This window comes from Amphiprion ocellaris, chromosome 23, assembly GCF_022539595.1.
Source record: "Amphiprion ocellaris isolate individual 3 ecotype Okinawa chromosome 23, ASM2253959v1, whole genome shotgun sequence".
NCBI lineage: Eukaryota > Metazoa > Chordata > Actinopteri > Pomacentridae > Amphiprion > Amphiprion ocellaris.
This window is the reverse complement of record NC_072788.1, coordinates 9,355,791-9,458,420: the sequence shown is the minus strand read 5'-3', so window position 1 is coordinate 9,458,420 and position 102,630 is coordinate 9,355,791. Positions and strand designations below refer to the sequence as shown.

The 102,630-nt window shown below is 39.3% G+C and overlaps 3 protein-coding genes and 1 pseudogene across 11 annotated transcripts; 2 read left to right on the top strand and 2 right to left on the bottom strand.

The window, feature by feature from the left end:
- Positions 1 to 2,138: 2,138 nt before the first annotated feature.
- LOC111573588 (sodium/potassium/calcium exchanger 2-like) lies at positions 2,139 to 54,163 on the bottom strand. Of its 8 annotated transcripts, none has more exons than XM_055007662.1 (12): positions 53,749 to 54,163; positions 51,745 to 52,809; positions 33,491 to 33,539; positions 32,336 to 32,444; positions 29,601 to 29,615; positions 22,537 to 22,587; positions 18,472 to 18,570; positions 14,532 to 14,614; positions 8,191 to 8,325; positions 8,002 to 8,091; positions 7,440 to 7,606; positions 2,139 to 5,935 (listed from the first exon to the last, which is right to left on the bottom strand). In XM_055007662.1, the coding sequence occupies exons 2-12, from the start codon at positions 52,638 to 52,640 to the stop codon at positions 5,686 to 5,688; spliced, it is 1,944 nt and encodes a 647-aa protein (XP_054863637.1). In that variant the 5' UTR covers positions 52,641 to 52,809; positions 53,749 to 54,163; the 3' UTR covers positions 2,139 to 5,685. The 8 variants fall into 8 exon arrangements, with proteins under 8 accessions (XP_054863637.1, XP_023133591.1, XP_054863638.1 ...); XM_023277823.3 differs by having other exon boundaries at positions 33,491 to 33,529; positions 51,744 to 52,809; positions 53,749 to 54,162; XM_055007663.1 differs by lacking the exon at positions 53,749 to 54,163 and adding an exon at positions 53,367 to 53,716.
- A 10,827-nt stretch (positions 54,164 to 64,990) lies between these two features.
- Positions 64,991 to 69,165, top strand: rpl34 (ribosomal protein L34). Of its 2 annotated transcripts, none has more exons than XM_023277827.3 (5): positions 64,991 to 65,052; positions 65,467 to 65,538; positions 66,782 to 66,881; positions 68,756 to 68,859; positions 69,026 to 69,165. In XM_023277827.3, exons 2-5 carry the CDS (start codon positions 65,474 to 65,476, stop codon positions 69,108 to 69,110), a joined length of 354 nt encoding a protein of 117 aa, XP_023133595.1. In that variant the 5' UTR covers positions 64,991 to 65,052; positions 65,467 to 65,473; the 3' UTR covers positions 69,111 to 69,165. The 2 variants fall into 2 exon arrangements, with proteins under 2 accessions (XP_023133595.1, XP_054863743.1); XM_055007768.1 differs by lacking the exon at positions 64,991 to 65,052 and adding an exon at positions 65,173 to 65,318.
- A 768-nt stretch (positions 69,166 to 69,933) lies between these two features.
- Positions 69,934 to 72,484, top strand: ostc (oligosaccharyltransferase complex subunit). The gene is made up of 4 exons (XM_023277819.3): positions 69,934 to 70,137; positions 70,662 to 70,755; positions 71,599 to 71,796; positions 71,933 to 72,484. The coding sequence occupies exons 1-4, from the start codon at positions 69,999 to 70,001 to the stop codon at positions 71,949 to 71,951; spliced, it is 450 nt and encodes a 149-aa protein (XP_023133587.1). The 5' UTR covers positions 69,934 to 69,998; the 3' UTR covers positions 71,952 to 72,484.
- A 3,786-nt stretch (positions 72,485 to 76,270) lies between these two features.
- LOC111573596 (rho guanine nucleotide exchange factor 37-like) lies at positions 76,271 to 94,396 on the bottom strand (annotated as a pseudogene).
- Between the last annotated feature and the right edge of the window lie 8,234 nt (positions 94,397 to 102,630).

The following is a 102,630-nucleotide window of genomic DNA, read 5'->3' as shown; positions in this document are numbered from 1 at the left end:
CCAGTTTAGTGAAAAATCCCTCAGAAATGCAGCTTCTTGTTGAATTTGGGGGAACCTTATTCTCATTCAAATCAGACCAGCTTCCTTTCTTGTGTTTTTTTTTTTTTTTTTTAACCTTCTCTGCCACAGAACTGAAAGTAGCACTAACACATTCTTTTGCCAGCTGCAGGAAGTGCTCAGAATTTTCCATTAAAACTGCATTTTTCATTTCTTTTTCAGCACACTGGAACAGAACCTTAAGATAAAAGTGCAGACAAATGACACACAAAATGAACAATATGTAATCATTTTCAGAATTTGAATAGATAAATCAACACATTGGTCACATTTCACTGCATTTCAGTGCTGTCATCTATACGGCCTTCAAAATAAAAGGTTTGGGATGCCAATGAGTCTGTAAGGGATTTCAAAAGTTCTCCAAATCATTTGAAGTTAGCAAAATCATCTACAAATATTGTAGAAGTCAATTAGTCCAGGATCGGAAGCCCCAGAAAATTCACCATGAGAGCAGAGCAAAAAGAAATCTGCAACATATTTCATCACAGCAGCCGCAGGAAACTGCTGAGAAAGTTGCTCTCAAACTGGGATCAGAAAAAGACTAGGAGGTGTGTCTGGAAAAAAAGCATTTGTTGTCCAAAAGCAACTACAGTTTACCAATAAACATATAGGCATTTTGGTGGACTTGTTCTGGCAACTTTTTATTGATTAATTGGTTTGACTATTAATTCTGCATCATCCCAAAGAGTCCTTGAAATCCATGAAGTTGACTCTGATGCAAAAAACATGAACTAATCCACTGAGGAGTGGCTCTAAAATAAGAAATGTAGGGTTATGGAATGGCTTGGAGGAACCTTTTGGGTTTCCTTACTGTTGCCACTGTAGAGGAACCGCTTAGAAAGGTTCTCCAAGGAACCAACCGCTTAGAAAGGTTCTCCAAGGAAGCTGATCATGATTAGAGTGTTTTTTCAAATCCCATCGTAAGAAAATATGTGTTTAAGTGGACATGCAGAGGGTTTTTTTTTTTTCATTAAGGGGGAAAATTAGTCTTGAGCACACAAATAAGTCATCAGAAAGTCAGACAAGATGCTAATTTAGGCAAATATACAAAACCAGTGTCTAAAATTAGCATGTAGCATTTAATATCTCCAATGTTGTTCAAAAGAGCGCCAGGATTTAATTCCAGAAAACTACATAAAAGTTATTTCTTAGTATGTTTTTTATTCATTTCTGTTGACATACATTTCCTCTTGTTTTATATTGGGCTAAAATAAATCATTATAATACCACCAGATGTGATCATAAGTTGGTTTACACATAACTAGATGGTCAAAATCTCCAACAAGCTTCTGACGCCGAAGGTGTACTTACTTTTTCCACAGAGGAACGTTGCATTCTGGCGTCTTGTGGTTTTGTTCAAGCAAACTGATCTGCCGCAACATTAAAACCACTGCCAGGTGAAGTGAACGACTGATTATCTGCAGGCTCCTGACCATCATTTGGATGTTACTTTGACACACACCTAAACACTGTTGCAGACTCCTAGGAGGCAACAATTCTCCACAACATCAGCAGCTTCACAGAGCTATAAAACGCTAAGAAAAGGCTGGAGGAACAGGACACAGAGCCTGAACCTGTAATCTAATTGAACATTTGTGGTATGAGGAGATCCATGAAGGCCCCACAGGACGAGGAGGGCCTACACAATGGCCCCTTTTCCACCAAGCTGGTTCCAATGCTAGTTCAGAACCGGGGCCGGATTTAGCACCAGTTCTTTGTGTTTCCACCACCTAAGCAACAGCTTCAGTTCCAATGTTAGGAAAGTGTTTTTCCTTTGTGTACATCACTTTAATCTGTCTATCTTTTGTCTCAAAGAGGATCAAATGTTTTCTTGCCCAAATACATCAAAAACACTCCATCAACAATCTCCATCTGATTTACTTATTTTCTATCATTCGACTGCACGCACTGCAGGAAGTATCATTTTATCATTACTAGGAATGAGAATAAGGCATTATTTAATGCTACACCGACAGTTAAATATTACAATTCCATAAAACAGGGAAAGAAATTCATGTATGCTAAATGCTAAATGCAGAATAATGAAGCTACTAACAAATGCATGATAACCAAGCACACTGTTGCATATTTGAATTAGCATCTTTATTCGTTTTTATTATATACTTTGTGTTTTTACATAAAGAGACATATTTCTTTTACACATATAGATTATATGATTAATTTGTATCTGTATATATGTACACCTTAAATAAATCTTACATTAACACCAAGAAAATAAAACATTTACAGTGCAAGAATGTTCCTCAGTGGTCAACTTTCACTTGTTTGCTCACCCTGGTAAACCACAATCACTGCCAAGTTAAACCGGTTTGGGTTTTTTTGTTTGTTTTTTTTGTTTTTTTTGGGTTCCTCTCACCATTCGTGCTCTCGCTCAAAAAAAATAAGTAACGTGAACTTTGGAAATTTGTTGTTTTGAAAGGAGAGGTTTTAAGGATGGAAGCGAACAGGGACTGTATGCACATGTGACCTCCACAGGATAGTTTGGGAAATGGGCTTATTTGCCTTGTTGCCTTTAGTTAGATAACAAAATTGACAGCAGCCTCGTGTTTGTGCAAATATGAAGCTACCAGCAGTAAATTATTGGAACCTATCTGCACTGACACCCTTGTAATACAGTTTCTTCTTTTATACACTTTGGTTTCTGTGCTGATGAAACAGCCAATACTACAGTGTAGAAATACTCAAAATACACATAACATTCCAAAAGAAAAAGTACTCAAGAGTGGCAGATTTTAGAATATGTATATTCCTGGATCATCACTTTAACACTGGAGCTGATTTAAAAACTTAATGTATTTCCTCATAGCATCAACAAAGTTTTATCTTAATCTATAACATTACATCAGAATTTATTTCTTGATTATATTTCGTATCGTTAAGCTATTATTTAAAAAAATATTTTACCTTCATTTAACCCTTGTGTTGTCCTGTGGGCCAAAATTGACCCGTTTTAGTTTGAAAATGTGGGAAAAAATATATATTTTCAGTGAAACTTCTGATGTCCACATTTTCAACATTTTAGGGAAATCTTTGAACATTTTTTGGTGGAAAAAAAGAAATGTTAAAAATCTACCAAAATCCAACGAATTTCTCAACGACATCCACTTTCTCATCTATCTGTGCAAAAAAAAAAAAAAAAAAAAAAGCATTCCCCAAAATGTCAAACTATTCTTATAAAGAAGGGGAAGAGAAGGAGCTGGAGGTGAGGTGTGATCGCATTAATGAGAGTGTGTGGGCGCTCTGAGGGAACAGTTTAATGGCAAATGTGGACAGGAGGATTTCGCAAAGTACATGAGTCATCGCAGAGGCCATAAATTCTTTGAATCTTGGCGGTTGGGTCATATGAGAACACAGCACGGTGGATGCAGGCGTTCTACGTTGCATGAGGAGGCAATATCTGTTTTTTTTAAAGCCGTAATTCTCTTAGCAGGAACTCAACAGGCATGTTTACAGTGTGATGGAATCAGACGGTGAGCAATTTAAAAATAATTTTTGCCACCGGCATACAATATCCAAGTCATTTTCCACCCTCTATTACAAAAAATAAATAAATACAAGTGAGTAAAGTACAGGTGTGAACTGTTTGCAAAAAAACAGGAGTTTATATTTACAAAGTAAAACCAAATTAATTCTTGGTGTTTCTCCCTCGAATGGATGCATAAAAGTGAACATACTGTATATAGTTGGTCTAAGCTCAGCTGTACAGTCGGTGGGTAACCAGCCCAAAATATTCCTCGCATGCATTTCTCCTCACACACTCAGAGAATCTATTTACTAGTATTTTACAGTTAACTCCTACGAAGCTGCTGTACAGAGGCTGTGTTGAGGTAAAGCAGGTGTTTCTGGCCAGCTCTAAGGGGGAGGAATGGTCGTCCACTCTATATGGTGGAGGGGGAGGACAGTGGGGGGGGAGACAGACGCATGGCGGGGGAGGAGGGGATGCGATACTCAACGACGACACGCGATATATTGCTGTTAAAGTCTGTGATTTCCACATTCTATGTAGCTTAAAGAGATTGTGATTATGGTTTCTTTTTCCAGTATAAAACACAGATTGGTGTAGTTGATTTCTTCTTTTTTTTGCATTCAGTTGCAAAATACTGGTAGTTATCACCTCTATTTATAGGTAAATCTAATGAATGGTCATTGTGCGGTGACTCCAAATGCAGATTGCACACATGCACACGAAAGCACCTTTGATTAGAAAAGAAATTGCACAAGTTTGATAGATATCGTCGACCGTACATGTTGACATTTTCTACACAGAGACTGAGCACTGGTTTGCATTAAGAAGTTATGAAACATGTTTGAAAAAGTGTACATTTTGGTATACAACTTCCTAAATGTTGATTGGTATTATTCACCTCCGAGTGTTTTTTTTTCTCTTTTTTTTTTATACATGCATTTGACTCCTTGAATCTTCTACCCCAGGAGCTTGACTAGCCGGTGATTTGAGCTCAGTTCTACGGTGAACAAAGCACTACACATTGACTAATCTAAATCAACCATGACGCTGAAACATTGTAAAGTTCTTTTCAAATGGATTATTTTTGACATTGACTTTGTTATGGAACTTTAAAGAGCCTATTCATGCTTTTTTTTAATCCCCCAAAATCAGTATAAGATATTGAAGGTTAGCATATATTTTGAGAGGCTAAAATTTTTTTTTAAAATCAGTTTTTTCTTGCAGTTGTCAGTCTGTGCATGTGAAGCGTGGAAAGTTCTGTACAATCAGAACGTGCGTTCAGTGGCGAAAGAAAAAGATGAATCTATATAAACTAATACTGCTACAGTATATCTAATGCTACTTCTAATATTTCATGAAAATGAATCCAAAAAAAAGAAAAAAGAAATAGAAGAATCCTCAACATTCAGCGGTGAAACTCTGGCAGGGAAGAGGGGAAATTGAACTCATCGTTCAGACCGAGCACGAACAAATTTGCACAAAAAAAAAAATAAAGAAGTTGTTCATCTACTCAGCAAGAGTGTTCCTTAGGAGTCTGTTTGCTCAATACCATCAGACAGGAAACATGTCTGGAACCAAATATTCATGTGCACAGTCTGCCATTTTCTCATCCATAAATTCATCTGCAATTCACTCTTGGCGTCTTAAGTCTGCGTTCAAATATGCTCACAATTTCAGCTCAGTCACTGCATTTTTTGCTCAGAGTTTCATACAGTGCATCTCTCGCCAAAGTTCACAGGAGGTCATTCTCCTCAAAATACCAGGCGTAGTCCTGAATCCAGCTGATCTAGTGAAACTAGTGGCATGCATAATACTTCTACATTTGGCTTACACCCAGAACCCTCCCCATCCTCAACCCCCGCTTCACCTGCCAGTGAAATAATAAGAAATAAAAAATCCACTCAGGTTAGGCCACTGCTAAACCAGCCAAGCCAAAGTCTTGTGCCCGTGTTGCTTCAACTCCTCCCCGCCACCACCTGAAAATACAAGCATGGTTTCATATTTTTAGATTACTCTCTTGCACACAGCTGTTCTTCTTTTTATTCCTGGTGTAAAGGATCACTAGGGTCAGGTGGGAGCGACAGCAGACAAGAAGGATGGTGGTGATGGTGGTGGTGATGACGGCGGCCCTCAGACGGCCCTCAGACCGACACCGGACAGGTGATGACCTTGTCCTCGAGCATGACGCTGACCACCAGGAAGACGAAGTACAACATGAACATGATGAAGCCGAGCAGCTTGCTCATGCGCCACTTGCAGGCGGCGATGGAGATGATGACGAAGAGGAGCATGATGAAGAGGAGCACGATGGCACAGAAGAGGCCGTTGGAGCTGACTTGCACTGATTTCATGCCACTGAATAGGGACCACAGGAGCCAGGGGAACGGCAGTCTGCAAATACACAAACACAGGCTTCTGTTACGTACGAAAGGCAGCAGAGGAGTTATTATGAGCAACATTTCTACATTCTGATACTTTTAAGGATGTCTTACACAGACTTTATTGCCCTTTTTTGTCAATTCTTTCATTGTAAACACGTTCCTGTCTGTACCTCGGTGCCGTTGAAAATGACAATTGTCAATCAAAGTGCTGTCAAAACTTTTACATACATTACAGGACATTAAAGCAGGACATGGGTCAGAAATAAAATCGGTGTAGTCTAAAAATCTCGACCCTAGACAGGGACATGTGCAGTCTCACTGGTATTCTAATTCATCCATTGTTCATACTTGTATGAGTAACTCAATCAACGTTACATCTACGGTGATTAACAGGTTTATCAGTAATGAAGAATGTTAAATACATCAAGGAAAGTCTGCACCTGAAATTTTACTGCAAGGTTCCATCATCATAATTTCTGAAACATTTTAAGGCCTTGGTTGTGCCCTAACAGTAAAGGCAAAGGTAGAAAGCCATCCTACTGTGGCCCTTACACTGACAAAGATTTACTTTAATTCAAAATAAAACTGAATCAATTAAGACTTCAACATGTTTACCGATTAAAATGCTACAGTCTAATCATGTTTGGGAAGGTATTACTTGGGATATTATTAATTCTTATCTGTTATCTGAAAATGTTTATTGTTTACAATAGTAGTTAATATACCTACCGAGTTGTGAGATAAAGAACCTTTGCTTGGTTGCCTTCCTCTATGGGCAGTCTAACTGTACTGTTTTAATGGTTCAAAGTTGACCTGAAATTAACATCATAACTTCTGCTATCATTTTGGATACAAAAACAGACAAAAAGTATTTATTCATACAACAAAAATGCTTTCATGCTCATAACGTCAAATTACTAAGTTTTATGTAAAAAATAAGGTTTGAATTCCAGGCTTGGAGTTGACCCTAAGCCTAAACACAGAAATAGGTATGTCCAGATCAAGAACACATCATGAGTGTTGTTGTAAAGCTCCAATAGCCCACTGTCTGACATAAAGTGTGGTGAAAGTAGGGTGTATTGTGTCTCCACAAACTCCAAAAGATGGCAATAAGCTGACTTCTCCACATGCATGTAAGAAAATGTATCGTAGATTAGCTGTAGTACCTAGTTGCACCACCAGGTGATGCATCTTACTATTTAACACCGTAGGAACCCAAGGGAGGTCGTCACAGAGACTACAAGCAGTTCCGTTGCCAAACAGACAGCATTATGGGGGTGTAGCTAGCAACAGGCACCATGACAAAGAGTTCTGTGACATTTAATGACCTCCAACCAGAGTTCACGCCTTTAGGACAAACTGGGACTGACTAGAGCACCTTTCTTATACCTCACTGGTAGAAAATGGAGTTATAAAACAAGGCTTAGATTGAACCCGATCACAACCTTTCAGATTAGACTGGGACATCTCTATTCAGAAAGAAACAGTGACTGAAGTCTTGCTCAGATGCGTACCCAACAGTAATGTCAAAGATGTTGGAGCCGACGGAGCTGGATACTGCCATATCACCCAGCCCTTTGCGTGCCACAATAACACTGGTGATGAGGTCAGGGATGGACGTTCCAGCTGCTAATATAGTCAGACCCATAATCTCCTCTGTAATCCCAATGGTGTCTCCAACCTGCAAAAAGAAAAAAAAAGAAAAAGAGTACTAAGCTTTGGGGTAAATAAAACTTAATCTTTTGTTCCAGCTATTTTTAATTTCCTTGTGATGCTTCGGAGCCGACAGAGGTGACAAAACTCTCGCTCTGACAGTCTCTTTGTCTTAAATAAGACAACTGCAATTATAAAGGAGTGGGAAGATTATGGAATATGGAATTATTACAAATGTCAAGATTGAGAAACGAGAGAAATGAGAGAAAAGATGACAGAACCGTGCTTCTGTTTTTTTGACAAGGACTGTGCTTACACAAGGATATTATTATGTTCTTGGACTGCTGTCACGATCACTTAACGTCCACTTCTTTCAGCTATCTCACACCCTACAAAGTACACAAATGTTTGCATAGTGTTTACCTGGTGAGCCCACCACACCATTAGGTAGGAGAATCCTGCAATCCAGCAGATGGCACCCAAGAATGTGATGGGGAAGAACTTCTTTGACGACTGAAAGGTAAAGAACACAAGAGCAAAAAGTGAGTCGACACTTCTCTGCATGAAACTGATGACATTCTTGTTGCAAATGAAAGAATCAGTCTCGCACACCGTTTTTCTGACGTCTGGCAGCGTGAGCCACAAAGGGAGGACAATAGGCATGATTATGAGGTAGGTGAAGCGCTTGCGGGTGGATTCAGGCCAGGACAAGCTCAGAGGCTGGTCCTCTTCTTCCTCATCTTCAGCCTGAGAGTAGACGCCAAACAAGAAAAAAAAAACAGACAGAAAACAGACGTTAAAAACCAGCTCAACCAGCAAACCGACACGTCCTTTGTTTGTTTTTCAGGCTGTTGAGCTGAGGCTGATGTATTTAATTTACCATTTGGAAATAAATATTAAATCACCTACTGGGTTGACTCATGCCTTTTAAATGGACAGCTGAAAATTCATTACAATCCAAGGGTCTCCTTTAGTTTGATAAATTGCCTCATTGGGATCAAACTCCACAGCAGCTATCTAGCTAGTCCTGTTGCGACACAAGCACTTCAGGAGGGAAAAAAGCATCACAGACTTCTGCAGAAACTGATGGCAGGACCTGGATGTGCCCGTGCATTTGCTCTATGGCGACCTTAAAACAGAGGAGCGTGATGGCTGTGATTTGGGGCATTGCACTGAGCCTGAAGAACTCCGTCTCACCAGTCATCAGGGGCTCATCACTGCTGACTGCTGATGCTGGCTGCACCGGCAGCCTCCTGGGGTCTGATTGGACCTGCCGCTGGAATGCCAAGTGAGCCAAAGGCTGTCACCTCTGTGCGATTAGCATCGAGTAAGCTGGCAAGAAAGACAACTGAATTCTCTTTTCATTTACCTTGCAGCCTCTCAGTTAAAGATTCTTGTGAAATACTGCAACAACAAAGCCTTCTGAAAGTGGAAAGATGCTTTGGTCCCTTTGTATCCAATTATACATGACAATAAGGAGCCATGGGGAGCAGCAGCCAACAGGTCCACACTTGCAGATCTGACTAGAAGACTTTGATGACCTACATTTTGTCTTTTGCCCTTGAGAGAATGCTAGCACGGTTTACAAAAACATGCAAGTCAAAGGGTGCAGAAAACATGCTGATAACAGATGCTGCACAGTAAATTGCACTTTTATCAAAAAACTCATTTCACAGATTCAATCAGATCAGCTAAACATGCTCTGCGAATGAGGCAGAAATCTTTAAAGAGGGCTACTGCACGAATCATGAATCATATGGAGCTCATCCTGCTGTGACAGCTACTGCCGTTGAGTATTGCCTGGTAACCTTGGTAATCAGAGCTGCCAAACAAAAGGCAGCGCTGGCATCACTTATGCTCAGCATTCTGATCTCTTCTCCTCTTCATATCCAGATGGCTGCATTGTTGTCTGTTAAAGGGCCTAAAACCAAAAACCCGAAGCTTTGTGAAGATCAGTTCGGAACCAAATCCACTGTGCAAGATGCAAAGAAATGGCAGATTTTTCCACCAGTGTTACTAATGGAAAATAATTGTAATAAAATTTTCTTATGTTCTTGCACGATAGTGATAGTTCGCTCAATATTCCAGTTTGAAACACTGCTCGCTTCTGGCTGAACCTGCCATTTGTCTATTTATTTTCCTGTACTTGCTTTCTGTGCTAAAGTACCCCATAGAGCTGCTGCTCCCGACTCTAAGTTGGACCCCAAATGCCAGGCCCTTGGGGGCATTTCCTGCCCTGTGGTGCCTCAGTTGGTAACAGTGCCAACTCTGTGCTTAAAGGCACTGACTTTTATCAGACAGCACAGAGCTGCGAGGGGAGGCGTGACATTTGCTAATTCTTTTTCTTCCTGGAGGGAAGCGTTTGCTCTGGTACCCAGTGTGAGGCAACAAAGGTACAAGAGTTGAAACGGTTGAAAAGAGTGTAGGCACACAAGCTGCAGGACAACGGCACACTTCAATTTGCATCACTTTGTTGATCTGACTTGTAGCATTGAGGAACGTGCCATTTAGATAAAAAAATTAAATACAAAGGAGTTTTCTCTTCAGAATGCACACACTCCTAAATTAGATCCTTTAAATCTTTTTTTGTGCGATTTGAGGAAGAAAGTCCTTCCCTGGTTGTGAATTTTACTTCTAAAAACTCGTCTCTATCGATCAAAGTTACATATTTAGAAATTTTTTCCATTAAAACAAATTTGAAAATGGCTTAGATGTAAGTCTGCCTCATTGTTTAGTCTAGAAATCATGGATGTACGTACTCAGTGCTACAGAATGGCATGTAGTAATGTTGGAGAAATTCCAGCGATACATGCTCAGGCTGAAAACTGATTCATAAGAAGAGTAATGATATAGAAAGTCCCACACTGCAAGTTGTCAGGAGTGATTCCTTAGATTTGCTGCTTATGGAAACCTGGAAGCCAGAATCCATGTTTCTGTTTTTCTCAGTCATAGTGTAGTTGGTTTATTTAGCTCACAATGTTTCTTCCAGCGTTAAAAAAAAAAAAAAAATACATATGTACAACCATCTAAAACCTACAACTCACCAGGTTAAAAAGGCATGTCATCATTACAAAATCAACAAAATGAAATCATTTATCAGAGCCAATAACTAAAACCTGACAGCATTGTTGTATTTTGAAATTTCCAACAGTGTTTGGAATGCAACTTGATCTTAAAACAGAAGCACGTCTAAGCTTAAACTCATTTTTTAGTCTAAATGACATATTCAATCAAAAATGTTGTAAAAACAAACCAATTTCCGGGTCCTTGTTCTGTAAAAAATACAAATTCTGTCCTTCTCATTGCAATCTGAAAGCCATTAGTGACTCAGATGTAACCAACAGTCACATGAGAAAAATTCAGTTTTAGCTGAACTAGGCTGAACTGCAGGTTGTGTTTATACAAAGCAGATACGAGACATATATGGAAACAAATTAAAAGTGTAAGGAGTAAAATATTTATAGCAGAGACACCATTTTTCCAGCATTGGTAACACCTGTGGGCACTTGGAAAAATGTTGTACACATTGATTCCATTTTTTTGTTTTTTTGTAAAATGAGTTGGCAAAAAAAGGCATTTTTTAAAATGATTTATGGCATTATAACTGTGTCATACTGCACAAATTACTTTTCTCCCCTTCTAGCCATGGTTGTGCTGTTTCCATAGTGGTCAAGGATGTTATATTGCAATGAAAAATGAACCTACATTTAAAGGAAAGCAACAAAAATACCCAGAAACTGCTTGGGGTTCAGAGGGTTAACAGGTAAAAGACTTGATTTTCACCATAATATCTTATTTCTACAATGATCCACCATGTGGCTCATTTTAATACTTCAGAAACTACACTAATTTCTTCTACTGTTTCTATTTGTCTGACAGCAGTGTCACACTTCTTTTTTTTTCATTTATCCTCACAGATGCACTGCTGCAACAGCTGTGGTGGCATGAATATTTTTTGACACAGAAGCTCCATCTGGATATGAAATTCTCAAACTGTTTAACAAAAAAGAAGAGCAAACGATGTTACTTCCGTCCTGAAACCCATAAACACATGACACAGTGTCTTTAGTTGTGATAGAATAGGTAGGATGAGTCATGAGCTTTCTTTAGTTTTCCAATTTGCACTCTCATAAATACTCAAAACGTGTACTAAAAAAATCCTAAAAGACAATTTGCTGTGAATCATAGGCAGGATATGTTCACTTTCAAGAAATATCATCATCCAATTAGCACCAGATGAATGCACACAACATATATATTACACTATGCAATATCGCTTTCATGACAAATGAACCCTTATGGAGAATATGCCAGAATATGACCATTTTTGTCAGGAGAGCTCTCGGGGGTTTTATCAGGAAATCGTGCTAGAAGTCTGCAGCAGATTTTAATTTGACCTTAACTATCCCCTTATTCCCAATGCAGTCTTGGTTGCCAAGGCATCCAGGAGGATTTGAACGATCACTATGATGGGGCCTCTGGCTGCAAATGAAGGTGTGAGGTGTTTCCAGCTACCTCCTATCTGACACAGGCAGGTGCACAGTAGGACAGACCTCTAAAAATAGCAGCATGTCGGAATTAAGCATGCCAATAAGCATCCATGTCTTTCGAATTTAGCGAGTCACCACCTGGGAAAGGTGTTTCTATGCTGCATCTGCCAGGTTTTCTGCCGTCACCTCGCATCGGGCACAATCATTTATAGAATCATATCAAAGGTTTTGATGTGGTACTAAAAATTGTCTGAAGGAGGCCGCATTGTCTTTGTTTTATAGAGGAGGAAATATTTTCAGCTTCAGGGTATCAGTAAAGACTATTATTAACCCAAAGAGTGAGAGATCAATGTGAAAACAACTCGCGGTAGAGTAGATCAATACACACATGGTCATGTTGCAAATCAGAGCTCATCTTAGGCAGTTTCTTGCGCGTTCTATTTTGAGATCCTCCTATATGCTTCCACACCAGCTTGTATTTATAGCCCGCTGTATCTTTCCTGGGAGGAATGCTGTGCGTCAAAGTGCTTCCACATCCATGTTTGAGGTGGAGAAAAATCTTTTTTTAGTTCCAACAACACGGTACAGTCGAGCAGTATTATTCATAGATTCGGCTTCGATTCAAAGGAGGATCGTGAGAGATTAAAATCTATTGTATGCAAAGCTAATCATATTACAGTTTATATGCAAAGCAGTTACAAATCCCTGCAATACACGATCAACTGGAAAAGAATAAGAATGTAGTGCGTTAGTAGCTTTTATCAAGGTAAATTGTATGAGAATCACCTAGAGAACAGCCTCAGAAATTGATTTTAGGCCTTGAGAAGAATGTATGCGAGAGCTGAGATTGCTAAAATTAGAATTATATAAGAGAAAAATCATTCCAATGCAATATTCATGAAGTAGATTGTGTATCCCTTAACAGTGGGACACGGTGCCTACAAAAAGTATTCACCCCCCTTGGAAGTTTTCCCTTTAATGGCTTTTCCTCATTGTCAGTTTAATTTGGCTTTTTTAACAACAGTTCTCCAAAGTAATGCTAATTAATTAAAAATATAAAATGTCAAATAAGTGATTGCAAATGTATTCATTCCCCTTAAAGTGACTCACCTAATTCAGCACATATGCAGCCAGTTGGTGCTAGAAGTCGCACAATTAGTGAAGTGGAGACGATTTGTGTCTCAGCGACTGTAGCATAAAGACACCTGACATGGCTGTAATGAAGACAAGCAAACACTCCAAGCAAATGCCATGAAAAGGCTGTTGAACGCAGAAGTCACTGGACGGATGCAAGAAAATTTCCAAGTCAGTGAAAATTCTAAATGTGAGTGCACATGCAAGAGAGTGAGAGAGGCCACCAAGACACTTATGACTCCTCTGAAGGAATTACAATACCAATACTATACTAGCTACGTCCAAAATTATGATGCTGCCACCACCATGCTTCATTCAGTGTTTGAGGACAACCATGCCACATTGCTACCAGTTCTTTAGGATGGATTTAACTGTATTTTAAGGGACATTCAGTGACTTGGATATTTTCTTGTATCCATCCTCTGGTTTGTGCCTCCAACAACCTTTTTGCAGACTTGCTTTCTGTAGTTTTTTTTTGTGTTTTCATGGTGTATTTAAGGCCAGGAGTATCGATTCACCAGTGAATGGTCCTATCAGATACAGGTGTCTTTACACTACAGTCACTTGAGACACATTCACTGCACTCAGATGATCTACATTTAGCTAATTGTGTGACGTCCAGCACAAATTGGCTGCACCCTACCTGACAATACATTGTGGAAATCTGCTTTCACTTTGCCACAAAAGAGTTATTTTTTTTTTTGTAAATTCTTGCTATAAAAGCCAACTTAATCTGGACACGATTCAAAGTTGAGAAGCAATGAAAGCTGGTGAGTATTTTTCATCGGGGCCGTATCAAGATGACCGTCTCCTCTGTCCGGTTTTCCTCTCAGCGTACGACTTTGAATCGATGCCCGCTTGCCCCAGGACCGTCTGCTGGCCTGGCGGGTTGCTGCGTCCCACCGTCATCGCTCATGCCGGCACCACTGCCGCAGGTGCAGCTCCGAGGCTTTCCAAGCCTGGCCGTATGTCAAAGGCAGTGTGTTTGTTAGCGTTTGAGGTGTGTGTCAGTTTGGAGCTCCCAGTGGTGGGCAGCAGCAGGTGAGAGAGGAGTGTGATTACAGAACTCAGTGGGAGTAGGCGGGTCTTTGGCAGGTCTGGCTGGAAATGGAGGAAACTCGCCTGAGTGCGTGCTGGGAAATTATCAGCAGCAGTGACCTGTGCCGTGGTCGACACAACCTTTGTATCAATCACACTCGAGGTGGAACACAGACACAGATGAGAGGCATAAAATATTTAGAAACGGCTCTGTAGCTTTGATGTTCATCTCACAGTTTTGCTGCCTTTTCGTACCAAGACCCAGATAGTTGGACAAGGGATGAATCTTACCGTCTCCCCCTCTTGTCCTGCTGTTCCATTCATGGGTGGGGTCACCTCCACTTCCACGCTGGAGCTGTTTGGAAGGTTCTTATCTGTGGGAAATGAGAGGAGTAATTAAAAAGAGAAGCGTTTAGAATAGAAATGATTACATATGACACATATGAGCATTGTAAAGTGGTTGTCCCTTTTCAACTCCAAAACCTTTCCAAATACTTTCCATTTCATGCTTCTTTAATGATTCATTCATTATGCACAGAATAAATGACTTAATATATAAAGAAGTTAAAATGGAATCTACCTGCACAAGCTACAACATTGAAGTGTTGCTCATACAGTACGCTTGACAGACAGTGTTTTTGCTTTTGAAATTAACCTTCAGAACCCCAAAACCCGATGAATGGTGTGACAGGCAAGTTACCATAATAAATTGGCAACATTTCACCATTTATCAGAGCCATAAACTGTACAAAGAAGATGAAGGGCTGTGTTGAATTTCTATTTTGTCCTTACGCCGTTCATGTGTGACGTGTGGTTCTGCTGGGAAAATTCATGATTTTAATCTAAGCTTAATATCATGACATCTATTCAAAATCACTTCATTTTACAAAAAAAATTGCAAAAACATACATGTGTTCAATGACCAGTTTCAGTAAAAAGACCAGAAAAAAATCTGTGAAAATCATGAGTGATTTCAGCCAGCAGTCACATGACAAAAATTCAGCGACTGTTTGGCAGCAAGTTGTTGGAAGATCCATTCAGAGTGGTGAAATATCTCTCTTGAGTTGATGTGCAGTCATGTAAAAAAGTTTTTTAGAGGGTGTAAAATGCAAGGGGTAAAATATCTATAACATGTGGAACTACCAGTTTGAAAAATGTCGCACATTTTGATTTGTTTTTGTCAATTTTTGTAAAATACACAAATTATCAAAGAAATTCCTCTTCATTTTTTCTTTTTTTCCCTCATTTGGTCTTAAATGTAAACAAATCTAAGCTTAAAATGACTTTTTAGTCTAGATGACTCCTTTAAAAATGTTCTAAAAATGGAAATGGAATTTAAAAAAACCCTAAAAATTCAACGTTTCTCATTGCAGTATGAAAGCCATTAGTGACCCGGATGCAGCCAGTTGTCACATGAGAAAAATTCAAGGATTTTTACCTGAGCTAGGCTGAACTGCAGGCTGTGTTTACACTGAACAGATAGCAGACAAGTAAGGAGTAAACTATCTATGGTATGTAGGGACACCATTTTTTTCAAGTATTGGTAACATCTTTTTTTAGTTCTTTAATTGTTTTGGTAAAATAAGCCATTAAAAAAGTTTTTGTTTTTTTTACTAACTTTGTCAGACTGCAGAAACGAGTCCACAGAGAGGAATAAATGTGACAGGTGCAAAAAAACATCTAGTTTGCAGATATTTTTTTGTGTGACTTGGATGGTTAATTCCATTTTGTGTTTTTTGCTGCTTTGTACTTTTATCTATTTGAGACTTTGAATATAATAATTGCATTTTTTTTTTTTTTTTTTTTTTAAATTTTCATCTTGAATTTAAGATTTTTTACTTGATAATCAAACTGAGTTTCCTTAAATGTCCAGCATACAAGGGTGCAATTATAGCATGCCTAATTATTGGTTCTATTTTGTATTTAGGTGGGAAACTATGACAATTGTGCAAAAACATGCATGTGTGGAGAGTTGCTATGATATAGAACATGGTGATGAAAAGTTCATTTCAATAAAGCAGCCCTCAGTGTGTGAACATGTATGTGCACGTCTGAGGCTGACACCATCTCCCCTCGTCCTTTTCTGCCCGCAGATATGTCTCCATTCCATTTGAGGCCAGAGTTACTTAACAGCCCTTATTAAAACACAAAGAGCCGAAAGCCTTGTAATCAGATGATAAAAGTATAATTGCTGTGGAAATTGCTTTAATCCAAGTGTGGTTGCGACACAATTAGAAAGATTCTCGGGCAGATAATGTGACTTGATGCCACCTCGGTCCGGCACATGACCTCGCTTGGATGCTGTGATATTACAGATATTAATGGGACTCGAATCTAATCGCATGCGTCACACGCTAAACTACGCCGACATCTAATCTCCTGCTGCTCCTTTTGACGCTGAAGTTAAGAAACGTGAGGCGTGAGAAGTAAAATGTGCCGTGATGACTACCTGTCATGCATTTTGATGAAGAGGGTAATATGTTAATACGGCGCTGTTAGCATAATTTTGCCTTGTTGATCATCATCTAGTTCTCGCTTTGATTCTGCAGCTCTGACTACACTGTGTCCATGAAAGCGCTTCCTCTGGCCTCCTGTTTATTCTTTGGTCCGGCGCTCTTTGATGTGAAAAACACACATAAATTACACTTGGCACTGACTGATTGATTTAAATAGTGCTCGAAGACAACACTTGGAATCAATTTGGCGGTTCTTGATAATGTCATGCTTGTTTAACATTGGATGCGACGCTCGTTAATTATGTCAGCAGGAAATCCTAATTGAAAATATGTGAAGTTGAGGAAGACTTACTGATGAAGTTTTAGCAACAGCAAAGGGATTTTAGTGCAACTATTGATTATTTATACAGTCAGAAAACATCTCACCTGACAAAGTCTTGTATTTTGCAAGTGTCAAAACATACTTATGTTAGAAAATAATTTAGACACAGAAGGAATCATGTCTAGAAAATGACACTGGGATCAAAATGTAGCTAAAAATGAGATTTGCTACAACTTGTTTGGATCAACCACCTATCCACATGGTCATATAACCCTCCAGTTTTTTTCTGGAGAATTATTAGCAAATAGATAACATCCACTGCATGTTTTGATTATTCTTTCTGACAGACATTGATGTTGAAAGTGTAATATGTCCCATGATACTGATGCTCAAAGCTATGAAAAAAACAAGATGTTGCCTTTCGATTGTGACACCTGGAGTGGCTGTAAAATTAGTTTGCTTAGTTTTCAATCAAGCTAAAATGAGTTTCTCATTGCTGAAACTTCCTTGTGGATATGAAAGCAAAGCAAAATAAAATTTCTATGCACTTCTTGGACCTTTAACTCAGAAAATACACGGTGTGAATGTTAAATTTTGCATGACTGAAGCGTTGAGGTGGGAGACACTACTTAGATTTTTATGGGCTGGCCACTACATGTTCAGTGTGTCTATTATTCTTGTTTTGACTGTAATAAATATGATTTACGAGTGGATTATATATATAAAATCAAGAAATTATCTCCTTTGCAATTATCTTCATCTGTAACCTTTTAAATATAACCTTCATGAACGAAATAATGTCATTTTGTTGCATTAATAATAATAATTTGTTACATTTCGGTCACAGTGTAGGGGTTGCAAATAGTTTTTGGCAAGTGGAGAACTGGATTTGATGTGGTGAAGTGAACCGTTAAAGCTATTTTAGCTGGACTAGTTGTAACAGCAGTTTCTGGTAGACTTTTGATTTTCTGGAGCTGCACATGTTGGATGTTGCTGGTGTGCTTTCCAACTATTGCAACTGTTTCCAACCATACTGCCCTACTGTAAGACATCTTCCATGTTTAGGAAGCCATGTTTCTATTTTTGTCCTTCCTGTGCTCAGATCAGCAGGGAATTTGGCCAGTATGTTCTCACACATGCATTTATATAATTACACCAGGTAGCGACACACTTCATTCCAGTGACGTCAGCCGAATTTGTTGCAACTAATAAGGTCATTGATTTTTGTCGACAGCGTTGATTATTCATTGCATCCCGACCTTGAAGGTTCATCAGCAGCCAGAGCTGATCGCGGCTGATAACAGGGAGGGAAAGTGAATAATTAGCTAATATGTAATTAAAGGAAAAGCTTGGCATGTTGGGAAACATGACGCAGAGACTTTTCTCATGCTTGTGCAGTAAATTTGAAGCTTAGTTTGGACATCTAAGGAATACTGGAGCGTTTTTATTTTACCTGAGCGACTCGCCACTCCGTTGGCCTTCTCACTGTCCTCCACTTGGCATTTCTTTTTAGCAATCTTGTGAAGGATGGATGCCTTCTCTCGAAATTTACCTGCAACAAACAAAGCGGCCACGGTGGTTAAACAGGGAGTAAAGCTCTGCACAGCGCAGCGTCTTCACAGCCTCTCGACCTCTTCCCAGTCAGAGCTCCTTCGTTGTCACCTTTGAACCCAGAAGGGTCACATTTCAAAAGTACAGTACAAACAGGACGGCGGCTTCACATAAAACCGCCATTCAAACAACACCGAGTCAATATGACATAGCATATCATATACTGATGATCCTGCAATGTCCCGGTCCTTGGCGGAGGCAAAGGCAGGGAGAGAATCTCTTGTGAAAAGATCTGCCTTTCTGGAGGTCAGATTCCTTCCTGGTCTGCTCTCACTTCAGATCCAAAACTCACAAGAGATGTCCGAGGCTAGCAGGGAACTAAAAGCAAACAAAGGCTTAACTGGGGAAGGCATGTTAAAAAAAAAAAAAATAAAAAAAAAAAAAAATTTAAAGACACGGAATTTAAAGATTTATCCCCTAATTTTATAATTATTGTTAGCATGAGAGCAAAAACAAAGAAAAAAAAAAGTTTATGTGACACCTCAGTTAGTTGGAGAATTTGGAGAGATGTTTAAATGGTAAATACACTGTCTCTGATTACATTTATGGATTTAATAAATCCATTTATAATGGAAAGACAATGCAGTGACGCAGTAGACTGCACTGAAACCATGACCTTGCGGCTTACATAATCAGCGTGCCCTCGTGATACTGCAAATAACAACTCACGCAAGGCAACTGTGCTCAAGTTGTAATGACTAGCAACGACTGGCCGCTGGCTGATGGAACAATGACTTTCCATTCCCTGAAAATCCCTCAACGGCACACAGATGAAGAAGGATGTAGTCCAGAGACGAGAAGAAATATGATTCCAGATGCAGCGAAATCATGTAGTGCTTGTTTCAGGCTCCCAAGTGCTACAGGTTGGATTTTAATATTTGATGTCTATTCAGAAGTAGCAGCTGCTGCTAGTGTGCTTCTTTGAAAGTGGACTGTAATATAACAAATTTAGTATCTTTTGGTCTTTAGTGCAGCTTTAATCTTGCTGCATGCTGCCTTTCCATGCGTGTCTGTCTCTGCACGCCTGTCCTGCCTAGTCCCAATCACACAATCAATGCAAAAGATTTTTTTTTTGTTTTTTTTCATTTTACGAGGGCATGGCTGATTTGTCAGAGGCTGACAGAGTGACGCGTCGATACGTACTCCACCCAGCCATGTCAACACTGTCTGTGACCTTCTGGCAAAATCATTAACCATCCCAAGTCACTGGCGGCCTTCCTCCTGCCTCTTCCATCTCACTCTACATTTCTCCATCACTTCGGTTTTTCTCACTCGTCCGTCTTTGGCAAACACCATCTTTCTCTCACTTGGTCTTTTCAGCCCCTCCCTGCTGCTCTTCGCTTTCCCCACATACACATGCACACAAAGACACACACAGATACCGCACAATTGCACAAGACAGCGTGGCACATTCCACCGCCTTGACGTCACTCACCTGAGTCGGTTACTGTCAGTCGGTTCGTGAATGGAAGTTATTGTATGTTTATTTATGCAAATGAGGGCGTGAAACCCTGATCAGGTCTCTGCATGGGTGTACAGGTAGCAGGGTTGGGCTTTTCTGCTGCAGGTATTCAGAAGAATTATTTAAAACCGATCTGGCGTGAGATATAAGCACTAATTAAAATATTTTTCAAAAGACCCAGCAGTCAAGAAGAATGAAAAAAAAGCCTTAACCACAATAAATCACATCAATTCCATGAGAATCAGAAGCTGAAATCTCTTAAACTATTTGACTTCAGTGGGAGGGTGTGACTGCACTGCAAAAAAAATGTAGTTTTTTTTTTTTTTTTTTAACAATTTACTGTTATTTTACTGATTTTCCCAGTTTTGTTAAATTACAGATAATATTTCAGAAGAAAGGTATTTATTTAATGTGTCAAATGTCAAAAAAAAGGCTACAACTAAGCAGCATCTTTATAAAGTGTAATTTTTTCTTTTATAATGTTTGGCTGTAAAAATAACCACATATTTACTGTATTAAAAAACTAACAAATAAACACACAAATATTATTTCATTGATATTTTCAGGGGGGGTTTTGAGAGAAAAAGTATGTATATCGATTGACAAATGGTATATTATTTTCACAATTATTTTAAAGATTTTTATTATGTTTTGTAAAATTACAGATATCTATAAAATCACAAAAATATATATGCATTTACATGTTAAATATATAAAAAAAAACCTGGCCTAAATTGTAAATAATGTTCACATCAAAAATCTGTATTTTTAGAAATGGTAATTGGTTCTTTTACAACACCTAAAATTATAAAAAAATTTTAACTGTATTTTAATCAACCAAAAAATTAATAAAAAAATCACGATTTTACAGAAAATATTTTTTTACAGAAAATATATATAATTGTTGTTGAAACAACAATTGGGAATATTAAGGACTGCAACTGATATTTCCTAGATTTACAAGTTTTGTTAAATTAAAGATATTATCTCGTAGAATCATGGGAGAAAAAGTATTAATAAAACAAATTTATAAGTTGACTGTAACTTCACAGCACTTTAAAAAAGGAATTTTGTAAATAATTTTTTTCTTGTACAGTGTGTAACCACAAAATTCCATTTTGCTGTATTCAAATCAGCCAAAAGATCTAATTATTTTTACAGATATTCACAGGTATTTTTCAACACTTTTTACAGTTTTTGAATATAACGATATTCCATCATGTTTTAAAGTTGTTGTTCTTTTTGCTTGTATGTTATTTTGTGGCACCCTCGTGGCTAGACTTTCACCACTTTTTACAGATATTTTTTTTAACAGTGTGTATTTAACTGCTGCTTCATCTGTTTTTGCAGAAAACATAACATTTCCACTGCATAATAATTTAAACAAATTTCAAAAAGTCACACTGTGGCTCAACTTTCACAAAATATGGAGTTACTATATTTTGCCATTTGGGGCTGATATGGCTTTAAATTATGTTTTCGCTCTAAAGGCAAAAAAATTAAATGAAAAATCTCATCCTAACCTCACATTTCCTTCAAGGTGCATGAACGTACAAAAAGAACATTTTAAACCTTTACCAGGCTTGATCTGGTGACTGGTTTGTGCAGTGAAGGGAAAATGTCTCCATGAGGTCCATTTAAGGTGCACACATTGTCAAAACTACACAATCTGCGTAATGATGAAGCAATTGCACAGTCTTTAAGTCCAACCCTTCCCCAGCTGTCTTACACAGCCACTCATTTCCCTGTCAGCTCGGCCTGTTACGCAACTGCTGGGTGGATGAGTCATTCCAGTTTGCCAAATTCAGCAACGTACGTCTTTAGGTGTGTGCACCCGCTGCTGGTGCAAGTGGAACCTCCCAGTGAGCGCTGAGGCATGGATGATGTATTTCTCAGCAACGCAGATGGGCAACGGGGACAAAGAACCAAAGAAAAGGAAATGAAAAAGAAACCTGTGTTTTCTGACTATCGCAGATTCGATGGTGTGCTGTGTGTGTTTGTGGTTTTAGCAGCCTGCATGAGAAATGTCTTAAAATTCCCACAAAATCAAACAACATATGATTGCATTCTTTTAAGAGTTCGAGTAAAACTAATAAATAAAAATCCATAAAAACACCACACACAGTAACACACAATATGTATGTACATATTCTCTGGGCAGAAAAAAAATAAAAGCCAAAAAATAAACACGAGAATCCACCAAAGTAAAATTGGAAAAATGGCATGGCTACCATGATTTGCACTTATGTCAGTGAAATCTCAGAGAGGTTGTCGAACTTAAAGGCAAAACTGTGCAAAACGTGTGTCACAAGCAAACAAAAGAATAATAACAAAAATCAAAAAATGGGGCCGGAGGTGTTGTTTCATGATGGAGATGGAGGAAAAACCAAGAGGGATGACAGAAGCTGACTCAAAGAATCAAGTAGTGAAAACTTTCAGGCTTACCTTCCTCAGTCATTGAGTGATAATATTTTAGTTTCCCATAAGTCCCAAGCTCTACAACATCACAGCAAAAGACAAGGGTAAGGCAACGGACACACAGAGAAAAGGAAAAGAGTGAACATGACAGAACAAGACAGATCCGCTGCTTCTACGTACATCACAAACTGTACAAACACTCACACAGGCACAAGAAGAAGTGACATACAGAAAGACAAAGTCTCTCTGAGTCATGGCTGCATAAGTGCAAAACAAAGCAAGGATTGAATTTCAGATAAAATACATTATAGTCTTACAGTAAGTCAGTCTGATAAAGAGCCTGCCGATGGCACAGGTTAGAGAAGGTTTGCGAGAAAAAGGAGGGGGAAGGGCAGTCAATATGCTACCATTAAAAAATAATAAGAGGTTCATAAGAAGATATATTAGAAAACAAACAGAACAGGAAAGTCAAAAGAGAATATACTGCAACGACATGCAACAAAAAGATGAGTCCTCCTCTCCTCTTCACGCAAGCTTATATCAAGGGCTTGATGATTCTACGTTTTATTTCCACAATGAAACCCGAACAATTAATTTGATTCCCTTACGGTAGCAGTTCTTGGCGCTACGGTAAATAGACGGTCAGCACATCTGCATGATGAATTAGCCGGGAATTCAAACCTGCAGCAACAACTGAACGTGAGGCAGAAGAACAGAGGACACCAGACCACAGACTTCTGCCTCCCACGGCGAAAAGTAGCTCACAGCTTGGAGATGTTCCGTCTCTTTCAACAATAAATAACTAATGGAGTGACGATTCAGTTTGCAACACTGCTCGCTTCAATTTTCACCACTGGGTTTGACTGAGTAGAGCTGCTGCATATATTATGACAAATACACTTTTTTTTTTTTTTTTTATCCATGATGCAATGCACATCTGATGTGTCCCAAATTCCCACTACACACTAATAATGACTCCCAACATACAGATAGTATCACACAGAACTGCAGTATATATGCCATCAATGTATTCCCCTTTTATTGCTCATTAAAATTGAATCGTGGTCAATTTAGTGTTGCTTTTTTGGACAAGAATTTACAATAAAACGACTCTTTCATGTCCAAGTGAATAGACAAAAACTATAAAAATGTAAAATAAATGATTGCAAAGGTAATCACCCCCTTTGAGTCAGTATTTAGTAGATACAACTATGGCCACAATTACAGCATTCAACCTGTGAGGTCTCAGTTAGCTTTGAACACCTGAATGCTACCATTTTCATCCATTTTCCTTTGTAGAAGTGCTCAAGCTCTGTCAGGTTGTTCAGGGATCATAAGTGCTCTTTTCAAGTTAAGCCACAAATTGTCAAGCGGATTGAGGTCTGGTTTCTGACTCGGCCACTCCAGGAGATTCACCTTGTTGTCTTTAAATCATTTTTGCGTAGCTTTGGTTGCATGCTTCTAGTCATTGTCTTGATTTTAAGCAAAGCTTCGCTCTGCATTGGCTTTGGTTCCAGGACTTCTCTATACTTTGCTGCATTTATTTTACCCTCTGTCTCTAAAAGCCTTCCAGGGCCTGCTGCCGAGGTGCATTCCAACATCATGATGCTGCCACCACCGTGCTTTACAGTGGGGATGGTGGGTTTGTGATGATGTGAGCATTGTGTTTAGTCTAATGGCCAAAAAGCTCAATGTTGGCCCCATCAGAGCAGAGAATTTTCCTCCAGTTGACTTCAAAGTCTCCCACATGCCTTTTGGTGAACTCTGTGAAGAACCTGGGTAACAGTTATTGTATGCAGTCTCTCCCACATTATCCTCTGAGGCTTGCAACTCCTTCAGAGGAGTCATAGGTGTTTTGGTGTCCAATCTAACTAGTCTTTTTCTTACAAGTATAAGTTATGCAAACTATTTATGTTTTCTATTTTTGATTAATGTGCACTGGTTCGTAGACATATGTTTTCATTTTGTCATGAAAGAGTCATTTGGTGTAAAATCTTGTCCAAAAAAAATCCAACTTAAATTGACCACAACTCAGTATTGAAACACGCTTAAATGGGAGAACTTCCAAGGGGAGGGGGATACTTTATATAATCACTATATGTTGAGTGACAACAAGGAGTCCTGCAGCAGATGGACCCCACAGAGTCCTGATATCAACATCATGGAGTCAGTCTGGGATTAGGCTACATAATGAGACAGAAGCAAATGAGATACTAAAACCATGGAACATGTGTGGCAAGATGCTTATCAGAACCTATTTGCCAAATACCTTGACAAGTAGTGAGCAAGCACTGCTTACCAAGTAGATAATCCAGATAAAAATGGTTGGTACTATGTTGTCCTTACTTTACAAGCAAACCTAACTCTAGTGGGATGATAAAGCCACACAGTCACCACTAAGTGGGTGGAAGTCACTGACAAAGTGGAGGCAGAAGAACATGTACTTTTTCATCCAAGCCATTCTTAGAAATCTTGCCGTGGACTGCTATAAAATGTTCTCTCCCATTCCAAACAAAATCATCAAGGTTGATAATGTTGCTGATGGAGTCGCAGGCTGTTTTGAACTCGGCAGGGATGTATTTTTAGATACCACACACACTGGGCTTGGTTTAATAACACAAACTTCATTTAAAGCACTATGCTCCTTTCAAATGCCGCAATCCAAGTATGTTAATAAGGAATTCATTAACATGTTGGGTCATTCCATCACAAATCATCAGGGGTCTTCTGGTTAACCATCTCTGAATGGCTTCAAATTTTTTTCATTATAAACTACGGATATTTAAAATAGTGTTTATTAAATTTTAGGTTGACATGTGAAGCATTTTTCAAAATAAATTCTTGCTTTAAAGTTTACTTTTAAGCATCCTGTCCAATTAGAGGTAGTGCAGTTTTCTAATGTGTGGTCAAAAATGGGACTTTCATGACAGATTTCATTTTTGGTCCTAAATCAGTGACATGAACAGAAATGATTGATGATTGTGGAAATCTCAGGATTTTTTCTTTGATAGTTTCTGAAATAATGTTGGTCGAACAGCATCAAATTTTAATGTGCGAATAAAAGGTGCTAAAAGTGCTTCAGCCGGCAATTAAAAATAAAATTACATCACATTAAAATACTTGATATATCACGCCAAATTTTTACAAATATCTTTAAAAATCATCCAGATTTTATGCTTTTAGAATTTCAACCAAATCAGAGATGGCTGAGCAGAAATTTTCTACCTCTGCTACTGTGCTGTATGTTGATGTTGAATTGTTTTTTTGTTTTTATCTGGCTCTGTGTTAACTGTTCTCAGCCGCCATTCTGGCCACTTCTCTTTAAACAAATCAGATATTCCTTGGATGTAATTTGAGGTAACGGAGATTTCTGATTGTGCACGTGCTCTCAGTGTACAGTACAATATGTACTATGTATTCCCTCCATTCACAGGCCCACATCCCTCACACTAATATCTGACTCTGCCCAACAGTGGGCGACTACTCTGCTCTTATGTGAGAGGATTACGGTGCAAATCTCTTGCCAAATGTGAGACTTGGCAGCCCTGAAAGCACAACCTAATGAGAGAAAAACACATCTCATTGCAAAAATGTCTCGCTCATCTGCAGCACTCCCAGACAAGTACCTCGGTCCCATATGATTAGATGATTTCGGTTTGAAGTGCACTACCACTGTAAGGCCGGCTTCGAACCGAGGCTGCTCCGAGGGCAATTATCCCAAGACACAATCACTGCCTGCCTGTTTGCCCTCTGCAACTGGAGAGAGAGTGAGGTTTGTTGTTGTTTACCAAGGGACCTCTTGTCCTTGCGGTGTGACCTCTAAACCTCTGGTGAGCCATGTGCGAGAGTGCGTGTGTGTGCATGTCCGCCCGGCCTGCTGGGGGTTGGGGGGTGTCAGGGAAATTCACAGCCTGTGCAGAAGCAAAAAGGCTTTTAACATTGATTCTTTCACCCACCCGGTGCGGGGTGGCTCAGAGGGCGCTGGAGGGGGGTGTGACATGTGTGGCTGGAGGGATGATGGCTTGACAGGCGCTGGTTGGCTGCTCACGGTTACATAACACACTGGAAGTGTGATTATCTGTCAAAACAAAATTAAGGCGGGCAGGGCTTTGAGGCCATGTTCGCTTGATAAGAACGAGTTGAAATGCAGATCAAAATATATAAAAAGACGACTACGAGAGTTGCACCTCTTGCACCTTGTTTGTTTAATCCATACAAAATTGTTTCTTGCAGTCACTGCTTATCTTAAACTAAATACGAGGCCCTAATGATCAAACTTTAAACGTGCTGGGCCAGGAGATATTCTTGTTTCCAGATTTAATGCTAAGCTAAGCTAACTAGCTGCTGGTTTCTCATTTGTAGGCATCGATCCTCTCATCTAGCTCTCAGCCACAAAGCAAATGAGTGCTTAAAAAAAAATATGAGAGCTTAACAAAAACATGACTATGAACATAAAACAATATCTCATTAATGTCTTCCTACATTACAAAATCGATACAACAGCTACTGCATATTTTAGTGCACGTGCTATAATTTTAAACATATCCTCTTGGTGTGGTTTTCTATGTAATCTGTTGCTATAAGTTGCTGCAAAAAAGCTAAATTAAAACAAACTGCATAAATGGAAACTATATTTTCGTTGCAGAACGGGTGGGAGTTCAGTGACAGCGAGTGCATTATTGAACCATGTGATCAATGGAGTCCTGGGTCACGATCCAGACAGCACTGCTGGTGGGGGGTGGGCAGCTGGATGAATAGATCTACCCCTCACAAAACAACTGAAAGTCACAGAGAAACTAACCATGACGCTAATGTAAGTTATTTTTCTTTTGTTGTTTCCTCGTTTGCCTATTCATTTCATCCCATTTGGGTGTAAACACAAACATAAACCTCATTTGCTGCAACAGCAAGCCACGCCCTCTTTAGTCTCATCAGTTTATCCATTATGCGTGTATCATGGTTCATCCAGATGACCTTGTCTGCTGTCTGCTCAGCCTGTGGAGGACTTTTGTATGCTCAATAATAACGGCCTAACATCAATGAAGATGTCCGAGCTCACGCTGGCGATGCGAGTGATGTTTCCAGTCGGTGAGATAATGATCTGCAGGAAAGCAACCGAAGAGATCTATGCTCTGCGCTGCCATATTAATGTGACTTACACAGCGACATGTGCTGTCATGTAAACAGAAGGAGACTTTCAGATATTACAAATGCACAACACTGCTTTCATCCTAATATTTGGTTAGTTATTACAAAAGAATGCACCAGTTTACCACTATTATGTTTGTGCTGGTATATATGTCGTCTTCTACTGTCCTCAAGTCAACTTCAGCTATGGAAATGCAAAGACTCACCACCAGAGTTCAGATTCTGGCGTGACAAATGTTATCGAAAGGCTTGTGCCAAAGGCATGCATGCAGCCTGAATTCTGAGTGCTGCTTTGGGAGGTTTGTTTCAGCCGTCCGTTGAGGACTCAGGCAGCAGAGTGAGGGCCACTCTGCCCTTCTCTCTCCCAATCTCTCTCTGTAGTTCAATATTTGATGCCACTCCTAAGTGATATTGTTTGTAGCTCCACACTGATGGAAAAAGAGATGCGGGTACTTGGGCCTGGAACTCACTGTACCAGTCTATTACAATGTTCAGTCCAATGAAGAACATGCAGGTTTAAAGCTCTATTATTAAACTGAAAGACTTTCACTTTAACCCTTTGAACCCTAAAACCTACAGGCGGTTTGTAAGCATGTTATCTTTCCAAAAAAAAAAAGAAAAATAAAATTACACTATTTTGTCAGAGCCATAACTGTGAAAACAAAAATAATCATCTGATTTTCAATTTTTTGAAAGTTTATTCCACCAGAAAAAAATGTTTAAATCCAGGTTTAAAATTGGGATTTTTCATCAAAATTGTTTTGTCCTAAAAATTCTGAACTCCATGTGGCAACTGTGAAGTCATAAGTGACTCAACTGTGACAAATAATCACGTGACAAAAATTCTAACTGTCTGACTGAACTGCAGATTGAATAAATAAAAAATGCAAGTTGTAAAGTATTTATAATAAGTAGAAAGGTCATTTTTATCCAGTCTTGTTTAGACCGATTTGCATCAGTTTCTACATGTTATTTCCAGGTTTTTAGATATTTTTTTACAGAAATAATCAAAGAAAGTTAGATTTTTCTCTTTTATGATTTATGCTTTTATAACTGCATCATCAAGCACAGAAGATATTTCCTCATCCTCTCTACTTCTAGCCATTGTTGTTCTGTTTCCATAGAGGTGCGGGACTTTTTATTGCAGTGAAAAATGAGACCACAGGAACGAAGAAACGGCCAGCTTTGGGTTCAGAGGGTTAATAAGAAAGCTGTTGTTTTTGAACAACATCTAGATCTAGATGCTGAATGAAAACAGGAAACAAAAAGAGTGAGTGAAAGCTTAAATCGATAATAGTTTGGTGTAAAAAGCTGCACGAGGGAAACAAATTTAAGTCCAATGCCACTAATTGCTCTGTCAAGCACGTACTGACTCCGACTTCTGACGAAGGGGATTTAAAGAGCGTTGAGAAAACAGCTGACAACTTCTCTCCCTCCCTCCCTCCCTCCCTCCCTCCCTCCCTCCCTCCCAGGACACCAGCTCATGAAATAAGCATAAAGTTGACAAGTTGAGAGAATTAGGACACGGTATTCCATCTCCTGCTTTCAACACGCTAAGCTAAATATCTGCGAGGACAAGGTAGACAGGAGAACCCAAACTAGTCACGTTGGGCCTCCACCGGTGTCACGGAGCACAGCAATGCAAAGCTAAAGGAGTTTACAAGAGGAGAGAGAGGATTAGGGACAGTGGGGAAAACAATGCAGAAATGGTCACAGAGGGTTTCCAGGGAAAATGCATCCACAGAAGAGAATGAGATACTTGAAGGAGAAAGTCTGCAGGGATGGACAGTACAGAGTTGACATACAGCACGACGGCGCTTAGGAGATGTATACAAAGGGGACACTTTGGGCAAGAGAGTTGCCTCCAGGCTGTTGGAATGAGAACAAACAAATTGTTTTTTGGAGTAGGAGGGGGAGATACAGAAATTAGAGGAGTAACTCACCAGAGTCAGCAAATTCTGAAGGGATAGTAAAAGAAAGAGAAATAGGAAGACAAACAGAGACAAGATAAATCCAAGTGATATTTAGCTAGATAGCAAACATTTAGTCATTGATAGGTATAATTCCAAGAAGAAAAATGTACTTTAAAGGTGAAATAAAGCCCATTATTATGCTCGTAATGAGTCATACTTACAGAAATAATTTGATATTTAGGATTTCTCGCAGAGATTTAGATGAGAAGATTGGTGCCACTCTTTTGTTTGTCAGATAAGCATGAAAATGTATCCAGGAAATGTTCGCTTAGCACAAAGACTTCTGGCTTTTGTGGGGGGTGTATAGCAGTCAGCTGGTTCAGGCTTCATATTTAACAGATAAACATGAAAATGGCGTCAATCGTCTCATCCATCTCTGGACAAGAATGTGAACAACCACAGTTCCCAAAATGACATGGCCACACACTTGAGCCGTCCGCAAACACGAATCAGGGTTTTTCCTGCGCGCTGAATTTAAAACTTACACAGTTTGTGTTTCTGCAACCAAAATCTATATTTAAAGCTAGTGAAAGCGTGCAGCTGAGGTGTCACAAGGTGAAGGAATGACATAGAAGAATATGACTCTAATTACCGCTGGCAGCTAAAAGCAAAGCCTGTGTGGTCAGCCACAGTACAGATCAAATGGTGCAGGGTGAGAAGTGAAGAGTGTTTAAGTCAGGAAAAACCCTATAAACACACACACACACACACACACACACACACACACACACACACACACACACACACACACACACACACACATTCTCACACTGCTAACTAGCCCTGCTCTGAAACAAGCAAAAGCTAACCAGTTCCCTGCACTGACAAAACAACCTCAGACTTTCCCTGAGCGTGGAGGCGCGGACAACTTATTTTGAGAAATGCTTATGAAAAATGTATGGATGGAGTCCTGCCAGCTCCCCGCGGCCCAGCTGAGCTACACTTAAAACCTGAGAGCACGCAAGGACAAGCAGCACATCCTCCATCTCTGACGGATGCACCTGTTCGACCCCATCCACGCTGCGAGCTCACCAACAAAATGCTCCTTTTGTGTTAATGATAGCAGTCACTGGTCTCGTCTACAAATGGGCTCGAACTTAAAGCGATACAACCAATGAAACTGTTAAGCGCTCCAAACAAATTAGGCACACGATGAGCGCTTTTGAAAAAATGAAGTCAAGACTCGTATCTTTATGTGTTCACTGGCGTAGAAGAAAACATTCCAAAGTGCTGCATGGAAATCTCAAAAATAATATATTCACATCAGCTGAGGTCCAAAGTGTTGCTTTTGTTCTCTCCAGTAATTAATTCAGTCCTCATGTCATGTCACACTGTAGATGTTGTTTCAGCGCATTCATTTCCAGTCATTCGTTTGCCAAAAGACACATCAGTCAAATCTGGTCCTCGTATTTCTGCTGCGTTCAAGCAGAATTTGAAAAAAGTATCTATTAACACATAAAAACTGAATTTGTACACGAATATTTAGAAGTTGAATTGAGATCAAAGCACACACATGTTAGTTCAGATCTTGAACCCACAACTTTCATGAGCAAGCAGTACATATTTCATCATCAGTACATGTTGAGTGTGTTGAAGGAGAATAAATGAGAAATCTATACAAAGTGACAAGGCGGAGTATGTATAGACTTCTCTTGTACATATAGATGAGCAGCCATACAGACTCCAGCAGGCCGTGATTTACATTTTAATCACTGCAATGGAAAGACGTACACACTCAGAGACGGGACGACTTGGATTCGATGTACAACAGCGATTTGATGCATGTTAATGGGCACTTTATGGCCTGGTCTTGGCACGGCTTATTAATCTTTCCTGAGCTGACTCATTCTAGGTTTGGCTTTCAAGGAAAGTAAAATCATTTCAGAGAAAGCTGAAATGCCTCCTCAGACATCAGATAATGTGATCACATCCGTCCAGATGGGAAACATTTGGTCTGACTGCTATTTTATGTTTACAAATGCCTATTTTGTTGTGTTGCAACAGTGACATTGAAGCTTTCCATCAAACAACATACAAAGAACATCAAGGATTATGAAAGGGGGAGTAAAAATGACATCATCTCATAGATATAGTTATTGATTTTTAAGGAGAAGACACTCAAATTCACAAAACTATCTTCAAACTTCTATTGCTGGTTTGACCTCTATAAACACACAGTTAGGATTTTCCTTTAACTTTCCCAGAGTGGGTTGAGAATGGGATGACACTGCACCTCCCACAGCATATTAACATATTCATCCCCTGCGCCAAGCACTGACACAGCCGCTTTACATTTTCCTTCACTAAGGTAATAGGCCTTCATCTTGGATTAAAGGAAAATGATCGCCTGCCTCAGCCGGCGCCGAGCCCGTCTTGTCTCATGCGGACTATGCTTAAAATCAGTCTCGGCGTACAACATTTGGATGACAACTATTTCTAAATGTTAGTGATGGATCTTCTGGATTGGAAGGGTACGTGGTGTGCTTGTTAATGAATGGAAGCCAATATTTTCATTTGGAGTGTGAATTCTTCTTTTAAAAACCATAAGGATGCTTGGTGCTTTGATTCTTGATACATCGAAAAAACAGATTAAGGTCCTTTCAAGAAAAGAAGGTAAGAATGAATTTGTACATGAAAATGTACAATGATGGACAGTCTAAAAGAACATCTGTGAGACTTGTTTCCAATCTATCTGACAGTCTTACCTTCACTTAAAGGGTCCAATGTGTGAATCATCAGCTGGAAAATGCTGTTCCTCATCAAGCTGTTGTGCAGGGAGGCCGAACTACCCCCCCTTTGAAGGCGAGGCCTGGCCTGTCAGAGGAGAAAAAAGATGTTTTCAATATGTCATGCTTACTCCTAGTTTAAAGTCCAGTAAATACTCATAAAGCATATGGATCACTCTGTCTAATGTGAGCACTTCACTAAAGCCATTTCTAATCCAAGCTTATTTAACTAAACGCAGGAAACCATGCTGTTTTGTAAGCTTATTTAATTTTACATAATAAGGAAAGATCATTTTGTGCTTTGTTTGTTGTGAATGTACATCATTTTAAGCACAGAAAGAACGATTCATTGTACAGCAACATTTGCTCAGGAGTATACGATGCTCTACCACCTTCAGATATGCTTCTGGTTGGCATATGATTCCCTAATCCTCTTTCACATAAAACCTCTAAGCGGAACCTGCAACCCAATGAAAATCATCAAGTACCGCCACTTCTTAAAAATATAAGCCCCACGGGTTGAGACAGGCATTCACAGTTGCGGTGGCATTTGAGTTCCTTCTACCAAAACAACCCCATTGCCAAGGTCACTCCGGCAGTCGAGGCCGAACTTGAGAACTGTGGGAAATTAGGTGCCGTTGCCAGTGGCAGCTGTTGGGAATGTTTCCGCCTTTGGCTGCTCGCAGGTGATGCGTAGGCACAGGAGGTGTCAGCTGCTAATTCACAGGCCCATATGGGTGTGAGCGGGAGGCAGGGGAGGCATCCCGACTACCAGGGTTTGTGTAAGATCTCGTGGCTTCTCCGTATGACCCTGAAGAACCTTCTTCTGCTGCTGTGCTGTATCTGCTTCCTTTACACTGTGGATAAAAGCTACACGGCCTTTCTGGCACTATACAACGACTGAGAGGCCTAAAACACGTCGCTTTTTTGCATGCTGTGTGGAAATGCTGCAGAAGGAAGGGCTTTGGAAGACACTACTCTCTGCATGAGGGGAGGCCGAAGGTTAGAGATTACAGTGCACATGTATTGTTCACAGCATGGTGGGAGAAACACAGGTTACGCTAATACGTCTACACAGAAACGGGGACGAACACAGAAGCAGACGGGGGAAAGTGTCAATCAGACAGTACCTACCGACAACTTGCCGTCATCCTCGAGCGCCCCAGGACTTGCCTTCTCATCCAACACAAAGAGAAGAAGAAGTAAAAGAGGGGGGGAGAGAGAAAGAGAAAACAGGACATAGATGTGAAGCATGCTGCACGCAACCACACAGACAAGATGAAAAGACGATAGAGAAAGACACTGCGGCACAGTAACGGTGATGGTGATGACTGACTGTGATGCAAGTGGACAAGACTCGAGGGACAGATTCCTCCCCACTGCTGTGCCTGCCTACTGTGTCGGTCACAAGCTGAGCAGGATTAGGTTGTGTCTACTTGAATTTCCTCAGAATTCAGTCAAAAACGTCATTTCAATTTCAGTCATATGTGTCAAGGATGTCGAGTCCTATTAGGAATTTCCTTCGCATCTCGGTGCACATAAAAAGTACAGTAATGTTGAAGACATAAGCGTTGACTTAGAGAGAGGTACTGATCTGAATGCTCATCAAGAAAGCAAATAAGTACATTTTGCAAGTTTTAATGTGATAACTTTGCCTGAGAAAACATGCCAGATCACGCCAAAGAGACTCTTTCAACAATCACTGGATTTTCTGCCATCAGACTCAGCAGGCCTTTTTTGGCATGTACATTACTGTAACACAGTTTATTTTTGAAACAAAAGCCTTTCACCAAGTGCCTGACGGAACGGCACTCACTTCATCTCCAAAAACGCGTGTGAGATAACAGTCGCTTAAGGCCTCTGTTTCTCACTGCAAGGGAACAAACACAAAGCTTTTGTTCAGATCTCAGAATATCAAGGCTTTGTTTCGCTGCCTACACGCTTTCAAACAGAAATGTGTAGAATGTTGAGGCGCTGGTGTGCATTGATAAGACGCCCGCCGCTAAATCAAATTCAGAAACTGATCCAGTTTTGATCTTGTTAAAAAATGCAGGGCAAATATACAAATTTTAAGAAGGGGCCCTCAGCCTTGTTAGCCCAGTGATTCATTTGCATGTTAAACGACGCTGCATTCAGTTGAATATCAAAACCTTTGTGCAGGAAGGAGGAGTGTGGTGTGAAGTGAAAGCTTATGGGTCCCAGCAGGTTTCTGAATTGAAAAAAAGACAATTAAAAGCTGTTCAGGGCTTCTTTTGTTGATAAAACCGCGTCACAAACTTTGAAATGAAATCAAATTCACCTTCACTTAGAGAACTTTTGCTTGTAAGCTGGTTCTATCTGCAGAAAACCCACCACTGTGAATGTCAGTACCCGCTGTGTCCCGCTGTTTCTGTTTAACAGCTCATAATTTTCCTTATATTAGCTTTGCTTCTGTATGGCTACGGAATAATTACAGATGCGTGGGCTGAAATTAAACATTTGCCAAAAAAAAAATGAAACAGAAGTTGAGCTAATCCTGAGATTTTCCACACAGCTATTCAACTATAACCTTCTTTTCCCCCCTATTTCATATTTTCAGGGTAATTCCCTGCACACTCTCGCATAATTATTCTATTTCACTCCCTAGCACCCTCCTCAAAGGCAAGTCAGGAGGGTTAGGAGAGAGCAGGTGAATGTGCCAGATAGAGATTACGCCATGGGTCGCTCATTAAGCCAGCGTTAAATATTATGACTAATAATCACACAGGGAGATTAGCATGTTCTCTGGAGTTTTTGTGTTCTCTAATACCAGCAGCTCTGCCTTCTAGTTCTTACGTAATGTCACATCAGGATCATTCTTGGAAGCGGATCAGCTGAGGGAGATAACCGTCCCTCAGTGGCCGTGTGCAATGTAACGCCGTGTTACGGAGAATTATCGATGAGGAGTGTGACATCATGCAAAAAATACTTCCGCTTTCACCAGTCAAATTGCCCACAGCTTAAAGTTGGGACTTTCGGAGGAATCCGAGCACACTGGTGGAAACGCTGAAAGCAGAGCTGCTTTAGGGCATTCAGCGGCGGATTATAGGTCTTCTTATGTGCAATCTGAGAGCATAAAAACAGTCTATTTCTGGAGGGATTTGATATGCATTTTCTTTATGCTTCGACATCCAAGCCATATCACGGCAGAGAATAATAGCAAATCTTTTTATCTTTTTTTAACACACTTTCCTAGTTTGCCAATGATGGAGTTTGATTAAATCCATCATAGCTGCTGTTGATCCTTCAAATCCTTAATATGCTCCTTATACACTCCAGATAAATTACAAAGTGTGGTTATATTTTGTAAATCTTTAGAGGCACTTTCCAAATTCCTCTTGTGTAGTTTGCATGGAATTCAATTCAATAATATAAATAATTGAAACAGGTGAAAGCAGGAGTCATTACTATCACCACAGTGCATCATATATTGTCATCTCCACAGCATTAAATTAAGCATTCAAAATTTTACTTCCATGAATGTTTTGGGAAACTTACACTCAGTGAATCATCTCATGAATAAAGTGAATAGATTCTATATTTTAAAAAACTACTAAACCATCTACTAACAGTTTATATACTGTAGCTTCCAGTTTTCTATAATACAGATGCTTAGCTAAATTTCAGTGCCATCGTTAGAAAAAACTTGCAGAATACATGCTATTGGGGCTCGTCCTCTCACTATGGTTATGTTCTTTATGAACACAAATAGGATCAAGATTTTTAGAAAAAATCTGGTTTGCTTTCTGATACCACACTCAAGTTTGTACAATTTAAAACTAAAAACAAGACACAAAACATCCAAAACTGTCGAGAAACAAACAACAGAAACTGTCTTCTGAGCTAGAATATATGTTGTAATGATGTTCTGAGAAAGTTCTGCAGAGTTCTAAGAAATATTTCAGTGGGAATCTTCGTTTAAGTTCCCAGAATATTTGCTTTAAGGTCATAGGAAACATTTTTCCGAATGTTGAATGAGAACGTCCCATTGCTATGTTGTAACATTGTGGGAATGATTTATAAAAGAACGCTGTATGCTGAATAGCCTCCTCAAAATACTGCAGGCAAAATGTTCTGTCTTTGTTAATATATAATGTTTCATAAAAGACCTTCTATCACCAGAGGACTCAATGACATCTTGAGAAATTCTTTTTTTTAGTGCTGCTTTGAAAATGTTCTTTCTTAACATAATAATGCCCCTGATCCTTCAAGCATGTTTTGTTAGACTTTTAATCTGGTACAAACATTATAGGAAATTAAATTGTGCATTAGATTCTTTAAAACATTATTAGAACTTACAGGTAAGCCGCTTCTCCCTGATGCTAGTCTTTATGCTAAGCTAAGCTAACAGATTGCTGCTCTCAGCTACATAGTTAATGTAAATACGTGATCAAACCTCGTTTCAGCTCTAAGAAAGAAAGCCATTTTCCCAAAATGTGAATAATTTCTCTCACAAATCCGCTTTTCCAAGAGAAGTGCTGAAAAATTCCGCTCCAGCTACGACTCTACGAATATATTCTTACGATTTGAAACGTGCAACTGAAATGATAATTTCTTCAACTATTCACAACAAACATGCCCAAACAGGCTCTTCCAGTAAATGTGTCATTTCCTGCACAACAAATCCATATTGTATCGGATGTGGATGTGCTATAAATAAAGCATATATGTACGTAAAGACCTGTGAAAACTACACTGCCTGTGCTTGTTGAGCAAACTTGAAAAGGGAAATGTTGCAGAGCTCCGGGCTGCACGTGCTTACAGTCGACAGCCTGTCTGTCAGAGCGTGACAGCAGAACACCCTTCGAGATTTGTCCATCTCGAGTCATCGCGTTAGAGCTAAACTGTTGAGCAGCACGACTGAGCAGCATCTTTTTTTTCCCTCCTTTCTCCCCCCGCCTTTTTCCTGGAGACGATAATGATGATCTTCAAGGAAAGAAGAGAAAAGATGCACAACAAGTCAAGAAGCCATCCACTTGCTAATTAGTAACCCCTTCATTTTTCTAACAAGCAGAACTAATTACAGGAGCTGCCACGGCGCTGATTTCCCACAAGGCAACGGCTCACCAGGACTAAGCCAAAATTGCTTCCTCCTCTTCCTCCTCCTCCTCCTCTCATGAACCAATCAGACTGCAGTTTTTTGGAAGACAAATAGGGGAACAAAAAGTGCTGTGTCATTTTTTAATATAATCACCCAAAGCTGGGTTTGATCAGGTGCGAGTGCTTGCCGCCGTGTGGCTCGGAGCTCATTGTGAAGTCAGTTTTCTTGCAATGAAGAATGATGACTGTGCAGTGCGATGTTTTAAATTCAAGCGGCACAATAACGACCTCCAGCGAGCCTGATCAAGTCTGCCCTTTTGTCGTTTGATCTGCAGATGCAGTGCAAAATAAAAAAGGCCGAACCGGGTTCTTAGTTTTTTTGAGATAGAGGCTTGCAATCAACAGAAGTTTGTTCAAGCAGCATGTTTTTATATGCTGCAGCGTGTCCACCGCTGCAGCACTCGGCGCCCCAGATTTTATTTTAGCTGCCCTCTTCCATTTACCTGCGGGTGCTAGGAGTTGTTTTTTTCTTGACTTTTTGTTTTAGTTTTTGATGTTTCAGCACTGGTCTTACTGTGTGTCGCAGTTTCTGATGTGGAAACTTGTTCACAGCAAACCAAAGTCAGACCCTCGGGCAACCAAGTGTTTATCCAAAAAAAACCCCCAAAAAACATGTCTATACTTTAAAAGCACTCTTCACTTTATTGTTTCTTCTGGTGCCCACTGATGACATTCTTTAATGCACATTAATGACAATCAGGATTAAGAAAATCTAACATCGTGCCATTTTTGCTCTCACAGCTTCAGAAAACATCCAGAGAAGCAGTCAAAGATGCTGCTGTTAGTTCTTAAATAGACAGAAAGTGATATTTAGTAGCATCTACTAGTATTTATGCTTCGGTTTGTGTGTGTAAACTGAAACCAGGACACTGAATTACGCTGCTTCACCTGCATTCTCCATCAACAGTGTCTAAGGAAACCTGCTTGCTCTGCAGTCTGGGTTGATGTGTTCTGGTGCACAGATCTGATAAGCACCAGTTTTGCAAAACATTCTTGGGCTTATTTGGGTCGAATGATTGTGTCGTGACACCACATCGAGCTAAATGATCAGTTTATTTTTTCTCTTTACAGTTAGCAAACCTCTTTAGAAGATCAAAGCCATCAATGTCCATAACTTAGCACTTTCAGATTTCCTCGTCCCCATCTGTGGCATTCAGCCCCGAGCCCAAACTAATCTTTAAAAATTAATCTCAGATATAGTTTTTTTGTTAAGACTGTCTAGTTTCCTAAAACAGCTGGGCAGGGTCGTTTTTAGCAAAAAGACTGGATTTGTCGGGGACTATTTTTAGCTGCGGATTAATGCGCATTTGCTGCTCGAGTGAAATTCACAGCAGCAGGACAGTGTTTGTGAGATCGACTTAATCTAAACTACAGTGTCTGCATTCATGGTAAGGAAGGAACATGGTGTGAATCACTGGAGCACTGAAAAAGCAACTATCATTTTATCGCACCTTGTTTTGTTGCACAGTCATCTCTGTAAAAAATAAACATTTACTGTTATTTTACATATTTCGCCTGTTTTGTTAGACTACATATAGTTAGTAAAATCACAAAAAGGCATTAATTTACATGTTAACCCTCACACACAGTCCAAAATTGGCAAAAATCTGTAATTTTCCCTAGTGGTATTAATTTTTTATTGTTTTTACAATGTTTGACCTTAAATTACCTTTAACTGTATTTAAATCAGCAAAAGATGCCATTATTTTAGAGATATTGATGTTATTTGAAAGAAACATTACTTGCAGTAAGAATTTAAAAAATGGTAAATTCATTTTATAAATTGTAATTTTACAGATTTTGCTTGTTTTGTTAGTTTACAGATAAAATCTAGCAAAATCATAGGATGAAAAAAATATCAAAATTGCCAGTAATGTTCAAAGAAAAAAATCTGCATTCAAAAAAATTGGTAATTTGCAAAAATCATAGAAAAAAAAGTAGCAATTTACATGTTAACTGTTAAAAAAAAAAAAAAAAAAATGTAAAATCTGTAAATAATGTCCACATCAAAAATCTCTATTTTTTTTCTTGTATGTTTGGTCAAAAAATTGCACTAGAGTTTGTTTGTTTGTTTTTTTTAACTCCAATACGTTGTTTAGAAGTAAAACTATCTGTACTAAGAATTGAAAATGGTTCAAACATTTTTTAAAACTCATACATATTGACTTTAAAAAAAACAAACAAGAAAGATGCACAACTCAACATTGAGCGCATCAAAAAAAATTTAATCCTTTACAATGTGTGACTATAAAATTACACAGTTTTACTATTTTTAAATCTGCTAAAAAATATCATTATTTTACAGATATTTGCTCTTCTTTTCATGGTTTTCACAGTTTTTGGTCATTACAGCATTTAACTTTTTTCTGGCACCTTTGCTGCCAAATTTTTACAGTTTTTGTTCTGAGGCACACACAAAAAAAAAGACATATTTTGTAGAGGAGGCGGAGGTGGAAGAAGCTTATTGCTGGTCAGTGCAGCTGACATTTAACGGCCCCAGTGTAAAATGCTGATGAAGCCCTCTCAGCATCACCTTGGTGGGTCTGAGTGGGGATGGGATTGGGCTTCATTTGTCTTCCAGGGATGGACATAAGTGTCAATCCTCTTCGACGAGAGCAGCAGAGGAGAGGCTTTCAGCAGATTCACTGAACCCCAGAGCATTTTCTAATTAGCTCATTAGAGACTGTCTGATTGCAATCACTTCCCTTCTAAGAGTCGACTCTCTTAAATTCGGTTTAAAATTCTCCGTGGTTATCTGTGCCATGTCAGGTCCGTCTGCAGCTGCGAGATTCTATACGACGGCACTTTGCAGACAGCATCGCCCTGGATTTCACAAATTACGGGTATTACATGAGCCGCAACTCTCGGAGCTGATGTAATGTTCAGCTGCTAGAGCTTAGCAAGGCTGATGTTGATGGTCAAAAATCCCCCGGAGGAAGGAGTTAAGTATGTAAGGCCTGACAGTCCTTGGCCACCTCCAAACATGTGCACGGTTTCCATCTCGTGTCATTTCATACACCCATGAGATAGGGATCTTAGTGCCCTTCACATGATGCTTTTACAGTGCAGTTACATTATCTAATTCAACCCCGCTTTCAAAAATAGCCCTTGATCGATAAGGCTTTCAGTTTCTTGCAAGCCTCAACGTTTCACCTTCAGGCTCTCCCTCAGAAAAAAAAAAGAAAGACAAAAAAGGCAACTCTCTCATTTTGCATTTTCAGGAGCTGCTTTATAGACATGCATCCCTAAATCTGGATGCATGTTAGCCTTCACCTTTATGACCTTGAGCTAAAGACTTACACAAGATCCTAAAAGCACATCGGCTCATATCATACGTGAAGGTCCAAACAATGCACAAACCGAATGGAAATGGCTTCTGATGAAGACAGCAGTTAAAGCCAGAGCCACAGTTATTCTGTCTGCTGAGGTCATATCAGAATACCGAGTCGTTAAGCGGTAAAGACAAACAGCTTCATGAACCGGGCCTGTGGAGATACACTCCTCTGTGTGGGCCATAAACTAAGGCGGCTTTCAACGATCTGGCAGCTCCCCAGTGCCAGATTAAGTAAACCTCTCTCAGAAACCGTCTGTGCGGCCTATCAGACAGATCAGGAAACTCATCCTACGCTTTTATTTTAAGTAACGTCTGGGCTATTGCGACTTACATCAGCGAAGAGTGAAGCAGCAGCGTGTATTTGGCTTAATGCTCTTTGTTTTTTTCATTTGCAGGTTAAGTATGATGCAGGGGAATGATGGTAAAAAAAAAATATCGCTACATTTGAGGAGAAAGGTTTGAATATTTAAGTTGATTAAGTTTAGGAGGGAATGGTGCTGTCCATGGTGCTGAACTATAGGCAAAGACTACTGCTGCAAGCTTAACTTTGCATTCACTCGCTGAGATTTCAAACGTGGGACGAAAAGAGCTGCAAACTTGCGCTTGAAACCGACTGGCCTTGGTTACTGACCTACACTCACTCTCAAAACCTGCTCCTCTTTCTCAAAATAGCCCAACTATTTAATTAATTTCACTCAGTTGAAGCATTAATCAACTAATTGTATGTAGTATACAGGAACAAAGGCATCCCAATGAAACTCCCTGAACAGTAGAAGAAAGAAAAAAAATGCAGTTTAGTTGTTTAAACTGATGCACAGACGAGATAAGTTGATCCTGAGGGAAATTTCTGTGCTGAAATTAACTTAGCGGTACCAGGGGGCACGTAAGCATTCCTTTTTGCTTTGTAAACAGCTTTGCATGTACACTCTAAAAAGTAATTCTACTACTTAATTAAATACTATTTAAACATTATTTTGATAGTCTGGGAATTGCATCAACTTAATATTGTGTGCAAGCTAAAGTCGACTTTCTGCGTGAGTTTACTAAAGAATAGAAGAAGAAGATTCAGGCCGAATTAACTTGATGAACTTAATTTTTCTTCATGACTTAAGATTTAATCAAAGAGTTAAAACTGGGAAGTAAAAAGTACATCTGGCTGTAGAGGAAAAGCTAATTCTCTCAACTCAATATAGCTAGTTAGTTGAACGTAATTTTCTTAAAAGTTGTCTAAAAGTCTGATTCAAAGTGTTTTTTTTTGTTGTTCTTGAGCCCAAACATGATTATTTAGACTGTATATTGATGATAATAATTTCAGGTTGAGCTCATGGGATGAAATTTGCCTGATAACTAAATATTTCTTCATTGTGACTTACGATTTTGAATAAATTCGACTGTAGAGGAGAAGCCATTTCCCCCAACTCAATGTAGCTAATTGGTTGAACACAATTTTATTAACTCAAAGAGTGATTCAGATTTTTGCTGTTGTTGAGCCCAAGCATGATTATTTAGGTCATAAAAGTAAGCTTCAAAGTGTTATTTTCATTGATTTATTTGCTAATTTTTATAATTGACCTTCAGACCACTAAAAACACCGAGGAGGCAGCAAGAACAACGTTGGAGCTGCTATTACAATTCAGTACGACATAGAAAGCAGCTATCGCCACTGTATTGCTAATGAGAACTTACACACTTCTTATCGATAAATGCTGTTGTACAAAATTTGAGCAAAAGCATGTCGACGGTGAGGAAGTCCGACATTGCAGCGAGAGCTTACAGAATAATTACAGACAAAACGGTGGCAGAAGAAGCTTGACACTGTATGTTTTGATCAGTCCATTATTTCACTCTGCACCTTTTTTTTCCCTCCTCTCTATTGACTTGTCTAACAGCCCCGACAACAAGGTAAAACCTCCAAAACAGGAAAACTAATTACTGGCTCGACAGTAGCGTTCAGCCTTTCCTCCCCCCGTCCTCAGACAAGGAGCCACAGCTGGAACGGATGATAAAACTTGGACTCCTCATCGTCATGGTGAGATCAAAGTCGCAGCTTTCTATTTTTAAATTATTGGACTCTGCCTCTGTTGTCACCGGCTGAGCACTAAAACAATTCTGTTTCGCTCTCTGCCTCTATCTATCCATCTCTCTGCAATATGGAGACAGAGAGATATACTGAGGTGTCTGACAGCTCAGCTCAGCTTCTTTACATGTAAACTTTATTTAGGAAAAAAAAAGGTGATTAATTTTCCTCTGCTTTCTGACATGCCTGCTTCCTCACCCTGCCTCTCTACAAGCTCGGCTCCGCAGAACAATGACTTCCACCTATTTTTCATTCATTTTAAACCAAGGTCACTTCTACAAATTTCCTTTCCAAAGCATGAATACGCTCACTGCTTTCACAAGGACAAGGGCGTGCACCGCAAAGAGGATACCGCAAAAGAGACATTCCATTTTTTCCATCCATCTCTACATGCTCGCAATCAAAAAGCGAGGTTAACGTCATTTGGGTTTTGTACAAAACGTGCTTTTATAGTAATTAAAAATGATCATTTCAACCGGATTTCCTAGAAATTAGCCCAACAACTGCTTTTATTATCCATTCAAGCCCCAAAGATGCAATATGAAACAGATGTAGTTTTTATAATTCTGCATAACTTCAGCGGTGCCCATCTGGATTTTTCAGAAAAAATTAGCCCGTCATCCGTCATAAAGGAAGATAATCCCACGAATACGTCACACGCGACTAAGCTAAGCAACCAGGGTGGATTTGATGCCATGTGGAGGGGTATTATACAGCGGTGGGAAAAAAAAGTTTGAAATTTTACACAGTCTCAAATAGTATCATGAAATATTTGTAGAAAAAGGTGTAGCTGCACTAGACAGACACAAACAAATCCAAATTATGGTTTTTTGGTTATTGTTTACAAGAAAAACTAACAAAACTAAATTCTTAACAGTTTCAATATGTCAGTTCTCAACATTGTCAGTATCAAAGTCAACAAATGACAGATAATGTGTTCAAAATTGAACAAAAAATTTGACAAAACCCATCACATCATCAAACTAATATTTAGTAGTCCTGCCATTAGCACTCAGTAGAGTTCTAATTCTGTCTTGCATGTTCCCCACGAGACTTTCACACTATTGAGGGGTAATCTTGTCCCATTCTTCTTGAATTACTGCTTTTAATTCTTTGGTTTATGCTTTGAAATAGACCTTTGATAATCCACCACAGGTTTTCAATGGGGCTCACGTCCAGAGTTTGAGCTGGCCACTCTAAGACCTGGACACTGTGCTCCTACAACCACGTTCTACTGGCCCTAGATGTATTCAAGGAGCATTATGTTTTTTTGTTGAAACATCCAGTTTGGACCTCCATGGAACAGTGCACATGCAGAAGGGAGCATGTAGGTTTCAAGAATGGTATAATACTTGGCAGAGTTCAATGTGCCATCACAGACAGTGAGATAACCAACACCAGCTGCACTCATGCATCCCCAAACCATGATACTGCCCCCTCCATGCTTGACAGTAGGTACTGTATATGCTGGAGATAATGCCTCGCCTGGCCTTCTGCGTATCCTCTCATTAGCAGGAGGAAGATAAAGCTGGAACCTGGACTAATCTGACCACAGAATCTTCTTCCAGTTCCTGGTTGTCCAGTTCTTGTGTGCTGAGCCCCAACAACGCTGGCTAACCTCTGTCTCTCATTGATCAGGCGCTTCTTGACAGCCTTGTATCACCTTAAGCCATGATCTAAAAGTCGACCACGTACAGTGCAGGTGGAACACTGGACACCAGTTTGGTTTGACCACTGCTGCTGAATCTCCTGTGATGTCATTCAGTTGTTTTTCCTGCACATGCGGATCAGGATGCGGTCATTTCTTGCTGAAGAAACCCTTGGATGCTCAGATCTTGGTTTGTCTTCCAAGCTGTTGGTTTGTCTGTATTTCTGCAGAGTGTATCCAACTGCTGACGGACTGCATCTGCACTTCCTGGTTATCTGGCACCAACTGTACCCTTCCTGGCTGAGAATCTGTATCTTCAGGCATGTTTCCTGCGTTGGGTTCCTTGTTTTAGCCATTTTAGTCTCTGAAGAATTTTCAGATGTGCTGGATTTATATAGACACGAAAAACGGCAACAAAAATTGTGTTTTTTAATGAAAGTATGACCTTCATTAGTGGATCACTGGTACAAAAATGACCCAATACTCAAAATTTTGTATGTATTTTTATGGAAGCAATCAATTCTAAGTTTTAAAAGGCTTTTTAGGGTTTATTTAATATTTTGGCTGTGACTGTACTAAAAGAAATTCAAAATTTCACAAATGCATGGTGTGTCCGAAAACTTTTTTTCACCACTGTAGTGCCTGAGGTGGGAGTTCACCTGGACTGGACCGGATGAAACGGAAGCATAGTACAACCGGCAGCATGCAACAACTGTCATTTATATATGTGAATATACAGAATGTATGCAATATGTGCAGCACTGGTGACCGAATGTCCAAATCCACGGGGAGGAAACACAAACAGTCTGCTCCCTGCACAGAAACTCGCTTTGTAACTGATCTTTGAAGCACATCCTGATGGAAGATCTCGCCTCCGTGATGCTATTTATAGCTTGGTAATGCATCAGAGGTCGCACCTTCCATCTCAGCAGAACCAACATCTGCCTCGATACACACTGCTGTATCCAACACTGACGTCTAATCGCACGGTTGGATGCAGAATCTCACATATCTGTGGACTCGATTCATTTCAACAAGGATCTGAGACTTTTACATCCCGTCTGCTTCATTTTTTAATGTCTTATTGACATCTGGTTGAGCTTTTGCAGTTCATTTATTTTTATTTCTATTTTTTATTTATTATTATTTAAGGTCTATTTCTACTTGATTTTTTTTTACTTAATTTAATGTTAATTTTCTTATCTTTTATTTTAGATTTATTGACTTGTCTATGTATATATTTTACTGATTCATTACTACTACTACTACTGTTATATTTTCTGCTATCTTCTCTTGTTCTTTCTCTTACTTGGATGTGGCATTTTATTATTTTATCTGGTGTCATATTAATTTATTTTGAAAATCCTTTACCATGTTTGGCTGGACCAGACCTCTGTTGATCACTGTTCTCCCTGATTATTCTTCTTTTCTCTTTCTGTAGAGTGCTTTGTAAGCTCTGTTTCTAAAAGGTGGTATGTAGTAAGGTTATTATTATTATTATTATTGTTATTATTGTCTATTTTTATCATCTGTTTAACTTTCTAGCTTTATTTTATGTCCATTTTATTCTCTTTTACTCTTTATTTATTTATGTATATATTTTACTTATTATTACGCGTATTGTTTTCTTTTAGTCCACTTGTTCTTTCCCTATCTTGGATGAAGCATTTTATTATTTTATGCAGTGTTGTTGTACTAGTTTATTTTGAAAAGCTTTCACCACATTTACTTACTTACTATCATTATTGCTACTATTATTATCATTATTGTAATTATTATTATCATTATTACACCATCATCACACTCATTAAGTATTAATATGTGAGGTTCTGCTTACCCTTAATGATAAATCACACAACTGTTCTTTATATCGGCTTCATTCTTGTTACTGTCAAAACACAGACTTCCAGTGTGTCACTACGACCACAACGAGTGGAAGGGGGCTCGTCGCTCCGCTGTCTTTCATAAAACCATCGTGCACACACAAAGTGCTGGCTAATCTGATCTGCCTGAGCCAGTATTTTCAAAAGCAGCCAGTCAGTCCATCAGTCAAACAATGAAAGAGGCCACAAGATAACAAGATAAGCCTGGGCTAGCCTGGAGAGGTGGTCCCGAGGAGGGGGCGGGGAGGTTTGTGGACGACGATGATGAACGCCCCGTCTAATGTCACGCACAGCCACAGCAGGCCGACGTTCCTAATGAAGCTGACTTTATACCATGATGAGGCTTAAGCTGACCTCTTTATAAGGGATTTTTAAATCAATTACAAGGGGAAGAAGGACTGGACTGGAAAATAATATCGGAGTGTGGTTAAGGTGCCAGCATTGATTGGCTGGGCTGTTTTTTTTTTCCTTTTGCACACAGAAAGAAAAAGAAACAGGCTGGACAAATGATTTGCTTCAGTGGGACACCATCAGCATGCAAAGCCAAGTCTAGTACACACACATCTGTTGCTTTTCCAGTGAAAAATGGCAGACGCAGAGATAAACACTCCTCCATCTTGCGCTGCCGTGGAGCTAAAGAACGAGCCTTTATTGTGTCCCTACAGTCTGTACATTAAGGTTTTACTGAATGGTTTGATAGAGCGTCACGGATTGGGTGAACTCCTTTGGCCCGCGCTGCACATACTGACCGACCCATTGTCCAAACCTTTGTCCGAGGGTTGACTCCGCACCGCCGGGCTAAGAAGCTTAACTGCAACACAATGTGCAACAATTAGGAGCAGCGATACAGTAAAATGGCACTAACTTTGACCTACAAACCCGGAGCAGAGATGTGCGACACCTCGGATGGAGCCGATTTGTGCAGATGTGTCAAAGTAACATCAGCAAACTATATATGCTGCAAGAAAATGCAACAAAAGGCTCAAAAAATCTCAAATACACAATATCTGCAGCATTGTGCATTGGATTACAATACACTGCAATGTTTTTCTAGACAGGTCTTGTGTAGCTTCATCTTCCGGGGTCATTATAAAATCAATATATTCAGAAATAAGACATTTTACAGCATGAAATTTGGATATTTTTAAAGATATTTGTGAAATTTTTTGCTTGATATTGCCAGTACTTTCAGAGACAACAGTTTTCTCAGCATATTTTTCGCACATTTAAATTTGACATTGTTTCAACAACATTTCAGGAACTACTAAAGATAAACACCTCAGTTTTTTGTAGATTTTTTTTCCATTTTTGCAATCAAATATTTCATATTTTAAAGTATTCTATGTGTTTTGCTTTGTATTATTGTCACATGCAGCTACATGTGATCCAGAAAATCTCACTCGTTGACTTCTGGTGTATCAGTGTTTTTGTTAAGGTGAGCTCAAAGATGGCACTTGGAATTATTCCATATACTTGTCAAGAAATGCAGATTCTGAATCAATGACATGAAGGGAAATAGTGAACATTTCAAATTTTTATCTTTAATAGTTCTTGAGTTATTGTTGTTGAAATAGCCTTGAACTTCAAAGTGCAAAAAGCAAGTTGAAAGTGGTTCAATAAGAAATATCTAAGAAAGTATTTAAATTATCAATCTAAAATTTGGCAGATACCATGTTTACTATTCATAATTCATGATTTTAAAAAAAAAGGTTCCAAGCAAATCAGAGATTTAGTCTCTGATGATCTGAGATGAAATGACAATATTCTCACATAATATTTCCTCTAAACTTGAAGTTAATGTCTAATGATACAGTTTGATTTTAAACAGAAATATGGAACATAAAAAGGAAACGGCAGCCAGTCCGCAGGGTCAGAAGCGAGGACGGCAGAGGTGGCAACCTTAACTGAGTGGACGAGTGTCCTTGTTGTGAGATTAACCAGCAGCTAAGCACTTATTAGGTAAACAAAGGTATTAGGAACCAATCAGGCCTGAATGAAGAGGAAAAACTTCCTCCCAACATCTGCTTGGGTCAAAGGTGGATGACCCTGAAGCATGATTATATGATTTTACAATGTGAGTGACTGAGCTTTATATAATTATTAGATAGAACCAGGTGAATGCAGTGTAACATTTAGTCCCAGTCATAAAACCTAATGTTTTTTTTATTTTAGATTTTTGAGATATGTTGTCAATAAAGTCAGACAAGCAGTACTTTTACATGAAAGGAATCAGTCTTATGTGTGAAAAACCCACAGAGCAACACCAATTAGTCTTTCAATTCATTGTTTTGGTTGTATTGCTTGCAAATTTGCTGTTTTGCTTCGCTCTCAGTGCTCGTATAGCAGTGATTTTAGCATTTAGCTGCTAAAACGCTCTCAGATGTTGGTGAAGAGCAAGTTAAAACCAATGTAAACTTAGATGGTCTTTGCATCCATGAAGCACAACAAGCTAAATGTTAGTTAATGAAGGTTAAAGTATAATTTTCTGGCAGTCACATTAACCAGAAAACAATATTTGTCATGTTTTTCTCCTAACTATGCAAACAGACTTCATCATCCACCCCCAACTGCTTTATTCACTGATTACTAATCTAGAAATGCATTCCTGCAATCAACATTAACCAAATAGAGAGAGTGTGAAACATCCCATATGCTGTCACCACCTCAACTTGCTAAAAACAAAAGCTCCTGCCTCCATCCTACTTTGCTGTAATTCCCAATCAATGTGACTGTAGAGCGTTTATAATTGTTTTAACTGGATTGAGAGATTATTGCAGATTACTTTTGATGAGGCTGTTGATAAAACAATAGCTTAAATAGACCTAGAAGCCACTGCAGGGAGCTGAGATCTGACAGTTCTGTTAGTGTTGATAATATTATATGTCAGCCCACAGATAAAAAATGAAACATACAAAAATCTATACAACCTCTGATCTGTCCGGTGATTGAAAAGCAACCGCTGCTTTTCACCATTTAACTCTCTGCCTGGGAGCTTTATTTTCTCGAAAATAAGAAAAACAATGTTATCTGCTTCTGTGTTGCCAGGAGCAAAATAAACTTTTCATATCAGAAAAGAAAAAGCAATAAAAGTAGTTATGTAATGAGATGAAAGGCAGTAGACACAGAGAGTCCAACGTTGCCTGATGGCTTCTAAATGCAGAACATCAGTGCTGCACCAGAACATCGTTTTTCTCAATATTTATAGCACATATACATCGTTAATATCCGACCTACAGACTCCACTGCCTCTCTTCCGCCTGCGATTCTGTTTACAGCAGCACTGCAACACACAATGGGGGCATCCCAATATCATAATGCATGAAATAATCTCAGGGAAGCCCATTTTAATCAAGCGTTTAGCTCAAGGATGCAGCAAATGCAGACAACCTATTGTCCTCGCAATGCAGGACTTCACACCTGAGCTCTGCTGATGTAGGATTAAGGACGCCTTGGAACGCAAATGATTGACTCGGAGAAAAGCTACTCTCAGTTCACAGCAGCCAAAGTCACTTTTAGACGGAAAGAGAAGCACAAAACAGACCTTCAGCCATATTTTGTGAGGCGTTTTTATGTGTCATCTCCTTCCATCATCCTTGTCTTTCTCCGCATCGCTCATGTATGAACTCACTCACTCACTCACACACACACACACACACACACACACACACACACACACACACACACACACACACACACACACACACACACACACACACACACAAGCCTGCTAATATTAATTAATTCTCAAAATAACCCTCCTGAAATACACATGTCCCCAAAGTGTCAAAGCTTGATTAAAAAAAAAAAAACTGTGTTTAGATGATTATATTCTAATAATATTTGTTCCTTTGCAGTCCTATTAACCCTGCAGACCCAGAAAGAGGCAAACCAACAACTTCTATCTCGCAAAAGAATAGCTTTGTACTCATTTAGTGCATGTATTTGACATTTGTTTTGCTGTCAAGTGCAGCTGTGGTTTTGTGCAAAATGCAAAAAACAAAAGCAAGAGGAGAAGCTAAATCTGCTGTGAGCGATTGGGAGATGAGACATGATGTCGGGGTTTAAATCGACTCGTGTCTATTTTTTCGCCCTTTCCATCAAAAGTAGTTTTTTTAACAGACACACAACGCTACTCTTGGCCAAAGTACCCAGAATCCACTGCAGTTCAAGGTCACCCGAGTCTTCTCTGGCACTCAGCCTGTGCACCTCAGCTCTCAGTCTTTTCTTGCACATAAGCCCTGCATGAAAACAATACAGCAACGAGGTAACAGACCAGTTTTGTGTTCCTTTTAGAAGACGTTAATTTTAGCCTTTTGGTTTAAACACCGCACAGCGAATGAAGCTTCCTTGGCTGTTTTTCTCAACATTCTGCAACCTGCCGTCTAAATATCCTTTAGGTGCTTAGAATAAATCCTGATTTAATGAAAGCTTTACAATACAACTTTCTCAAAATTTCATTACCATCTCATGTCACAAAGAAATCTAAATCCGTTCAGATAATCTCTACACCGGTATCAAATTGCACTGCAGTGTCTTTCGCCCTCAAGTGTCATTGAGAGAGTGAATGTTAGGTGAAGTAACACAATCATTTCTATTATTTTTTGGGGGGAGTATTTTTGCTGTTTAGGAGTGAAACGTACGCAAAGAACTTTCGGTTGGAGCAAACCTGGAGAAAAGCACTGGACAAACAAGATATCAATCCTGGAGTCATTTACTGTATGAGATTTACCTCATCAGGCTGTGTGTTGTTTATGCAACGATCTAAATACAGTGGAAAATCTTCAACTGGGAGAATAAGAAAAAAATAGCTCCCGAGATTTTCCAAGGGATTTGTTTGTCAGACCAGGACACGATTTGTAGAGCTTAACCCAGAATTACACATTTGACTCTGTTTTATTAATCCCACAGTGGAATACTGTATGCCAGCCCTGCACAGCAGCGTCAAGTGAATCATATTAATGCACAATGGTGAGTTTAGCAGCTGATAATAGCCCATACTTAACACCCACTGCGTGTGCAACAAACAGTATGTTTGGTATCTATCACATACTGAATGATCTAAGAGTGCAGGACATCCTAGAGTTGATGAGAACCAAAAATGTGATTGAGAGCATCACTGACTAACTGGTTTTATTTTTGGTGCACCTGAAGCTATCATGAAAGCAAACCTGATTTTAGTAGAATAACAAACCAGCAGCATGAAATGTTGAAAAGGGATGAGTGTGCCCACACCAGAGGAGATGTTCAAGGTCATTTCTAGCCAAAAAACACCAAAGCTCATTCCTACACTTTGTCATTTTTGACATGAAACTATATTTTCAACTCACCTTGGGCTGTACCTCTACTTCTACCACTTGGTTCTTGCTCATGCAATCTTTGACGAAGCCCTCCACCGTGCCGTTGAACTTCATGAAGATCACGTAGCCGGCGTAGGCAGACAGCAGCGTGATACTTTCCCACACGGAGATGAAGTTATCCAGGAAGAAGATGATGAGCATGATCAGATCCAGGATGTAGAAGGACACGTCGCGGAACAGCGGCCACCACGTCAGGTTGAGGATCTCCTTGGAGAAGATGGCGCACATCCCGATGACGAAGAGGATGTTGAAGACGGCCGAGCCCACGATGGTGCCGATGCCCACGTTGCTGTGGGAGATGAAGACGCCGATGATGGAGGTGAAGAGCTCTGGGGCTGAGCCGCCCGCCGCCATGAAGGTGGCGCCCGCTACGTCGTCCGAGATGGTCAGCTTCTCCGTGATGACAGTCAGCGCTGGGACGAAGAACTCGTCGCACACAATGGCTAAGGCGATGAACATGTAGATCATGCCGAACATGTGGAGGACCACTGCTCCTTGGCGCCTCTCCTCGCGGCTGAAAATGTCTCGGGGGTAGTCCCCTTGGCTCCCGTTGCTATCCGCTGTAGATTTCATGGCTATGGGCATGTCAGCGGAAACGTTGGGGTCCCTCTGGTGTTGGGTGAAAAGTAGGGTCCTGTGGGGGGCCGACTGGTGCTCCTCAGGGAGCGCCGGCTCACTGAGACCCCCTGAGCTCCAGGTCAAGGCACTGAAAGAGACAGCACTTAAGGCCACCAAGCTGAAGACTAACCCTAAGATTCGCACAGGTCTCAGCTTTTTCCGCAGGCACCGGCGGCCCAGCTGCTTACAGCCGGGACCCAACGTGGGCCTTCGCTCTAGAGAATCCATGCAGGGCTGATCTGCACCCATGTCTGCGGCGCTCGTCGTGTCCTCACTCTCAACGGGTCGGTGTAGCAAGACGGGAGAGCAGGTTTTATCGGAGGCAACGCATGGTGTTGTCTTCAGTTTCAAATGCGTTATGAAGATTGTAGGTGCTTTCCAGGGTCTGGTTTGCCAAATGATGTCTTCATATTAGCCTCTGCAAGACAACGCCGAAAGAGAAAACTAATTATCGAACAATTATTAAGCAGAATAAAATTCAAAACAGATTTGCTTACAGACTTTGAAAGGTTCTGACATTATAATTCATATTTTTAAAAATCACATGCCATGTTTAGGAGAGACTTGTCTACAAACTGGTGTACCAGCAAATCAGCATGTTTACCAAATTCATGAAGACGATTCTGCCTAAAATGTATGTTAACTGCATCATTTGGGGCAATCTCTCAATATTATTCCACTATTCTCTGACTTTAAGCTGAAAAAATGCCAACAATTCAGACAAAATATATACTACTGAAGCACACATGAAGAATCTACATCACCTTAAATTGATTTACGTGCAAGTTCTATTAATTCAATCCTAAATAAACAGCAATGCACATTTCCAAGTGGCTGAATCAAGATAGCAAACAGACAGAACTTATCACGTAGACATCTGATCAGAATTGATTTTCTCAATTTGTGACAACTCCAAGAAAAAAAAAATCTGAGGTGAGGTGCCGTTTTTATCCTCTCTCTTCTCTTTTTTTTTACCTGCGAAAAATGTCAGGACACGTGAAGGCCGACGGTTAACGGACACCACTTGGCTGCAGCAGTCAGTGAAAACGGTCAACAGTATGACGCTGCTGCTCAGGTAGAAAGCAGATTTCAAACCAAACGCATCCCCGTCCTGTTTGACTTTTCACTGACGCTGCCTGCAAGCCGAGCTGCTCCACTGACAACTCTGTCTGCCCTTCAATAATGCATTCGCCCTTTCGGCTGTATCATCACACAGCCAAACAGTTCCACAGTTCCACATCATCCCCGCACAAAAAGAAAAAAAAATGTAAAAGAAGAGAAAAAAAAACAACAACAGCCCAACATCAGTTTACCCTGGCGAGGCGCATGACGCGTGGAGACGCGTGTCATGCCTTACCTTAAACAGAGGCGAGAAAACAGCACGGCAGCCCGTCGAAAATTAAGGAAATCCTCTCTCCGGTGCCCTCTTGCTCTCACTGAGCACACACACACACATATAAAAAAATGTGACCGGTCTCCGACGACAGAGGAGGAGCTTTGGAGAGGAGGGAAAAAAAAACTGCGCGTCCATCCAAATGTGCTCCTCACCTCTGTTCCCTCACAGCAGCAGCAGCGGCAGCAGGATCCCTCCAGTTAGAGAATAATTAAAAAAAATAAAAAATCACCGAGAATAGCCAAATACCTTCCGTAATGTCACAGAATATCACGCCGTGGGCTGGGCCGACCACGTGAAGCTGGTGGTTTTATTAATAAAGCCAGGTAAGCGGCAGACAGCGCATCCCTCCCCTCTCTGGTTCCTGCGGTGGGGGCTTCGGTGATGCTTCATCTGGAGGGAGGAGTTGCCGTGGTTACACAGCAAAGGCAGCATCTCCACTCATTTTCTTCCTTCTTTTTTCCCCCTCCTTCTTTAATTCTCTGGTGATGGAACAGGTGGATGTGCTTCAGAGCGGCAGCTGATTTATCTGCACGTCTTTGGGTCATTTCAAGGTTACATGCAAAGCGCTGCATCCGCTTCTTGAAGGAAACACTGGAGAATAATCTGCAGCAGCACTGGTTTTCACATAGATCTTTACACTTAATATACACTGTAAAAAAAGAAGCTTTTAAACATTTTAAGATGTAATTTATTACAGTTTAAAACAGCGGTCACCTCGTTCTTTTTGTTTGTTTTTGTTGTTAAATTACAAATAATATCTAGTAAAAACAAAAAAAGTCTTAATATAGGCTAAACACACACACACAAATAAAAAAATGGAAATAATGCCCACACTAAAAATCTGCTTATTTTAACAAATTGTAATTAAATCCTTTAATAAAATGTAACAATAATAACAATAATAAACTAATAACAATTTGAAATAATTTTAGTTGTCATTTAGTTTAATGTTTATTAAATTACAAATATCTACAGAAATGTAATCATTTGCATGTGGACTAAAAAAAAGAAAAAGAAAGAAAAAGCAAAGTGTAAACAACATTCATATCAAAAATCTGTATATTTTTTACAAATTGTAAGTCATTCCAAACATTAAATCATTTTAACTGTAATTTTAATGTTTTTGTATTATTTTAAATTTTTTTTACAGATACTATCTAGAAGACAGAGTATCAAAAATCTATATGTCTACAAAATGCAATTCATTTTTCCACATACAAAAAGGTAATGTCTCACATTTTTTCTTTATTTAAAACAGCAAAAATATAAATATTTTAAAAACAATTGCCGTAATTTGAAAGGGAAATTATGTATGTTAAGGAAAATGGTAAATAGTTTTTAAGCTGTTATTTAGTTTACTTTTGTTGAACTGAATATAATATCTGGAAAACAGTAATAATGTACATGTTGACTGTAAAAACAGCATAAGAAAATGAATAAGAGCAGGCTAAAATTGTAAATAATGTAAATAATTTAGCTGTTATTTTACAGTGTATTATTAAATTACAGATAATATCTAGAACAATAACAGAAAAAGGTATTAATTTACATGTAAAGTAACATTTAAAAAAAGCTATGTAAAAGTATAAATGATGTTCATATCAAAAAATCCGTATTTTGACAAATTGTACTACATTCTTGTACAATCTTTGATGGTAAAATTGCACTATTTTACTGTATTTAAATCAGAAAAAAATATTATTTTATAGACATTTTACCCACTTTTGAGGCCTTTTAACATGAGTAGAATCTGATGTGTCTCAAGTACAGCAAGTCAAGAGTGCCAAGTTGCTATTTTTACATGTCAAAATGGTGATGTGGATTACCCTCACCCTAACCAGTCGAGGCAGACGACAACCCTCCCTGAGCCTAGTTCTGCCAGTGGTTTCTTCCTGGTAAGGGGGAGTATTTTCTTCCCACTTTCTCAAAAGGAATCATTTGGATTTGTTGGATCTTGCTCTATCATTCCTTAACGTCTTCACCTTGAGAGGTGCCTTGAGATTAGTGCACTTTAGAGATGCTGATAGGGCCGTCTCTAGCTTCATGTTTGCTTCCCAGACACAATATTATTGATCTTCTCTTCAAGGAAATTTGTCGAGAAAGCAAGTAGGTGCATTTCCCCCATCCCTTTAACGGTTTTATCTATTTCTTGGTAGTATTTTTTTTTTTTTTGGGTGGGGGGTGGGGGGTGTGTGGTGGTGGTGGTGGTGGTGGTGGTGGTGGTGGTGGGGGGGGCTTTAAACGCTAAAGGTCACAAATGGCATGTGCCAGTTTGCTTCACGCCGAATGTCAACCAATACCAACCCTTCATCTGACATAACCATCATCTCTACAGTCCCCTGGGTTGCTCCATCTAATGTCAAATAAACCCCCCTCCCAACCACTTAGCATTAGGCGAAGGGCCAAGCCTGTTGGATAGACATAGACATGCCATCTTTACACAGTGTGACAAAGCATGTGTGACACTAATGGCCTGGTGCTGTAATAAATCATTATTCACTGACCTCATTGATTGCCCCCTCTCCTCTCCTCTCTTCTGCACTGTAGCTGCTTCTTGTTACCCAACAGGAAACATAGGAGCCCAAAGCATCAACTTAAGTTACATCACTTTATCGATGGCACAATGTTTTGGAACTACTATCCGTGGGGTTTTCTCGCTAAATTAGCTGATCTGGTAACTCTCTCAGTGTCCTCAGATGTAATTAAACATGTCTTTGAATGATATATGTCTCAGAGATCAGACTGTTATCACTGTTTCCATCCAAGTTCCAGCAAGAAAGCACATAAGCGCATTTCCCCCGCTAACCTCTGTTGTACAGTGACAGTAGAAGAAATGCTGTCAAGCTCCAAAGCCCAGAAGACTAAATCATCATTGAGTTTGATTGACTCACTGCATCCTCGAAACATTGGCTTTTTTCATACTTGAGCCATCGCCACTGGGCTTCCTCACCAACCAGTCCAAACCAGTCCGACAGATTTTCACAACTGCTGCCCGCCCTGTCAAGCGGATTAAAATGTGGCTTTGATTCGTGAATCAACATGAAAGTAAGCTACATCATCGATCACATGGTTGGGGATAATAAGACCGGGCTGTTGCTGAACCATCTGTCAATTTGGAGAATTCAAGGGGGAAGTTTTACTGATTTTAGTTTGTTTGTCAGCAGGAGTAACATGCTGGTTCTATAATGTCTTCTCGGACCTTGGAAGGAGTTTCTCAAAGTTTGAAACACAATGTGGGGTGTCTTGTGTCTGAAGAAAGACATAGGGGTTGACATGGCAACAAAATATTCCTATGTCTCTTATTTAACCCTCGGAAGCACAAAACCCATCAGCAGATTATGAAAAGGCATGTTATCTTAAAAATAAATCACCAAAATGAGACCACTTTTCAGACACAAAAACAATGAAAACAGCAAGAGTTGTCACATTCTCAACTTATACGATGGTCCTTGAACTAATCATTTGTGACTTTGGGAAAATTAACCAAATCTACACCTAAAATCCCTTTGTTCTACAGGTCTCATTTAACAATTTGTCGAAATAAACCATTCACTTTGCAAAAATTCTGTGCTCTTCAGGGATTCCTCAGCTGAACTGCAGGCAGTGTTTTCACTAAGTGGAGGAAGACAATTATTGAAAAAACTGTGGGCATTTGGAAAAATATTGTACATGTTGATTTTTCAACTTTAGTTTTTTCCTTTTTATGACTGATGACATTATCACTGTGTCATACTGCACGGAAGACATTTTTGAGTTCTCCCTACTTCTAGTCATGGTTGTACTGTTTCTGTAAATGTGCAGGACTTTATTTTGCAGAGAAAAATGAGCCCACAGTGACTAAAAATGTGACAAGAGCAAAAATACCCAGAAATCGCTTGAGGTTCAGAGGGTTAAGGGAAGGTTCAGGTATTTTGGCTTTGTGCATTCAACCTTGTCTCAGGTTAATGTGATGGTAAATCAGGATGTCAGTTTGGTTGATGCTAAAAAGGACTGTCACAGGAGTCGTCCAGTTCTTTAAATGAGCTGAACGAGAACAGATCATTGTCATCAGAAATCCCCCCTCTGAGCCCGTGATCCCCAGCTCTTCATATTAGATCTGCCAATACTTTTGCCTATCAAATGAGATCCCATCCAAGCTGTCAGCTCTTTTTCAACAATGAATCGTCCCCACAGTGCACATGCCAGCACCTCCTCTCTACACCAACAGCACCGGACACTCCTGATCTGGCCGCATTTCCAGCATAAAAGTGATGACTGTTCACAGGCCATGTGGGTGGGGAGGAAGGTTTTTTTTTTTTGTTTTGTTTTTTTTTTTTGGACGGGCAATGGTTGTTTTGATTTGTCTGAAATCTGTGCTGTGACAAAAACAACAGAAATTTCCATGCACCTCACCCCACCCGACCCACCGTCACTCTGGCCCGACAGCTAAATCCAAGCCTTTGTGTCCCACATAGTTGTATGGATTTGTCAGCAATGAGGCAGGGGGCGGCGGGGGATAGATAGGGCGATGATAACCAAGCAGCTTTTTCCGGCGAAGAGGGAAGTACAATTGAATGCAGCGATGTATTGAATTAGCCCTGTCGAACAAGTCGTTTTTAATAATAACTGACACCGAAAGCGTTTTTTATTTCTTTTTTGAGTCTCATAGATGAGAAAAACAGTGAAACTGGAGATCCCCAAGATAAGCTTTTTCTAAGAGACTTGCTCTGGATTAGATGCTGAAAGCCTCATATTAGCAACCCCAACCACCATCGCTACCACCACCCCCGCAAGTCTGTACAAAGAGGCTTGGACAGACCACCTGCCCCCTTAGGAAAATGTGGTCAGCTAAACAGAATGGATGGAAGTACCAATGGGATGTTCAGTTAGTGAATAGTGAATCAAGGGGACTATTAAAAAGAAAAGAAAAATAGTCTTCCCCTACGTTATTACACAAAAGATTCTTTAGAGGTAAAATAAGACATCCCACGTTAGCTGAAAATGGGGGTGAGAATAGTCATTTTAGCAACAGTAGTGCTAAAGAGATTAATCAATGATAATCCACAAGCAGGTCTGATCACGAAGTGCTAGGGGTGATGAGGTAGAAAACACACATTGTGAAAGTGAGATGCTGCTTTCACTGCTGCATCGTAACATTTAGTGCATCCAGGATTATAAAGCCAAACAGTCAATCCAAAATCTGATCATTTTAAATTGTGTAATCTGTAAATATTATTATTTTTGTCTGTTTCCAGTTTAAAATCATTGAAATATTCTACTTGATTTGTTTTTGTTGTTTGAGAAATATTGCATCATTGTGTTATTGTATGGAGTTATTATAGTTTCTATTCTAGTTTCTTTTCTCTCATATATTATTGCGTATGACTCAGGGATACCCTTTATGATGGTCAAAAAGAGTTTTCTCTTCTCTGCCAAGTACAAGTTGTTAAAAGTTATTCTTGATGTATACATTCCTCAGTTTACGTCAGGAAAAAGATGGCACATTTCAGAACATTTACATCTAAAAATATTACTAACATCCTTCTGACAAGACTATGAGTCAGCAGGTATTTCAGCAGCTCTGTGAAGCTGTACTTTGCATGCAGATGTCAGTATTTAGCTTAAAGCTTCACAGAGATCGAGAGAGAACAGGGAAAACCTGAAAATGCTGATGTTTGGATGTGTGAACATTGCTACCGCTATAGAGCTAAGAGGTGTTTGATTTAGAGATTTTTAGTAATTAACTGAAGTATTGGACAAAGTGAAATATGAACTGACTGAAATTTTGACTGTTTTGTTTCTGTTTCTGTCTAAACCAAGGTGGTGGTTTAGATGCAAACAGACACACTGCTTCATTAAAAACCTGCAATGTGTAACTTTATATTCTAAAATGGAAACTAAACTTATGAGCCTTGGTTGTAACGCTTGACTTCTGTGTAGTCAGTGAACAGTTATGACACACCACTTCAGCCACAATTGAAACTGTGATCTTCTGCCTTATCTTTGGGCGTTTGGACAGAATTTTTGACCTACTTTAATACATTAAATCTCAACTCTGAACTCCAAAACATGCCAGTGGCTGTAAAAGACAGAGTTTTGTTTTGAAAAATTGCCAAAATTATAGCATTTGTCAGTGCCACAAACTGTGACAACAAGAAGAATCAACGCATTTTTTAACTTTCCGACAGTCCTTGAAGGAATCATGCATGACTTGCACTTCTGTTGGGAAAACTAACAAAATCTAAAATGAGAAAGGTGTGCAATCAAAATTTTATTTCAAAATTTGCCAAAATAAACCCATAAAAGCAGAAAAGTTCTACTCTTCTCAGCACAACTGAGAGATAATGAGTCACTCAGTTGTCACCAACATTCACCCGACAAAAATTCAGTGACGTTTTGGCTGAACTGCAGGCTGGGCTTACACAAAGTAGCTATCTTGGACAACAAATTTGAGAGATCAAGAGTGAAATGAAGCATATTTGATCAACAGCATATATGTAGCAAGGCTCAAACATGCTATACAGCGGAGCTGAGGTTGTTGTAAGATACATTCAGCATAATGAAACATCTTTCTAGAGCTCAGGTGCAGAATAGGATGAAAAATGCTCAGCTAGTGGAGGTTGTAAATTAAATAAATAAAAATATGGACAGCTTGTAGAGCCTGCTTTTTTTTACAGTATTGGTAACATCTGTGGGAAAAATGTTGTATATTTTTATGCTAGGATTCTTTAATATATATGAAATAAAGGAAGAAATTCTACTTCCATATTTTTGTTTTTTATTGCCATCTATCACAATGTAACTGTGTCATGTTGTACAAAAGACAGTTTTTAATTCTCTCTACTTCTAACCATGGTTGTGCTGTTTCCACAGAGGTGCAGGATTCGATATTGCTCTAAAAATATTCCTACAGTGAGGAAAAATGTGACAGGTGCAAAAAACATGCAGAAACTGCTTGGGTATTAATAGACACGACCCTATTTAAATAGCAGAAACTCTTCAAATTCAGACACTTTTTCGCATACTTTGGCCAAAGCAAGTTTGCACAAAGGTAGATCAAGATGCTGAACTTGGAAAAATTTTAAATTCATTAACCTCTGAGTGCCTTTTGTCACTGTAGGTGATTCTATTCTTTCTATCACACTGAAAGTTCAGTAGAAACTGTGTGGTCAAATATTTAACGTGAAGCTACATTGTGCATTAAAGTCATTCTCTTGAACAGATTTCTATGTAGGTGTCATGAGGTTACCAGAAGCAAAGATCCGATCAATTGTTGCCTTTTGTGACCTAACTGTGCTTAACCATTGCAGGACAATGCTACGGAAGGACAAACGGGACAAAAGAGTCGTATCGATTTGCTCTCAGCATCCCTCATTTCACATTACTAAAAGCAGGAGGGGCAGTATGTGTGGTGTGTCTTCATGACCTTTGCTAGCTGAATGGGCTGTTTAATATTTCATGGCTTTACATGCATGAACATCTCATCACGTAGGCAAATTTTGTGCAAAGGTTTCGAACAAACTAACAACACGGCGCTGCAGCATATTTCCTTTGGTTGTTATCTGTCATTGAGAAGTGTGATGTGAAGGGCCACGGCATTGATACAGGATATGTGCTGCATTATAAAGTTAATCCTTCTGTCAGCAGCTCCACAGATGGGCTGACCTGCTGGGCTGCAGGGCTGAGTTTCATGAAGGGGGGGGAGGAGGAAGAAGTTGAGAAATCATTGCCGCCTGTCAGGTTAGTAGGAAGGGTTGGAAAATGCCCACGCAAGAAAACCAAACAACTAAAAAAAAAAAGAAAAACAAAAAAGTCAAAAAAATGTTTCATGCTATGATGTCATTAGGATGGCGAAAGCAGAGCTGTAATCCTATTTTAATCGCAGTGGATTTATTAAACAGGAGCAGCAGGTTTAAATCTCAGCAGATTACACAGATTACAAGGAGATGTGGAGCGGGGGGTCGGACAGGCTTGCGTAATCAAGTGCACTTAAGGTGATATGGGTCATCTTTGACTAGTTGGGGCTGACTGAGAAATACTGGTGTCAGGGTTACTTGTCAAAATGCAAAGTCCCGTCAAATGACCTAACTGCCGTGAATTAACTGATATTCGGTTGGAGCGACTTAATCGTCATCGAGCACTTTAGGATAATTAATGCTGGCAAAATGAAGACAGTCATGCAGATGTTACTAATTATTTTGGATGTGTGTGTGAGCCTCTGTGTCCCATGGAGTCGGTGCAAATCTTCTTGGCACCCTGTGTCGAAGACCTTGATAGTCGTAAAGATCGGGTTAATCCCGGGTCACGTCACATCTGGACTCGATCAAATCAGTCTCTTAACAGATCGTGTTGAACATGTTCCAGACGTCACCAGCTATATGAAAAATTTTCAATTAAATAATAAAAAAGGCAGCTGGGGCGAGGGGTATTCATATTTACACCAAATATGTATGTTTATGTGTAGTACTCTAAGTAAAACTAACACACAAACAAGCCTCTCATGCATAGTCTGGACTAGATTTTCTATTGCAAAACAAAAACATTCACAATTATTACATTTTTAAACATACTTCAGTGTAATATGTTACTTTCACCATAAAAAAAACAACATTTCCAGGTGGCTCATCTACAAAGACAAGTGCAAAAATAACAAACACATCCCGGTCAAAAACTTAGTTCTAAGTTCAGCATTAAACTCGACAGCTAGTTTCATGATCTTAAAATTGGAAACATAATACAGCAGCACGCTGTTCAGAGCCATGTGTTGTCACTGAACTTTGCCTTTGCCCAATGCTTCACCTAAAAGAATGCCAAGTTCTCCATCTGTTGGCTGAACTTGGCAAATGTCTCTTGGTGACACAGCACCTCTTTGATAGGAGGCCATTTTGAGCCATTTCTCACATCTTCAGAGAGATTTCCTTTCCGTTACCTGGATTTTGTTCTCAGCATGTGTTGAATACTTTTTGTGTTTGAATGCACCCATGAACTTTAGGTTTTTATGGGTGGATTATCTGGATGATCAGGAAGGTTTCAAATTTGTCAAAAATGTCTTGCAACTACAATATTATTGCTAAATCATTACATCACAGCTTTTTATTTACATGTATGCTTATTGGTGGTAATATTAACCATTCTGTTTAAAGTAGTGCAACCTGCATTCGCTGGAGACATTTCAGAATAAACTTTGTTTTTGCCATATTTGGAAAATATTTAAGTTCCTCCATCAAATTTTTCCAAGTTAAACTCAGCCTCTAACTTGCTCCAGTATTCTTACTGGTCTTCACTGACTACCAGTTAGCTTTAGAATTGATTTATTACATGTTTTTCAGGCCATCAACTTACATATGTGATCCTATAACTGTTTATGAACATCATCTCTTGTCTTTAAAACATTACTAGATAGATAGATAGATAGATAGATAGATAGATAGATAGATAGATAGATAGATAGATGTGCATGATCAGACATCTTATGTCTTACTGTTTCCTGTTTGCTTCAATCCTTATACATCTAAATCCTTAACCCAAGCCCTGCTAATTTAAACCTTATATCTGTAAAATCATCAGAAATTAAAAGATGCAACATGCTATATGAAAATAACACTTTGGTAAATGGGTAAAGAGTGTTGCTGTAAGAAATAACAAAAATAAAAAAACATGTCAATGGTAATTAAAATTCAAATAAAATCAGGAAAGGCTCTCAGATGAAAGTATGTTTTTTCACATTCTGAGCCGACCTGATTTCCTTGTGCTGATCCCAGAGCCACTGACTGCAACTACTCGGTCCTCTTCAGGTTTTATCCAGAAGACAGTAGACCTCTGCTTGAGGATCTAATCGGAAAAACAAACAGGTAATCAGTAAACTCTTTAAATCCATCCTAAAAAATATTTTGAACCAGTGTGACGAGGCTAAAACAAGAGTAACGTTTCTTAGTTCTGGTTTTATTCTGCGTCTTAATATGTGTTCTGAGCAGCACCTTAAAACTTAAAAAAATAGCTGTTGTATAAATAAAGTTACTATTATTTGTATTGCTATTTTCTATACAATATAAAGCTATACTTACTTCCACGTTCCTCACTCGTACAATGCTAACTCTTGCTAATTGCTACCTTTTGACCAACCTCAGATGGTTTTGCATTGATTTACAACTGAAAGTTTTCTATCTGAATAAACCCAAATGAACTATTCTAGCAAACGCAGTTCAACAAAAAAAGCCATCTTATCTTTGTGAAATCAAGAGTCTTTGCATGTGCTTCCATGTCCATAGATAACCGAAAGATTCCTCCCTTAAGTTGAAAATAAATAAAACCAAATGTTTCTGAAATATATCCACAGTTACAGTGTATTTATGTGGACATTGTAGTGTCTTATGTGTATCTGTTAATTTGACATTTACGTCCTGGTCCTGACTATCAGTGCCACCATCTGCTGCCATCTACTGGACAACCAGGATATTGTCTTTTTTCATTTACAATCATTTCCTTGGATCTTCTTTTCTGTCCAGCTGCGCCAGCTATACCCTACAGAACATATTATGTATGGTGATATACATATTTATTTAAATAACCATATGGGGAAAATTTTAAAAAAAGATTGTATTCAACATTACAAAAGAAACTTTTTGCAAAAAATTCAGTGCAAAAATGCATCTCAAAAGAGCATTTCCTATTTCAGTAACAGAAGTATTGCACAAGTATTGACGAAACTGTCAAAAATGAATACAGGAGGTTATCCCTCAAAATGTTTACTGTGAACTGTCTAGACTGGGTTCTATATTTTCAGCTGATTTAAATACAGTAAAACTATCCAATTTTATGAAACATATTGTGACAGAATGAATTCCTTTTTGTAAACATACAATTTTTTTTAATGTAGATGTAATTTAAAGTTTTGGCTTTTATTTCATTGAAACAAATAAATAGCATATCATTATTATACACATTATATATTATTGTATTGTTCTTATAAATGATATATTGAATAAAAACATATTTTTATGGTGTAGGTGCATATGTGTACCAGGAGCCCATTCATTTTTACATTCATATAAATGTTAATGGAAAAAGCAGCCATTACATATGCTAGTATCAAAAGCCACAGCAAACATCGCATCTTAGTCACTATTAAATATAAACTGAATTGTAAATAATATAAATAAATGAACAGTGACTCCAGCAGCCTGTAGTGAACAGGGAGCAGCAGCAGGGGGGGCTGTTGAAAAAGCCGGAACACTTAACCTTTCACACCGGCCCAAGTCCTTCCTCTTCCCGTTACAGCGACAGCAGGTATGGCGGCCCCCGTTTTCCTCCGAAACATTATGTTTCTATAATCGACTGTAATCCTCCGTTTTAGAAGCAAATGTGGCCAATTTCAAGCGGCGAGGATTCTTATAGTTACTCTCTCTTTCTAACGATGGGACTATTTTAATGATGAATCATTTGAGCGTCATTTTGAAGATGGCTCTCCTGAGTTGTGAAAAGGCTGCTAACTAAACGGCTAACTGACAGCGGTAGAGACGTGGAAGCTAACAGCGTTTTAATTCATACTTAATGTAAGAGTCGGCTACATGTTAGGTTACTTTTTAAGGACATTTGCGACCAGCAAACCCGGCTAACGTGCTGTTGACTGCTGTTAATGTTATTGAGCGCCACTAGCTAATATGGTTCCACACATTTCATGGGTTTCTTGTCTGTTTCCAGCTTCAAGATGGTGCAGCGCCTGACTTACCGCCGTAGGTTGTCCTACAACACCGCCTCCAACAAAACCAGACTGTAAGTGAGCTTTCTCCATTGTCTGTTTAGCTGCTAAGTCCGTTAGCATCCATGTATATTCATTAGTAACTAGCTGTGTAGCTGCTGGTGCTCCTTCCAGTCTCATGTGTCTGCAAGACTGCGTCTAGGACCCCTGATTTTCACAAGTTGTTTTGGGTCCGAAAAAAATGGCAATCACGTGTTTCCTCCAATGGGGACCTAGTTAATTTGTTTATTATTTTAGCCCACATATGCTGGCAACAAACAACTTGACAATGGTGGATGAAATTTACATGGGCCACGTTTACATGAAGTTTTTTAATTCGGAATTAACTCATTCGGAATTAAAGTTTTGTGTTTCGCGTTTACATGTAAATATTAGTTCCGAAGTAAGGTTTAAATGGACCGCACCTTTGTCCCTTTCCTTAATGCCGCTTTAACGCTTGGGCGTTGGAAAGGATTCTGATTGGACAAGGAGTGGACGTGACGTATCCCTGTTTACTGAAAAAAAAAAAACAAACAAACTCCGTTTGCCACGGCATTTCTTTTCCCCAACAACATAGAGGAACAACTAATAAGCACGCTTTTTGCTTTGCTTTTTATTGTCGTTTTGAAACAGCAACTCGACAATGGCGTACTACTTCTGTTGCGTCACTTGAGAAGGAGAAGAGAGATAGAATACCGGAGAAGGGAGGCAGACGACCAAGCTGTGTACGTCGCTACGTCTCGCTATGAGGAGCCAAGCATGCGCAGAATGACCGGAATTAACTAAAGCGGAATTAACTGTATACATGAATAGAACGTACACAGTAATTAGTTTATTCGGAATTAACATCGGAATAAACCAGGTAGTTTATTCGGAATTAATTTTATTCGGGTTTAACTTTTTAATTCGGAATTAAGTGTTTACAAGGAGATTTTAAAGCGGAATTAACTTTAATTCCGAATTAAAGAGGAATTAAAGGTCTCATGTAAACATGGCAATTGAAAGCCATAACTTGTGTTTTATAAAGTAGGGTTTTGGGTGCAATACATTTTCAAAGACGTAACTTGTTTTTTTCATAAAGTAGTACTTGAGTTAACTAAACCTCTAAAAACATAACTGTGTAGACAGACATTAGTTTCAGTGGAATAAAATGTAAATCGTGTTCTTCATAGTCACTCAATTTGGCAGGTGGTGTTTCTGCTGTAAAATTAATTAAAAATGATGGTCTTACAACTGCGATCTAGAAACTGCAGCTCCTGTGCTACTCTTTCTGTGCAGGTCCCGGACTCCTGGTAACCGAATTGTGTATCTGTACACAAAGAAGGTCGGCAAAGCCCCCAAGTCAGCATGTGGCATCTGCCCAGGAAGACTGCGTGGAGTAAGTAGATCTGTTATACCTTGGTCATAATGCTTTGCCTATTCTCCTCAGCAAATTAACTGTGTGGTCAGTTGATGAGGTATGGAGGATGCACATGGGGCTGGTGTCAGTAGATACTGGCATCACTCAACAACATCAGGAACAGGACTGAACAATTAGTTGTTTCCAAAACTAAAATCAAACATTGCATATTGCAAAAGCGCAACTAGCTCAGGAATTGTTTTCAGTGGTTTTACAAATTCATATCATATCTCTGTGCAGTTGTGCCTTTGATTCTGTCATGTGTGGTAATGCTTCATCACATTTGAAATCTTTCGTACACAGAGCTTGACTTTAAAAGTTTTACCACAAATGGTCGTGCAATATCTGTTAAAAAAAAAAAAAAAAAACCCTGCAATTTGATAATTTCCCCTGTTAGTTTGGTCTTAATCAGGGGTCAGTAGTTACTAGTCTGAGAATAACAACAAGCTTTTGAACTAACAATTGGGATTTTTTTCTTGCTTCTCTTATTAAAAGCTGTACGTAAACCGAAATTAGTATTCTACATCAGGTTAGACATTTAATAAATACAGAGGATGGTCCTGCTACAGCCACACAGGCTTTTGCTATAGTTCCTGAAGCAACAGCACTGACACAATTCCTCTAGTTCGCTGTCTTAAACTGGCGACCTTCCCCTCCATAGCATAATGGTACAAAACCAGAGTGCTAAAGGGAGATTAACAGACTACCAGAAGTATTGCTTTTTAAGTTTGAGCATCAAACTACATTTCTGAAAGTTTACCAGATCACATGTTGCTTCTGTTCCTCTTTATTCCTGAAGTTGATTCTAATAAGTGTATGAAGCATTTCAGCAACACAATCTGAATTGGCAAAGACTTCGTAATATGCTTTTGTTGTAGTGACTGTGTGTTTTAAAGCAACTCATATGCTCTCATTTTACTTCAGGTTCTCCTAGTATGAGGCAGTATCAGTACTTGACTGACTGATGATGATGGATGCTGCTAATTGTAATGTATTATATTGGCTGGTGCACTCGTGAACAAAAGAGGCTGCAAGGACTGGAGTTTTCTTTACATTGAAGTACTTTATGAGCAAAAATTAGGAATTTGGTTTGAAAGAACATAAAACAATTGCCACATCAGTTGGAGCTATACAGATTTGGAATTTTGACATCAAGGCAGACGTGGAGTAAAAAGTTTAGTTTTGTAATTTAGTTAATCTGGTAGTTTTAAATATCACTAAATAATTTCCTAAGTTTTATCAAAACTATTATCTTTAAAAAAAAAAAAAAAAAAAGAGTACTGTCAAATCTATGAAGAGCTGCTCTTTAGCTCAATTTAAACATGTTCCTCACCTCAATATGTTGGTGATCATCTTCTTGGATTTACATTGAAAAACTTTTTGGTTGTCAGACCAGAACGTACAGACCTAAGTAGGAAAGACGTGAATAAAATCAGAAAACAGGGTAGCTTCGTTGTCGTTGCATAATGAGTTCCAAAGATATGATCAAATTAGATATTGCATAGTAGAATTAAACACCTATGAACATTTCTATCTTGTCATCACTCTGGTGACTGAAGTATTTTTTAAGTTTCACTTGCAGAGCAGGTTGCTTGAATTTATCTGCATATTGCCCCATCATATTGCTACTTTTAATATGTGATACACTGCAAGCAAGGCCAAATACATGTCGGCTGTACTTTTTCTACGTATTTCCAATAGCATGCAGACCAGATGTTGGTTGTTTTGCAGAAAATGCAACTGCTGTGAACATGTATTGCAAAACTTTGCCCAAGTTGTGGTGTTGCGCTTACCTCCGAACCAGTATTTGATGCTTGCTGTTCTCATCATCGCTATGTTCGTTGTTTTTTCAGATTCGTGCTGTCAGACCTCAGGTTCTGATGAGGCTCTCCAAGACCAAGAAGCACGTGAGCAGGGCCTATGGAGGATCCATGTGCGCCAAGTGTGTGCGTGACAGGTAAGAAAAGCGTCATCTCCTGACTCGTCTTGCAGAGAAACTGGACTGATGCTAGTGTTTGCCTTGATTATATCTAAACTTTAGAATGGAAACATGGAAGATATAATAAAATGTAGGAATGGTTAATGCATTATGACTAAAATGTCTCTTTTGCTTTTATTTTCAGGATCAAGCGTGCTTTCCTGATTGAGGAGCAGAAGATCGTTGTCAAAGTGCTCAAGGCACAGGCACAGAGCCAGAAATCTAAGTAAAATGTGTATTTGTAATGCCACAATAAAAAATGACAATTCCATTTGTCTGTTGTGATTTGCAGTGTCTTCTTGTGTTTAATTTGAAATCTGTATCACGCTGGTCTATCATCAAAAGCCGTACATCTCATAAATTATTCTTATTGCAGCTATTGTTGAACAAATGCCACGAAAGGATTATAATTTTTTTTTTCTCAATGAAGTTTACAGTCTTGTTTATAATTAAAGTAAGAGGGTTTTACATCAAAAAGTGAACTTAAATTGTTTGCTTATTTTGGTAACCTTTCAAGAGAAAACAATTGAGTGTTTTAGGAAATTACCAAATATATGATCAAAAAGCTTACTGTGAAGAAAAATGCTGAGAAAGGAGAACACAGTAAATATTTACTGTCTGAAAAGCAAACATGAAGAAGCAATTGAAGATCAGAGGCTACCGTAATGAATAGAAACCGACGTATTCTGTAGTACAGCTATATGAATATATAGTATTAAACATCACTACACTGAACCAAGTTACTTAATGAAAAGGTTAAATGGTGGATTTAATCTTGGCAAGTTTCAAAATACTGTAAATTTGTATTCTTTACGAACAACTACTGTCTCTTTAAGACTACGTCATGCACAGCTGACGTACACGTCCAAAGCATAGACTGGTCCAAAGCTGTATTTACCGTAAAATCAATGTAAATATAAATTAAATAATTTAGCTTAAAAATTTGTTTTCCGTAAAATTGCTGGATAAAATGTATTTTCAAATTATTTAAAAACGACAGACGGCCGGAGGAAACCAGCAACGCTTGTAGTTCCGGGACACGTCAACAAAGTTTCTGCGCAGACGCATTTCAGGCAGCGACAGTCGTACTGCAGCGGGAGCAGATATTTTCGTCCAACATGGAGACTTTATACAGTATACCGTTTGCTGTGCTCGAATGCCCGAATATAAAACTGAAGAAACCGTCATGGCTGCACATGCCGTCGGCTATGACCGTGTACGCGGTCGTTATTGTGTCCTACTTTCTCATCACAGGAGGTAAATGCAGCTGCTACGCTAACATTGAAGCAAGGCAGCTAGCCAGTTATTGCTAAATGTATGTTGTATCAGCGTAGCATTTAATGTCGATACTCTTTTATTTGCTGTTATGTTGACAGATGTTGTAGGTCTTGGCTGTATTTTTAAATACGTGTGCTAATGCAGCTAGCAAGTACGCTGATAACAATACAAGAGGGGATGCTAAGTTTCAAGCTAAGCTAGGTCCACAAACTAACACAATGTATCTTGGGTTGCGTGAAAATGCAACAATGTCTAGTTGTTGTTGGGAAAAATCTATTTCTCAAGTAAATTTTTTACTTTTTTGCCTTGTGAACACTAGTCGCCTGTTCACGCACTGCTTAGATATACAGTTATTTAGGATTTTAAGAACTGCAGAATCAGTAAAATCTTCTAAGTCATTACTTACAGCATATCTTTGTAAAAAGTCTGTTCCTGTGCAAGACATGTGTTTTGAAAAGGTGTTTTTATTAACGTGGTCTTATTTATTGTGTCCACCCACTCAGGCATCATCTACGATGTTATTGTGGAACCACCAAGTGTGGGTTCAATGACTGATGAACATGGACACCAGCGGCCAGTTGCCTTTTTGGCATACAGGTAAGACAGTCTTGCAAAATTTAGGGGTCAACCAGTATGGCTATTTCAGAGCCAACACATTATTAAAGTTAATCAACAAGACTGAAAAGTGATTCACATAACAAGTTGATGGCCTTTCAAAATTTAGCGATAAACCCAAGTAATCTAAAGAATCTCATGGATTCCCTTTGAGCAACACTTAACAACAGCAGGAGAAAAAACTCTGCTTCACCAGCAAGCCTTTTTAGGAACCATGAGTAAGCCTATACTCTGAGAGCAAAGTGCTCTGTTGAGGAAAATAGGGTCTTTACAATACGATGGAGCCTGGTCATTTGGATCTTTGTATGTTAGAAGAAGAATTTTAAAATACATTCTGGATTTTACAGTGAGCAAAAAAGAGAAGCTACTATGGGAGAAATATGACCTGCAATTCTGATATTTGGGGCCATTGCATATTTGCAGTAACAGTGAAAATGTTTTAAAATAACTCCAACACAAAACTTAATTGAGCTGCTTTTGTTTCTGCATGTGTTTATTTAAATGAGGACTCTTCGGCATTTATTCCTCTGTGTTGGTGGCGACTAGTCATGACGCTTAACCAATCACATTGCACGTTTAGCATAACAATGCTCAAAACTACAGATGGAAAGAAAGAGGCAGCTGCTTCGGAGTCAAAGTAGCACATTTTAAATTATTTAATCATAAATGAGTTTTCTTTTTAAATAAAGATGCAGATAATTAAAAAATACTGAATATTGGATATGATAGTTGGTGATGGGTCGAGCCCTCGTTATAATGTTGTCAGCATCTGAACAAAATTCAACAAAGTTATTGGTAACTAATCCAGACACATTTGATTTCCAGAGTAAATGGCCAGTACATCATGGAAGGCCTGGCCTCCAGCTTCCTCTTCACAATGGGAGGTTTGGGCTTTATAATCCTGGACCGCTCCAATGCACCAAACATCCCCAAACTCAACCGATTCCTGTTGCTCTTCATTGGGTTTGTCAGCGTTCTCCTCAGCTTCTTCATGGCCAGAGTGTTCATGCGCATGAAGCTGCCGTAAGTCTCTGCTTGTTGTTTTCCACAAAATAAATGTGTTTCTTTCAAACTAGCTTAAATAACAATTCATTTTCTACTAATTTGAACTGCAATTGTCATGTTACAGTATGTAGTAATTTGTGTTTTGTCTTTCCAGGGGATACCTCATGGGCTAAAGACAGAGATGATACATTTAAACCAACAGATCTGGACATTACAGATGTGGGCGGCCTACATGCAGTACAGTTAAAATTATAAACCATTTATTAGTAATGAAAGCACTGACCTTGCTCAAGAAATTTGACCAGACTGAACTGACGGTCACATTATCTACTTCAGTGTTTTGTGACTTCCTTTGCTCCTCAGACTGGTGCAACAGAGGGTCTTTTTCAGACCTCTTGTAAGATTCGACATGAATAAATGGACTTTTTGCCTCATGCGCTTTTGTGGCACTGTCACATAAAATTATAAATTCTGCCATGTTTTCTTGATAAAAAAAACATCCAGAAGTGAAGAAAAAGGAAAGGAAGTTACTGAACACTGATGGGATGATTTGGAATCACTGTCAGCACTGCGTGAATCATTTAAATGGGTGTCTGATGTTTAAGTTGTACGTTTTTGTATAGAAATTGTTTAAGAAGAAAAAAGCCTCGAACATGTCACAGTTGCATTTTTGTACAAGGTTGTGAAATAAATCTTTCTTTTCACACCTCTTTGCAGTCATCTTGTATTTATACTGTTGAAACAGTGCATTAATACCGAAAAGGACAAAGTTCTGGCCACAAATCTTCACATTTGTCCAGGTTTTTTCATTTGTTTTTGTAGATATTACATTCTGTTTGAGAGCAAGTTATTAATGTCTCATTTGTGTGAAGACTGTTTGCATACACAGTGTTTGGGAGATCTTATTTACTGGAATTTTCTCACCACAAGGTGGTGTCATAGATCTACCCGGCAGCAGTGGTGTTTCTCTAGAGCTATATTATATTGAGGTTCATTTTCCAGTAACAAGACAACACTGGAAAGAGATAAAAAGTCTCAGAATTAAAGCATTTTTACACTTAAAGTGTTATTTCAATCATAGCTTCCACCTCACTGAATGTAATGCAAAAAAGATGGGTGCTAAAGTACCATCCGCTGTCAACGGGTACTGCCATTTGACACTCCAATTCTTTGTTTCCATCAACTAATCACCGGCTCCTGTGGATGCAAGTATGAATAGCAGTAAAACAAATACCACTGCTTATTTTAAAAATAAAAAGTTACAAATCTAATTGAGAGACTAATATTTTTGTTCTTTATAAGGTTTTATTTTTTTAGAAGCGCTTTGATTTGAAAGTGCTATTATATATATAAAGCTGTTATTATTCTCTGTAAAGCACTTTGATTTGAAAGTGCTATTATATATATAAAGCTGTTATTATTCTCTGTAAAGCACTTTGATTTGAAAGTGCTATATAAATAATTACTATTATTATACAGTGTTGCGAGTTGGGGTCTGAATTTGACGGCAGCATAATGAGGCGCCTCAGTCCCCTCCCTGAACCCTGCAGTTTGCTGCTGAGCCCCGACGCCGCCTCGCATAACGTCTCCTGCAGCGTCACCCCTGCTGTGATGCTCCACGGAGGCCCCCATACTGACAGACAGGGGGCTTTACTCAAGTCCAGTTTTTCATGGGACACTTTTAACGCAGAGCCCTTGGACAGTCTGAGCGGCAGCAGCTCGGTCCAGTTCTCCCTCCAACACGAAACTCTCCCTGAAATGCCGAGTTGCGACAGTCTGCTGAGCCTTGACGATGAAACTGTAGATATGAGGAGTGAAGATGAGGAGTTGCTGATCCCATTGCTGAAAATTGAATCGACTCAGTCACCGTTGACCACACGTCATCGTCAGGCCTCACTGATGGAAAAGACACCCGAGTGTCTTGTGTCTGATTACAAGGGGTCGGACAGAGACTGGCTGATGGAACCTGCAACAACACAACCCACAGACAAGGTCTTCTCACTGGATCTAGACGCTCTGGAGACACACTCGCCTCCAAAGAAGCAGGAGTACAGCCTCCCCAAACTCATCACATTCTCCCCAATAGATGACATGAAGTGTTAGCGATTCTTACCAACTATTCTGCTGTCTGTTAAACGACAAAAACTAGATTAGAATGACAAAAACAAGAAACAATACAAGCGAGACAACAAAACAACAAATAAAGCAAAACAGAAAATGACAAAAATATGACAAAAACACGAGAGACAAAAAGGAAACACAAAACAACAAAAACATGAGACAAACGACAAAAGTCAGACAAAAAACAAGGCAAAAAATGACAGAAATGAGACAATTACAGAAGAACAATGAGCAATACAGTTTTTTACTTTATGATCAAAACAACTTGTCATGGTCAGGAAGTTATTTTAAATTTATAGATTTACAAATTTACAATTTGCAGTTAATGTCTCATCTGTAACTTTTACACTTTACAAATTCATCCCACAGGCCGGCTTGGGCCCTCTAGAGGGCCGGTTTTGGTCCACGGGCCGCATGTTTGACACCCCTGCTTTACAGTATTTCATGTGTTGTTAATACCTGCCTCACAGTCAAATTCACTTATGAACAGATACTTTACTTCAGCTTGGAGTTTTCACCAAGTTAGTGTTTAGTAGGTAAGTTTGCAGCACTTCATCGATCAAAAAATAATAATTAACTTGTCAGGCAGCAGTGAAACCAGTGAAAACTACGCATCTCTAAACTCTGAATTCCATCTCAAGAAATACAAACATACACTAAATTTTAAGTTTTGTGACATTTATTAATCAGGTTTTTAACAGTACAACAGGAGAATTTTGTAAACCTACAGTTAAGCCAAAAAGAATTTATACTCATGACGAATTTTGATTTATAGTGAAGTTGTTCTTTGACCAGCAGGTTTCTTCTGACCAAAATTTGTCAGTGGCAATGCCTTTATTTGCCACTACATTAATCAGACAGTTCTTATAACTGCTAACAATCTTTCTGCAGGTCTCCACTATGATTTTGTTCCACTCTTCTTTTGTGATGATCTCCAGGCCTTTGAGGTCTGAAGGCTTCCTCAGCATCACTCTGGTCTCCAGTTCCTCCACAGATTCTTGATATGATTCAGGTGCGGACTTCAAACTGTTCATATTGCTTTCTGTTAACCATTTCATTTTTCACAAAATCATTGTCTTGCTGGAAGGATTAATGCTGGCTTATGCCAAGTTTTTCTGCAGTTTTTCTACTTGTTTACTCCACATTCTTAATGTCTCCCCCTTATTTCTCATGATACTGTTTAAGGCTGAATGATCCATCAGCTGAAAAATAGCCCGAAAGCATCCCATTCCTACCGCGTTCGACCATAGAGATGGGTTGAATTCTTGTCCTTTCATGCACCAAACTAAATCCACTTCTGTGACCAAACAACTCCACTTTCATCTCATCTGATCACAGGGCTGATGAGCAGAAGCTGTCTTCTTTGCCAATTGAGCTTTTGTGCACCCATCTGAGCGGTGTGGAGTCTTCCTTGTTCAGTGTCCATGGAGTGTTTGAGATGCTGCTACCAGAACTTCTCACATTCATCAGCAATATCTTGGAGTGTTCTTACCAGTCCAGGGGTCTGTTTTAGCTTCCTACCACACCCTTTGAGACTTTCCACAGCGCGGAACACCTTGTACTTTTCGTTTCTGCTTTGCACTGTGGCCTCTGACGCTTGAAGACATTTGGATGGTGCTTTATAGCCTTTTCCTGTATTATGAGCAGCCACAATGTGCAACTCTCTCTCTGTAATGGACCTTATAGCAAGTGTTGTGCTCTTAGAAAACCCAGCACGCTGCTTGTCCACATCAAGTGTAATTTCTTTTCAATACACAGAAAAACACTCTACCACTTTCAACAAATGCATAGAAAAACTACACCATTATTCAGAAACAAATGCATTTGGTCTTACCACCTGTTGTCTAACTTATCTTTTAAACTCTTAAACTTATATTCTTCTCCAGCTTTAATGTCAAAACATACAGTTTGTTGCATAAAATGTGTGTCAACTATCTTGGCTTGCATGGAAAGATTGTCTTCAGCACTTTACAGAACAGCTATGAGTGCAAATGTGACAGCTAAGCAGACAGACTTTAAACCTGGACCTGGACTAGTAGCTAGCTTACATACCAACTGAGTTGCTGTAAACACTTCAGAAAAGTACAAAATACAAACTTTCTTGCCAGCTGAGACACAGAGGAGATATTACAAACATGCTTCCTAGTTTTAGCAGCTAGTTTCAGCAGCAATTACCTTAAAAATGGTGAGTAGCGAGTGGGATAATTGTAGTTGTCTGCTCCTTGGTGCTCATTCACCTGAAGCTGCAAGACATTACTAGCAGATCGATGCACATCTCAATCCTATACTTGTATCTCTAGCAGCCATTACATAAGACATTAGCAGTGGATCAATGCTAAATCAAACCATATTTACTATCTGTCACACAAGCTCAAGAAAAAAATTTAATTCAAGTTAAATGTGTGATGGGTATGAATAATTTTGAGCTTATATAGGTTACATATCCTTACTACGTCCATGGTCAATCATCTGTAGGACCTCCCTCTCATGTGGTGCAAAATTTCGATCATTAAGTATTTTTATACTACTCTTTCTAGTGCTTACAGTTTCAAACCAGTAAAACACAGATTTCATGCTTTTTAATGTTTTCTTTGTTTGCGTTGCATCATGGAAAATAACTCCTGCAATCCTGAGGGAACTGCTTCTGTTTGTCCGTTTTTTTTGACAGATCTGTGGGCTTCTGCTGGTTTGAGTTTATGATGAAGGGTCAGTATAACCTATAATTTGAAACAAATGTACATTTAGGCCACACTGCAACCAGGCCCCTGTACTGTTTCACTGTGCATACATTACTGTTCAAAAGTTTGGGGTCACCCAGGCAATTTCATGTTTTCCATGAAAACTCACACTTTTATTCATGTCTTAACATAATTACACAAGGGTTTTCTAATCATTAATCAGCCTTTCAACACCATTAGCTAACACAATGTAGCATTAGAACACAGGAGTGATGGTTGCTGGAAATGTTCCTCTGTACCCCTATGGAGATATTCCATTAAAAATCAGTCGTTTCCAGCTAGAATAGTCATTTATCACATTAACAATGTCTATTCTCCCTGCACTGCTTTGCACATGATTTGGGTGTCAAGAAAGCCATGAAAAGATATTTAAAAATTCCAGTTGTCAAATTGAATACAGCAGACAGCTAACAAAATTTAGCATTTTAGTGTTCACACAGTGACCAATGCATACATGTAGATTAAGTAGCTGCTCTGATATCTTTTTAAAAACACTGATTTCGACACCGAAAATAAAAATATTTGATGGCCAAGCTGTAGTTGCATGCTACTGTTTGAGGAGCAGCTGTAGCTTCATTTAAAACATATTGCTGTTAGCATTCAAAAGACAGTATTGGAAAAGATCCTTCTCATACTGCACATGCTGATACACGCTGCCCTACTTCCTCCCTCCATCCCTCCTAGCAGTAAGGGTAGTAGCTGCTGGACGGCCCTGTCCCCGTAGGCATCATGGCGAGGTAGTTGGAGGGCACGTATCCTCTCTGACCGCCTCCTGCCTCCACCAGGCTCCATTCGGGGTTCCCTCGTTTGTCATGTGGCTCCAGGACACGAACGGTTTCTCCAGCCTGGACAGAAACTTCATGGTTCCCCCTCGCCGTGAAGTCGTAGGCTGCCAACACCTGGAAAATGAAACACTGAATAACAGATGAAAAATCTCTACTGATCATGTTATTCCCCCCCAAAAAATTATCTCATAGCTGTTTAGACCTGACCTTCTTCCTTTTAGTGATTATTAATTCTTAAGTTATGACCAAAAGCCTGTTTTGTGAGACCACAGAAACATTTGACTACTAGTTAGCTCATCCTTGAGTCCATGTGGATGTTTGTGATTAATTCCTTAAGGCAGACTGTTTTCAGTTCAGGGGCCTGATACATCCCAATTTGATCTCAAGTGACCAGTAAAATCAGAGCATAAAAAAACTATAAATAACAACAACTCCAAATTTTTCCTTGTGTTTTAGTGCAAAAAGCACAATTCTGAAAATATTCACATTAAATAATCTTTTTCCAAAACATTATGAACAACCTAAAGTTTCTTAAGAAAAATAAGTGAAATTGTAACAATATTATGCCTCAGTTTATCATTTACACATGTGCATTAGAACTTACAGATCACAGTGTATCTACAAAGGCACACATTTAGTGTCAGGCATCTGGACCTGAAGCATATACTAGATCTACAAATTACTTCACATTTGCAGTTTTACAAATTTACTATTTGCAGTTGATGACTTTGCAAAGTCATCCTGCGGGGCGGATTGCAGCATCTGGCAGGCCGGTTCTGGCCCTCGGGCCGTATGTTTGACGCCCCTGCCTCAAGGCATTCAAGAGACATCATGCTCAAGTTCCTATAACGCCTCTGGCTTTGGCTGTTGGCATAAAAAAAGAACATGACAACAAACCGGTCACAAAAACTGACATGTAAGGTGTGGATGTTAACTATTAACAAGCTAAAACACATGCACTTAACATACATGTACTGTAGTTGGTAACAGGTGTTCTGTTAGGATGGTGGATGTTGCCTTGTTGGCAAACAAACAGATTTCATGTATATAGTTAGCATTTTAAATATGTCTATTTCCTATATGTATATACACTTAACAAGCAAATAATTCAATATTGTTTACTGATTAAGAGAAACCCTCTTGTAATGTATACCAGTGGAACAGATTTCATTATTTTTAATCATTGTTTCATACATGGTTTTACTTACATACACACATGACCTATTTTGATTTATACTGAAGTTGAAAACTCTACTGGACTAACAAGCAAAAACGTCACATTACATTGCAACATGCTGATGTTAGAGTTTACTATCAACATAAAGGTGAGATTGATGGACGTAGTTTTTGAGATATTCTACAAAATTACTGTCTTCGCAAAACTGCTTGGAGCAATAATTGAGATAATTAATGCTGATTGAAAAAACACACCAACAAAATGTATGCGTACAGTATAAACCAATATCTATAGCACGGGCATTTCCCCTGTGTTTTTCTCATTGCTATTAGATAGCACACAGCACATCATAGTGTGAGTTACACACTTACACACAACTGTGCAAACGAGCAAGCAGGAGAGAATGCACGTGCACAGGTATGGTACAAATGTGAACACTCATGGACACGCACGCACACATACACACACAATACCACAACCACAAATCATTGTAATATTCTGTGAAAAGGTTAAGCCCACTAGTTATGTCTTGACAAATCCCATCTCATCACCCCCCTCACACACGTACACAGAATGAAGGCTTCCTAATGAGCCTTGTGTTGGTATGACAGAGTGCCCCAGTAGTGCTAATAGTCGAGTTTAGCCGGCTGCTTGGTGTCATTAACAAACCCTTCACCCCAGCTCACCTCTCAGCTACGACATTAGCTCTGCCCTGACGGTCTACACCAATTAGCATTTAATTTGCATTTTGCCAGGCAGAGACAGGGACGAGGGGAATCAGAAAAAATTCTAAAACGTAAAGTGACCACGGCCATCACCAGAGGAGTGATTCATGTTATGGAGTGTGATGTGATGGAAATGAAAAAAGTTGAGGGGAGTGTAGTTCAGCTAATCAGCACCTCTTTGTTCTGGTGTATGGTCATGACATCACGGCGGTGCCATAAAGGTGGGAGAAAGAAACAGAGTTAATTGAGTCTGCCTGCATGTCTCTAAAAGCCAGACTGGAATGTATGAATAATACTCTTGCTTTGATGCCTAAAAGCTTTACTCCCACTGCATTTGTCAGGATTTTTGACAGACGTAGGAGGAAATCTCAATCTAAATATGGTTATTTCTAACAGAAGTGAAAGTATGAACGTCAGGCTGAAAGCAAGGAAGCTCTGTACACTAAAGCGAAATGGAAATTTCATGTAATGTATTTCTATCTCCTTTTTTGCATCGCAGTTTCCTTATTTTTAATGACAGCAATACGCTACAACAGAAATGCTTTGTTTTACCACCATTTGCCACATTAACAATGTCTAGAATGTATTTCTGATTAATTTAATGTTATCTTCATTAAAAAAAGATATGTCTAAGTGACCCCAAACTTTTGAGCAGTAGTGTATATCATAACAATATTTTCTCTTGGCAAACAATCTTATGTTAACAGCTGAGTATATCACAATTTTTTTTTTTTGTTACAAAGAGTACCTAAGTGTTAAAAAAATAAATGTATTTACTCTATCCCAAATATTTCTAACAATGTTTAAACCCAGAGACCCATCATTTTATTCAATGTAAAGAAGTAGGAACTAGTTGTGGGAGGGACTTGAGGAAAGGCAAAAATAAACGCCTTAACAGTTTAACAGCCTCTATTTTACATCTTTAAGTTTAGAATAACCACAAAATGTAATTTAAAAGGACTTTAGCAATATGAGATCTTTAAAGTTCTTTTATATTTTGACTGTAATGCAATCAGGTTTAAACCTAAAATGAGAAGTATAAAAACATAAATCAAAATGAAGCTGCAGGAGACATATAATGACGCCCTTAGATGTGAACTCTTTAATGACACCTGTAAAACGTCACTGGTCTGACAATGGCAACTGCAGTGTAGTGCCGTGGATCAGACCAGAGTAAACAGCTGGTTCAGTAAAAGGTCTTATCATGCACTGTCTCTGCACATTCCCGGTTAATCATTAACTACTGAGGTGCAGGCAGGTCAGGGCATGGTATGTAGTGAGAAATATTTTATGGCTCAGCATCCTGAGACACCACTATTACGTGCAGTTTTATTGATTTTATGGGTTAGACTCGCCGCTCTCATGCCTAACTTGGTAAAGGGATTGGTCCTACCTTAGCTGCTATCCCAGTCTCATGTTTGAAGTGCTGGCTGAACCTCGCGGTCTTCTTTGCGATGCTGTGGGAGTTGAGGCGGTTGATCTTGTCCTTGATGGTCAGGGTTTCCGTCTTCTTGTATTTATCAGCTGCAAAACATTAGGGACAGCTAAAACCTTTTCAGCATCTGTACTACCAGCTTTTTTGCCAGCATTATCAGTTTATTTCTTTAGTCTTGGCAGAAAACTTTCTTACCAACTTCTCTGAAGCGTTTGTACTCATTGATGCGACAGTTTAAGGCGATGGAGGTGTGGGCTGTCTGCTCCAGGAGCGGATAGGCCGGGTGAGTCGGGTCGGTGTGTTTCTGGATGGTCTGCAGTAGAAGTGGGTAGCGGGCGATCCGCTGCACCGGCATGACCAGGAAGAAACTCAGAGAGGTGGCATTGACTTCAGGCCTGGAGGGACAAACACAGATTGTGAGCACTATCACCAGTTCTACAGCTTATCCAGTACTTTCTGTACCAGTGTCTGTCAGAATGACTTAAACCTACGCTGAGGCCTTGATGACTTTTACTATCTCATTCCAGAGCGCCTCTTTCTGTTTGTAGCCGTTTTCTATCACCGTCACTTGATTGTAGTTGGCCAAGTATTCCTTATAGGCAGCTTCTATGTCTGAAGACAGGCTGAGGAATTAATTGCCTGCCAGGAAGGAAAAACATACATTTACTTCACTACATGCAGGATTCATGAAGAACACAAATATCAGAAATTTAATCTCCACATATGTAAGTAAAACCAAAAAAGGTAAGTAACAAAAACTTTAAAATACAGGCAAAACAACTAAATTAAATTGCAGATTTACTCGTATCAAATTCATGTGTTGGCCATCTGTTGGAATAATCACAACAAATAAGAAAGGCGGTGCATGTGAAACACAATTCATGCTTTCAGGGAAGCAAGTACCATAGCATGGGTGTAATAAAAAGCACTCTCTTGTAGACAGACAAATTTAATCTTAACCCTTAATGCTGAGAAACTATAAAATGTCGTCATGGGAAGAAACCAGTCTAGACATGCCCTGACTAAGAGAACATGGAATAAAATCAGATATTTTCAGTCTGTTTTACAGTTTGTGCAAGTTGGGTTGTATTTTCAAATGAAAAATAGCACATAAAGAATCTTAGAAGGAATGTGGTACAATCTCTTAACCTTTGACATTGTTGTCAATATTGCAACAATAAGGAATAACACAGATACGAAAAGAATATTGAGGCCTTTTAACAATGGCTTCATACCTATGCAAATGCAATAAAATGTGTATAAAGTCTGAACAATAAACTCTATTAACACCTCCAGAGAGCTTGCAGAAATGGCTTCTCACATGAATGCAAAAACCACTTTTCAGATGACAAGATGAGAACAGAAAAGTACAACAGGAGCAACTCATCTAAAACAGAAAAGCTCTCTGAAAGCACCTTACCATGTCCTGCTGGAACTCTAAACAGGCTCACGTTATGAAATGACCACAGGTAATAAGATTTGAGTTTTGGCGGACATTACAGCTTCATGGAGAAATTAAAGACAGTATGAAGTCCTTACAGAGTGTCTCAAGGAAATGAGGGTCTCCGGGCTTAACCTGCTTCTGGTCCAGCAGGCTGAGCAGACGGCCCGACACGTCGATCACCTCCTCTATGTACAGAAACATGCTGTCCAGGTTGGCTAGAGGAGGCTTTGGTGGATATGTGGATAGAAAAAAACACTTGTGTAAAATGTACTGTTCAGTGAGTCTTTTGCAACTAAACACCAGAGAGAACATTTTTTAATATTTATCCATCTTGCCTGCATATAAACCAGACTCTATGAAGCCATATATCTTTAAAATAGGCAACTTAGCTACATTTTCCTAAAAACAGAACAAAAATATTACGTTAAATGGCAATATCAGCACAGTCAACACGTAATTCAGAAATCTGAGCATTATCATAACACAGAGTAAAAATTGTCACTTGAGCAACATATGTATGAGCTCATTCTTACAGGGAAAATGCTAATGTGGCTGATAAAGACCTATTTTGTCCTGTTTCATTCTATTGTAATGAGTGAAGAGTGGGCACACTAACTGGTGCAAGACTGAACAATCTGCACATTGCCAGAGAAAAACAATCCAGTAACTTTTCTGTCTCACAATGCCACTATTCATCCACATTTATTCCAGTTTTCCCTCTGGTCAGTGCTCCTGCACTCTGCCACTTTACTCAGTATTTTCTCTTTCCGTCCTTCATGCAGCCATCATATGATGATATTTTTTAAAGCAATTCTACAATTCTACATTAGACAAATGGTGCATAAAAGTCATAAATTTATTTTTTAATAACCATCTCATCAACTGCCCCTCCATTCACCAGTTAATTACCTTCCCTTAACAGGTCATCGGCTCATAATTTAGCGCCTTTCACTCCTTTTCATTTCCATTTGAGTCTCCTCTCGCTCTTCTCCTGTTCTCTGGGTGTGTTGTCATTTTCATGCTCATCTACAGCTCAGTCCTTCCAGCTCATAAAGCCTGATTCCATTATGTTTTATGAGGCTTCATTTCATTACCAGAGATAATAAATGATTATTTAGCAGTAATAAGCAATACCTCAAGACATAATGAAAAGCTGAAAGCCAACAAGGGGCCGCAGCAGAACAGTATATCTGGATGCTGCAATGCCATTACAACATGTAGTGATAACTTATTGTTTAAGAGCACAATCAACACAGTTGTTCTGCCATAAAAAAACATGGTTCACAACCGCTCATTTTAAATTTGTATGTAAAACTGTACGTTGGTCATTAATTTTGATCTAATCTTAACCTAACCATTCCCTCCAACAATAGATTGTAATGTTTTGCAGCATATGGTGATACAGATTGCTGAGATTTACAACTTGAGCCAAGTACTAAGTCCTTTTTAGTCGAGACAGAAATAAGTATTAATCAAGAATTAAAGTTGCATCAAATGCTGGCATCAAATACCCGCTTGATTTCCTTCAAGACCTTTTTTTTTTAACTTGACATGCTGTGTATGTTTGGACAGAATTGAACTTTTTAAAACTTTGGCTTCATATGTAAATGCTGAAAAAGCAAATCGTAAACACTTTAAAAGTATGCATTTACTAAGCATCTTGTACGGATACGCAAAATTTGCCCTCAAAGCAATGCTACCAATATGCTCTTCAATTAACTCACACAAACACACATCAAAACAGACAAGTCACAAACTGGAGCAAAGACTCACCATCCCAAAACAAGTGTTTAAAAGCTCAACGCCGACCAAAAACTACAGCAAACTCATCACTGTCCTGACAATAACGTGTGTTTGAGTGAAAGAGTATCATTAGAAACATTTACAGGAGATGAGGCTGTCATTACCTTGACTAGAATCCCTGATTCAGCTGCAGCAAAGCTCGATCCTCTCTCTCTGTCTCCTTGCACTGTGTCCCAACTGAAGCAAAATGTGCTGCAGTGGAGACGCTGCTGCTGCTGCATGGAAAACACACACACACAAACCGGTGTAACTTTCTCCAGTGACTCACACACAGCAGGCTGTGGCTGGGCCTCATGTGGCAGGAGTGTGTGAGTGTATATTCACAAGCGTGTGCGAGAGAAAGACAGCGTATAAAGTGTGTGAGGGAAAAGGGGGATGGGAGTGGAAAGAGGGTGGGATGGCTGTTTTGTAGAGGAAAGAGAGGGGAGGGGGGAGGAAAGAGGGACCACACACACACACACACACACACACACACACACACACACACACACACACACACACACACACACACACACACACACACACACACACACACACTCGTGCAGCTGAATAAGCTGATTGACTGCAGCAGCTGGTGGGAAGGGGAAGCAGCACTCACCCAGATGGCAGCCGATTGGCCGACAGGTCTTCAGTGGATTTGGGGGACCAATCAGACGACACTTCGAGAGTCTTCATGAGACACTGTGTGGACCAATGAAAACAGAGCGCTGAAGTGATTGAAGTTTCCTATCACAGGAAACAAAAGCTCCGCGGGACATCCCATCCTCTTCCAACTGCAAAGGGATTGTCTGGATTTTCTGGTGGAGGGTAACAAAGACAGATTTACAGCTCGCTCCTTAAGAGTTTCTCAGCCAGAAGTAAAAGATTTACGCTGGTTGTGCCTGTTTTATTGCAAACTAATTAAAGAAACTATTATAGAAAGCATATGCCGACTGAGCCTGCATTCGTTACAGCAAAGGAATTCAAATAAAAGGACTAAAAACATTTGCATTCAACTTCGTTCAATGTAAAAAGCGGAGCTCAGCAAAAATTACTTCTAAAAGTCTTAAGCCACACGAACAAACTTGGTTTTATTTTGAGACATCAGTGCCAATACATCGGAACACAAAGGAATTTCATTGGTGATGGTAAAAGCAGAGAAAAGCTTGTTGCTTTGTGCTAAACTAAATTCAACATGCTAACATGTTTATATCTAACATTAACAATCTAAGTTTAGCATGCTAGCAGTCTCACATTTACTAATTAGTGCAAAGTGCAGCTGAGTATCCTGGGAATTTTATTAGTTGGTATAATGGTATTATGCTGGTATAAAAATTACACATTATATTTTGGCTTCATGTGTGATGGTGCTACGGCCGGATGCAAGAATTGGGGATTGACAGATTATTACTGGTTCTACTTATGTTTTTATTTTTAGTTCATATTTTGCGCTAATGTTTATCAAAATAGTTTGTACTGTTTATAGTTCTGACTTTGAATGGGAGGAACTGCATAATAAATAAAACATTTCTGGTTCTGATTCTGTTTACTGTGCAGCATTTTTCCAAATATCGGTATTGTGATGTTTATTAACTGATTAAATAAAAATAATATAATAAATTAAATGTGCTACTTTGGCTCTGATGTGGCTAACTCTCTCTCTCTCTCTAGTCTATCTGATTGGCTGTTACATGTCCCATGTAAAAGCAGTCAACTAAGAGGTTTAATAAACACCATAATCTCAAACTAGCATCTCGTTTCCTTGTGACAATACCCGGTGGTGCTAGCCTAAAGCTATAATTAATAAGTTTGCTGTGCCTCTTAGCCTGTGACAATGCTACCTAGAGTACCTGGAATATCTTCCTAATGCAAGATTAACTTTAAGAATATCCCCTAACTGACAGACATGTCTCTCTAGCAGAGACACAACATGCAAAAACTAAACGAGCAGCACGGCCATCAGAACGTGTTTGGCTTTCACAGGGGCTAAGGCTGTGCTAAAGGCTAGTTGCTAACTGAGGGTGCAATGACAGATTTCCTCAAAACAGTGTCTGATAAACAATAGCAAAACAATACTTTGAAATATGGGTCTTAATGGACAACAAAGGTGATGTAACTGCAGGAGAAGCGGAGATCAACTGTTCAATTTAAAAAAAAATGGGCTCCAAGTAAACAGGAGTGCATTCTAGCTTGATGATCTGGTTTCTTTAACACAAGCAGCAATGACCCAAACATACACACTCACATAGCCATATGTTCTCCTGAGCCCTGAGAATAATTATAAAAAGATGTCTGCCTGACCTTGGCCTGAGACAATGAACGTATTCACAGCAGCCAGTCCTGATGAGACTGGAATGAGGGAGGCATGAAGGCAGCAGCTAATCTGGTTCATCAGATCGGTATGTAGGGAAGGAATGCTGCCGGGCCGGACTCTTTTATCAGCTGACTTGTGGCATCTGACGGCAACCTTAAGGTGTGCTGCTGCTTTCTCAGAACCAAAACATGCATTCTGAAGAAGTGAAATGCTCAGTTCCTTGGAGACACTCATCATTCCTCTGCAAAGGGAGGAAATTTCAAAAGCTGTTATGATTTTTGGCAATAAAGTCAGACATTGGCAATAAGGCCAGACGGAAATACAGCTGATATCATCTTATTGCAGAACTACCTCATACTAAGAAGTTCATATGATGGCCAATAAAGTAAAACAAAATTGTAATACAGAAACGATGTAATTTAGAAACAGTGTGATCATTTCAATGTCCACCAGAGACTGCAGTCAAGCATGTTGTAAAAATGTAAAATAACGATCAGTTTGCATCTTGTTATTGATATTGTTATTTCTGTACAATGTACCAGTTTATTGCTGATAAATTGCTTGAACACTCAACTATCAATACCAACATCTGCCTCGAATATCCCATTTGGGCAAGGTTTTATTGATTCTGGGTAACGGCAATCTAGTGGCAAACTATACAATAACTATACAAAATATAAATGCCTGACTTTGTACCAAAAACTTATCAGTTGTTCCTTGGCTGGTGGTCTTAAATTTCTACCACATTTTGGCCCACTGAGTCTGTTTTTGAGATATCCTGCAAAATACAGGCAGACAAGTAGAACCAAAACCCATATATCCTTCACCTTTTGTTTAGACTAAGATGTTATCAGCGTTGCAGGGCTGCAGTCTGAATGCAAAAACAGGGATTTCAAGGATTAAGTCTGAAACGACGTGTGCACTTTTAACCAGACACGTACAGACCTTTCTTTTAAAAAAGCAGTGCCAAACACTTCTTGGACAAGTAAGTTTTTGAGAAAGCACTTGGCATGTCTACATTCCTATTTTTACCACTCTAGGACTCTACAACCCTATATACACAGCTAGAGTTCATCTTGTGCTATACATGCATAATTTTCACACTTTAAAGGTATATATTCTTCTGCTTTTTTCTCAAAACTACAGTAATTATGTATTGGGTTCTGCTAAAATGTAGAATGACTACACTCAATACTCTCAGAGCACAGAAACTGCTGCTGCGCTAACGTACTGCTATTGCTACACATTCTATGTAGACACTGTGTTGGGGAGAATATCATGATTTCAAATCCCACATTGACAAGCTCATGAAACTATTTCTCTACCTTGCAAAATATTTGTAAAGTATGACCATTTATAAATGGAAGAGAAGCTGAGAAACTGATTCATGGCCGTATTGAAAGCTGACTCAATTACTGCAAAGCGCTTTTTAGGGGCCTCCTGATAAAAAAAAACAGAGAGACTTCAGCTCATTCCAAATTCTGCAGCTTGGCTAATAAGCAGAACTAAGAGGAGACAGCGCATTAGTACAATTTTGGCTGATCTGCACTGGTGTTCTGTAACATTTAGAATTGATTTTAGGGTCTTTCTCCTTATACACAAACCCCTTAATTGGCCAGGACCGAGCTACATTTCTAAATCCAGGCTTAACTATGCATTTACACTATCTATAGATATCAGGGAAGTCTGTCTTCACATTACTTATATTATACATTCAATGTGCTCTAATTTTAGGTTTACTTTTACCTTATTTTATTACTATTATGAAGTGGATTTTGTCTGCAATCTTATATTACATTAAGCATGGCATTTTAACACTATATTTATATTTATTCTGTCTTTTTTCATGTGAAGCTCATAAAAGGTGCTATACAAATAAAGTTTTCCTATAATAACGATGAATGCTATTATTCCCAAAACAAAGAGCTAGATAAAAACAGACACAGGCAAATTCAGACAGCCTAAACATCGCATCTCCCTCTGTCTGGATGAACAACCATTTAATGTTGGACTGTTTGTCTTATTGAATTTTAAGTGAGACATGGATATCTGAGTTTATGATTAGTGATACATTAGCTACAGAACAGTGGAGGAAGAGTCAGAGCAGGGTGGAGTCATGACTCAGAAACTGTGTTCAACATATAGCCATGTTACTGAGTCATGACTCCATGTTTAGTGTAATTGTAGGGTTGGACTAGTTTCTGGCCACTGTGCATGTGAGTTTTTACATGAAGACTTAGCTTTGTGCAAAAAGGAAACCATGATACATTATCTGTCTATATCAGACATGTGATACTAGCTATCTCGGGAACCTTCAAAAAATTGTGATACGAAATAATTAAGTTCACAAAAATGGAATGAATTGTAACATGCTCCTCTTAACAAACACTCCAACCTTGCATCAGTATGAAGTTCTCATTTGCTGACCTGCTTCTTAAGGTCTCCTAAAAACCCACACTGAGGTTTTCCTGCTGCATTCTGCCTGACAAACAGCTGAGAAAAAACAACAAAGCTGAAAACGAAAGCCACGATGATTGCATCTTGTCTGTTGTCTCAGCAGTAAACATGCTTCCTTTCAATTCACACTGCAGCAGCATTAGATGCACTGAGTGAAGCATCATAGCGGAGTGACAACAGATTAAGGGTTCAATCACACGTTTAGGGGGAAAGCTTATGTTGTCTTTTTAGACTTGTTGAGTTTTCAGAGTTTGCTTTACATCATGGACTCACACACTGCTGAATTTTGGAGGTGTAGTAATCTGGAATATAAATATGTAAAGGCAGCAATCTAATTATTGTGAGATTATTATAATGTGTGCTGGAGAGTAAGTGTTACAGTCTTGGTGAGCAGCTTTCTCATGTTTTTAATCCTCTCCACTAACCACCTCTTACAGATTTGTCGCTGATATTCAGAAACTTTCTGCAAAAAAGCATGCGATTCTTAATTTAGAGATGTTTAAATTAACAGCAGGGAGACTTTGTTTGACGCTTTAATCAGGGGTGTCAGTACATTTTGTTTTGTCTGTTAAGTCATAGGGAGTTAATTAGAGTAGGTTTTTATTAATTTTCCATCATTTACAGCCAGCTTTACATATAGCCTGTCTATCTGATTACAGGCCCTATAAAATGTAAAACCAGCGTGTGGGTTTAAAAGGCATGTAATTTCTTTTAAAAAAAGCTCATCACAATTACACTGTTTTTCAAATCCAGAATGGAAAATGCATTCATTGCATTAACGAGACTCTGTAAAACACAAAACATTTTCGGCGCGACAGGAAAGTCATTACTAAATCTGCTACAGCCAGCAGTAACATTAAAAAAATTCAGGGATGATTTGACTGAACTACAGGAAGATAGCATAGAAACAAATTAAAAATGTAGGAACTAAAATATCTGTAGCATGTTTCCCATTAGTTGTAACACCTGTGGGCACTTGGAAAAGTATTGTACATGTTGATTGTGCAGATTTTGTTTATGTTTTTTTCATAACAACTAATAAAAATTAATAAAATGTATGGCTCTTACACTGCACATAAGACATTTCTGAGATCTCTTCTAGCCATTGTTGTGCTGTTTCCATAGAGGTACAGGACTGTGTACTGCAGTGAAAAATGGGGCCAACAGTGTGTAAAAATGTGACAGGAGCGAAATCCAAATATATGACTTGATGATCAGCTGTACAGTAACTTCACTTGACACACAGGTGTAGAAAGAGTCAGAGCTGGGTGGAGTGATGACTTGAGAAAAATGCTAAATATAGAATAACACAGTAAGCAGGGGTGTTGCCAGAGTGTTGTGCTTGACTAGGTAAGTTGTAGAGAATTAGTTAGCGCAGGTTTTAATTTATTTTACATTGTTTACAGTCAGGCAGCTAAGATAACACCTCTATGGTTTTTTTAATACCTTATTTGGATCAGAAACACCCATAGGCCCTTAATTCCTGTATTGATTTTTGTATATCTTTAGCTTACCTGCTATGCAATAAGTAATTTGCTATACCGAATTCATCTAAAACTATGCTGCTATACTCCTCATTAGGCTGGACTGTCAAGAGCAAACATGTACTATTAAATGCTAATTATTAAAGAAGGTAAGTATGTACAGCTTTAGAAGAACTTGGACTGTTTGGAATAGAATAAAACCTTGGATTTTCCCATAGACTGTGACAGTTTGCAATGGGTATGAATCATTTTGGACATGCCACTTTTTGTTTAAATGTAAATAGCCATCTTATTATCTTTTAGGAGAAGCCTGTATCATTTCCAGTCTTGCTGGTTGAAGAAAAGTAACTTTAAGTCAAAATGGGGTATGAATAATTTCAGGCTTGACTGTATTAGCAACCTGTCCTAACAGAATTATCATACAAGACAAAAAAAGGAATTAAATACGTCTCAGTTTGGTGTGGAAGTCATGTTTCACTGACTCCAAACTGTTAACAAATTGCAAAAAGATAAGAGAGAAACAGACTGGATGCATGTTTAAACTCCAAATTATTGTCCTGAACCAATTAACCAACTTCAAAATGGACGTTAGCACAACACAATACAATTAGCAAAGCACAAAGGCTGCAATTTCGGGATATATATCATACAGTGTGCCTGACTGAGGATTTAAATCATCACACTAGTGGTTGTACAAACACATGCCATCCTCCTTGTGTCACTTTTGATGGTATATCATGGTCGTACTCCATCGCATGTTTATTATCTATTACAGTGTGAAAATTGAACTGAAGCTTGACTTAACATATCTAGCTGTAATCGCAGTATGTCTCAGAAAACTCCCCCAAATTGTTGAGCCAAACTACAATCACCATGACAAAGCCCAGAATCATAACAATAATAAAATGATCGCTAATCATATTATTACCTTGATGCATCAGATTCCTTCTCTCATTGCAGTTCCTCTCTGGGTGTCAGAAACGGCAGCAGAAGGAGGGAACATCCTGACAACCTTGGCTTTCTAATCACTGGAGAAGTGAAATAAACACATTTAGACAAAAGAAACAGCTCTCATATCTCTCTCTAAACACACTTTATTTTACTTTTTCATAATCTGAACGACACAACAATAATAAAGCACTTGATTTAGATTTAGCATTATTCCCATGACTAAGAATATGAATAAGAAAACAGATGCTGCTGCCTGCTTTCAGCACTATAGAAGGTTTGGTTTGTTCTTCTGTTTTAACAGCAGTTGGCATTGAGAAAGTTTGCCATTTTTCTGATCTTCATGATGTTGCGCTGTCGGAATTTGATAGTGATTGCAAGAACAGCAGGCGTGCTAGTGTCTTTATAAAAGTGGAAGAGTAATTAAATCACCCTCACAGCGATTTAGTCGAGGAGTGCAAGAGTCACTTCTTTCATTTTGATGCAGGAAGTGGTGTCTTAAGCTGTTTCTTCCACCCAATATCCTTTCATTTTGCTGCTGCCAGGTCGCTTTCTCTTTTGATTTGAATGAAACAGTGTTACAAAACAGTGCATTGGAAAGAAGTCGCAGCAGCATCTTTCTGTATAGATGCAGGAAGTATGAGTCAGACTTCAATAATAGTGTCATTTTACACATGATCAGCAGAGCAACAAATTTATCTTGGTCTCAATCTGACCAAAGAATTTGCTCCAAATGATCATCAGACTTCTTTAGCAAAGTTTAATCTTTCAGTTCTGTGCTAAGGGTTTGTTTCTTGGATGTCATCCATAGAGGCAGATGTTACACAATGTCTCTCACGCTGTCTGAGCAACTCTGATTTCCACTGATAAACCCTGTGCCAAGCCTGGTGTCATTTTAGGAGGACGACCAATTAACGGTGCTTTGGCTCCTTCTATTATTCCTGAATGATGTGTTTCCGCTGATCCACTGATGTTTGTGATGTCTCATAGTGAGCTATGTGGAGCCAAACATGGTCCATAGGTTCAAAACTAAGAGTATTCGGCTCGTTTTAACAGCACGAGCATGAAAATTAGACTAAATGTAAATCACACATGTATCCAGATGCATTATTACAGTCATTTCACTTCTGTTTTCAAACCAACAAGGGCAATATAACATCTGTATACCACAAACTATGTGCAATTTACTTCTTAAGATATCTATTTTTAGCATTTTTCTTATACAAAGCGCTTTTTTATCATGTGTACCTATAGTGTTTATTTCCTGTATAGAAAGATTTCAGTTCCAATGTACCTGTACTGTAATGTGTCCAAGCAAATGGCAATAAATCTCTATTCTCTATATTCTCTATATTCTATTCTATCCAATTTAGGGTCAAAGACCTTTTAGTCTTATACTATGGTACCTGTTCACAAGAGAAAAATACTAAGATATTATGTAATTATTAAAAGGTGATTTCATTTTGAACATTTTGACATTTAAGTGATATTCAGCAGGTCTGTACTGTAGCTCTAAAGCTTTGTGAACAGCTAAGTTTTGGTGGAAAACAAATGTAAAAAATTCTATTTTCACTACAGAAAAAGTCTTATCTTATTATTTTTTGCATAATGTTAACATTTGATATATATATATATAGATAGATAGATAGATGCTTTATTCATCCCCTTGGAGAAATTTGAGGTATCCAAAAAAATCAGTCCTTCAGATTAAGAGTGTTTAAGTTTTACGTCATGATGATTTTGCTTTGAATTTTAATTGATAAGAAATCAGAAATTGTAAAAATTGTCCTGCTATCAATCTCTCAACACACATCAGTCTGTTTGGTGAAGAGCTAAGAGACAAAAAGTCATGTTTCTGGAAAAGATAAAGATTTGAAAAGTTTAATGAAACTGTGAAAAGTTTTTAAAAAAAATGGTACTCACTTTTTAGTTATTTAATTACCTTTTTATGCAACTTCACAATCCTGCTGCGCTACATTTCCCAGGGAAATATTGTACTTTTTACTCCTCTACATCGATTTAGGTGTAAATAATAGTTACTTTTCCGATATTAAAAATATATAATCGTATTAAAAACAACACACAGCGTTAAGAAGTACTCAACAGATTGTTGTTAACACGTTAACTGCCTTGACTGCATTAAATTCACAATATCATATAGGTCACACACAGATAAAGGAACAATGTACAAAAGAGCATGCAATTTATGTATAGCAATAATAAAATGCTGGTATTTATAGAAATGTGTAAAAAATTATAATACTAATAATAATAATAAGATGCAAAATGTAGGTATTTATAATAAAATAGAGTACTGTGGGAGTAACTGTGAGGATATTTCTGTCATTTCAAGTATAAACCCCAAAAGCAATCACACAAGGAAGATATGTAAAATGTTTTTTTTTATGATTTATGTGCACATAATTCATATAATTCTCATGTGCAACAGGTGAACATATTATAGGAACGTTTTTTATGGTAGCCTACTGTAAATAAAAGGTCTGCCCGTATACAGAGCCTAGGTTTATGGTTATATTACCGGCTTTAGCTGAGATAGAAAGGATCATATTGGGTTATCTTTCTGGGTTAAATGCCTCCATCAGAACACCATGTGTCTGTTTTGATTTCATTTTGACTGAGAGCAGAAAGGGGCGGCAACCAATCAATGTATACTAGCATTTTTAAAAAAACGTTTTCCAGGGTTTTTTCCACTCACGCTTTAATTAGACGCTAACATTAGTGAAATAGAGGATTAAGATAAGCAGCAGAATTAGCTAACCGTCGAGGAGAGCGATAAAAAGGTGAAACCGTCGTCGGGTTTTGGGAATAATTCGGTCTGTGTGCTGCCTCCGAAATAAATGACGAGAAATGTGATAAAACGCTTACCTTTTTGTCTCCGACCTCTCGTCTCGGTTTGTGTCCCGCTCAGGTGTTTCTGTCTCTCCGTGTTTCTGCCGTGAACTCCGCTTCACCTGCCGGCACTCACCCGCCGACCGCAATCCGCTCTACACAATAAAAGCAGCAGAAAGACGGTTTTTCCAGAATAAAAGCGGCAGATCAAACATGCTGCTGAATGACGTATAAAAATAAGGCAGAATATTTATTAGTCATCTTGTGGTTATTATCATTATTAGTTGTATTAGTGGTAGTAGTATATTTTACTCTGTTATGGAAAGCAATAAGTGTCATAATTCACCTTTGTTTGCATGTTGTGCCAATCAAGATCGAATTATGAAGCTATCAAAACATTAAATAGCACTACTTCTTAAAATTTTTTTCATAATTTGTTTTGCATTCCAATTCAAGATTTTTTCTTTACTTTTTTTATGTTTGAATTACACCACCCTTTTTTTCAACATCAAAAGCAACCAGATTTTTAAAATTACTATGACTATTATTATTATATGGACATTCAATTGCAACACCACATTTTACAAAACTAAAAGTTGGCATGATGCTGCTTTGAATGACATCAGAAGTCAAATACCTTTTAACTCTGGAATTATTAAGGGTAGTAGTAATATTAGGATTATTCTTAGAATTATTAGTATTATTATTGTTGGTGTTATGACTAATATGCTTGTTGTCATGGAAAGCAAAAAGTGCCATAATTCACCTTTGTCTGCATGCTGTGCCAATCAAGATCTATTTTTTAAGCTAGCAAAACCTTTAATAGCACTTTTTTCTTAATTATATATATATATATATATATATATATATATATATATATATATATATATATATATATATATATATATATATATATGTTTCAATTACTCCATTAATGGCAAAACTGGCCTGAAGGCAGTTTTTATGGCAGTTCAATTACACCACATTTTACAAAGTCAAAAGCTGACATGATGCTGCTGTTAATGACATCAAAAGCTGAATACCTATTCATTATGGCAGTATGATGATGATTATTATCTCTTCTGCTTGTTGTTATGGAAAGCAATCAGTACCATAATTCACCTATGGCTTGCATGCAGGGCCAATCAAGACTTTGCTTTTTAAATCAGCAAAACCGGAAGCAGTACAATTTTTTCTGAATTTCTTAATTTTTCTTTTTAGATTTTTTTTTGTTGACAGTTTTTCAATTACACCACTCTTTTTGCGACATCAAAAGCACTTTTTTATGGCACTTTAATTAAAACACCACATTTTACAAAGTCAAACGCTGGCTTGACTTTGTACCACCTTTGCACCTCACTTGATACATCTCACTTGAGCACCTTTGTAAAGTGTCAGATGTATCAGGACACCACTTTGAACAGAACACTGAATACGTTTTAGTTCTTTTAGATTTTGTAATTATTCCTGTGCTTTTCAATTAGACATAATGCACATAAAGGCTTATGCCATCTTTTAATGTTATAAGATGTCAATTGGAGCATTTTATTTATTTATCTTGTATTTATATGATGACATTAACCATGGTTAATTTTTTGTGAATATTTTTACGACGTTAAAAATCAATGGGTTTCAAGTTGTAGTAAAGACAGTGCAAACATTTAAGGAAAAAAAATAAAAACAAACCAAAATAGACAAGTACTGGTTCGAACAAATAACATTATTGCACATATCAGAGGTATTGCACGGTTTTGATTATTAGGCAGTGAGATGAAGATGAAGACGAGGGTCGTGGTGTTCAGATGAAGATGAGGGTCCTGCTATTCAGATGAAGACGAGGGTAGTGGTGTTCAGATGTAGATGAAGACGAGGGTCCTGGTATTCAGATGAAGATCAAGTTGATTCTGGTATTCAGATGAACACGAGGGTCCTGTTCAGATGAAGATGAGAGTCTTGGTGTTCAAGTGAAGATAAAGGTCCTGGTATTCAGATGAAGACGAGGGTCCTGGTCTTCAGATGAATATGAGAGTCCTGGTCTTCAGATGAAGGTCCTTATATTCAGATGAAGATGAAGACAAGGGTCCTGGTGTTCAGATGAAGATGAAGACGAGAATCTTGGTGTTCAAGTGAAGATGAAGGTCCTGGTATTCAGATGAAGATGAAGACGAGGGTCCTGGTGTTCAGATGAAGATGAAGACGAGAGTCCTGGTCTTCTGATGAAGATGAGGGTCCTGGTGTTCAGATGAAGATGAAGACAAGAGTCTTGGTGTTCAAGTGAAGATGAAGGTCCTGGTATTCAGATGAAGATGAGAGTCCTGGTCTTCAGATGAAGATGAACAGGAAGACGAGAGTCCTGGTGTTCAGGGGAAGATGAAGACGAGGGTCCTGGTGTTCAGATGAAGACAAGAGTCTCGGTGTACAAGTGAAGATGAAGGTCCTGGTATTCAGATGAAGACGAGGGTCTTGGTCTTCAGAGGAAAATCAAGATCCTGGTCTTCAGATGAAGATGAACATGAAGACGAGAGTCTTGTTGTTCAGGTGAAGATGAAGGTCCTGGTACTGAGATGAAGACGAGGGTCCTGGTGTTCAGATGAAGATGAAGACGAGAGTCCTGGTCATCTGATGAAGATGAGGGTCCTGGTCTTCAGAACAAGATGAAGATCATGGTCTTGAGATGAAGATGAACATGAAGACGAGGGTCCTGGTGTTCAGATGAAGATGAAGACGAGAGTCCTGGTCTTCGGAGGAAGACAAGACTCCTGGTGTTCAGATGAAGATGAAGACAAGAGTCTTGGTGTTCAAGTGAAGATGGAGGTCCTGGTATTCAGATAAAGATGAAGACGAGGGTCCTGGTGTTCAGATGAAGATGAAGACAAGAGTCCTGGTCTTCAGATGAAGACGAGAGTCCTGGTGTTCAGAGGAAGATGAAGACAAGAGTCTTGGTGTTCAAGTGAAGGTGAAGGTCCTGGTATTCAGATGAAGATGAGAGTCCTGGTCTTCACATGAAGATGAGTGTCCTGGTCTGCAGATGAAGAAGAAGATGAGAGTCCTGGTCTTCAGATGAAGATGAGAGTCCTGGTCTTCAGATCAAGATGAAGATCATGGTCTTCAGATGAAGATGAACATGAAGACGAGGGTCCTGGTGTTCAGAGGAAGACAAGAGTCCTGGTGTTCAGATGAAGATGAAGACGAGAGTCTTGGTGTTCAAGTGAAGATGAAGGTCCTGGTATTCAGATGAAGATGAAGACGAGGGTCCTGGTGTTCAGATGAAGATGAAGACGAGAGTCCTGGTCTTCAGATGAAGACGAGAGTCCTGGTGTTCAGATGAAAATGAAGACAAGAGTCTTGGTGTACAAGTGAAGATGAAGGTCCTGGTATTCAGATGAAGACAAGGGTACTGGTCTTCAGATGAAGATGAGAGTCCTGGTCTTCAGGTGAAGATGAAGGTCCTGCTATTCAGATGAAGATGAACATGAAGACGAAAGTCTTGGTGTTCAGGTGAAGATGAAGGTCCTGGTATTCAGATGAAGATGAAGACGAGGGTCCTGGTGTTCAGATGAAGATGAAGACGAGAGTCCTGGTCTTTAGATGAAGACGAGAGTCCTGGTGGTCAGATGAAGATGAAGACAAGAGTCTTGGTGTTAAAGTGAAGATGAAGGTCCTGGTATTCAGATGAAGACGAGGGTCCTGGTCTTAAGATGAAGATGAAGGTGAGAGTCCTGGTCTTCAGATGAAGATGAGAGTCCTGGTCTTCAGATAAAGATGAGAGTCCTGGTCTTCAGATGAAGATGAAGATCCTGGTCTTCAGATGAAGATGAACATGAAGACGAGGGTCCTGGTGTTCAGATGAAGACGAGAGTCCTGGTCTTCAGATGTAGACAAGAGTCCTGGTGTTCAGATGAAGACAAGAGTCTTGGTGTTCAAGTGAAGATGAAGGTCCTGGTATTCAGATGAAGATGAGAGTCCTGGTCTTCAGATGAAGATGAACAGGAAGACGAGAGTCCTGGTGTTCAGGTGAAGATGAAGACGAGAGTCCTGGTCTTCAGATGAAGACGAGGGTCTTGGTGTTCAGATGAAGATGAAGACAAGAGTCTTGGTGTTCAAGTGAAGATGAAGGTCCTGGTATTCAGATGAAGACGAGGGTCCTGCTCTTTGGATGAAGATGAAGATGAGAGTCCCGGTCTTCAGATGAAGATGAGAGTCCTGGTCTTTGGATGAAGATGAAGATCCTGGTCTTCAGATGAAGATGAACATGAAGACGAGAGTCTTGGTGTTCAGGTGAGGATGAAGGTCCTGGTATTCAGATGAAGATGAAGACGAGGGTCCTGGTGTTCAGATGAAGATGAAGACGAGAGTCCTTGTCTTCAGATGAAGACGAGAGTCCTGGTATTCAGATGAAGAGGAAGACAAGAGTCTTGGTGTTCAAGTGAAGATGAAGGTCCTGGTATTCAGATGAAGACGAGGGTCCTGGTCTTCAGATGAAGATGAAGATGAGTGTCCTGGTCTGCAGATGAAGAAGAAGATGAGAGTCCTGGTCTTCAGATGAATATGAGAGTCCTGGTCTTCAGATCAAGATGAAGATCATGGTCTTCAGATGAAGATGAACATGAAGACGAGGGTCCTGGTGTTCAGATGAAGATGAAGACGAGAGTTCTGGTCTTCAGAGGAAGACAAGAGTCCTGGTCTTCAGATGAAGGTGAAGACAAGAGTCTTGGTGTTCAAGTGAAGATGAAGGTCCTGGTATTCAGATGAAGATGAAGACGAGGGTCCTGGTGTTCAGATGAAGACGAGAGTCCTGGTGTTCAGATGAAGAAGAAGACGAGTCTTGGTGTTCAAGTAAAGATGAAGGTCCTGGTATTCAGATGAAGACGAGGGTCCTGGTCTTTGGATGAAGATGAGAGTCCTGGTCTTTAGATGAAGACGAGAGTGCTCTTGTTCAGATGAAGATGAAGACAAGAGTCTTGGTGTTCAAGTGAAGATGAAGGTCCTGGGACTCAGATGAAGATGAGAGTCCTGGTCTTCAGATGAAGATGAGGATCCTGGTCTTCAGATCAAGATGAACAGGAAGACGAGAGTGCTGGTGTTCAGGTGAAGATGAAGACGAGAGTCATGGTCTTCGGATGAAGACAAGGGTACTGGTGTTCAGATGAAGACAAGAGTCTCGGTGTACAAGTGAAGATGAAGGTCCTGGTATTCAGATGAAGACGAGGGTCCTGGTCTTCAGATGAAAATCAAGATCCTGGTCTTCAGATGAAGATGAACATGAAGACGAGAGTCTTGGTGTTCAGGTGAAGATGAAGGTCCTGGTATTGAGATGAAGATGAAGACGAGAGTCCTGGTCTTCTGATGAAGATGAGGATCTTGGTGTTCGGATAAAGACAAGAGTCTTGGTGTTCAAGTGAAGATGAAGGTCCTGGTATGCAGATGAAGATGAAGACGAGGGTCCTGGTGTTCAGATGAAGATGAAGACAAGAGTCTTGGTGTTCAAGTGAAGATGAAGGTCCTGGTATTCAGATGAAGATGAAGACCACGTCCCGGTGTTCAGATGAAGATGAAGACGAGAGTCCTGGTCTTCTGATGAAGACGAGGGTCCTGGTGTTCAGATGAAGATGAAGACAAGAGTCTTGGTGTTCAAGTGAAGATGAAGGTCCTGGTATTCAGATGAAGATGAGGGTCCTGGTCTTAAGATGAAGATGAGAGTGCTGGTCTTCAGATGAAGATGAGAGTCAAGGTCTTCAGATGAAGATGAGAGTCCTGGTCTTCAGATGAAGATCTTGGTCTTCAAATGAAGACGAGAGTCCTGGTGTTCAGATGAAGATGAAGACAAGAGTCTTGGAGTTCAAGTGAAGATGAAGGTCCTGGTATTCAGATGAAGACGAGGGTCCTGGTCTTTGGATGAAGATGAAGATGAGAGTCCCGGTCTTCAGATGAAGATGATAGTCCTGGTCTTTGGATGAAGATGAAGATTCTGGTTATCAGATGAAGATGAACATGAAGACGAGAGTCTTGGTGTTCAGGTGAAGATGAAGGTCCTGGTATTCAGATGAAGACGAGGGTCCTGGTGTTCAGATGAAGACGAGAGTCCTGGTCTTCAGATGAAGACGAGAGTCCTGGTCTTCAGAACAAGATGAAGATCATGGTCTTGAGATGAAGATGAACATGAAGACGAGGGTCCTGGTGTTCAGGTGAAGATGAAGACGAGAGTCCTGGTCTTCGGAGGAAGACAAGACTCCTGGTGTTCAGATGAAGATGAAGACAAGAGTCTTGGTGTTCAAGTGAAGAAGAAGGTCCTGGTATTCAGATGAAGATGAAGACGAGGGTCCTGGTGTTCAGATGAAGATGAAGACGAGAGTCCTGGTCTTCAGATGAAGATGAGAGTCCTGGTCTTTGGATGAAGATGAAGATCCTGGTATTCAGATGAAGATGAACATGAAGACGAGAGTCTTGGTGTTCAGGTGAAGATGAAGGTCCTGGTATTCAGATGAAGACGAGGGTCCTGGTGTTCAGATGAAGACGAGAGTCCTGGTGTTCAGATGAAGATGAAGACAAGAGTCTTGGTGTTCAAGTGAAGACGAGAGTCCTGGTGTTCAGATGAAGACAAGAGTCTTGGTGTTCAAGTGAAGATGAAGGTCCTGGTATTCAGATGAAGATGAGCGTCCTGGTCTTCAGATGAAGATGAGGATGCTGGTCTTCAGATGAAGATGAACTGGAAGACGAGGGTCCTGGTGTTCAGGTGAAGATGAAGACGAGAGTCCTGGTCTTCAGATGAAGACGAGGGTCCTGGTGTTTAGATGAAGACAAGAGTCTTGGTGTTCAAGTGAAGATGAAGGTCCTGGTATTCAGATGAAGACGAGGGTCCTGGTCTTCAGATGAAGATGAGAGTCCTGGTATTTAGATGAAGATGAAGACGAGGGTCCTGGTTTTCAGATGAAGATGAAGATGAAGACGAGAGTCCTGGTCTTCAGATGAAGACGAGAGTCCTGGTGTTCAGATGAAGATGAAGACAAGAGTCTTGGTGGTCAAGTGAAGATGAAGGTCCTGGTATTCAGATGAAGATGAGGATCCTGGTCTTCAGATGAAGATGAACAGGAAGACAAGAGTACTGGTGTTCAGATGAAAATGAAGACAAGAGTCTTAGTGTTCAAGTGAAGATGAAGGTCCTGGTATTCAGATGAAGACGAGGGTCCTGGTCTTTGGATGAAGATGAGAGTCCTGGTCTTTGGATGAAGATCCTGGTCTTCAGATGAAGATAAACATGAAGACGAGAGTCCTGGTGTTCAGATGAAGATGAAGACAAGAGTCTTGGTGTTCAAGTGAAGATGAAGGTGCTGGTGTTCAGATGAAGACGAGGGTCCTGGTCTTCAGGTGAAGATGAAGATGAGTGTCCTGGTCTGCAGATGAAGATGAACAGGAAGACAAGAGTCCTTGTGTTCAGATGAAGACAAGAGTCTTGGTGTTCAAGTGAAGATGAAGGTCCTGGTATTCAGATGAAGACGAGGGTCCTGGTCTTTGGATGAAGATGAAGATGAGAGTCCTGGTCTTCTGATGAAGACGAGGGTCCTGGTGTTCAGATGAAGACAAGAGTCTTGGTGTACAAGTGAAGATGAAGGTCCTGGTATTCAGATGAAGATGAGAGTCCTGGTCTTCAGATCAAGATGAAGATCATGGTCTTCAGATGAACATGAAGACGAGGGTCCTGGTGTTCAGATGAAGATGAAGACGAGAGTCCTGGTCTTCAGATGAAGATGAACATGAAGACGAGAGTCCTGGAGTTCAGATGAAGATGAAGACAAGAGTCTTGGTGTTCAAGTGAAGATGAAGGTCCTGGTATTCAGATGAAGATGAGGATCCTGGTGTTCAGATGAAGATGAACAGGAAGACAAGAGTCTTGGTGTTCAAGTGAAGATGAAGGTCCTGTTATTCAGAGAAAGACGAGGGTCCTGGTCTTCAGATGAAGATGAGTGTCCTGGTCTGCAGATGAAGACGAGAGTCCTGGTGTTCAGATGAAGATGAAGACAAGAGTCTTGGTGTTCAAGTGAAGATGAAGGTCCTGGTATTCAGATGAAGACGAGGGTCCTGGTCTTCAGATGAAGATGAGTGTCCTGGTCTGCAGATGAAGATGAGAGTCCTGGTCTTCAGATGAAGATGAGAGTCCTGGTCTGCAGATCAAGATGAGGGTCCTGGTCTTCAAATGAAGACGAAAAGGAAGACGAGGGTCCTGGTGTTCAGGTGAAGATGAAGACGAGAGTCCTGGTCTTCAGATGAAGACGAGGGTCCTGGTGTTCAGATGAAGACAAGAGTCTTGGTGTTCAAGTGAAGATGAAGGTCCTGGTATTCAGATGAAGATGAAGACGAGGGTCCTGGTGTTCAGATGAAGATGAAGACGAGAGTCCTGGTCTTCAGATGAAGACGGGAGTCCTGGTGTTCACATGAAGATGAAGACAAGAGTCTTGGTGTTCAAGTGAAGATGAAGGTCCTGGTATTCAGATGAAGATGAGAGTCCTGGTCTTCAGATGAAGATGAGAGTCCTGGTCTTCAGATCAAGATGAAGATCATGGTCTTCAGATGAAGATGAACATGAAGACGAGGGTC

Bases quoted from the DNA above. Each gene is read 5' to 3' on its own strand.
- ostc (XM_023277819.3), top strand. From the start codon at position 69,999: ATGGAGACTTTATACAGTATACCGTTTGCTGTGCTCGAATGCCCGAAT. The intron at 70,138-70,661 runs GTAAATGCAGCT...CCACCCACTCAG, and splicing joins CTACTTTCTCATCACAGGAG to GCATCATCTACGATGTTATT. The intron at 70,756-71,598 runs GTAAGACAGTCT...TTTGATTTCCAG, and splicing joins GTTGCCTTTTTGGCATACAG to AGTAAATGGCCAGTACATCA.
- rpl34 (XM_023277827.3), top strand. From the start codon at position 65,474: ATGGTGCAGCGCCTGACTTACCGCCGTAGGTTGTCCTACAACACCGCC. The intron at 66,882-68,755 runs GTAAGTAGATCT...TTGTTTTTTCAG, and splicing joins GCCCAGGAAGACTGCGTGGA to ATTCGTGCTGTCAGACCTCA. The intron at 68,860-69,025 runs GTAAGAAAAGCG...TTTTATTTTCAG, and splicing joins GCCAAGTGTGTGCGTGACAG to GATCAAGCGTGCTTTCCTGA.
- LOC111573588 (XM_055007662.1), bottom strand. From the start codon at position 52,640: ATGGGTGCAGATCAGCCCTGCATGGATTCTCTAGAGCGAAGGCCCACG. The intron at 14,615-18,471 runs GTAAAATAAAAA...CATTTCCCACAG, and splicing joins CGGAGTGGCGAGTCGCTCAG to ATAAGAACCTTCCAAACAGC. The intron at 8,092-8,190 runs GTGTGCGAGACT...TTTACCTTTCAG, and splicing joins TGCCAGACGTCAGAAAAACG to TCGTCAAAGAAGTTCTTCCC.